This window comes from Hemiscyllium ocellatum, chromosome 25, assembly GCF_020745735.1.
Source record: "Hemiscyllium ocellatum isolate sHemOce1 chromosome 25, sHemOce1.pat.X.cur, whole genome shotgun sequence".
NCBI lineage: Eukaryota > Metazoa > Chordata > Chondrichthyes > Orectolobiformes > Hemiscylliidae > Hemiscyllium > Hemiscyllium ocellatum.
The window spans coordinates 53,942,582-54,062,169 of record NC_083425.1 but is presented as its reverse complement, the minus strand read 5'-3'; the positions used below and the strand labels follow the sequence as shown (position 1 = coordinate 54,062,169).

Sequence of the window (119,588 nt, the reverse complement as noted above, 5' to 3'; positions counted from 1 at the left end):
CTACAACAGCCCTCTATACTGTTAATGACACCTCCAACCTTTGTGTCATCTGCAAAGTTGCTGACCCATCCTTCAATCCCCTCATCCAAGTCATTAATAAAAATTACAAACAATAGAGGCCCAAAGACAGAGCCCTGTGGAACACCACTCACCACAGACTTCCAGGCAGAATATTTTCCTTCTACTACCACTTGCTGTCTTCTGTTAGCCAGCCAATCCAGACAGCTATGTTCCCCTGAATCCCATTCCTCCTGACCTTCTGAATAAGCCTACCATGGGGAACCTTATCAAATGCCTTGCTGAAGTCCATATACACCACATCCACAGCTTGACCCTCATCAACTTGTCTAGTAACATCCTCAGAGAACTCAATAAGATTTGTGAGGCATGACCTGCCTCTCACAAAGCCGTGTTGACTGCATTTAATCAAGCCATGCTCTTCCAGATGGTTATAAATCCTATCCCTCAGAATCCTTTCTAACACCTTGCAGACGACAGAAGTGAGACTTACTGGTCTGTAATTGCCGGGGATTTCCCTATTTCCTTTCTTGAAGAGAGGAATTACATTTGCCTCTCTCCAGTCCTCCGGTACGACTTCAGTGGAGAGCAAGGATGAAAAGATCTTCGCAAGTGCGAAGCAATTGCATTTCTTGTTTCCCAGAGCAGCCGAGGACAAGTCTGGTCCGGGCCTGGTGACTTGTCAATCTTAATGTTGACAAAATTTTCATCACATCAGCTTCCTCTATCTCTATCCATTTCAACATGCATACATGCTCTTCAAAGGTTTCATTCACTACAAAGTTCGTTTCTTTCATAAAGACAAAAGCAAAAAACTCATTTAGGGCTTCCCCTACCTCCTCACTCCACACACAAATTCCCCATGCTATCCCTGATCGGCCCTACTCTATCTTTGACCATTCTCTTATTCCTCACATAAGTGTAAAATGCCTTTGTGTTCTCCCTAATCCGTTCTGCCAAGCCTTTCTCGAGCCCCCTCTTGGCTCTCCTCAGGCCATTTCTGAGCTTCCTCACCTGCTTGTAATCCTCTACAGCTGAGCTTGACCCTAGCTTCCTCCACCTTACGTAAGCTACCTTCTTCCTTTTGACGAGAAGCTCCAACGCTCTCGTCATCCAAGGTTCCTTTATCTTACCACTTCTTGTCTGTCTCAGAGGGACATATTTATTCATCACTTGCAACAACTGTTTCTTAAACAGTCTCCACATGTCTATAATGCCTTTACCATGGAACAATTGCCCCCAATCCATGCTTCCTAACTCATGTCTAATTGCATCATAGTTTCCTCTTCCCCAATTAAATATCCTCCTATATTGCCTAATCCTCTCCTTCTCCATAGCTATGTAGAATGTGAGGCAGTTGTGGTCACTATCACCAAAATGCTCTCCCACCACAAGATCTGATACCAGCCCCGGCTCATTTCCGAGCACTAAATCTAGAATGGCCTCTCCCCTCGGTTACATTTATGTAAATGACAAAAAGTAGAGGGCCCAGCACCGATCCTTGTGGCACTCCACTGGTCACAGGTCTCCAGTCTGAAAAACAACCCTCCACCACCACCCTCTGTCTTCTACTTTTGAGCCAATTCTGTATCCAAATGGTGAATTCTCCCTGTATTCCATGAGATCTAACCTTGCTAATCATTCTCCCATGGGGAACCTTGTTGAACGCCTTACTGAAGTCCATATAGATCACATCTACTGCTCTGCCCTCATCAATCTTCTTTGTTACTTCTTCAAAAAATTCAATCAAGTTTGTGAGACGTGATTTCCCACGCACAAAGCCATGTTGACTAGCCCTAATCAGTCCTTGTCTTTCCAAATATATGTACATCCTGTCCCTCAGGATTTCCTCCAACAACTTGTCCACCACTGAGGTCGGGTTCACTGGTCTATAGTTCCCTGGCTTGTCTTTACCGACCTTCTTAAACAGTGGCACCACGTTTGCCAACCTCCAGTCTTCCGGCACCTCACCTGTGACTATCGGTGGTACAAATATCTCAGCAAGAGGCCCAGCAATCACTTCTCTAGCTTTCCACAGAGTTCTCGAGTACACCTGATCAGGTCCTGGGGATTTATCCATTTTTAACTGTTTCAAGACATCCAGCACTTCCTCCTCTGTAATACGGACATTTTGCTAGATGTCACCATCTATTTCCCTACAGCCTATATCTTCCATATCCTTTTCCACAGTAATTCCAAGAAGCATAATCAAACACAGCAGTAAACACTCCCACAGAAACGTGAATAAAGTATAAAAAGAGGAGAGTGTCTAATACAAAAAGAAAGATCAAGACCAGACATCTTCAAAATCCTTAGAGCACTTCAAGTGTTAAGTTTTAACTTGAGACTAGGATTGTTCCATTTATGCTTTTTATCTCTAGCAGGTGCCAAGTCTGTAGACATCCTTAGTTCTCTGTTCTGCCATTCAGTACAATTAAGGCTGGACATGCACAATAATGCCTTTCACTCACACTGTCTCTGTATCTTTGTATACTTTTTCACCAAGGCTCCTCAGACAACACCTTCCAAACCCACAGCCACTTCCATTTAGAAGGACAAGGGCAGCAGATACATGGGAATATCACTACTGAAAGTTCCTGTCTGCGCCACTCATCATCCTGACTTGGAAATATGTCACTGTTCATTCACTGGCACTGCGACAACATCCCGGAACTCCCTCTCTCACAGACTTGTAGGTGTTCCTAACCATATAGACTGCAGCAGATCACTAATTCCCCAGCTCCTCAGACGCTGCCTGACCTGCTGTGCTTTTCCAGCACCACACTCTCGACTCTAATCTCCAGTGTCTGGAGTCCTCAGTTTCACCTAGATTAATAAGGCAGTCCACCGATATCTTCTCACCGGGCAACTGTGGATGGACAATAAATACTGGTCAAGACAGTGACGCCCATGTCCCATGGGTGTGTAAAAATATGTTATTGGTCAATCTTGAAACATACTCGATGACTGAGCTTCCGCTCCTCTACGGTAGAGAACGTCGAAGATTCACAGCCCGATGATAAAAATAAAACTTCTCATTTGGGTCCCTAAGTGCATAACGGAGTTCCCTGTTATTTTTCAGCGCTGAGTGAACTATGGATCATAATTAACCAATACGTACTAGCAGAGGGCATGCTCCAATGTGCAATGCAATGTTTACACCTTGCTCCCCATTACTCGTGCTCCTGATAATTGCCATCAGCTCGCAATACTCCAATACATCAACTTGCCAAAAAAAACTTCAAAGAATGCTCAAATTAATTTTGCGTCCATTGATAATAATTATTCACTGCTTACTGGAGCAATGCATGTGATCTCCTGGCTATGACTGCCTAGAAAAACTGAGGAACAATCCCATTGAACAACTGCAGAATGGTCTTTGGCAGAGGGGTAAAAGGCTGCTGATTGGTTGAGAATGGCTGGCTTTTAATTCCAGGTGCTTTTTTCAGACTGGAGGCCTGTGACCAGTGGTGTGCTGCAAGGATCAGTGTTGGGTCCACTGTTGTTCGTCATTTATATAAATAATTTAGATGATAATATGGGAGGCCTGGTTAATAAGTTTGTGAATGGTACTAAAATTGGTGGTATAGAGGACGGTGAAGAGCATTACCTAAGATTACAACAGGATCTTAATCAACTGGGCCAGTGGGCTGAGGAATGGCATATGGTGTTTAATTCAGATAAATGCAAGGTGTAGCATTTTGGTCAAACAAACCAGGACAGGACTTCCATAGTTAATGGTAGGGCCCTGGGGAGTGTTGTTAAACAGAGAAACCTAGGGATGCAGTCACATGGTTCCTTGAAAGTGGTGTCACAGGTAGACAGGGTGGTGAAGAAGGCATTTGGTACACTTACCTTTGTCAGTCAGAGCATTGAGTACAGGAGTTGGGACATGACGTACAAGACATTGGAAAGCTTACATTTGGAGGACTGTGTACAATTCTGGTCACCTTGCTGTAGGAATGATGTTATTAAACTGGAAAATGTTGTAGAACAGTTTTACAATGATGTTACTGAGACTGGAAAGTGTAGTGATTGTAACAAGGTCAACCAGGTGTCTTGCGTAGAATATGAGTTCCCCGATTGGGGCTGTTAATCTGATCCAATCAGGGAACCCCAGCTGACAGATATAAACAGATGTATCGGAGGTTCTGCTCACTCTGAGAGCTGATCAGTGTCAAGGACTCTCCATGTGTAAATAAAGGGTGACTTGGTGACTAGACACCTGCCTTTCAGAAGGTTTGAGTTATAAGGAGATGCTGGATAGGCCTGGACTTTCTTCCCTGAAGCGTCGGAGGCTGAGGGGTGACCTTATTGAGGTTTATAAAATCGTGAGGGGCATGGATAAGGTGAATAGCCAAGATCTTTTCCTCAGAGTAAGAGGGGGCATAGGTTTAAGGTGAGTGGAGAAAGATTTAAAAGGGGCAAGTTTTCATATACAGGATGATGTGTGTGTTTGTGTGTGTTGGGGGGGAGGGCAGATAAGCTGCCCAAAAAGTGGTGGAGGCGGATACAGTTACAACATTAAAAGACCTTTGGGCCAGTACATGGATAGAAAGGGTTTAGAAGGGTATGGGCCAAATGCTCACAAACAGGACTAGTTCAGTTTAGGAAACCTGGTAGATATGGGTGTGTTAGGCTGAAGGGCCTGCTTCCATGCTGCATTTCCCTTTGACGCCAACTGAATTCAAATATCACGGGATATGAACACATGTCCTCGATACATTAACCTGGCATTCTGGATTACTAATTCTGAAGACCAGGAACAATTATCAAGATCAGATAACTGGGAAAGGGAGGAAACTGCAGTAAAATCCAAATCACGTCTTATTCTCTGAGTAGTTAAAGATAGCAGAATGTGCTATTGATATTTATATTTTAATTGACATCCTAGACATCAGCCTGTGTGTTCAACAGTCTCCTGACTGTTACCATTGCCTTCCATGGGACAGATGACTAGGAGGCTCTCTCACGGTGACCACCTTCCAACAGGCAGATTGGAACAGGCTGACCATCGACCTGTTTGACCACATTCTGAGCACATTTGTGTGACTGTGACCAAGGTAAACATTCCAACTTCATCCTTTCCTGACCTGTTCTCAGATGTCACCCAGCTGACCAAATCACCCTCCTCCACAATTGTCAAAGTCAGTGGGACTGCTGTCACCTAGCTCCACTCTGAACCATCTCATCATAACCAGGAGGAACAGGGGATCATGGGAAACATGGTTTCTCATCCTCCTTCGGCCCTGTTATTGCTGATGCCTTCTCCACAAGTTAATATTGTTCCCCCTTCTCCTACTCCTTAGCTTCACACTCCCCTTGGCCACACCTTAAAGCACACTGTTCATATTCAAACAGGTAGTATCTCCCAGCTCTACCTCACCACTGCCCCTCTCATCTGACAGTCATAAAGATGTACAGAACGGAAACAGACCAAAGTTTGTGAGAAGATTTGTAGCTCGGGTGCTCGTTGTTGTGGTTCTGTTCGCTGAGCTAGGACACAGACCCTTTGGTCCAACTTTGGTTCATGCCGACCAGATATCCCAACCCAATCTAGACCCACCTGCCAGCATCCGGCCCATATCCAAACCCTTCCTGTTCATATACCCATCCAGATGCCTTTTAAATGTTGCAATTGTACTAGCCGCCACCACTTCCTCTGATAGCTCATTCCATACACACACCACCCTATGTGTAAAAACATTGCCCCTTAGATCCCTTTTATACCTTTCTCCTCTCATCCTAAACCTATCCCCTCTAGTCTGGATTCACCCACACCAGGGAAAATACCTTGTCTATTTATCCTATTCATGTCCCTCATTATTTTATAAACCTCTTATAAGCTTCCGACGCTCCAGGGGAAACTGCCCTAGCATATTCAACCTCTCCCTATAGCTTAAATCCTCCAACCCTGGCAATGTCCTTGTAAATCTTTTCTGAACCCTTTTAAGTTTCACAACATCTTTCTGAAAGGAAGGAGACCAGAATTGCACGCAATATTCCAACAGTGGCCTAACCAATGTCCTGTACAGCCGCAACATGGCCTTCCAACTCCTGTACTCAATACTCTGACCAATAAAGGAAAGCATACCAAACGTCTCCTTCACTATCCTATCTACCTGTGACTCTACTTTCAAGGAGCTATGAACCTGCATTCTAATGTCTCTTTGTTCAGCAACTTTCCATAGGACCTTACCATTAAGTGTATAAGCCCTGCTAAGATTTGCTTTCCCAAAATGCAGCACCTCAAATTTATCAAAATTAAACTCCACTCCTCAGTCCATTGGCCCATCGGATCAAAACCCGTTGTAATCTGAGGTAACTTTCTTCGCTGTCCACTACACCTCCAATTTAGGTGTCACCTGCAAACCTACTATCTATAACTCTTATGCTCATATCCAAATCATTGATATAAATGATGAAAAGTAGTGGACCCAGCACCGTTCCTTGTGGCACTCCATTGGTCACAGGCCTCCAGTCTGAAAAACAACCCTCCACTATCACCCTCTGTCTTCTACCTTTGAGTCAGTTCTGTATCCAAATGGCGAGTTCTCCCTGTATTCCATGAGATCTAATTTTGCTAATCAGTCTCCCATGGGGAACCTTATCAAACACCTTACTGAAATCCATATAGACCACGTCTACCTCTCTCATTAATCCTTGTTACTTCTTCAAAAAACTCAATCAAGTTTGTGAGACATGATTTTCCACGCACAAAGCCATGTTGCTATCCCTATTCAGTCCTTGCCTTTCCAAATACATGTACATCCTGTCCCTCAGGATTCCCTCCAACAATGTGCCCACTACTGACATCAAGCTCACCAGTCTATAGTTCCGGCTTGTCCTTACCGCCCTTCTTAAACAGTGGCACCACGTTAGCAATCTCCAGTCTTCTGGCACCTCACCTGTGACTATCGATGATACAAATATCTCAGCAAGAGGCCCAGCAATCACTTCTCCAGCTTCCCACAGAGTTCTTGGGTACACCTATCAGGTCCTGAGAATTTATCCTCTTTTATGTGTTTCAAGACATCTAGCACTTCCTCCTCTGTAATATGGACATTATTCAAGATGTCACCATCTATTTCCCTACAGTCTATATCTTCCATGACCTTTTCCACAGTAAACACTGATGCAGAGTATTTGTTTAGTGTGTCCCTCATCTCCTGCGGCTCCACACTAAGGCCGCCTTGCTGATCTTTGAGGGACTCTATTCTCTCCCTAGTTACCCTTTTGTCAATAATGTATTTGTAAAAACTCTTTGGATTCTCCTTAATTTCATTTGCCAAAACTATCTCATGTCCCTTTTCTGCCCTTCTGATTTCCCTCTTAAGTATATTCCTAATGCCTTTATACTCTTCTAAGGATTCACTCGATCTATCCTGTCTGTACCTGACATATGCTTCTTCCTTTTCTTAACCAAACCCTCAATTTCTTTAGTCAGCCAGCATTCCCTATACCTACCAACCTTTCCTTTCACCCTAACAGGAATATACTTTCTCTGGATTCTCACGATCTCATTTTTGAAGGCTTCCCATTTTCAATTCGTCCCTTTACCTGTGAACATCTGCCCCAATCAGCTTTCAAAAGTTCTTGCCTAATACCATCAAAATTGGCGTTTCTCCAATTTAGAACTTCAACTTTTAGATCTGGTCTATCCTTTTCCATCACTATTCCTGGTCTCCTAGTCTGAGGAAGGGCATTCTTGCTATTGAGTGGGTCCAGTGAAGGTTCACCAGACTGAATCCTGGGATGGCAGGACTGACATATGAGGAAAGACTGGATCGACTGGGTTTGTATTAGCTGGAATTTAGGAGAATGAGGGGGATTCTCAGAAATGTATAACATCCTGATGGGCCTGGGCAGGCTAGGTGCAGGAAGAATGTTCCCAGTGTTGGGGAAGTTCAGAGCTAGGGGTCACAGTCTAAGAATTAAGGATAAAGCCATTCAGGACTGAGATGAGGAAGAATTTCTTCCCTCAAAGAGTTGTGAATAAATGGAATTCTCTCCTCCACAGAAAGCTTTTGGAGTCAGTTTGTTAGATATATTCACGAGGGAGCTGGTGGTGGTCCTTGCAGCTAAAGGGATCAAGTGATGGGAATGGGATATTGAGATTACTTGATCAGCCATGATATATTGAACAGTGGTGCAGGCCTGAAGGGCCGAATGGTCTACTCCTGCACCTATTTTCAATGTTTCTATGTTTATAATTATCACTGGTCCTTCATTAACATGAGGGCAAAAACCCAGAATTCCCATCCAAATAACGAGTATGTACACCAAGAGACTGCGGCATTTCGGGAGGGGCTTATAGAGGGTAATTAAAGATGCATAATAAATACCAGGGTGCACACTGCCCAGGAGTAGAATACTACAAAGGGACTTGCCAAGAGACATTGATAGATATAGTGACTGGGAACAACGTGGAATTCAATGTTAATGTAAGCTGTTCACTTTGGATTAAGAGAGATCAGAGAATTCCATCATTACTGTAAAACATAGTGCTCCCTCACTGATACCTCAGTCACTTGCCCTGCTTTATTTCCCAAGAGAAGGTCAAGGTTTGCTCCTTGTATAGTGGGTCTATTCGCATTCTGAATAAGACAATTTTCTTTTTGTACACACTTAACAAATTCCTCTCCATCCAAGCCCTTAACACTATGGCAGTCCCAATCTACATTTGGAAAGTTAAAATTCCCTACCACTGGTACCTTATTATTCTTACAGATAACTGAGATTTCCTTCCACATTTGTTTCTCAATTTCCCACTAACTATTGCAGGGTCTATAGTAAAATCTCAATAAGGTGATCATCCCTTTCTTATTTCTCAGTTCCACCCAAATAACTTGCCTGGATGTACTCCCCAGAACATCCTCCCTAAGTACAACCGTAATGTTACCCCTAATCAAAAATGGCACTCCCCCTCCTCTCTTGCCTCCCTTTCTATCCTTCCTGTAGCATTTGTATCCTGGAACATTAAGCTGCCAGTCCTGCCCATCCCTGAGCCATGTTTCTGTAATTGCTATGATATCTCAGTCCCATGTTCCTAACCATGCCCTGAGTTCATCTGCCTTCCCTGTGGCCTCTTGCATTGAAATAAATGCAGTTTAATTTATCCGTTCCTACCTCATTCTCTGCTTTCTTTCTGCCTGCCCTAGTTGTTTAACATATTTCTTTTCCTATACCAGTCTCAGACTGATCTCTTTCTCACTATCTTTCAGGGTCCAATCCCCCATACCAGTTTCAGCCTTCCTCACCAGTATAGTAGTCACTTCCACTTCAGGTGCAACCCATCCTTCTTTTACAGTCACTTCTACCTGAGGAGAAATTCCAATGATCCAAAAATGTGTATCCTTCTCCACTGCACCAGCTCCTCAGCCCCACATTTCTCTGTTCCATTGTCCTATTTCTACAGTCACTGGTTCGTAGCACCAGGAGTAGTCCAAATATTACTTCCCTTGAGGACCTGCTGTTTAACTTCCTGCCTAATTTCCTATATTCTCTCCTCAGAACCTCATCCTTTTCTCTTCTTATGTCATTGATTCCAATGTGTAGACTGACCTCCTGCTGGTCCCTCTCCCCTTTGATAATATTCTGCACTCTCTCTGAGACATCCTTGTCTCTGGTACCAGGGAGGCTACACACCATTCTGATATCTCATTATCGGCCACAGAAACATCTGTCTATGCCTTTGACTGGAGAGTTCCCTATCACAATCAATCTCTTGGTACCTGACATGTTACAGTATAACCAAACTCAGTACCAGAAACTTGGCTGTCATTGCTACATTCCCCTGAGAGTCCATCATCACCCCCATATTTTCCAAAACAGCACACTTACGTGAGATGTTGTGTTATACGTTATCTTTATTAACTCATTCACCAGCTCGCAATATTCATTAATACTGGGTTCCCATTCAATCATTCATAACCCTTTACTAACCTGTTATTTACTACAACACAGTTTCATTCATAAAACTGTGATTCTGTAGCATCCAAATTTAAAAACAACCCTTTCAAACCCCACTGCATTCCCACAATTTATCAGCCCCTGCTACAAACTGTGTTTGCCTCAGCATACAGAACAATACCATCCCCACTGAGTCTCCACAAGGTAGTATAATATTAATCAGTTCTTACCAACTATCTCACATGGAACAATACCATCCCATCGAGTCTCCATGAAACATTATCAGTCCTTACCAACCGTCTCCTGGACCTGAATAGATTAAGCACCTGTTCAATACCTTTTAACTGGGTCATTATCTCTTTAAGAAACCAACTGACAAAACAGCGCTTGCATGAAATTGCATGACTGAATGAAACTAACACCGGTAAATACTAAATAAATCTCACAACCCAGTTGCAGTAATCCATTTTTACTAGCATTTACTAGCCTGGCATTTTTACTAGTATTTACTAACTTAAAAGACAAAAGGACTAACACCTCCTAATTGTACAAGCAGACTGGGCAGACATCCCATCAGAAGTAGCAGCCAGCACTGAGCACACTTTAACCCAGCTCCTGTCTCCCAGGACAGAAGCCCTTGAAACCTTTGTGTACTAGAGATAAAAAAAAGTGTAATGATGGGGGGTGGGGGGTATTGATGGGAGTGGGGGGATGGCTGAGTGGGGTATTGCTAGGGGTGAGGGGAGATGGGTGGGTGGGGTATTGATGAGGGTGAGGGGAGATGGGTGGGTGTAATATATGTAAGAACAGTATATAAAAGGGTTCTTGTATGAACTGTATTCCAGGATTCTATTACCACCTCGAACCTGTGCTGTGATTGCTGAATAACGAGGCTATTTTAGCCACTCATCAATTCTGGTTGTTATTTAAACATGATCCCACAACTTGGCGTAGTCGGCAGGATCGCTTGGGAAATCATCTAAACTGACAATTCTTTGAGGGTAAGAGGTTTCCTTCTTAGTTCTAGTCCCTTAATGTGATCCTGAACCTTCTATGAATTGGGTATTTTGCTTTGAATCCTCCACCTCTAGATCTCTGATTATATCCCATCTGAAACAGTGTGTACAGTTCTATAGTTAACACCTCAGGAAGTGGCTCACGTTGGAGTTATCTTGGAGTTGCACAGTTTGACTGGTGTGTTACCAGAATGGAAAGGGTTAACTTATGATCTGATTGAGTAGTCGAAGTGGCACATTCCAGAAGGAGATGAGACGGCGTACGGTGGCACAGAGGGTCTGGGTGTACACGAGGGATCTCAAAGTAAGTGCCCTTCTCACCACCAGCCAAGTCATCTCTGGGAGCTTGTTGGAAAGTTTTAGCAATGAGGCATTCTTCCAAATCACTGACATTCTACTCTGAGAACAACCTGACAGGATCACTCTACTTTTCCGCAGAGTCTCAAGAACACTACGTGCTGACTACTTCCCTATGGACCTGTGGTGGAACGTGTTTTTCTTCATAAATCTTTCCTTGAAGGACAGGTGATACGTTGAACTATTTGGAGGGTCCCGTGGCACTGACGCCAGACCCATCCTTGGTAATGTTGGGTACAGGTAGAACCACAGTCGGCCATGACACTTGGTGTTTGCATAATGAGGGTCTATGCATAGTTTGATGCAGCCACACACAAAGGTGGCCACCATTCCAGCTGCTCAGGGCCATACACAGGACAGCAGCTCCAGAGGGCGTGGCACTGTCAGGCCAGCTTCCCCCACACTCCCACCCACAACCCCAACAAAACCCTGACCATCCCAGTCCACCATATACCCATCAATACCCCACTGTCCATCCTCCCTCGCCCCCATCAATACCCCACCCACACATCTCCCCTCACCCCCATCAATACCCCACCCAGCAATCCCCCCACCCCCATTAATACTCCACCCCCCATTCCCCCACCCCATCACCCTCATCCCCCCACTCCCATTAACACCCCACTCCCCCATCCCCCAACCCCATCAACACCCCACTCCCCCATCTTCCCCTCACCCCCATCAATACCCCACTCCCCCATCTCCCCTCACTCTCATCAATACTTCACTCCCCCACCCACATCACCCCCATCGATACCCCCTCACTCATCTCCCCTCACCCTCATCAATACTCCACTCCCCCACCCACATCACCCCCATCAATACCACTCTCGCTCATCCGCCCTCAACCCCATCAATACTCCACTCCCCATCCTCCCCACATTCCCATCAATACCTCTCTCCCCCATCTGCCCTCACCCCCATCAATACCCCACTCCCTCATCCCCCTCACCCCATCAATACCCCACTCCCCAACCCCCATCAACCCCATTAATACCCCACTCCCCCATCCCCCCTCACCCCCATCAATATCGCACTCCACCATCTCCCCTCACCCTCATCAATACTCCACTCCCCCAACCCCCTCATCCCCATCAATACCCCACTCCCACATCCCACCTCACCAATACCTCACTCCCCCATCGTTCCCCCAACCCCATCAATACATCATTCCTCCATCCTCCCCCACCCCCTTCAATACATCTCTCCCCCGCTCTCCCCCACCCCATCAATACCCCACTACCCCATCGTCCCCCTAGCCCCATCAAAACATCACTCCCCCATCCCTCCTCACCCCATCAATACCTCACTCCCCCATTCCCCCACCCCCATCAATACCCCACTCCCCCATTCCCCATCAATACCCTACTCCCCCATCTCCCCTCCTCCCCATCAATACCCCACTCCCCCATCCACCCTCACCCCCATCAATACCCCACTCCCCCATCTTCCCCTCACCCCCATCAATACCCCACTCCCCATGCTGCCTGTCTCACTCCCATCAAGATCCCTACTCCCCCATCTCTCCACCCCCACCCCACCTCAACTCCACCATACCCTCCTTTCACTTGCATCAATACACCACTCCCCCATCTTGCCATCCCCGCCCCCACCAACAACCCCACTCCCCCATCTCTCCATCCCCGCCCCATCAACAACCCCATTCCCCAATCTCTCTACCCCCACCCCACCCCCACTCCACCATTCCCTCCTCTCACTCGCATCAATACACCACCCTCACCCCTGTTAACACCCCCATTTCCCATCTCTCCACCCCTACTCCCCCATGTGGCCCCCTCACCCCCATCAACATCCCACTACCTCATCTCCCTACCCTCACTCCCATTAACACCCCCACCCCCTCATCAACACCACAATTCCCCCATCTCCTCACCACCCCCACCCCCATCAACACCCCTACTCCCCAATTCCCCCTCACCCTCTAGCTCCCACTCACCCTAATCAATCTCATTCCACAGAGACGTTTTCCTCTGCTACTCCCTCATTAGTTCCACAATCCCACTAATCCACCATCCACATCCAGCACTTTCCCTTGCTGCCGTAGGAGGTGTAAAACCTGTGCACCCACCTCCCCCTCATCTCCATTCAAGGTCTCAAAGGATCCTTCCACATCCAGCAGAGATTTTCCTGGACATCCAAACACCTCATGTACTGTTTCCATTGCTCCCAATGTGATCTCCTCTCCATGGGGGAGACAGGGTGCCAACGTTTCAGAGAACATCTCCAGAACTCTCAAACCCACTATGCCGTGGCCGAACACTGTAACTCCCCCTCCCACTCCTCCATGGCCAAATCCTAGCCACCCGACACCCGGAGGAAGAATGCCTCACCTTCTTTGGGAACCTTCAACCACAAGGAATCACCAGTTTCCTCATCTCCCCTCCACTCCACCCCACCCCGTCCCGTCCCGTCCCAGATCCAACCCTCCAACCCAGCACTGCCCTCTTGACCGGTCCCACCTGTCCGTCTTCCTTCCTACATATCCCCTCCACAATCCCTCTCTGACCAATCACCTTCACCCCCACCTGCAATCACCTACTGTCTTCCTAGCTACCTCACCCCCAGCCCCATCCCCCATTTATATCAGCCAGCTGCTGTTAACACTGAGGTTCCACTCATACAAATGCTTTCTTTTCACATTTAGACAGCCTATCCTCATCATCTCTACAAACAATGATTGTTGATATAATTTTCCTGCCTTTACTCTCATTATGCCAGCTCCCAGGTGTTGAAAAGCTGCACAGCACACATTTGAAGAAGGGGCTGTGTGGGTGAGATTGCAGAGAGCTGTGTGAGTTAAGTCTCCAAAAGGTGACCTTCGTCCATGGTCACGAAGAAGGAAGTTAAACAAACTGTAACTGGGGATCTAAGATGGCGGCGATCTGAGAAGATCACACTGCAGAGCTTCACATCACAGCAGGAGCAGGACGGTCCTTTACCCCGCCCAACTCAGATCATCATGATTTCTTGGGGTATTGGAAAGATTATTGAGCCCCAAGAAACATTTAAAAATTGACTTACCAGTATTTTCAGCTGTCCAGAAATGCCTAAAAAGGGAGGATGAGCATCTGGGGCCGGGCCTGCAGCTCAGCCTGCAGGAGCCTCGGAGCCGATTACTCTCCAGGACCTGGTGAACCAGCTCTTGAAATCTCAGGAGATGGTGGGGAAGCAGGTTGAAGAGAAGCTGGCTCCAGACCTGGAGAAGAGGACTGATAAGGTGGAGCACAGAGTCACAGTGGTGGAAGCTGATGCCAGTTCATTCAAGGAAGAGATCCAAGCCCTGAAGACGCAGGTTCGTAATTTGCATGACCAAGTGGATGATCTTGAAAACAGGGGCAGGAGAAAAAACATTCGGATCATCGGTCTGCCCGAAGGTAAGGAAGGTGGGCGGCTTGCGGAATTTGGTGAAGATTGGTTTCCGAAATTCCTTGACTTGGAGACTGGCATGAGAGGATTGGAGATAGAGAGGGCTCACCGGGTCACAGCACGGAGGTCGGGTCTGGGTCAACGCCCTCGTCCTTTCCTGGTGCGGTTCCATCGTTACCGGGATAAGGAGAGAGTCATGGAGGATTCCAGACTCCAGGGGAAGGATCCAAAGGCCCTAGTTTATGAGGGGCCTAAGATCACGTTTTTTCAGGACTTTTCAGCGGCGGTGATCCAGAAACGAAAATTGTATGATGGTGTCAAGGGAAGATTGAAGGAGCTTGGGATTCAGTACTCCCTGAGATATCCGGCAGTGCTTCGGATCACCTTAGATGGATCCATGTATCTCTTTGACACATCGGAGAAGGCAAGAGACTCTGTGGACAAACTAACCTAATTTAAACAATTGTAGTATGTATAAATATTGTTGTTTGGGTATGTGTTTATCATTCTGTAAAAGAAATGGAGCTTTGTTTTTCCCCTTTTTTATCCTCTATTGATAATAATTTGTTTAAACTATGTCTGCCAGTGCTTAAGAAGTACATTTTAAATTTCTAAGTTAGGACATACCAAAGGATGGGTGGGATATTTATTCCCCTTTTTTTATAAAAGAATTTTTTTTTATTCATATTGATATTCTATGGGGTGTTTATTCTTTTTAGCCTGTGCTTGTGATGTGGCTCTAGCTGGGAGAAGTGAAGGAGGTTGAGATGGTTAGATGCCTATTTATGGGCAGTTCGGGACGGGTAGTTGCCCCCTCCAGGCAGGGGGTGAGTTCCCCTACTCAGCACTTTTGGTGCTTTATATGTTGGATTGTTTTCTGGTTTTTGTTTTTTATTTTTAATAATTTTGTATGTTTGTTAAATGTAGTGGTTTTAGTTTATGTAGTTTTTATATTTGGTGGACCATGCGGCACTAAGGCTCAGCAATTTGTGGTTTGGGTTCCTCCTCTGGAATTTAAATGTAATTGCAGAATATTATGGCTAATGATTTGATTAAATGGTGTACCTGGAATATCAAGGGAAGTCACTCACCAATTAAGACGGAGAAGGTGGATATTGCTTTGTTACAGGAGACACATTTGGATGACAAGGAGCATCTGAAATTACAGCAGAATGGCTTTGACTGAGTTTATTTTTCATCATTTAATACCAGAAGTAGGGGAGTGGCTATATTGGTTAGGAAAAATCTCTCATTTAAATTGTTGGAATGTGTTAAAGACACATACGGGAGGTTTGTAATTCTTAAAGCCTTGATAAATGGGGAAGAATATGGCATTTTAAATGTTTATTGTCCCCCAGCTCATCCTCTTAAATTCTTGGTAGATGCTTTTTTTAAACTGATAAGTCTCAAGTCTCGGCACATCATTATAGGGGGAGATTTTAACTGCCTCAAGGACCCCACAGTAGACAGGTTCCCTTGATACCCTCTGCACAAACTAAACAGTTATTGGGTTTGTGTGGGGAATTAGGATTGGTGGACATCTAGAGGTGTCTCCACCCTACAGGTAGGGATTTCACGTTTTTCTCCAATCCGCACAGATGTCGCACGAGGATTGATTTTTTTTTTCTGACCCCTGCGGTAACCCTGGGTCTGGTGGCATCCTGTACGATTGGTAACATTGCCATCTCTGATCATGCTCCAGTGTACCTCATGGTTAAAATTAAAGATGTTACAGTGGATTCAAGGTACTGGCGAATGGACCCCTTTATTCTCATGGACAGCAAGTTTGTGGAGTATTTCTCTAGGGAATTTCGGGCATTCCTAGACATCAACATAGGCTCGGTTGATAGCTCATCTGTTCTCTGGGAAACTGCCAAAGCTTATGCCAGAGGGTTAGTTATTTCATATTCCATCAGTAGGAAGCGGCAGAAGGGTGAGCAGCAATGTCTCCTTGAAGCACGGTTGAAGGCAGCTGAGAAGGCCAATTTTGACAGACCCTCGTTGGTCAAATGACACAGGATGACGGCACTGCGGTCGGCACTAAATTCCATGCTCTCTCAGACAGCAAAGAAGGAGCTGGCTTTTGCAAAGCAAAGGTTATACGAACATAGCGACAAGCCAGGCAAATACTTAGCATACCTTGCCAGAAAGAGAAGTGCCCCACAAACCATTACAGTGATTAGGGAAGGTTCTGGAAACCTAACATGTGATTCTAAAAAGATTAATGTGACGTTCCAGAGATTCTACTCTAAGTTATATCAGTCTGAGAATTGTGAGGAGGGGCAGGGCAAAATGGAATCCTTTTTTAGAGATCTGAAGCTCCCGGGTGTGACTCCCAAACAACAGTCCTTTCTCAATGCCCCATTATCAGAGCAAGAAGTGCAGGAAGCTGTGAGGCAGCTTCAGAGTAGAAAGGCGCCCGGTCCTGATGGACTTCCCAGTGAACTCTATAAGGAATTTATAAGTATACTGTCTGGCCCAATGCTGAATATGTTTAATGATTCATACAGTCGTTTTTGTCTCCCGCCATCTCTGAGAGAGGCCAATATTTCATTTATCCTTAAAAAAGGGAAGGATCCAGAAGACTGTGCTTCATACAGGCCCATCTCACTCTTAAATGTGGATTTAAAGATCCTCTCTAAAGCTCTTGCGTTAAGGCTGGAGACTGTGTTACCTTCTTATTATTAAAGAGGATCAGATGGGCTTCATAAAGGGTCGCAGATCCTCCAATAATGTTAGGAGGCTGCTTAACATAAGTCAAGCATGCCAACAGCAGTCAATACAGGGATTGGTGATTTCTGTAAATGCAGAGAAGGCATTTGACCGAGTTGAGTGGCCGTACCTTTTCTATACTCTAGACCGGTTTGGTCTGGGCGAAGTTTTCATAAGATGGGTAAAGGTTCTCTACAGTGTACCTCTCGTGGCGGTCATTACCAACGGGGTATGGTCAAGAAATTTTAATATTTCTAGGGACAGCCGGCAGGGCTGTCCCCTTTCACTATTACTTTTTACGTTGGTGATTGAACCATTGGTAGAGGCCATTCATGGGGATCTCAATATATCAGCTCCAGAAGTGGGATCAAAATTACATAAGATCTCGCTGTATGAAGATGATGTTCTAATTTTCTTGACAAATCCAGCAGTCTCAGCACCTTGCCTTATACAATGCATTCACGCGTTTGGTGCTTTTTCAGGGTATAAGATTAATTTTGCTACATTAGAGGCTATGCCTATGGGTGGTCTTACGAAAGAGTTGGCTCTTGAGAGTGCCTATAGATTCCCATTTAGGTGGTCACGGTGGGGGTTGTGTGTATTTGGGCATATTCATTACTCCAGTTCTGGATTGGCTGTGCAAAGCCAATTTTACTCAATTATTTGAAAAATTTAAACAAGATCTCCAAAGATGGGAGGCACTTCCAGTCTCATGGTTGGGTCGGATAGCGCTTCTTAAGATGAATATTCTCCCCCGTCTGCTCTCCCCTATACGGATGCTCCCCCTGATTTTCAATAAACAAACACTCAAGAGACTGAACGGTTGGTTCAGCTCCTTTATCTGGCACCGTAAACGGCCCCTCATTAAATTAGCCAAACTGCAGTTGCATCACAGATTGGGGGGAGTAGACCTTCCGGACATTAAAAATTACCACTTAAGCTCGCTTTTGACCTACGTAAGTCATTGAGTTTGTGAGGACCCTCTTTCAATATGGCTAGATATCGAAGTCTCCCAGGCAAGGTGCCCCCTTACCAGTTTGCAGTTTTTGGACAAGGTGAGGACAGTTAGGGAATATTGCCATAACCCAATAGTCATCAATACTGTTAAAGCTTGGAGGGCAATTCGGCAGAGGGAAGGTAATATTGGCAAAACATCTTTGTTTACACCTTTAGTGGGTGTGCCGAGTTTTCAACCAGGTATGATAGATTCAGGATTTAAACATTGGGCAGCTAGGGGTGTATCTTGCATGGGTGATTTATTTGAGGGAGATGTAATGATGTCCTTCGATCAGTTAGTATGGAAGTATGAGTTACCTAATAGAGATCTCTTTCGTTTTATTCATGTTAGGGATTTTATTCAAAAAAGGACCACACTGATCCCTACAAATCTGACATAGAAAGAGGGGTACTAAGGGCTAAGAGTACACTCTCTGTCAGTTCTCTATATCACCAATTGGGGGTGCCACCTCAGATGAGTCTGATCGACTCTGCAAGATGTGGGAAAGAGAGCTGGGTGTTGAAGTTTCTTCAGAGGCATGGGAGGATATTTGGGAGAATGCAAGGAAGATATCAGTTTACAATAGGACCCATGCTTTATGGTTGAAGATTCTCCACAGGGTCCACTTAGCCCCAGACTGTTTGTCAAAATTTAAACCAGGGGTATCTTCAGCATGTCCCAAGTGCAAGGTCTGTACGGGTACTCTTACCCATTGTCTTTGGTCTTGTGACAGGCTTCAAACATATTGGAGCACTGTGGGGGTGCAATGGAGAGGATTTTAGGTGTAGGGGTGGGGAAGGACCCTATTTCGCTCCTTTTGGGCCGACCCATTGTATTTCCTGCAGCCTCGCATAAGGAAAAACTTTTCAATATTCTTACATTCTGTGCAAGGAAGAACATTTTGCTCGGTTGGATATCTGAAAACCCCCCAGGCCTGTCGGGTTGGCGGAAGATTGTTATGGAGCATATTCCCCTGGATTTTCTCACAAATATGGTACACCACAAAACTGAGAACTTTTACAAGACATGGCAACCCTTTTTGAAATACCTGGACACAGATTTATCTGCCCACACTAACAAGGGATTTTATATAGCCATAATGATTGTGTTTCATGAGTCCAATATCCAGGGAGGAGGAACTGTGAATGTATGAGTGTTTTGTTTGGCTGGGCTGAGTTACTATTATTTGTTTGTTGTTAGGTATTTATTTAGTTAGTTAAATAGCTACTTTAGCTTTTTTTAAATTTTATATTTCTGTATATATGTTTATACATTTGTATAGGAGGGTGGGTTGGGGAGTTTTATTTTTATTATTTGGGTTTAGCTTTGTACTATTTTTGTACTGTTTTGAATTGCATTGTTTTGTATTTGTTATATTTAAAAATCTATTTTTTTTAATAAAAATATATTAAAAAAACACTAACTAAGTTCAACATTTGCACCTTTCAGAGTAACTGAATGCTGCTTCCTTCTGAGACCACTGGGAGCCATTTGATGGTGGCATTTCCCAATGGTGTGTCAGTTGTAGCTTCAGAGTCAGGCTCCTGCTCCAGAGAGACAATTATAGCTTTAAACCCAACCCAGAGCATCTGGGATGACCTTCCAAAGAACAGCATGACCTGAATTTATCTAGCACTTTGTACAATCACTGAATGGCTCAAATACTCCACTGTCAGTGAAGTACTTTTGAAATATTGTCATTGTTCTAGAGGAAGTACAGCAACCAAGATGTACACAGCAAGATCCCACTAACCGTAAGAAGTTAATAAGCAGATGATTTGTTTTTGTGAGGTTGGTTGAGCGATAAAATATTATTGAGGAGACAGGGTGGAAACCCCAATTTCTATTTTTGGAAACATTGCCATGTGATTTTTAAAAAAAAATATTCACTTGAACAGGGCTTGGTTTAACATTTCCTGTGAAGAATGGCATCACAGATCACGCAGTACTCCATAGGAGTTGTCAGCCGTTTATCTTATACTCCAATTTTTGGGGTGGGATTTAAACAGAGATCCCTCTGACTAAAACTGAGCCACGGCTGAAGACTCAAGGCAAGGACTGGGTTGTTCTTGTTTATTTTAGATTTCTTTTTGCCAATTTTCTTGTCCCTCTCTCAGAAAGGTATCATCCTCTTTGAGGTACATTTCCACCTGGAACATATCGCAGGACTAGAAAATCGAGAAAGTGCACTGGGTACTGACAGAAACTATGTGAGGAATGTGTGTGAATGAGTGAGAATCACATTCTCTGCATTCAAATGACGACCAAATCACAGCTAGAGTATTGTGTGCAATGCTGAAACCCACATTTTTGGAGAGGTATGATAGCACGGGGGAAGGTGCAGAGGAAATTTACTAGGATTAGATTCCCTACAGTATTAGATTTCCTTCAGCCCAACAAGTCCACACCAACCCTCCAAACAGTAACCCACCCAGACCTATTTCCCCTCTGACTAATGCACCTAACACTAAGGGCAATTTAGCATAATCAATTCACCCTAACCTGCACATCTTTGGACCGTGGGAGGAAACCGGAGCACCCAGAGGAAACCCAAGCAGACACGGGGAGAATGTGCAACCTCCACACAGACAGACTGTTCAAGGCAGGAATTGAACCCAGGTCGCAAGCGCTGTGAGGCAGCAGTGCTAACCACTGTGCCACCCACAGATGCTGCTCTAACTGGAGAGTTTCAGTTATGAAAAAAGATTGGACAGACTGGGGTTGTTTTCCTTCCAGCAGAGGAGACTGAGAAACGATATAATTGAGACTTAATTTGATTTATTGTTGTCATGTACATAAGAACAGTGAAAACTTTTGTTTTGCAAGCAGTACAGGCAGGTCATAACATACAAGGGCCAAAGAATGCTTAAACAGAGAGAGGCATAGAGAGTTATAGCTGCACAGGACACATACAAAGAAAGATCAGCAGGAGGTTTGAAATTAGGTGCACTCAGCAGTCTAATAACAACGGGGAAGAAACTGTTCTTGAACCTGTTGGTACATATGTTTAAGCCTGTATAACATTATGAGGGACATAGGGCAGACAGGAAGAAACGTTTCCCGTTGATGGAGATAGATTTAAGAGGCAAGAGGTTTAGTGGAGATGTGAGGAAAAATCTTTTCAGCCAGAGAATAGTCGGAATCTGGAACTCACTGCCTGGGAGGGTGGTACAGGCAGAAACAGTCATCACATTGAAGAAGTATTTAGATGTACACTTGCAGAGGAAAATCACCAGTACAGCGTATTCAAAACACATGGGTACCCAATAAACACATTCCGCTGATTTCTCAGTAACAAACCCAAACAAGCAAACAAAACACATCCAGAAACACTAGCCATTCTCCCCTACATCAACGACATCTCAGAAATGACTGCCAGATTGCTCAGATCCCTTGGCATCATGGTAACCCACAAAACTACCAACACACTAAAACAGCAGCTAATGAACTTGAAAGACCCTAAAAAGACAACAAGCAAAACTAATGTCATTTACAAAATACCTTGCAAGGACTGTAACAAACACTACATTGGACAAACAGGCAGAAAACTAGCCACCAGGATACATGAACACCAACTCGCCACAAAACAAAATAACCCATTCTCAGTATTATCTTTACATACAGATGAGGAAGGACACCAGTTCGACTAAGACAACACATCCATCCCAGGACAAGCCAAACAGAGACACGCACAAAAATTCCTAGAAGCATGGCATTCCAATTGGAACTCTATCAACAAACACATTGACTGGTCCCATTTACCAACCCCTGAGAAAAAAATAGGAAATGGCATCACCACAGAAAATGAGATCACCAACTCAAGGAAACATAAACACATAAATAAAAAGCAGGCCTTACCGTTTTACCACCGGTTTCATCCGGAGACTCACTGAAGATGTTACCTAGTACGGTGGCAAAACGTCTGAAAGCGAACCTTCCAGCTCAGCGAGCAAACCTACATCCACTACACTTGCAATGCCAAGACATACAAGGCTGTGGGCCAAGTGTTGGAAAATGGGATTAGAATAGTCAGGTGGTTGTTTATAACTGGCACAGACTGGATGGGCAGAAGAGCCTTTCTCATTGCTGTAGACCTCAATGACTCTATGACTCTCTAATCCAGAGCCTGCATCAGCTGTGATTAAGTTACAGTGGGGTGGCATGGTGGCTCAGTGGTTAGCATTGCTGCCTCATAGCACCAGGGGCCTGGGTTCAATTCCACTCTCAGGCAACAGTTTGTGTTGAGTTTGCACAATCTCCCCTGTCTCTGTGTGTTTCCTCTGGGTGCTCCAGTTTCATCCCAAAGTCGAAAGATGTGCAGGCTAAGTGGGTTGGCCATTCAGAGTTGCCGAAACTGTCCAGGAATGTGCAGACTTGTTGGATTAGCCATGTGGAATGCAGGGCTATGGGATAGAATAGGGGAGTTGGATCTGGATGGGATGTTCTTGGAGGGTCAATGTTTATTCGATGGGCTGAATGGCCTGTTTCTGCACTGTGGGGATTCTATGATTCTAATAATTGGGAAATAGCAATCAGACAGCAGACATTATCCCCAAGGCCCTGTGGGAAGTAGAGATAGTAGATCCTGTCAGGTTGTTCCCTGAACAGACTGTCAATCATTTGGCAGAATACCTCATGACCATAACTTTGAAGCAAGCACCAAGAGGTAGCTGGGCTGATGGTGAGAAGGCCTGATGGTGACAAACCTGTCAGATTGTTTATGCTTGACCGGACTCTGTGTGTCACCATATGCTGCCCTCAAGACAGCTGCAGTGGTGAAGAGACCATTGCACACCTCCTTCTGGAATGTGTTGAGATAGAGAAGGTCTGGTGGGAAATGGAGTGGTAGGAGGTCATTCTGAGGAACTCGGTGACTGTGTGCTCTACAGGATGTTCCCAGGGACACACAGCAAGGCTGTACCTGGAGGACCATTGACTCAGTGAAAGACACTCTTTGGTCTCTCCGAAACCTGCTGGTTTTCCAGTGAAAGGAGTTGTCCGTGATGGAGTGTTGCAGACTGACACACTCCAGCATTCAGAACAATGTGCTGAGGGATGCACCAGAGTTAGGAGCAGCCAGTGTAAAAGTACATTGAAGAAAGGTCACTATCTAAGACCTTTCAGTCATGGTAAACCAAGGGGCTGGTACCTTATATGCATGTTTGTCACTGATTGTATATTATACATGTCACAATTAAAACAATTAAATTGAGGCACCTCAGAATGCGACATGCTCAATAGAGAAAAGTTTCCTTTTATTGCATTTTACGTAATGTCCAATTTGAATTGTTTGGGAATGTAATTTGAGATGTTTTATCAATTCAATATATTTTGCTGAAAGGACATTATGGAAATGCTTGACTATGGTCCACAGATTAACACTGTGTCTGGTCTATGTCCCCATCTCACTTGGACATCCCCAGTGGCCTGACACAGCTCATCCTATGACACAAAGCTCTACATTAGTTTGTGAAGCCTGCCATGAGCACGCTGAGTCACAGGGAATAAGAACATAGGAAATAGGAGCAGGTAGGATATTCAGGCAACAGTCTGATGCATTTTTTTTGGGGTATACGAGATACAAGGCCTTTGCCCAAGATGTATCGAGGCTGGCCATCTCCCTGATGCTGATCTTTCTTCAGATCTTCAGCGACAGATCAACTCAGAGCAAGCTGAGTAGGTCCCTTACCCATCTCTCGTGCCAAGGTGTGATGGACAGACCAAGGCCAGTTTGATTTGATAACCAACACAAGGTATGGTTAATGGTGGTGGGTACAATAGTTATTTTAAGATTGAATAAGGTTTGAATAAAGTCGCGGTAGAGTTGTACTATGGTTTTACTATGCCCAAATGCTGTGCTGATTCCTGATGAAGGGCTTATGCCTGAAACATTGATTCTTCTGCTCCTTAGATGCTGCCTGACCTGCTGTGTTTTTCCAGTAACACACTCTTGACACAAATGCTCTGCAGTCAGAGTCAAAACATGTGGTGCTGGAACAGCACAGCCAGTCAGGCAGCATCCGAGGAGCAGGAGAGTTGACGTTTAGAACATTAGCTCTTCATCAGGAATGCTCTGCCACTTATTGGATCAACTTTGACCTGTTCAGCATTTTCCTTAACAATCCCATAATCTATGATTCCTTTAGTTAGATTACTTACAGTAGTGGAAACAGGCCCTTCGGCCCAACAAGTCCACACTGACCTGCAACCCTCCCATGCCCCTACACCTAACACTGTGGGAAATTTAGCATGACCAATTCACCTGTCCTGCACATCTTTGGACTGTGGGTTTCCTCCCCACGCAGACATGGGGAGAATGTGCAAACTCCAACACAGTCAGTCGCCTGAGGTGGGAATTGAACCCGAGTCTCTGGTGCTGTGAGGCAGCAGTGCTAACCACTGTGCCACCGTATGTCTGAAAATCTACCCATCTCTGTCTTGAAAGTACTCAATGATTGAACACCAGGAGCCCTCAGTACAAGTGACTGAGTACTCAGTGACTGCTCATTCAGAGCCATAGAGCAGTGCAGTATGGAAACAGACCCTTTGGTCCGACCAATCCATAACGACCATAATCCGAAACTAAACCAGCCCTACCTGCCCGCGCTTGGCCAATATCCCTCCACACATTTCTTCATGTATCTCTCCAATGTTTTTTTAAACGTAATTGAGCACACATCCACAACTTCCTGGAGAAGTTCATTCCACAGTACAGTATTGAGTACTCAATTACTGAGCATTCATAGCCCTCAGTAGTAATGATTGAGTACTCAGTGACTGATAATTCAGAGCCTTTTGGAATACAGAATTCCAAAGCTTCACAGCTTAGGGAATGATGAATATTCCTCCTCATGTCAGCCCTGTCTTATGAAGCACGTTCCTCAGATTAAACCATCTCATTGTCAAACGCTCAGACAGGGAAGGTCTGCTGCTTGGTACTGGATGGGCAGTGCTGCTCACTGCACTGTAGCAGTTCATGGTGAGGGGCACTGCTACCATCCTGTTTACGTTGGGATATTCCAGGTCCAGCTTGGACTCCAGTAGGAGAGTAAAGCCACTTCCTGGGCCAACTAGAAGAGTCTCTTGTTGTTAATAAGATATTGTTTCTTGTATATTCATTACTAGTTAAAGTTACATTAGAGTTTGATAAAGAGACTACAAAGGGGACCTGGGTATTTGGCTCAATCCTTCGAGGTCATCAGCTGTTCCACCCACAAGGCCAGATGACATCAACATGGTGGGCAGTGCTTATGGCACATCTCAGGATTAACCCTTTCCAACCCATGTACAAAACTCAGTAAAATCAGGAGATCTGTCAGGACTTGAGCAGTCCAGACTGATATTCTAAGCACCCTGAGAGTATGATACAGGTCAGCAATACCATCTTTCAGATAAGACCCTTCTCCCTCCTCTTAGGAGTATGCAGATGAAGTGATTCTAGGGTTAGCAGTTCTCTTGAGTGACAAAAGCAAATTATCATGGATGCTGGAGACCCAGTTCTGAAAAAGAGTTGTACCAGACTCGAAATGTCAACTCTATATCTTTCCCCGCAGTTGCTGCCAGATCTACTGAGTTTCTGCACTACATTCTGAATCACAGAATGAGAATCGGAGAATCATGCAATAGTTTTTTTTGTGCTGGAGACCTTTAGCCTCTCTTTTTCTCTCTTTCATTCTTTCCTTCTCTCTAGTTTCCTTTCTTTCTTGCTCTATTTATTTTATTTCTCCTCTGCTTCTATCTTTTTTCTCTCTTTCTTCTTTGTCTCTCTCTCTCTCTCTCTCTCTTTCTCTCTCTGTTTCAATTCTTTTTCTCTCTCTCTTTCATACTTTCTCTCCCTATTCTTTCTTTCGGTGTCATTCTCTCCTCTTTGTTTCACTCTGACACTCTCATTCTCTCTATCTCTTTCTTTCTCTCTTCCTGCTATCCCCATTTCCACCAAACCCTTCACTTCCCACTCGGTGTGCGACCCTTCCATTTGAGATCAGAAATGCAACTGAAGTCTTTTTAAATTACTGACTGCCTGAAAGTTCAGCTCCCTGGCAATTGGACTTTGTGTACCTTCATGATTCATTGGGTTGAGGTGGGTGGAGTAACTGGCTTCTCCTTCTCTCAGTCACATTCTCTTCTGAACCAGTTCTACAAGTTTCACATTAACCTGAAACTCTGTGCTTGCTCTTCCTTGGATCACCTGTCATTGAAAAGGAGCCTCCTTCCAAGCCCCACTTTCACTGAGAGTTGGAATTTGCTGTGCTCACACACACACACACTGTGTGCGTATCTGCATGTGGGTATTTGTGTAAAGACAGAGCCTCGGACAGGCACAGGAAGAGCCACACAGACAGAATCAGAATAACAGGGATTCATTGACATCAGAGGCAACACTCTGGCAACATGTTCTCGAAAAAGAGCACGCTTAAGATCTCCCAGAGCAGCAAGCCATCGAAGTGAGTAGCAATCCTTGTCCTAGTAATCTGGTTACAGCTGATGGCACCAATGTCTAGAATAGAGTTGCTGGTGATGGTGGTGAATACAATGGGAGTCCTCTGACTAGCAAGTTGATTGCTTAATGCAAAAGTATGATATTCATTATTGGCTGATTCCTGGCTTTACTGCCCAGTGTATTGTTAGGCATTAAAACAAATTATTACAGTAAAATGTAACAGAATACTAATTGAAATGGGTCTCAAAAGATTTACAAGTAGCATTTACAGCAGTAAAATCTGAAAATTTTCCAAATATTGTTCAAATAGCTAATGGTTCCTTAGACTGAAGCTCATGTCTTATTTTATTGTACAGTTTTTAACAGTATTCAGGAGTTCTGCATGAAAGCAGAGGTCAGTCATTGTTTGAATTTGGATTTCTTTTCAGACTCGGAATCTGGATTGTGACGACATTTTATGGCAACTTACATGATCACGTAGGGACTGGGGGGAAGGGAAGAATTTAATATAATAGGAAGGGTTTCGAGGGATATGGGCCAGGTGCTGGTAAATGAGACTGGATTAGGTTAGGATAACTGGTTAGCTTGGATGGGTTGGACTGAAGGGTCTGTTTTCTCCTGTACATCTCTATGACTCTGTGACAGAGGTGATTTGGCTGTCATGGGTGTGTGGCTGAATAATCAAAACTCATCCTCTTTCCTCTGACAAAAGAAGTCATTTGCATCAGGTATGGGCAATTAGAGCCGAGTAGAAGAAAGCTCCATCAAAGAAGCAATTCTCTCCAAAGACCCTTCCATTAAATATTTTCTCCTGTCTAAGTGTTATGAACTCCCAACACCAGGCACTCTGACAGCAGCAAGGGTTTTTATAGTTTCAGGTTGGAGGCGTCAAATCCATCATCCTGCTCTGAATCACAATTCTCAACCTTCACAAAAATTTCAATAGGTTGCCATAACTACATCTACACCAGATTAAAAACCCACTGGTCATCTTGTAATTGGCTATAGCCTTTAGGGCCGTTCACATTGTTTACAGTCAAAGTGGATTGGACAACTGCGGAAGCTGCTTAGAACACACCATTCTTATAGCAACTCCTTGTTTCGTGTCCTGCAGGCTAACCATGTTCACAGCATCTTGACTTTTTCCATTCAGATGGACTTGGAGTTGGACTGTATGTTTGATAGCTGTTCATAGGCCATTCGCTGGTATGGTCTGTGACTTTTGGGGAATTGTAGTCACCCTGTTCAGAGATGTTATGGCATACAAGGTGGGACTTGAACCCAGGTCTCCTGCCTGAGGGGCAGAGATACTAACACTGCACCAAAACAGCTGTTCTGGGGAATTGTACTTTTAGAAGTATAATGTATGGGCAGGTGCTGAGGTATGGCTGTTTCTGTATAGGCACTGTGTTGTTGGTGCACTGTGGATTCGAGAAATGCCTGCTACCTATCTATTTCCATATATTCAAAGTTTTGGATGATGGTGAATTCTGGGAGCTGTACGGTTAACACAACTCCTGAAGAAATGCTGTACAGACAGCAATGCCTTTATTCTCAATCTTGATGTGTACCCTGGAGATAAATAGAAGCTTCTCACTTTGCTTAATCTGAGTTTCAACATATTTTCCTTGAACATAAACTCATTCCTGTTCTGTGGGCTGGATATTTGCCACATTTCTAGTTATTTTCGAAGCAACCTGTTCAGGGATTTATTACACACCTCTGGAGCAGGTGGACTTGAACCTTTCAAATTAAATTTAAAACAGGAGATAAAAATGGAAACAAAGGATATTGCTCAGTCATAGATGGTTGCTGAGTAAATTGCTGATTGGTATTTTGTGTGTAAACGTGTGTCTTAGCACAGTGGGAACACCTTTTGCTTCTGGTGAGAGGCTGCTATTTCAGGCTAGTGTTCCAATGCAGCACTGAGGGAGTGCTGCTCTGAGGTGACACCTTTTGTGTGAAGTGTTAAATGGAGGCCCCAGCTGCCTTCTCAGGTCAGCGTTGAGGATCAAGATGCACGATTCAAAGACAGTTGCTCCCAATATTGTACCCTAACAGGTGGTCTGGTCTGTGTCTTGCTGTTTCTGGGATCCTGCTGTGCTGAAATTGTCTGCTGAGATTCCTGCCTTACTTCATTGGTCACAAAGCTCTTTGTGTCTAAGTTTGCAGGAGTGCTGTGTAATGACAAGTTGTCAATACGATCTGGCTTAGTCTGTGGTGTGATCCCATTGTCAGACTGGTTAATGATCCAAAGTTGAAATGTGTGATGCTGGAAAAGCACAGCTGGTCAGGCAGCATCTGAGAAGCAGGAGAGTTGACAGTTCAGGCACAAGCCCTTCATTAGGAATGTTGTGGGGGAAAGGGGGCTGAGAAATATATAGGAGGCTGGGGTGGGGATGAGAGGAAGGTAGTTGGGAAGGTGATAGCTAGATGCAGATGAGGTGGTGATGGTGATAGGCCAGAGGGGAGGGTGGAGCCGATAGGTGGGAAGGAAGATGGACAGGGAGGACAGTTCAAGAGGGCGGTGCCGAGTTGGAGGGTTGGAACTGGGATAAGGTGGGGGGAGGGGAGATAAGGAAACTGGTGAAGTCAACATTGATGCCATGTCATTGGAAGACCCCAATGCAGAAGATGAGATGTTCTTCCTCCAGGTGTCGGGTAGTGGATTTGGCAGTGGAGGAAGCCTGGGACTTGCATGTCCTTGGCAAAGTGGGAGGTGAAGTTGAATTGGTCGGCCACAGGGCGGTGGGTTTGTTTGGTGCGTGTGTCCCAGAGATGTTCCCCGTTTTGATAAGTACTTAAAGTGCTGGGGGACCTGAACAATACAGTATACAAATGAACCACTTGGAAGTGGCACCTAAAAAAGCATAATGACATATTTCAGGGGCAAATCTGGCCAATAGATTTTCTCATGAGTTGGAAACTGTCTTGTTAATGGGCAGGGAACAGCCAGTGGGGATAAGGAGCTCTTTTTAAGGTTGGCGATCTGTGACCAGTGGGATTCCACAGGGATCAGCATTGGGACTCATTACTGTTTACAACCTGTATTAAAGACAGAGGAAAGAAACAAATGCACTGTAGCCAAATTTGCAGATGATACAAAAATAGGTGAAATGACAAGTTGCAAGAGGATTACACTGAGGAAAGATATTATTTCATTCAAGGTATTTGAAAGAAAGTTCACAAAGGATAATCCATGGTATGGTAGGATTGTCCTTATGAGCAAAGGTTAAATGGCTTAAAGGTCTAAACTGGAGTTTAGAAGACTGAGACAGTCTCATTGACACATATCGGATTCTTAAAGGGCTTGACAAGGTAAATGTTGAGAGGATGGGTCCCCCCTTGGGAGAGTCTACGCCCAGAGGGCATAGTCTTAGAATAAAGGGGCACCAATTTAAGACTGAGATGAGGGAGAATGTCTTCTCTCAGAGAATTGTGAGTCATAGTGCTGTACAGCATGGAAACAGATCCTTTAGTCCAACTCATCCATGCTGACCAGATATCCAAAATTAATCTAGTCCCATTTGTCAACATTTGGCCCTTTTCCCTCTTTGGAACTCCTTGCCACAAAGAACTATGGGGACTGAGTCTTGTGTATATTTAAGGATGAGCTAGAGAGATTCTTGTTCAGTCAAGGAATCTAGGGTAATGGGGAAAGGGCAAGGAAGTGGATGTGCACGTGTCAGATCAATCACGATCCTGGTGAATGGGGGAGCAGACTCGAGGGGCCAAATGGCCTACTGTTGTTCCTATTTCCTACTGGTTGAATGTTTCTTCCAAAACTCCCATTTCAACGTTGTTTTATTTCATCAATATTTTGCAGTCACCTGACTTTGAAATGGTCGACAAGAATGCCAGGAATCCAGGGTGGGGAGAATGTAATGTCATGTGAGGACTACTCCCCATTCCTCAGATGTAATAGAATGATCAGCATTGTTAACTCGTCATCCCACAAGCGAGTCAGACCAGGCACTATCGGAGTTGTGGTGACAGGCTCTGCCTGTTTGTGACCCATTACTAGTGCGGGATGGGGGGCAGTCAGTTTAAGATGGCTGTTTGCTGATGGAGGGGACACTCAGGGTGTAATAAGTACAACCATTTCCATAGCAAACATCATCTTTTAATAGAAAGTGAAATCACTTCAATCTGAAGGTGCTGGACCACTGCCACAAAGCAAACACGATAAAGGTTCACAAATAAATAGTCATAGATAGTGTTTAATAATCACTCATTTCTCCATGTCAGCAGTCGGCAAATGTACAAACCCTTCCCTGGGAGTGATTTTTTTCCCCCCATTAAAAATTCCACCTCCTCTTGTATTCATTGGCCCCTCTTGAGGCTCAAACCATTTCATGGGCAAAGTTTCACAGGATCAAACCACCCTCCTATCATTGCCCATGTAACCATTATTCACACGTCTGTCCAAAACCTGCAGTCCTTACACACATCCATACCCCACAAGGATAGCCTCGACGCCCTCTGATTCGTCCTCTTCAACAGACCCATCCATTTCCCCTCCACCAATACCCTCCTCTGCCTCACCAAACTGGTCCTCACCCTCAGTAACTTCTGTTTTAACTCTTCCCATTTCCTCCAATTGCAGGGAGTGGTCATGCGCACTCGGATGGGCCCTAGCTATGCCCGCCTCTTTGTCAGCTATGTCGAACAGTCCCCCTTAAGTACCCTCACAGGCAGTCCCTGACTCACAAGGATTGCTGACCAGCTATTCAACAGTGATAGGCATCAGAGCTAAGCCTGAGTCTGTATGTGGCAGTTGCTCACAACATACTCATATTTGATAATGGTCACAAAATGACAATCTTGAAGATTTTTCCTTCCCCCTTCATGAACTAAAGCAACTCTGTTGCAGCCCAGTTGAGATCCGCTAACTCTCCTGGGACTGTAATTCAAACCAGATATCTTCCCGATCCAAATTCACACACCCTGTAACTTCAACTTTAATTGAGAAAGAAAAGGAAATAGTTTCATCTCCACAGTGCCTCTCAACACCTCAGGACATCTCAAAGCTCTTTACAGTTAAAACCATAAATTGAAGTGTAATTTTGGGATGATCAAAACCAGTTCGTACACAGCAAGATTCCAGAAACAGAAACTTGGCGATGATTTGTTTCAGGTGTTGGCTCGGGCTGAGTAATGGGAAGGGGTGAATCACCTGCTCTTATTTGAATAATGCAAATGGGGTCAAGGCGGCAGTTTCATATCACATCCAAATCAAGGCACTGTTGGCAGAGCAGCACTCCCTCAGTGCAGCATCACAGTGTGAGCCTGCATTTCTGCTTAAGCGCCTGGATCTGGGCTCAGACCCATAACCTGAAGGCTAAAAGACGAGAATTCTCTCCAGTGACAAGGCTTATCGAACAATTCTTAGCTGAGTGGGAAGTCAGGCTGGAAAGGGATATGCTTGGGGATTGATTGCCGTTGAGTAAAATGTGAGGTCTGCAGATGCTGGAGATCAGAGCTGAAAATGTGTTGCTGGTTAAAGCACAGCAGGTTAGGCAGCATCCAAGGAACAGGAAATTCGACGTTTCGGGCCAGAGCCTGATGAAGGGCTCTGGCCCGAAACGTCGAATTTCCTGTTCCTTGATTGATTGCCGTTACCTAACCATGAGATCAATGAGCCCCACAGACTAGGGACTGGGGAGCTGTCATTGAAATGCTAACATTCCCAAGTGTAGACATTGAGGACATATGTTCAGACTGCACCACAGCACCTGAAGGAATATCAATTAATTTAAAACTGGAAGCTAAAACCTGTCTCAATGACAATGATTATCAATTGCTGTAAAAAAGCCATCCCATTCACTAATATCCTTTAAAGAGGGAAATTTGCCATCTTTACCCGGCCTGGCCTACATGTGATTCCAGAACCACAGTAATGTGGTTGATCTAGCTTGCCTCTCAGTTCAAGGGCGATTAGGGCTGGGCAATGAATATGAGCCTTACCAATAACACCCAAATCCTATGAAATAGAAGTTCTCCCTCCAATTTCACCATTGCTTTGTTCTGACTGGGTTACTGCAGGAAAAGGGGTGGCTGTCTGAAGACAGGGAACTTGGAACAGGAAACTCTTTGGGCAGTTTTATGCTGGAGATACCTCAACAAAGGGCTAGAGGACACATAACGGAGAAAGTACAAAACACCAAGGTTTGTCTTAAATATTTAAACAATAAACTTAACTTGATGGCCTACTTTGGAGGGCAGTTAAGTTTCACCCATACTACCAAAACACAAACAAGAGACAAGAAGAGCCCTCTTGGCGCTTCGGACCTGCTCTGCCATTCAACAAGATCATGGCTGATCTGATTTTAACCTCAACTATACACTCCTGCATCTCCCGATAATCTTTCATCCCCTTGGAAATCAAGAAACTATCTACCACCGCCTTAAAATATTTACAGATTCTTCATCCACTACCTTTCGAGGAAGAGATTTCTATAGACACGCAAGCGTCTGAGAGAGAAAAAATAAATGTTTCCTCATTTCTGTCTGAAATGTCAGGGAGACAGTGAGGCCTGCAGATGCTGGAGAGTCAGAATCGATAAAGAGTGGTGCTGGGAAAAGCGCAGCAGGTCAGGCAGCATTCGGGGATCAAGAGAATCACCATTTCAGGCAGGACCCTGATGAAATGTCCTGCTCAAAACGTCGACTCTTCTGCTCCTCAGCTGCTGCCTGACTTGCTGTGCTTTTTCCAGCACCACACTTTATTTAAATGTCAGGGAGCCAATGGCCTAGTGGTATTTTTGCTGGACTGATAATCCGGAGACCAGGTAATGTTCCGGGACCTGGATTCAAATCCTGTCATGGTAGAATTAGAATTCAATGCACAAAAAGGAAAATCTGAAATTAAGAGACTCATGTTGTCCATTGTCAATTGTTGAAATAACTCTTCTGGTTCACATTCTTATCTGGTCTGGCCTACATGTGATTCCAAACCCACAGCAATGTGATTGACTCGTAACTGCCCTCTGGGTAATTAGAGGCAGGCAATAAATGTGGCCTAGTCAGTGATATCCTCAATCCATGAATGAATGAATAGAAGAAAATGTGTGAGTGCATAATTTAAAATCATGGGCCTGGAGTCACATGCAGACCAGACTGGGTAGGGATGGCAGATGCCCTTCCTTAAAGAGCATGAATGAACCAAAAGTGTCCTCTCAGCAATTGATAATTTATTGATCATCATCATAAGGAACAGGAACAGGAACAGGAGTAGGCCATTCGGCCCTCATGCCTATTCCACCATTCAACTGGATCATGGTCGATCTGTCACACCTCATGATCACTGTCATTGAGACTTTTTTTTAATTACATTTATTAATTGAATGGGATTCAAACCCATATCCCACATGGTCTTCTGGGTAATGAGTTCAGTGATATAAGTACCACAGCACCAGCTCTCCACTGAGTGGTATGTTAGTGGGTGAGCTGAGGACAGCCCCTTGAATTGCAATGGTCTTTCCCATCTCTCCACTTTTCTTTGCCAGAGGACGTTCAACCTTTTTTAAAGAAATGGAGTTCAGGGGACTGTGGATTGTTTCAAACTCCTGTCTGTTGGAAATCCTGAGAGAGATGTGTGTGGGCCCCAGTGGGTCTCACTTGGGTGGCCATTTGTCAGAAGTGCTTGTCACACAGGGCTCGATGTAGTGATGTGGTCCTCATACACAGACACACACTAGACACTGATTAAGACCAGGAGCCTGGTTTCTCTTTACATCCTCTCCCTAGCTTGGAGCTTTGAGACTAGTTGGCACACCCTGATTGCCTCCTGACTGAGATCATCTGACGAAATAACTTGCATTCATATTGTACCTCTCACAATCTTGGGACATCTCCAAATGCATTTAAATACTTTTGAAATGCATTTGCTGTTGTAATGTTGGAACTGCAGGATCCAGTGTACACACAGCAAACCCCAGAGAAACCACAATATGATTACAGCTGGGTAAGGTACTCTTGTGAAACCTGTGCATGACATTGGCCTCGGTCTAACGTAACAGCCCAAGGATATAACACCTCCAACCCTGCAGCTGTCCTTCAGTGGGTCACTGATGTCTCAGCCTGGGCTCTGTGCCCACGGGTTGGGAGTGGGAACTTGGCCAAATGACTTTCTGAATCAGTCATGATTTGTAGATGCCGATGCTGGTCTGGGCTACACAAAGTTAAAAATCACACGACACCAGGTTATAGTCCAACAGTTTTAATTGGAAGCAATTCGGAGTGCTGCTCCTTCATCAGATGGTTGTGATGAACCACCTGATGAAGGCGCGTTGCTCCGAAAGCTAGTGTTTCCAATTAAACCTGTTGGACTATAACCTGGTGTTATGTGATTTTTAATTCTGAATCAATGTGTTGGAGCTACCTACTGAACTGGCTCATCCATAAGCAGTGTGCGTTTTTAACTGCTAACAAACTGACAATAACCTTACCCCCCCCCCAGACTCTCAGTGAACAATATTATCAGACATTAAGACAAATCCCCACATTCCTTCATTTTTATGTAAAGGAGGGAAACAGTGAAGATCCCATGGGTGGACCACTTCCTCCTTCCTACAGGAAATTCATTGTTATTAATGTGAATCCAGACAGTGGGATAGGAATAGGCAAACGCTATCATTCCAGTCGGACACACTATAACCCTATATCATGTTAGATTCAAACTGTGGTCCCACAAGCCCCATACTGTCGAAATACAGAAACAGCCAATCGGCCCCTCGAGCCCCTTCTATCATGCAGTTAATTCCTGGCTGCTCTGTGTCCCCTTTACCCACCAAGTTCCATGACCCTTAATACCCATATCCACTGACGGAAAAAAAATCTAAATTTAAACCTTTAATTGATCCTCAACGGCTCTTTTAAGGGATCAGTTCCCACTGTCATGTGTGTGAAGAACCATGCCTGAATGTTAATTGTTTATTCCTGTAGAGTAAAGAGCTTCTGTTTATCAATCTGGTCAACTGTTTCATTCATTCCAAACACTTCCGGTAGGTCATTCCTTAGTCTTCTACATTCATGATGGAGGCCACAGTGTAGTTATCCTTAAGAGAGACACAGGTAAAATCTGCTCCTGGTGCCTGTATGTTAACATCATGGATCGAATTCCTTTATTCCTCTTTTTTTTGGGCGTTCAGCTTTATAATTTACAACATGTATCATTCATATTTGCGATGGAATTAGCATTGAACATAGGAATCAGGAGCAGGAGACCCTTTAACACCTTGAACCTGCTCCACATTCAATAGGCCCGAGGCTGGTTTGACTGTGTTTTCAACTGCACTCTCCTGCCTACTCCTGATCATCTTAAATGCCTCTGGTCATTATCACAGTGCTGCTCTGAGAGCTTACTGTGAGCCAATTGGGTGCTGAATTGGTCAACAATCTATCTAACTCGATCTGAAAAATACTCCATGATTTGGAGGAGCCGGTGTTGGACTGGGGTAAACAAAGTTACAAATCACACAACACCCAGTTTATAGTCCAACAGATTTATTTGGAAGCACCAGCTTATACTCCATAGTGGCCTGACGAAGAAGCAGCGCTTTGAAAACCTTTAGTCACCTGTTGGGGAACAGAGTTGCAAAGGCTCACAACTGCTTGAGTGAAGAAATGTTCTCTGCATCATGGGTCGAAGGGCCTGTTCCTGTGTTGTACTGCTCTATCTCCATCGTAAGAGGGTTCTGTTTAAACTGTGTCCCTCATTTTGGTCTCTCCCACAAGAGATAACATTAACAATAACCTGATGTAATCCTGAAAGTTAGGCCCTCACAGTGTTGGGCAGTTGGGAGCCAGCTGTTGTGATACTAGACCATTGACATGTTCAGAACAGCTGAAAGGCAAGACAAGTGAGCTTTGAGAAGGCAGCTTTATAGCTGGAGCATGAACCAGACTGTCCCTTGCACCTTCATTTTGTGATGATGAATTCCAGTTCAGTCTGAGGTATGGGTCAGAGATCACAGGTTGGAGTAACACAGCTATTCATTTTGTGTCCTCCACGATGTTCCAAGACACCCTCAATCCAATAACGTGTCATCACTGTTGCAATGTAGGAAACGCAGCAGCCAATTTGTACACAGCAAGATCTCACTAACAGCACTACTGGGCGATGGAAGCAGTAATGGCAAGATCATTTGTTCCAATGATTCTAGTTCCATTGGCTGGGAGATAAATATCAACAGAATACCACAGAATCACAGAATTATTACAATATAGAAAAGGCCATTCAGTCCAACATTGTTTTAATTTCGAAAATAAACTTTATTCATAAAATTATTTGGGTCTCTTTTCAATTGGTCACGCCATTCTTGTGCACACATGTCATTACTTTACATACAGACATCAACATTTATTTTTCTTATATACAAGTCTGTACATTTACTATCCCCAACTTGTCCTACTGATTCTATTACCGAGGCCAATCTCCTGCCTTTCTCCCACATCCTTGCGCACCATTTCGATCCAAATAACCATCCAATGCCTCTTCTGAAAGAAAGCAAAAAAGATTTACATTTATACGGTGACGCCTCATAACCGCTGGACATCTCAAAGGGCTTTACTGTACAGCCAATGGAGTCCTTTTGAAGGGCAGCCATTGTTGTAATGCAGCAGCCAGTTAGCTGACAGCAAGCTCCCACAAGCAGCACTGTGATAGTGACCAGCTACTGGATGCTTTTTTATAGCCCGGGAGTTTGTATTTATTATTGGAATGTGAGTTTCTCTGGTAAAGTCCAGTATTTATTGCCCATCCTGAAATGCCCTTGAACTGAATGCTGCGGTAATCCATTTCAGGGGCTGTTAAGAAGCAACTCTATGAGTCTGGAGTTAGAAGTAGGCCAGACCGGGGCAAGTCAAGAGGGGTTAAGAACTTGCCTGTTCTACTTGAAGGGGAGTTAATCTTTCACATCCAATTGAGGCAGAGGATGGGGCTTGGCTTAACTGAAAGTTCACACCCTCTCTGATAGTGCAGCACTCCCTCAGCACTGACCCTCCAACAGTGCAGCACTCCCTCAGTACTGACCCTCAGACAGTGCGGCGCTCCCTCAGCACTGACCCTCTGGTGTGAGGAACACCCTCAGTACTGACCGTCCACCCCCGTGCTACTGCACTGACGTGTCAATTATCATTTTGTGCTTGCCATGAGACTTGAACTTTAACCTGGAGGTGAGATTAAGAGCAATAGAGAGCAGTGACAACCCCAGAGTTGACACACAGTGCCTGTCCTCCCACAAAATCAAAACAAAAGCCTGCAGGCTCCAGAAATCTGAAGCAAACATGGAGAATGCTGGAGAAACTCGGCAGCATCCTTGAAGAGAGAAACAGTTAATGTCTGAAGTTGAGCGACTCTTTGTCAGAACTGTGTCTGTCTATCCCTGACTCCTGCTCGTTGTTTTGTTTTGTTGTTGTGACTCCTAAAGGTAAGGACTTTGTCTTTACGCTGCTGACACCAAACTAAACTTTACAGGAATTTCTACCGGAAACTCAGGACTTTAATCGGGATTCTGAAGAACCAAAAGCAATCCGCCAGTGTGGGAGTCTGTAACTGGAATAAGGAAAGCCAATGCCAGTGCTGTGCTTCCCAAAGTGACCCCAGGAAGTGTGGCAAGCTAAGATTTTGAGTCTGAGTCAGCAAGGACCAATCCATTCCCTACCCCATTACCGCACATCCCTCTGCTCCAGGTCCAAGATTCTTAGCAGGGCGTGGCAGGAGAGATGTGGAAAGGTTGTTTCCCCTCGTGGAAGAGTCTTGGACCAGAGGGTGTGATCTCAGAAAAAGGGGTCGCACATGTAGGACAAATTTGAGGAGGAATTTCTTCTCTCTGAGGGGAGTGAAGCTGTAGAATTCTTTGCAGCTGTCACTAAATAAATTCAAGGCTGAGACAGACATATTTTTAATCAGTAAGAGGGAATCGAGGGTTATGAGGAAAGTGGAGGTGAGAATTATCAGATCTCAATTAAAGTTGGAACTGAATGGCCTACTTCTGCTGTTATAGGCCCACACCCCCACTGCTCACCGAGGGATCACTATAGTTTCAAGCCTTGAGATGTGGCCATGTTGGGACAATGTCTGGGAAGCACTGTGTTGGTGTCATGCCAACATGTCTCTGTTAAAAGGTTTCTTAAGTTCTATTCCAGCAGCTTGAGGGCCAAAACCAGGCTGAAGTTCCAGCACTGAGGGAGTGCCGCAGAGTCAGAGGTGTTCTCTTTCTGGTGAAACATTAAAACCCAAGGTCTCAGCCAATAGTAAACACAAACAGCTAGCCACACGGGAGCTCCATGTGTAAGAGTTTACTTCCCCTGACAGATCCAAATAAAAACAGCCACGCCATAACTGACGTTTGTTTTTCAGAAAGGGACTGGTCTGTCACCTTCAATTGCAGTTTACCAAAGAACACAATGCGCATTGCTGTGTATTAGGATTTCGGATTATGTTATGTAATTTGTGAAGCAGGAATTTCCTCAGATTACAATGAACTACTGCAGGTTAATAAGAGCACAGAGTCTAAATGGTAGGTTTGACTTCCAACCCCTGAGCAATGGGCCAGGATACAACCAGAGACAGCCTGAAGCTGTTGTCTTGTACTGAGTTCAGGAACTTGAGGGGGTAATCTGATCGAGGCAGATTTGAATGGAGAAATACAGAGGAACGATTTCCACTGGTGTCATCGTTCAGATGATACAATCGTGACAACAACAACAAACTATGCTTATGAAGCCCCGGTTTAGCAGAATAGAACATCTTGAAGTGTTTGACAGGAGCATTATCAAACAAAGACTGATGTTGTGCCAGACAGGATATAACATCACAAGACATAGGAGTAGGAAAAGGCCACTTGGGTTTTTAAGGGGGAGAGAGAATTTGTTTTTATTCATTCACAGGATGGGAGCATCTCTGGCTGGACTATCATTTATTGCCCATCCCTAATGGCCCAGAGGGCAGTTAAGAGTCAACCACATGACTGTAGGTCTGGAGTTGATTGTAGGCCAGACCGGGTAAGAATGGCAGATTTCCTTCCCTATGGGACATTAGTGAACCGGATGAGTTTTTTTCAATAGTTGACAATGGATTCATGGTTATTAATTGAATCTCAATACCAGATCTTTATTAAATTCAAATTCCACCATCTGCTATGACAGGATTTGAACCAGTTTCCTCAGAGCATTTCCTAACAGTTCAGCGATAATACCACTAGGCCATTGCCTTCCCAAAGTAAGCAGGGAATCCCAGGTGAAGGCAGGGCCAAGAGATTAAAATCGAGGATCTACACAATGTCTTAGAGGATGGTAGGGCTGGAGTAGATTATGGGGATATTGAAGGCCATGGTGGGATCTGCAAACTCGAATAAGAATTTATAAATCTGGATGTCATTGTGCTGGGACCAAACCAACACAGTATTGACAAGGGGTGGGCTTAACAACTTGCTGCAAGTTAGGACAGAGTTTTAAATGGTCAAAACATTGAGTATAGGAGTTGGGAGGTCATGTTGCAGCTGTACAGGGCATTGGTAAGGCCACTTTTGGAATATTGCATGCAATTCTGGTCTCCCTCCTATGGTGTGGATGTTGTGAAACTTGAAAGGGTTCAGGATGTTGCCAGGGTTGGAGGGTTTGAGCTATGGGGAGAGGCTGAACAGGCTGGGACTGTTTTCCCAGGACCGTTGGAGGCTGAGGGGTGACCTCAGAGACATTTATAAAATCATGAGGGGAATGGATAGGGTGATTAGACAAGGTCCCTTCTCTGGGGTGGAGGCGGTGAGGGTCCAGAACTAGAGGTCATAGGTTTGGGTGAGAGGGAAAAGATTTAAAAGGGACTTAAGGGGCAACTTTTCACACAAATGCTGGTGCATGTAAGGAATGAGCTGCCAGAAGAAGTGGCGGAGGCTGGTACAATTACAACATTTAAAAGGCATCTGAATGGGTATATGAATCAGAATTATTTAAAGTGATATGGACTAAATGCAGGCAAATGGGACTAGGTTAGGTTAGGATATCTGGTCGGCATGGACAAGTTGGATCTGTTTCCATGCTCTACATCTCTACGACTCTATGACCTCAAACATATCGAAGGTTGGGAGATCAAAGTTTTGAGTCATTCTCCGTCTTGCGTGAATGGCATCTGATGGCATTACTCTGAAGCAGAAAAGGACAGTTCTTCCCAGTCTCTGGGATTATGATTATTCCTCATCTGATATCATTTACAAATCAGATTACCACATTATCGTGGAGTTATTGTTTATAGAAACTTGCCCTGTGCAAATTGTGCTGCTGCATCTCCTGCCTTACGACAGGGACCACATTTTAAAGCAGAACTGCATTGGCCGTAACGTGCTATCAAAATGCAAATCTTTCTTTCTCACTGTACCTGCCCATATACCTGCTCTTGTAAACACTCGGCGACCACACCTCAATACTGAGCGAGCAGGATTCCTTCCTTTGCCAATCACATTCTCGTTGGCTGTCACAAAGGAGCCTGAGTGGGTGGCTTGGCTACAGAAACACCAACCTGCCGATGCAGTTTGGCTGCATTTTCCAGCCCCCAGGGCTCTGCCGTACATTGATATCCCAGCGATCCAGCCTGACCAGTTCCAAACACCTGGTGCCACCCCTGTCCCTCCTCAGTGCCTGAACTCACAGCAGGAGCGGTGTGTCAGAGTTTAGATACACAAGGCTTGGAGTACAACAACAACTTACCACACAGTTCATTTATCCCGACTTGATGACCCTCTTCGGTCCCCAACCCCAGTCACACATCAGTCTGGTCCTTTCCCCTTGTGTCTCGGCCTTCTCTGTGTTATTCACCATTCCCTGTGATAGTGAGTCTTAGAGTCATACAGCACCCAAACAGACTATTGAGGGTTTCACATCCTAACTAACTCTCAGGAAAGAGGTTTCTCCCAAACTTTCCATTGGTTATATTTGTGACTCTTGTTTATTGATTGTCCTGGTCTCCCCCGCAAATGGAAATTTTGAAATGAATTTTGGTCTTCTAGTCTGAGGAAGGACATTCTGGCAACTGAGGGAGTCCAGTGAAGGTAGGACTGACATATGAGGAAAGACTAGATTGACTGAGCTTGTATTCACTGGAATTTAGAAGTGTGTGGTGGTGGGGGGGGGAATGGAATCTCATAGAAACATATAAAATTCTGAAGGGACTGGACAGGCTAAATGCAGAAAGAATGTTCCTATTGTTGGGGAAGACTAGAATGAGTGGTCACAGTCTAAGAACAAGGGGGAAGCCATTCAGGACTGAGATGAGGAAGAATTTCTTCACTCAGAGAGTCATGAACCTGTGGAATTCTCTCCCACAGGAAGCTGTTGGGTCAATTTGTTAGATATATTCAAGAGAAAGCTGGATGTGGTTCTTGCGGCTAAAGGGATCAAGGGAAAAGGAGAGAAAGTGGGAGTGGGATACCGAGATTGCATGATCAGCCATGATCATGTTGAATGGTGGTGCAAGCTCAAAAGGGCCAAATGGCTTACTCCACCAATATTTTGGGTAGAGGGTGGAGCCTTGAAATGCCCCCACCTTGGGGTACTAATGGTTAGGGGGTGACCCTGTTCCTGGGAGTCGATGGGTTACTGAGGGCAACACCCTGACAGGGTATCCAATGTCAGATAGCAGCCCAGCCCGAGAGCTTCTCACCCAATCAGAACAGTTCACAGTCTCAGTAGCACCACCCCTGGTGGTGGCCACTGCTGGCATTGCAGCTTTTGGATGCTCCCCCCACTCACCCATTGTACTCTACGCTACTCTCTCCCCACCCCACCCCCCTCTAGCTTATCTCTCTATGCTTCTAGCTCAATGCCTTTATCCCTTTTGAAAGGCTTTTGCCCGAAACGTCGATTTCGCTGCTCCTTGGATGCTGCCTGAACTGCTGTGCTCTTCCAGCACCACTGATCCAGAACCTTGTGTTAACATTGTCTTACCAGACTATAGGGGGTTGCTCTCTCATTAGACAGAGAAGCAACTGGTGGCGACTTAACCTGATGGCCACCAGACCACAGGTGAGGGAAGTGGTTGAAAAGGAGAGTCCTTCACAGTAGCCTCGAAACAGTGATTTTTTAAATTTCAAAATATACTTTATTCATAGAAAAAAATCTTTGGTACCTGTACAATTTGTCATGTTGTTCATAGATATATACATTGCATGTCTTAACATTACAAAGAACAGATTGAATTACTCGAATTTAGTTTTCCTATTTACAGTTTCCTTTATTAACCATCCAGTCTCTCATTATTTAGCTGTGGCTTCAGTGGAACCCACCTAGTGAGTGGGTGCCCTGTTATACGATAGCAAAGGAACCTTCTTTAACCCCCAGTTTATGGGGTTACCATTGTCCATTTGACTGTCCTGTCTCTGGGGTAGCTGTCTGCATCCCCATGGTGAGCACGAACTGCTGGACCTTCGCTGGGCTGAGGTAGCTATCCAGCTCCTCACTGGGGTCATTTACCCGCTCTGGTGTCATTGAGCCAAGGCAAGGGTCCGCACCGTCCAGTTCTGTGTCTGACAATGGGACTGTCAGAGGATCACAGCTTTCAGTTACATGTCGTTGTGGGGCAGTGGGTACCCCCTGGTTCTCACTGGGTGGAGGGTGGACTTTGGGGGGGTCCGTTGTTTCCTGGTTGGGAGGAAATGCCCTCCTCTTTACCTACTGCGCTCTGTCTCTTCTTCTGGTGATGACGACCTTCTTTGTGCCCGTCTTTCCTATCCGAAGAACCGACCATCTCTCCCCCGTACAGCTGTCTTTTCCCCCTTTGCTGGGAGGCTTTGGGGGCCTGGCAGGATTTTCTCTTCCTGTTTTTAACAAGTATCCACTCCTCTGCCTTCTCGATTACCTCCTCCTCCATTGCTTCCATCTGCCCAGCTAGAGCTAGGATCAGCTGCTGTGTGTCTCCGCTGGCTGCTGTCTCCTCCACTCCAGCCTGTTCTTCTTTCTGGGTGCCAACTGTCTCCGTTTCCCTGCTGTCTGGGTGGACCTTACTGGTCTTTGGGGGTCCACGGCTCACACTGCCACCTCCAGCCATCTGTGCGTAAGTGGGGACCCCCCCTGTCTTGGGCAGGTCTTGTACATGTGGCCCACCTATCCGCACAGGTTGCAGCTCTTCGCTTCCTGACAGTCCTTAGTCAGGTGACCCTCCTGTTTGCAATTCCTGCAGATGGTCACCTTGCAATCCGCCACCGCGTGTCCCACCTTCCCGCAGGTTCGGCACACTTTCGGCTGCCCTGCATATGTCAGGTAGCCTCTGCTCCCTCCAATTGCGAAGCTCGAGTGTGGTGGAGAATGTTCCCATTATCATCGACCCTCAGAGTTACCCTGACCTGCCGTTTACTGGTCCAGATCCCAAAGAGGTCGATCACGTCAGTGGCTTCTCCCTCAACTTGGACGTACCTTCCCAGGAAGGTCAGGACATCAGCCGCTGGAACATAGGGGTTGTGCATATGGATTGTAACAACCCGACTCCTCTGTGCAGGAAGCACACACAATGGGACCGCCGACAAGATGGAGAATAGCGGCTCCCCTTCCTTCTCCTTGAAGACCTTCAGGAGCTGCTCGCACTGCTTCACACTCCTGAAGGTCACATCAAAGTTGCCTGCCCCAGGGAAATCCTGCAGGCAGTATATGTCCGCTGCGGCAAACCCATAGCATCCCAACAGCACTTTCTTAATAAACAGGTGTACGACCTTCCACCTTCTTCACAGTCACCCTGACTGTGTTTCGAACTCCCTGTCCAGGGCTGCGGGCAGCTGTTTAGGCCATAGCTCTGAGGTTGGCTGGTCCCTGAATTGGCATTAGGCTGAAGCCAGCATGAAGATCCACCAAGAGCAGGTCAGCACATCCAAGTGATGGGAATTGAGCCCACGCTGTTAGCAGCACACTGCTCTGTAAACTAACGATCCAGTCAACTGAGCTAAACGGTGGGTGGCACGGTGGCACAGTGGTTAGCACTGCTGCCTCACAACGCCAGAGACCCCGGTTCAATTCCCGCCTCAGGCGACTGACTGTGTGGAGTTTGCCCATTCTCCCCGTGTCTGCATGGGTTTCCTCTGGGTGCCCCGGTTTCCTCCCACAGCCCAAATATGTGCGGGTCAGGTGAATTGGCCGTAATGTTAGGTATGGGGTAAATGTAGGGGTATAGGTGGGTTGTGCTTCGGCGGGTCGATGTGGACTTGTTGAGCCGAAGGGCCTGTTTCCACACTGTAAGTAATCTAATCTAAACCAATACCCAATTTGGGTGAGGGTGTCTCAAAGGTGAGCTGCCCTCAGTATTTGGTGTTTCTGTTGGGGTATACCCATTGGTCATTGAGTTGGGTAGGTGATTGCGGTACACTGGCAAGGCAGATGCCATACAGGCAACTGATGCTGCTGTGATCCTGTCTGTTAGCTGTTAGGTTTTACATGGACGAGGAGCATAGGAACAAAAGTTGGCTATTCAGCCCCTTGAGCCTGCTGCCCCATTCAGTAAGATCATGGCTGATCTGTGGCCTAAGTCTAAATACCCATATAGACTTGGGGCCATATCCCTCGATACCCTTGTGTAATTAAAAAATTGTCTATCTCAGATTTAAACTTAACAATTTGAAATATCATTGACTGCTGTTTGAGGAAGAGAATAAATGGGTCCTTCTCACATCGGCAGCCTGTCACTAAGTGGAGTACCACAAGGATCAGTACTTGGGCCCCAGCTGTACATAACGTGTTTCACTGATCCGGGGACCACATGTGATATTTCCAAATTTGCAGATGATCCAAAGTTAAGAAAGAACATGTGTGAGAGGAAGGTGTAAAATATTTTTCAGCAGTATTTGAGCAGACTTAGTGAATGGACAAGAACATGGCAGATGGAATACAATGTGGGAAAATGTGAGGAAGAACAAAGGCATTTATATTTTTTATATAGCAAGTGGCTGGAAAATGTAGAGGTACAAAGAGACCTTGATGTCATAGAGTCATAGAGATGTACAGCATGGAAACAGACCATTCGGTCCAACCTGTCCATATCGCTTGCAAATAAGTTTCTGAAGTCTAACAGACATAAGTGCAGCAAGCTATTAGGAAGGCAAATGGCATGTTAGTCTTTGTTGCAAGAGGATTTGAGGACAGGAATAGTGAAATCTTGCTTTAACTGCATATAAACTTGGTTAGGCTTCACCTGGAGTACTGTGTGCAATTTTGGTCTCCTTATCTCAAGGAAGATAGCGGGGTCTTATCATAGCAGGACTGTCCTAAAAGGGCTCTAGAGTTTTGAAGAATCAGAGAAGATCTCATTGAAACTTACAAAATACTTCATGGCATAGACAGTGTCGATACTGGAAGATGTTCTCCGAGCCACGGAGTCTAGGATCAGAAGCACGATTTAAAAGTAAGGGGAATGCCATTTGGGACCAGGATGAGAAGAATTAAATTTACTCGGGGGGGGGGCGGGGGAGGGTGGCGAATGTTTGGAATTCCCTATCCCTGAGGACTGCGGAAGCTCAGTCTTTCAGTTTGAAATGGAGGTTGATAAACATTTGACTGTCAATGGCAAGGGACTTATGGAGATAGTGTGGATAAAAGGCATTGAAATGTTCAATCATCCACCATCATAATAATTGGCAGAACAGACTTAATGGGCTTAATGGTCTACTCCTGTTCCTATATAAGCTGAGGGCAGGATTTTGTGATGGGAAGCTAAATCAGTGTCAGAGATGGGTAGTGACCCCACATCATGTGGGAAACAGTTGATAATATTTGACCCCAGGTTGTCCTGTTAATGGCCAAAGGATTTAATCGCCCAGTGACAGCTCAGGGAGTGAGGAGGTGGTCAGCTCAGAAAGCGCTGAAGGAAGGCAGAGAGTGGGCACTTCCTCTGCGAGGTGATACCTCAGCAATTCTAAATGTCCACACGAGCCATCATTGTGGGAATCACCTCCAGGATGTGGCCACAGGAGAAGCCTGGCCTCCAGGAAAGGTAACAATGCCTGCTTGGAGTGCTGACCTCCAGCTATGTTACCGGTAGGCTATCCCCAGGCTTTCGGCCTAGAACCCGATAACAGGCCAAATGGAAAAGTCTGGTTGACCTTTGTTAATTGGCCTAAATAGCTCAGTCACTGACTAGAATTGACCCATGTGAACAAACAGCCCATCCAACACCAATCCCTCCTCTGGGAAAATGGCGCAGACCGGCTGGTGCTGGTTTGTTTGTTTTCAGAATGTGGGCTTCAATGGGCTATCAAAGTTTTTTTCACTCAACAAGACCAAGCAGGATCTGTAGATCCCCACAGGAAAGAGATTGTGGCAGCAAACTGGACCAGAAAGTCATCCAAAATGGTGGGTAGTGGTATGGCTCCACCGTAACAACAACCGATATAAGCCTTGTGCTATAGGCACATCCACAAGCCTGCGAGGGAAGGAATTCCAGGATTTTAACCCATCGACACTGTCAGTCCGTGAGTGAGGTTTCGTCAAGGAGTGAGTAAGGGTTGGTCAGTGAGTGAGCAAGGGTCAGTCACTGAGTGAGTGAGGGTCGGTGACTGAGTGAGTGAGAGTCAGTGAGCGAGGGTCAGTCACTGAGTGAGTGAGGGTTGGTGAGTGAGTGAGAGTCAGTGAGCGAGGGTCAGTCACTGAGTGAGTGAGGGTTGGTGAGTGAGTGAGTGAGTGAGAGTCAGTGAGCGAGGGTCAGTCACTGAGTGAGTGAGGGTTGGTGAGTGAGTGAGTGAGTGAGTGAGTGAGAGTCAGTGAGCGAGGGTCAGTCACTGAGTGAGTGAGGGTTGGTGAGTGAGTGAGTGAGTGAGAGTCAGTGAGCGAGGGTCAGTCACTGAGTGAGTGAGGGTCAGTGAGTGAGTGACATGGGTCAGTGAGTGAGGGTGCTCATTTCAATTAGATTCTGGAAGACATGCATCCAATAAGATTGCTCACTGCACTTTCCTCAATTCAAATTAATTGATGTGAGAGCTTTTATTGAGAGTTTACAAACATGGGGTTAGGATTCCTGCAGCACTGTGGTAGTGTCCATACTTCTGGGTCAGAAGGTTGAGTTTTAATCCTAACTGACCCATATTTGTGAGGGTTAGTGAATGAGTGAGTTTGAATTGGGTATTGGCTGTTTGACAGAAGGCAGAAAGTTGGGATAAAAGGTTCTTTTTCAGAATGGCAGCTGGTGATAAATGGGGTCCCGCAGGGTTCAGTGTTGGGGCTGCAGCTGTGCACTTTATTTATTAATGATCTGGATGAAGGGATTGGGGGCATTCCTGCAAAGTTTGCCAATGATACGAAGTTAGGCGGACAGTCAGGTAGTATTGAGGAGGTGGGGAGGCTACAGAAACATTTAGACAGTTTAGGAGAATGGTCCAGGAAATGGCTGATGAAATTTAACGTGAACAAGTGTGGCAGAGACCTGGGTTCAATTCCCGCCTCAAACAACTATCTGTGTGGATTTTGCACATTCTCCCCGTGTCTGTGTGGGTTTCCTCCGGGTGCTCACGTTTCCTCCCACAGTCCAAAGGTGTGCAGGTCAGGTGAACTGGCCACGCTAAATTGCCCGCAGTATTAGATAAGGGGTAAATGTAGGGGAATGGGTCTGGGTGGGTTGCTCTTCGGACGGTTGGTGTGGACTTGTTGGGCTGAAAGGCCTGTTTCTACACTGTAAGTAATTAATCTAATCTAAAGTGCGAGGTCTTGCATTTTGGAAAAAAGAATACAGGCATGGACTATTTTTTAAATGGGAGAAAATTTGTAAAGCCAAAGTACAAAGAGATCTGGGAATGCTAGTCCAGGATTCTCTAAAGGTTTGCAGGTTGAATCATGATTAAGAAAGCAAATGAAATGATGTCATTTATCTCAAGAAGGTTGGCATATAAAAGCAGCGATATGCTTCTGAGACTTCATAAAACTCTAGTTAGGCCCCATTTAGAATACTGTGTCCAATTTTGGGCCCCACACCTCAGGAAAGACATACTGGCACTGGAGTGTGCCCAGCGAAGATTCACACTGATCATCCCTGGATTAGTAGGCCTAACATATGATAATTGGCTGAGGATCCTGGGATTGTTTAGAAGGTTGAGGGAAGATCTAATAGAAACTTACAAGATCATGCATGGGTTAGAAAGAGTGAACGCTGGGAAGTTGTTTCCATTAGTTGGGGAGACTAGGACCTGTGGGCATAGCCTTTAAATTAGAGGGGATCAATTTAGAACAGAAATGAGGAGACATTTCTTCAGCCAGACAGTGATAGGCCTGTAGAGAAGTGGAGGCTGGGACATTAGGTGTCTTCAAGGCAGAGATTGATAAATTCTTAATCTCGCAAGGAATTAAGGGTTACAGGGAAAATGCGAGTAAGTGGAGTTGAAATACCCATCAGCCATGATTGAATGGCAGCGTGGCCTCGATGTACCGAATGGCCTTGCTTCCACTCCTTATGGACCCTCACTGACTGACCTTCACTCACTGACAGACCCTCACTCACTGACAGACCCTCACTCACTCACTGATTCACTGACCTACATTCACCCACTGACAGACCCTCCTCACTCACTGACCAACCCTAACTCACTCAATGACAGACCCTCACTCACTCAGTGACTGACCCTCACTCACTGACTAACCCTGACTCACTCAGCGACTGACCCTCATGCACTCACTCGCTGTCCCTCACTTACTCACTGACAGACCCATACTCACTCACAGACAAACCTTCATGCACTCACTGCCTGACCCCCAGTCACTGACAGACCCCATTCACTCACTGACTGACCTTCACTCATTGACTGACCCTCACTCACTCACTGACCGACCCTCACTCTCTCACTGACTAACCCTGACTCACTCACCGATTGACCCTCACTCATTACTGACCCTCGCTCACTCACTCACCAACCCTCACTCACTCACTGACAGACCCTCACTCATCACTGACCCTCACTCACTGACTAACCCACACTCATTGACAGACCCTCACTCACTGTGAGACCCTCATTCACTAACCCTCGCTCACTCACTGACTGACTGACCTTCACTCATCACTGACTAACCCTCACTCACAGACTAACCCTCACTCGCTGACCCTCAGTCACTCACTGACCCTCAGTCACTTACAGAGCCTCACTCACTCACTGACTGACTCTCATTCATCACTAACTAACCCTCACTCACTGACTAACCCTCCCTCGCTGACCCTCACTCACTCACTGACCCTCAGTCACTCACCTCAAACATCATGGGCCCACACCTTACTCAACAACCTCCTGTGAGATACCTTATCAAAGGCCTTTTGGAAGTCTGGAAAGACCACATCCACTGGGTTTCCCTGGTTGTTACACCTACTTGTTATCTCGTCGAAGAATTCTAACAGGTTTGTCAGGCACCGCCTCCCCTTACTAAATCCATGCTGACTTGTTCTACTCTGACCCTGCACTTCCAAGAATTTAGAAATCCCATTCTTAATGATGGTTTCTAGAATTTTACCTACGACCGAGGTTAGGGTAATCCGCCTATAATTTTCCATCTTTTGTCTTGATCATTTCTTGAACAAGGGGGTTACAACAGCAGTCTTCCAATCATCTGGGACTTTCCCTGACTCCAGTGATTTTTGAAAGATCACAGTCAGTGCCTCCGCTATTTCCTCAGCTACCTCCCTCAGAACTCTAGGATGTAGCTCATCGGGGCCAGGAGATTTATCGATTTTTGGAACTTTTAGCTTTTCTAGCACTTTCTCTTTTGTAATGGCTACCATACTCAATTCTGTCCCCTGACTCTTCTTAATTGTTGGGATATTACTCACGTCTTCCACTGGGAAGCCTGACACAAAGTACTTAGTTAGTTCTTCAGCCATTTCCTTATCTCCCAGCACCAGCCTTCCTGCATCAGTTTAGAGCAGGCCAATGCCTACTTTTGCCTCACATTTGTTTTCTTATGTATTGAAAGAAACTTTTACTATCATTTCTAATATTACTGGCGAGCTTGCCTTTATATTTGATCCTCTCCTTCCTTATTTCTCTCTTTGTTATCCTCTGTTTGTTTTTGTAGCCTTCCCAATCTTCTGATTTCCCACTGCTCTTGGCCACTTTATAGGATCTCTCTTTTTCTTTAATACATTTCCTGACTTCCTTTGTCAGCCATGGCTGTCTAATCCCTCCCCAGATAATCTTTCTTTTCTTGGGGATGAAGCTCTGTACTGTGTCCTCAATTATACCCACAAACACCTGCCATTTTTGCTCTACTGTCTTCCCTGTTAGCCTCTGCTTCCAGCCTATTTTTGTCAGTTCCTCTCTCATGCCCTCATTACCTTTATTTAACTGTAACACCATTACATCCGATTTTGTCTTCTCTCTTTCAAACTGCAGACTGAACTCTACCATATTATGATCACAGCCTCCTAAGTGTTCCCTTACTTTAAGGTCTTTTATAAAGTCTGGTTTATTATATAGCACTAAGTCCAGAATAGCTTGCTCCCTTGTGGGCTCTATCACAAGCTGTTCCAAAAAGTCATCCTGTAAGCATTCCATGAATTCCCGTTCTTTGGATCCACTGGCAACATTATTTACCCAGTCGACCTGCATATTGAAGTCTCCCATGATCACCGTGACCTTGCCTTTCTGACATGCCTTCTCTATTTCCCGGTACATCTTGCATCTCTGGTCCTGACCACTGCCGGGAGGTCTGTGCCTAATTCCCATTATGGTTTTTTTGCCTTTGTGGTTCCTCAACTCCACCCACACATCATCTGACCCTCCACATCATCCCATTCAGTGCCATAGATTTAATGTCATTCTTAAATAACAAGGCTACCCCACCCCTTCTGCCATCTCCCTGTCTTTTCGATAAGTTGTAAATCTTTGGATGTTTAACTGCCAGTCTTGAACCCTCAGCAACCACATCTCTGTGATGCCTACCACATCATAATCATTCACGATGATTTGTGCCGTTAATTCATCTGCTTTGCTACAAATATTACGAGATGGGTGGCACAGTAGTATGGTGCTTAGCACTGCTGCCTCACAGCGCCAGAGACCCAGGTTCAATTCCCACCTCAGGCAACTGTCTGTGTGGAGTTTGCACATTCTCCCCGTGCCTACATGGATTTCCTCTGGGTGCTCCGGTTTCCTCCCACAATCCAAAAATGTGCAGGTTAGGTGAATTGGCCATGCTAAATTGCTCATAGTGTTAGGTGAAGGGGTAAATGTAGGGGAATAGGTCTGGGTGGGTTGGTCTTCGGAGGGTCGGTGTGGAATTGTTGGGCTGAAGGGCCTGTTTTCACACTGTAAGTAATCTAAGAGCATTTAGCTAAAGCGCCTTAATGCTAATTTTCATATCCTCAGGAATTCCAACATCTCTAGTAATATGTCCTAAGTTATTGTTCCTTTTTGCTTCATTCCTAGTCTGTGTTGAACTTAAACCCTGCACACATGCTAACCTGCTGCTTATCTTTCTACTTGACTCCATGTACGCTGTTGCTTTCCCATTCCCATTCCCACGACTCACAAGTTTAAAATCCTAGTGACCACACTATGTTCCTTTTTGCCAGAACACTGGACCCAGATCAGTTCAGGTGGAGACTGTCCCATTGGTACAGATGTCCCAGTTCCAAACGTGATGCCAATGTCCCATGAAATGGAATCCCTCTTTCCCACACCAATCTCTTAGGCGTGTGTTTAATTCCCTAATGTTCTTATCACTATACCACTTAGCACGTGGCTTAGGCAGTAATCCGGGGATTATAACCCTTAAGGACCTGTTCTTCAATATCCTCCCTAGTGCTTGATAGTCCCCAAACAGGTCCTTCTTCCCAGCCTTGTCTATATTATTGTCCCAATGTGCACCACAAAACTGGATCCTCCCCCTCCCGCTCCAATATCCTTTCAAGCCGATCAGAGATGTCCTGCACCCTGGCGCTGGGCAGGCAACACACCTTGTGGGTCTCCTGATCCGTCTCACAAAGGATGCTACCTGTCCCCCTAATAATAGAATCCCCTGTAACTACCACTTGAATGGCCTTCTGCACCATGATGCCGTGGTCAGCTGGCTCATCCTGCCCACAACCCTTTTTCTCATCCATACAGGGAGCAAAAATCTCATATCTGTTGGACAAGGTCAAGGGCAGAGGGTCCTCCACTCCTGAACTCAGAAACCCCCAACCACCTCGCTTACAGTCATTTAGTCAATTAGTGAGTGAGGGTCAGTGAGTCAGTGAGGGTTAGTCTTTGAGTGAATGAGGGTTGGTCAGCGATTGAGGGTCGGTCAGTGAGTGAGTGAGGGTTGGTCAGTCAGCGATTGAGGGTCAGCCAGTGAGTGAGTGATGGTTGGTCAGTTAGTGAGTGAGGGTCAGTCAGTGAGTTACGATTTGAAACAGGATTCAATTGGGTCACTGCTAGTGACCAGAGTTCCAGCATTAAAAAAACTCACAAGAGAAAGAGAATGTTGAGCAACTAGGTGCATTGTAATGATCTGGATTGCAATCCCTCAGTGAATTTCAGAAGGGCATCGGGTAAATATATGACAGGAAGACATTTACAGATCAATGGGTGAAATCTAAGATTAATATAACCCTTGCAAAGAGTTGGTTCAGGCACATTGGTCCAAGTGGCCTCTTGTGTCATATCTGTTGATGATGGTATGTAGTCTTTCCCTTTCTCCCTGTGTGACAATGTCCTGTTTATTTCAGTGAGCTGGCTGTGCTGATTTCCCATATGCAGACTGATGGCGACCAGGTGGAAAAGGATATCCTGGAGGTGGAGGAGAAGCTGCGAGTTGTGAGTACAATTTCTTTAATTGCAAGCGCTAGACAGGGGCTCCCCATGAGGGCCATAAACATAACTGAAAAGGCTGAGAAGTTCAACAAGAAAGAAGCATCAAGTGAAACAAAGAGTTTTATCAAAATGAATTCTCCATAAAACACCAATCTCTCTGACATGTTAAGTATTTTGAAAGTAGAGTCCCATGGACTGTGGGGCTGCCAATTTGCACTCAGCAAGATCCCACAGTCAGTAATGAGGTACATGACTGGATAAGATGAAGGGTTACTATTGGTCAGGAGACCAAGCACACAAACTCCTATTTGTTCTTCGAAATAATCTAATCGGGATCTTTCCCGTGCACCAGAGAGGGGTTAGGGTGAACAGTGAGGAGATGGGCAGCAGAGTTTGGAATGCATTTATGGAGGAAAGGACATAGTCAGCAACATGCTGCCAAAAGTCCAGTGTGGGTGGAATGAAAACACAGTCAAAGGGTGAGCTCAGACCAAGAATCCCCACAATGTGGAAGCAAGCCATTCAGCCCATCAAGTCCACCTCAACCTTGTGAAGAGCATCCTACCCAGACTCACATCCCCAACTTATCACCATGCCATTTCCATGGCCAATCCACCTGACCTGCACATCTTTGGATTGTGGGAGGAAACCAGAGCACCCGGAGGAAACCCACACAGACACGGGGAGAATGTGCAAACTCCAAAGACAGACATCTGAGGCTGGAATTGAACCTGGGTCCCTGGCACTGTGAGGTAGCAGTGCTAACCACTGAGTCACTGTGACGGTGGAGGTAGTTCCTTTCAGAGTCAACCATTTCCCCAAAGTTGCACAGTGTGATTTATATACGAGGACTCTCAAATCCCCTGAAAAAAGAACAAAAAAATTACAGCACAGGAACAGGCCCTTCAGCCCTCCAAGCCTGCGCGATCCAGATCCTTGATCTATACCTATCGCCTATTTTCTAATGTTCTGTATCTCTTTGCTCCCTGCCCATTCATGTTTCTGTCAAGGTACGCTATCACAACCACCTCTACACCCCAATGACCACCTCTACACCTCAATGACCACCTCTACACACCCAATGACCACCTCTACACCCCCAATGACATGCGTTTCAGGCATCAATCTTCTACATAAAGAACTTTCCACAGATATCTCCCTTAAACTTCTCCCCTCTCGCCTTGAACTCGTGACCCCGAGTAATTGAGTTCCCCCACTCTGGGAGAAAGCTTTCTGTATCCACCCTGTCGATATGTCTCATCATTTTGTAGACCTCAATCAGGTCCCCCCCAGCCTCCGTCTTTCTAATAAAAATAATCCTAATCTACTCAACCTCTCTTCATAGCCAGCACCCTCCACACCAGGCAATATCCTGGCGAATCTCCTCTGCACCCTCTCCAAAGCATCCACATCCTTTTGGTGATGTGGCAACCAGAAATGTACACAGTATTCCAAATATGGCCAAACCAAAGTCTTATACAACTATACCACCTTCAGGGAACAATGAACCTGAACACCCAGATCTCTCTGTACATCAGTTTTCCCCAGTGTTTTTCCATTTACTGTATAGTTCGCTCTTGAATTGGATCTTCCAAAATGCATCACCCTGCATTTGCCCGGATTGAACTCCCATGTGCCATTTCTCTGCCCAACTCTCCAATCTATCTATATTCTGCTGCATTCTCTGACAGTCCCCTTTACTATCTGCTACTCCACCAATCTTAGTGTCATCTGGAAACTTGCTAATTAGACTACCCATACCTTTCTCCAGATCATTTATTTATATCACAAACAACAGAGGTCTCAGCACAGATCCCTGTGGAACACTGCTGGTCACAATTCTCCATTTTGAGAAACTCACCTCCACTACTACTCTCTGTCTTTTGCTGCCCAGCCAGTTCTTTATCCATCTAGCTAGTACACCCTGGATCCCATGCACCTTCACTTTCTCCATCAGCCTACCATGGAGAATGTTATCATGCACCTTACTGAAGCCCATGTGTATGACATCTACAGCCCTTCCCTCAATTTTGTCACTTCCTCAAAGAATTCTACCAAGTTGGTAAGACATGACCTTCCCTGCACAAAACCATGTGCTTATCACTGATAAGCCCATTTTCTTCCAAATGTAAATAGATCCTATCCCTCAGTACCTTCTCCAGCAGCTTCCTTTCCACTGACATCAGGTTCACCAGCTAATAATTACCAGGATTATCCCTGTTAGCCTTCTTAAACAAGGGGACAACATTAGCAATTTTCCAGTCCTCCGTGCAAGCATGCTGCAAAGATATCTGTTAAGGCCCCAGCTATTTCCTCTCTCACGTCCCTCAGTAACCTAGGAAAGATCCCATCTGGACCTGGGACTTGTCCACCTTAATGCCTTTTAGAATACCCAACACTTTCTCCCTCCTTATGCCAACTTGACCTAGAATAATCAAACATCTATCCCTAACCCCAACATCTGTCATGTCCCTCTACTCAGTGAATACGAGTAGATGCAACGAATCTCACCCATTTTCTCTGACTCCACGCATAACTTTCCTCCTTTGTCTTTGAGTGGGCCAAACCTTTCCCTAGTTACCCTCTTGCTCTTTATATACAAATAAAAGGCTTTGGGATTTTCCTTAATCCCATTTGCTACAGTTATTTCATGACCCCTCTTAACCCTCTTAATTCCTCATTTCAGATTGGTCCTACTTTCCCAATATTCTTCCAAAGCTATGTCTGTCTTCAGTTGTCAGACCTTATGTATGCTTTCTATTCCTTCTTAGCTAGTCTCACAATTTCTCAAACAGCTGCTCCCAATCTACAATCCCTAGCCCCTGCTGAATTTTGCTACAGTTGGCCTTCCCCCAGCCTTCCTTTAGGACCCCTCTCATCTTTGTCCATGAGTATTCTAAAACCTCTGATAATGTGATCACTATTCACAAAGGAATTCCCTACTGAAACTTCAACCACCTGTCCGGGCTGATCCCCCAACACCAGGTCCAGTGTGGCCCCTTCCTGAGTTGGACTATTTACACACTGCTCTATAAAAGCCTCCTGGATGCTCCTTACAAATTCTGCTCCATCCAGAACTCGAACACTAAGTGAATCCTAGTCAATGTTGAGAAAATTAAAATCTCCTATTGTCACCACCCTGTTGCTCCTACATTTTTCTATAATCTACTGACATATTGTACCTCTACCTCACGCTTGCTGTTGGGAGGCCTGCAGTACAGCCCCAACATCGTTACTACACCCTTCCTATTTCTGAGATTTCTGAGCTCTGCCCATATTGCCTCACTGCTCGAGTCCTCCATAGTGCTCTCCTTCAGCACAGCTGTGATATCCTCTCTGACCAGTAATGCAACTCCTCCACCCCTTTTACCTCCCTGTCTATCCTGTCTGAAGCATTGGTATCCAGGGATCTTTAGTTGCCAATCATGCCCTTCCCTCAACCAAGTCTCAGTAACAGCAATCACACTATACTGTCAGATACTAATCCAAGCCCTAAGTTCATCTGCCTTACCCACTACACATCTTGCATTAAAACAAATGCACCTCAGGCCACCAATCCCTTTGCATTCATCATCTGCTCCCTGCCTACTCTTCCCCTTAGCCATGGTTATTAGTTCCTTAGAGGCTTTAGTTACTACCTCCTTACTGTCCATTAACTTCCTCATTTGGTTCCCATTCCCCTGCCACATTAGTTTAAACCCAACCCAACAGTCTTGGCAAAAGCACCCCCAAGGACATTGGTTCCAGTCTGGCATGGCTGTAGACCATCCAGTTTGTAATATTCCCACCTCACCCAGAACCAGTCCCAATGTCCTAAAAATCTGAACCCCTCCTTCCTGCACCATCTCTCAAACCCCGCATTCATCCTGCCTGTTCTTTCATTCCTACTCTGACCAGCACATGGCACTGGTAGCAATCCTGAGATTACCACCTCTGAGGTCCTACTTTTTAACTTGGCTCTTAACTCCCTAAATTCTGCTTGTAGGACCTCATCCCATTTTTGCCTATATCATTGGTGCCTCTATGCACCACAACAACTGCTTCACCTCCCCCTTCAGAATGTTCTGCAGCCGATCTGAGACATCGTTGGCCTGTGCATCTGGGAGGCAACATACCATTCGGGAGTCTTGTTTTTGACCACAGAAATGCTTATCTACTCTTCTTACAATTGAATCCCCTCTGACTATCGCCCTTCCACTCTTTTTCCTCTCCTTCTGTATAGCAGAGCTAACCACGGTGCTATGAATTTGGCTACTGCTGCCCTCCCCTGGTGAGCCATCTCCCCCAACAGTATCCGAAATGGTATACCTGTTTTGGAGGGAGATGACCGCAGGGGACACCTGCACTGCCTTCCTGCTTCTTCTCCGCCTTTTCGTTACCTTTCTCCCTAACCTACGATGTGACCAATTCACTAAACATGCTGTCCATGACCTCCTCAGCATCACGGATGAGTACATCTGCAGCTCCAGAGCTGTCATGCGGTCTTCTATAGTTTTATGAAATCTTTCCCCATTAAATAATATTCTTCCTACCATGGTGCATAACTTCATTTTTTTCCCACATTATGTTCCACATCTGCCAACTTTTGGTCCACTCACTTGACCTGACTATATCCCTCTGCAGACTCTTTGTGTCATCCACACCTCATGTCAGCCTTCCCACCTATTTTTATGTCATCCACAAACTTGGCTATCCTATCAAAATCAGAAATTGCTGGAAAAACTTAACAGGTCCAGCAGTGGAGTGGGAAAGTAGTATTAACATTTCGGGTGCAGTGACTGTTCTTCTGAAACATTAACTCTGCTTTTTTCTCCACAGTCCTGCTGAGTTTCTGTTTTTGTTTCTGATTTCCTGCATCTGCAGTTCTTTGGTTTTCTTGGCTAGTGTATTCACTCTCCTCATCCAAGTCATATATATTGTAAAAAAATTGGCTCCAGCAGTGATTTGTCACCCTGAAAATGCTCCAAGACAACTCACTGTCTTCAATTAGTTAGCCAAACCTCTACCCATGGAGAAAATGAGGGCTGCAGATGCTGAAGATCAGAGTCGAGAGTGTGGTGCTGGAAAAGCACAGCAGGTCTTTGAAGTTTTTTGAAGAAGTAACAAAGAAGATTGATGAGGGCAGAGCGGTAGTTGTGATCTATATGGACTTCAGTAAGGCGTTCAACAAGGTTCCCCATGGGAGACTGGTTAGCAAGGTTAGACCTCACAGAATACAGGGAGAACCAGCCATTTGGATACAGACTGGCTCAAAGGTAGAAGACAGAGGGTGGTGGTGGAGGGTTGTTTTCAGACTGGAGGCCTGTGACCAGTGGAGTGCCACAAGGATCGGTGCTGGGCCCTCTACTTTTTGTCATTTACATAATTGATTTGGATGCGAGCATAAGAGGTACAGCTAGTAAGTTTGCAGATGACACCAAAATTGGAGGTGTAGTGGACAGCGAAGAGGGTTACCTTAGATTACAACAGGATCTTGACCAGGTGGGTCAATGGGCTGAGAAGTGGCAGATGGAGTTTAATTCAGATAAATGCGAGGTGCTTCATTTTGGGAAAGCAAATCTTAGCAGGACTTATACGCTTAATGGTAAGGTCCTAGGGAGTGTTGCTGAACAAAGAGACCTTGGAGTGATGGTTCATAGCTCCTTGAAAGTGGAGTCGCAGGTAGATAGGATAGTGAAGAAAGTGTTTGGTATGCTTTCCATTATTGGTTAGAGTATTGAGTACAGGAGTTGGGGGGTCATGTTGCAGATGTACAGGAAATTGGTTAGGCCACTGTTAGAATATTGTGTGCAATTCTGGTCTCCTTCCTATCGGAAAGATGTTGTGAAACTTGAAAGGATTTACAAGGATTTTGCCAGGGTTGGAGGATTTGAGCTATAGGGAGAGGCTGAACAGGCTGGGGCTGTTTTCACTGGAGTGTCGGAGGCTGAGGGGTGACCTTATAGAGGCTTATAAAATTGTGAGGGGCATGGATAGGATAAATAGACAAAGTCTTTTCCCTGGGGTCGGGGAGTCCAGAACTAGAGGGCATAGGTTTAGGGTGAGAGGGGAAAGATATAAAAGAGACCTAAGGGGCAACCTTTTCACACAGAGGGTGGTGCGTGTATAGAATAAGCTGCGAGAGGAAGTGGTGGAGGCTGGTACAAATGCAACATTTAAGAGGCATTTGAATGGGTATATGAATAGGAAGGGTTTGGAGGGTTATGGGCTGGGTGCTGGCAGGTGGGACTAGATTGGGTTGGGATATCTGGTTGGTGGAGCAGGGCAGTCGACCTTTCCAGAATTCCTGATGAAGGGCGTATGCCTGAAATATTGATTCTTCTGCTCCTCGGATGCTGCCTGACCTGCTGTGCTTTTCCAGTGCCACACTTTTGACTCAAATCTCTATCCATGCTAACGTATAACCCCCAATACCGCGGGCACTTATCTTATTAAGTAACTTAACATGTGGTACCTTATCATACGCTATCTGGAAATCTAACTTTATTGCATCCAATGCTTCCCCCGTATCTATTCTGCTTGTTACCTCCTCAAAGACTTTGGTAAATATTTCAGGCCAGAATTTGGATCATTGTGTATATTCAAGATTGAGATGGACACATTTTTAATCAGTAAGGGATTCAGGAAAAAGGCAGCAAAGTGGAGTTGAGGATTAACAGATGAGTCATGAATTCTTTAAATGGTGGAGCAGACTTGGCTGTCAAAATGGCTGATTTCTGCCCCTACATTTTTAAAGGCTTCAAGATGTGGTTAAGCTTCACCGTGCAGCCCGGCTGAGTCAGTCACAAGGAAACAGAGTACTTGAAGACAGTGGCTTCAATCTATCCAATATTTAATTGCAGGGAATTTCTGGGCGATGTTTGGATGGCCAGTCTGATACTTTGCCACATAACTGAGAAAGACAAATCTCTCTAGATTCCCTGGTTATGTTAAATAAATTGATAAAAACTTTAAAACTGGCACAAAATGCCATTAAGACCCAACAGCAGGATGGATTCTTAACAAACCGTGTCTGCAGGCAGGATATATTTTGATAAATTTGACAATGTTTGTTTCTCTTGATTGATTTTTTTCAGGATAGAATAAACTACCAGAACAAACGCCCATTCAAATACGAGACTGTGAACAATAAAAATTTGTGTCGATCAGAGGAACTCCTTAAGCATCTTTTCCTGGATGTCGACAAGGCAAAGAAGCTGAAACATCCACAGGCTAACATAATCGAAACTGAGTAAGCTGAAAGTTAAGGGACACTGCTGTGTCATGGATGATTAATGCAGAGAACATGAGTTAAAATCTCAGTAGGACAGTTTGGGGATTCATATTGGAGAAAATATGGGAGTGAAAAGGTTCTGTCTGTAACAGTGAGCATGAAACTGTCAGATTGTCCTACAAACCTAACTGCTTCACAATGGAATCCTATTGTCCTTACCCAGTCTGGGCTGACATGTGAAAGTGAGGATTGCAGATGTTGGAAACCAGAGTTTAGATCAGAGTGGTGCTGGAAAAGCACAGCAGGTCAGGCAGCATCCGAGGAGCAGGAAGATCGACGTTTTGGGCAAAAACCCTTCATCATTCCTGATAAAAGGCTTTTGCCCGAAACTTCAATTTTCCTGCTCCTCGGATGCTGTCTGATCTGCTGTGCTTTTCCAGCACCACTCTGATCTAAACCCTGGGCTGACGTGTGACTCCAGTTCAAAACCAATGTTTACTCTTCTCTGAAATGATCTTCAAACGTGTAGATGAGCTGAGATTCCTCCGGACCATCAGAGATGGGCAATAAATATGCTCTCACCATCTAGTGATGCCAATGTCCAGCCCGAGAATTACTAAAGTTAGTTCAAAATCACATTTTATTCCAAACTTGGGCTCATACCGATAGTGCTGGACTGTAAAAATGGGAGAGGTGCAGACAAATAATTAAACTGAGTCAGTTTGGAATTTATCTAGGTCCTATGCAATTCTGACTTAATGTGACTCAGGTTTTTACCCATATAGACTGGTTCAGATTCCCGGTTGTCCTCAAAGTGATTGGGAATCCTGGCTCCATGAAAATGGGTGATGGTCTGGATTCTACTTCAGAATTTTGATGAATCCCATAGGTCATAGAGTCCCTACAGTGCAGATACAGGCCATTTGGCCCATAGAGACACTTCAAAGAGCATCCCATCCAGAACCTATCTCCACATTTACAATGGCTAATCCATGTAGAGCTGCACATTATGGATTTTCTCCCATGGCTCATCCATCTGTAAATCCCTGGTCGCTGGGGGTAGTTTAGCATGATCAATCCACCTAAACTGCCTGTGTTTCGATTGTGTGAGGAAACCAGAGCACCCAGAGGAAATCCACTTAGACACAGGGACAATGTGCAAACTCTACACAGACAGTCAGCCAAGGGGGGGAGCTGTACCACACTGGCCACTCTCCCCCCACCCCCCTGAGGGAGCACTGCACCATCCCATTCTGCGACGTAGCAGTTCTAACCACTGAGCCACCATGCCATGTCTTCTTCTTAATCTAATGTTTTTAGTGCATTCACTAACACACCCTTATTCCATGGATCCAAATTTTACTGGAAATCCTTGGGTGTTAGAACTTATCTCCACAGAATTCCCAAAAGAATGAAGAGGTGGGCAGCAGATTGGTCCAAATAAAGGATCCTTCATAACAAGGATTTGCTTGACCAACAACTTTGTGGTTACACCTTTTAAAGAGAACTGAATAGATATTTGAAAATAAGAATCATTTAATAGGGTGTAGGATATTGACAATGCAGTCAATGCACACTTGCGCAGCATTTGTACACATTTCCAGGTCAGGATCAGTTGAAATTTCAGGCACTACATAAATTCAGGAATTATATAATGGGAGGTTACAGCCCAATGCTTTGAAAGTTACTGCCAGGAACAAAACCCACAGATTGAGCAGGGATTTGGAAGGTGTGAGTCATCGACAGGGATTTAATTCAGGGTGCTTATCTATAGAAGGATTGCTGTCAGCGACTGTGATATACATTAGGGTCTTATCGGGTGGTTTATACAGACAATAACCAGGAGTGAGGTATAGGCTGACATTTAATTTAGAGCCATGGATGGTGTATGTATAGAAGAACAGATATCTGGAGCGAGATACAGACTGGGATCTAATCAAAGGGTTAGCGTGGTTTATATATAGAATAACAGATACCTAGGAGTGACTTGCACATTGGAATCTAATCGAGGGGTTAGTGGCTTATATATAGAATAACAGGTACCTGGGAGTGACTTACAGAGTTGATTCTAATTGAAGGGCTCAGAGTGTTTTATATGTAGAACAACAGATATCCAGGAGTGAGTCTGGAATCAAATGGTGGAGATCAGACTGGTTCATATATAGAATAACAGATAGCAGGGAATGAATTACAGACTGGAATCTAATTGAGGTACTCAGTGGGAAGGGGCTTCACTGAGGCTATATTACTTTGCCACAGCTGACTATTGATAATTGGCTGGCATCAATGTGGCATTAGAAATGGCTGCAGGGTTAACCACTCCAGACTTGGTCAGTATTTTTAATGTGTGTTCCACGTCTGTTTAGTGTCAAGAAAATGCATGAACTCTGGGCTAAACAATGCACAGCATTTCGAGACCTCTATGAGAAGCTGGAAATCCCCAAAGGATATAATTCCGTGGAATGGTCTGACATCTTGGCACAGAAGCAGGTACAGTGTCTACCCCATCACTTGCGAACTAACTCGCTGCCCTGTGCACAACACAAGCTCATTGAAGGCTTGCACACTAACTCACAATGTCCTGTTTCCTCTTTTCACTGACAGAAGTTATCGCAGTCCAAATCCTCACCTTGTTTTTAACATCAGCCCTGGCCTCCGCCTCCCCCTGTGGGTGTAACCTTCCTGAGACCAATAAGCTTCAGAGGACACTGCATGTCCTCAGTTCCCAACTCTGTATGTGGGCCTCATCAGCCTCTGTCTGAATTTCTTTCCCTACTTTCTCTTCCTCTTCCACTCTCACTGTCTTTCAATCTATCACTGTTCATCCTCTCTTCCATGAAAACACAGAGGTTCAGAATTATCATGACTCTGAATGAGGCCATTCAGTCCACCATGCCTTCACTGGCTCTATGCCCTACCGCTAACCTCCTTTCCCCCGGCATCCCAGTACACCACTTCTATCCAAATAACCATCCAGTGCTCTCTTGAATACTTCAATTGTCCCAATCACATTTCCAGGCAGTACATTCCAGGTGGGCGACGGTGAGGTCTGCAGATACTGGAGATCAGAGTCAAGAGTGCGTTGCTGAAAAAGCGCAGCAGGCCAGGCAGCATCCGAGGAGCAGGAAAATCGACGCTTCAAGCCGGAGCCCTTCATCAGGAATCGATTCTGATAAAGGGCTCTGGCCCGAAACATCGACTTTCCTGCTCCTCGGATGCTGCCTGGCCTGCTGTGCTTTTCCAGCACCACACTCTCAGTACATTCCAGGTCCCAATCGTCATTGTCTCAAAATATTTTTGGCACCTCTCCGATTTGTACATCACATTAAATATATTCCCTGTCATTCTTGTTATGAGTGGGAACAGTTTTTCCCTATCTACTCTCTCCAGCCCACTCATGATTTTGAAAACCTCTGTCAAATCTCCTCTCTAGCCTTCTTCAGTCCGAGGAGAGCATCCCCCAGTGTCTTCAATCTATCCTCATCACTGAAGTTTCTCATTCCTGGAAGCATTCTTGTAAATTGCTTATGCACTCTTTCCAAACAAACAGAAAATCTTGGAGACACTTCTCTGGTCTGTCAGCAACTCTGGAGAAAGAGGTACACAGATAATGTTTCAGGTCAAGAATGCAGTGCAGACTCAATGGGCCGAAGGGCCTCTCCTATACTGCGTTATTCCGTGTTTCTTGATGTTTCTGAAGTGAGACCACTAACATGAACTGTTTCTCTGTCAACAGATTCTGATGGAAGTGCTGAGTATTTCCAGAACGTTCTATTTTTGTTTCAGATATCTTCGGTATCCACAGTGGTTTCAGCTTATAATGAGATCAGTTGTGAACTGAGGAGTAGATTGCAGGTGCTGAATAGCCAGTTCCTGCTCCTTGATCTCCTGTTTTGCTTTCGATAAGATCTCTTTATGTGACCAGTGCGCAATGTTTTCAGATTATGCTCCGGAGAATTGATCGCATGGATAGTGCTGACTGACTGGATGACACTCCAAACCTAAAACGAACTGGGGATGTAGGAGGAAGTGGAGTGGCAGGTAGATAAGGTGTTGAAGAAGGCATTTGGCATACTTGCCTTCATTGGTCAGAACATTGAGCATTGAGATGCCATGTTGCGGTTGTACAGGACATTGGTGAGGCCACTTTTAGAATACTGCATACAATTCTGCTTGTACAATTCTACAGCATGGATGTTGTTAAACTTGAGAGGGTGCAGAAACAATCTACAAGGATGTTGCCAAGGTTGGAGGATTTGAGCTACAGGGTGAGACTGCATAGGCTGGGGCTGTTTTCCCTGGCATGTCGGAGGCTGAGGGGTGACCTTACAGAAGTTTATAAAATCAAGAGGGGCTTGAAGGGAGTGAATAACTAAGGTCTTTTCTCCAGGGTAGGGGAATCCAAAACTCGAGTGCGCAGGTTTAGGAGGGGAAAGATTTAAAAGGACCTGAGGGTGGTACATGTGTGGAACAAGCTGCCAGAGGAAGTGTTGGAAGTGGATACGACTGCAATATTTAAAAAGCATCTGGATGGGTATATGAACAGGAAGGGTTTAGAGGGATATGGGCCAAGTGCTGGCAAATGGGACTAGATTAATTTAGGTTATCTGGTCAACATGGACAAGTTGGACTGAAGAGTCTGTTTCAGTGCTGTATAACTCTATGAGTATATCACCAGCAAATGAGCAATGGAAAGGATGCGACACACAACTGTCTCCCTATGTCTCAAAGGTATTGAGCACTGGTTACAATGCACCCCAGCTTTCACCTTCCCTCTACAGCTGTCTGCAGTGCTCTGCCCTCACCTCTACCTCAGGCCCTGGTGCACTCTACTGTCCAAAACCATCACCACCTTCCATTCTGTTTAACATCTTCTGTTTCGGTGTCCACAGAGAGAAGTCAATGATGGCGGATTTGGACCCCAGTTGTCGGAACTGGAGAGACAGATTGCATGTCACCACATACTGAGTAAACAGGTTGAAGCCTACAGCCCAGAGATTAACTGCCAGTCCATCGGAAACCCGGTAAGGAAGCAGGCTAGGCATGGGGACAAGGGGCATTTAGCAGAGGTTAGAGCACACATAACTACCTTGTTAGCTCCTCAGTAAAACTGTGTGAGCCAGAGTTGAATTCCTGACCGGTGAGGGTTATGGATGGCTCACCACTGAATCAGAAAACACGAGTTCAATTTAGGAAACCTGGTCAGCATGGATCAGCTAGGTTGAAGGGTCTGTTTCTGTATGACTTGAGAACATGGCCCATGTAGCCACACCTGTAGCACTGAGGGAACGTGGCACTATTGGAGGGTCAGCTCTGAGAGAGTGATGCACTGTCAGAGGGTCAGCTCTGAGAGAGTGATGCACTGTCAGGTCAGTTCTGAGGAAGTGCTGCACTGTCAGAAGGTCCGTACTGAGGGAGCACCGCACTGTTGGTGGGTCAGCGCTGAGGGAGCACCGCACTGTTGGTGGGTCAGTTCTGGGGGAGCACTGCACTCTCGGAAGGTCAGTTCTGAGGGAGTGATGCACTGTCGGAGGGTCAGTACTGAGGGAGCACCACACTGTCAGAGAGACAATACTGAGGGAGTACCACACTGTCAAAGCTACGATGCTAAACAGAGGTTCATTTTCATGAAAAATTCATTTTTATAGTGTCTGAGTTTTCAATGCATTCAAAGTAGCACCTGGAGCCTTCTGCACACTGGTGCTGGAGTGAATTTGTTGACGAGTTTGTGCTCTGAGTCAAACTGGATGGAGCAGTTTGCCACTGGTTCAGACTGGTCTAGCTGCAGTGCTTTATGGATGCACAGAGTTACAATCTGTGTTGTTTTGTTGTGACTCCTGTCCCATCTCAATCAAAAATGCGTCTGACACAGAGATAGCCCAGTCTGTTCCTGAGGATTGCCTTGTGCCACTTTGAACAGCATTAGGAAGTGGGTGCGTCTCACCTTCCATTTTAAATCTCCTGAACAGTAAACCTTTCTGGGTGCTCAATGGTAATTGGTATAAAATTACTCATAGTCAAGGTGAGGGGTGAGGGCTGGGAGTCAGGATTAGTCTGAACTGAGGAATCAATTCAGTTCTCATTGGTATTGGCTATGAATACAGCCTGTTGTTTTTACAACTTGGTGGGATTAGAACTGATGACATCTGAGGAACATAAATGCTGGATGCTTGTTGATTCTGATGTTGGATCATCCTCACACTGGAAGATGTACGAAGAGCCTCTGTAAAGTTAAATACATCCAAGTGTGGATGCAGGAAAACAACAAATAGAGGACTTCTGTCCCAGAAAGATAGGGGACGGGTTTAACAGGCAGCTAACTTGTCTCACATCAACCAACCAGTGAAACAGCATTTGAATGACAAATAGGGAGCAAAGTTAGAGGGAACTTGTGGTGTGGAGGAACTATCACTGTGACAGTAATCTCAGAGCTCGACATGGGACAAAGCCCTCAGTCACAGCTGTCAGAATTTAAGATCAAAAAACAAATCTGGAATGTAAGGCTAGTCTTTGTGATGGTGATGGTGAGTGTTGTAAAAACCCATCTGATACACAATATCCTCCAGGGAAGGAAATCTGCTGTCCTTACCTGATCTGGCCTACACAGGACTCTTGACCCACAGCAATGTGGTTGACTCCCAGCCGTCTCTGAACTGGCTGTGTGGGGTACTCAGTGCAGTTTGAGGTGGGCGACAAGTGTTTACAACTCATGATGCAAAAATGTGAGGAAGTGTATGTCTTTTCTTTGCCTTACAGGAGGAGCTCAAGTCTGTCCAGAAGCAGTACAAGAACCTAGTGGTGAGTTCCTATTAGCTGCTCCTGGGTGAGCTTATAGCACATGTGACTTCAGGCTCAGTCTGTCCTGTGTACCCCTCAGGACTGGAAAGAACGAGCTCTCTTGATGAATTTTGCAGACCGTGTTCTGTCACTCCGTGCTGCATTTTAAGTTGATGTTTCCTATCAACTCTGTGATTTATTGTCCATCACACCACACAGCCTGAAGCTAAAGATGTTGGTGCTGGGAACCTTGTGAGTAACCTCTCACTTCAGATTGTTTCTCTCCTTCATCGACCCTCTAACCTTCTGAATCTCTCTTTTTTTCTGTTTTTCTCCTGTTGCTGTGCTTAGAGAGTCATTCAACCTGACTTCCTGGGAGTCACTTCCTCTCTGTCAGCTTAACTTCCTGTCAATGCAAGATTTTTCATTCTTGGTGCCTCCGTCAGTCTTGGGACTCTGTACCTTTGCCACACATGGATCTCTGTATCTGTCTCCCCTAAAGCCCCATGGCTGTTCCATCCCCTACCCAATCTACCTGATCGATGTTCTGTTCTTCAGTCCCTTTCATGGCTCTTACTGGCCAAGTACCTTCGCCTAGTATTTGTGTGACTCTGTCGATGCATGATTGTTGAAAGCTATAATCACCCATTTCTCTATTGCAGAGAAGGAGCAGATCTCTGCTTTATCCCATAGGACCATAGAATCCCTGCATGTGGCCCACTGAGTCCACACTGCCACCCCCTCGCTGAAGAGCATCCCATCCAGACCCACCCCTCTACCCTATTCCTTATTCCTACTAATCCACATACCCCAGAATGCAATGAGGAATTTATCACGGCCAATCCACCCAACTTGCACTGTGGGAGGAGACCGGGCACCCAGAGGAAACCCATGCAGACACGGGGAGAACGTGCAAACTCCACACAGTCACCTGAGGGTGGGATCGAACCCAGGTCCCTGACACTGTTAGGCAGCAGTGCTAACCACTGAGCGACTATGTCACCCCACACTTTTGGGATGTGGCCATTGTTAATGCGATCAGCATTTATTACCCACCTCTAATTGCTCTGGAATAGGTGGTGGTAAGCTGCCTATTTGAAACACCTTAGCCCTTGGCATGTTGGTACCCTACAATCTCATGAGGCAGGGAGTTCCAGGAGTTTGACCCAGCCACACTGAAGGAATGGGCAAAAGTGAGGACTGCAGAAGCTGGAGATCAGTGTCTAGATTAGAGTGTACAAAGTTAAAAATCACACAACACCAGGATATAGTCCAACAGGTTTAATTGGAAGCACACTAGCTTTCAGAGCGTCGCTCCTTCATCAGGTGATAGTGGTGCTGGATTAGGAAAATCAATCTTTTGGGCAAAAGCCCTTCATCAGGAAAGGCTTTTGCCCGAAAAGTGGATTTTCCTGCTCCTTCAGATGTTGCCTGACCTGCTGTGCTTTTCCAGCACCACACTAATCTAGACACTGAAGGAATGTCCAAGTCAGGATGGTGAGTGGCTTGGAGGGGGTGGTGTTCCCATGTAGCTGCTGCTGCTCTCCCTCTCAGTGGTAGATACTGAGAGTTTGGGAAGTGTTGTTGGAGTCTAAAGGAGGTATGGTGTTTTTATTCAGGAATCCACTCAGTTGCGAGGCCATCAACTGGAGAGTCTCTATGACTACATGCAGGGCTGCACCAAACAGCTGGTTCTACTGAACGATCAACAAGAAAAAATCATTAAGGAAGACTGGACTGATAAGATGATTGTGCCAGAGGAGGTCCGCAGGCAGTATGAGGTGAGTGTGGAATACAGGATACAAATAACCATTGAAGATATGAGCATAAAGTGATTGTTCAGCATTGCAGTGAAGAGTTTGAAATGGTTTTGTGTAAATGGTTGGTGTGGCCACTTTTGGAGCACCTTATGTAGTTCTGGTTGCCCTATCATGGAAAGGATATTATTAAAATGCAGAAAAGACTTACTTGGATCCTACCTGGACTAGAAGGTTTGAACTATAAGGAGAGGCTGGATATGCTGGGAATTTTTCCCCTGGTGTGTAGGGGAGTGAGGGTGACCTTATAGAGGTCTATAAAGTCACGAGAGGCATAGATAGGGTAGATAGCCAACAGCTTTTCCCCATGAGAGGGGAATCCAAAACTAGAGGGGATAAGTTTAAGGTGAGAGGGGAGAAACACAAAATGTGCAGAGGGGCAGTTTTTTTCACCCTGCTGGTAAGTTTCTAAATCTCTGCATCTGCCAGGAGGCACACCTGAAGAACATGGAGGACTACAAAAAGGTAACAAACTGGCAGATGGCTCCAAGAGACTCTGAACTTATCCCCGTGCAGTGTGGAAAGTCTTTCATTATGTTGGTGTTTGTGGATGTAAAGGCATTGAGTGTAATAGTGGCAGGAATTCTCTCCCCATAGCAACGACCCAAATAGTCCCTGGTGAAAATGTGTTTGCACAGTTTGGTGGAGGTGAGTACAATTTTGTCATTTAAGGAACATTTGGACAAATATATGGAGGGATAGGTCCGGAAGAATATGAACCAAACACAGACAAAGGGGCCTGGACTAATTGTGAAAACTGGACAGCATGGACAAGTTGGGCTGAAGGGCCTGTTTGCAATGCTGTAAATCTCTATGACTCGAATTTAAAGGAGATAGGAAGGTTATATTCATATTGTCACTTCTAGCTCTCATCATACAACCATCAGCATTTGTAGGACGTTTTAATTACATTTATTAAGTTTATCTTTCTGCTTCCTTTCACTATTGGATGAATTGGTTGAACATGAACAAATAAGATGACTTATTTTATTTAAAGTTACCTTCTCACTTCTGCATCACTCCTGTGTGATGGGTTACTGTGGCTTTAAGTTCTCTGATTCTTCAGCATTTTCAGCAAAGGCCTATGGGGAGGGAACAGGTCATCGACCTGAAAATGCTATTTCTCTCTTCTCCAGATGCTACCTGCCTGCCATGAGATGCACGCAGCACGTTTATTTCCTAACCCTTTGCTTCACTTTCCTGCAGAGCTTTAAAGACAATGGTCTGTTGGATGAGGAAGCGACCGTTAATCAGATTCAGGATGATGGGGAGAGACTGATCAAACTGAAGCACCCTGGCAGTCCGACAATTGAGGTACAAATTTGTTCACACTCACGCACTGGGGAGGTGAAAATAAACCAGACAGATAAACAGAACTATCCAAACCAACCCTTTCAAACCCATGAACAGACTCAATGACCAAATGATCCAGGCTAGACCTGCGATAGGCTTAGGCATCTCTAATCCATTTCGAACCGATCCATTTCGATCCAACCCAACTGAACCAATCCAAACCAAATTGTGTGTTAGCCAATCAAATTGGAACTTTACCAAAATTCAAATGAAAGCCTGTCAAGGCCACAAAAGCACACTAAATCCACAGTGAATTCATCATGAGCAAACAGGATGTTGGATAAGTGGTGCTGCCAAAATGGCAATAGACATTGTTTCATCAGAAAGGCCCCAGGTTTTTAGCCACCTGAGTCAGCCTGGTTCCCAGCTCATGACGGTTCAGCAGTACCCAAGGGGGTAGGGGCTGCCACCGTCAGGGATAAAAATGAAGAACAAGTCCACCAACAGGAGCAATGAAGACTGGGCACAATTGCCTCACTGCAGCTCATTGTCAGTCAATGTGCGGTTTTTGTTCTTCTGATTGGACCATTCAATTAGGCTTGTTTTTAATGATCCCATACCTCCCAGAGACTTCTTCCTGACTACTGTTCATGTTTGACTGGGGGGGGGGGGGGGGGGGGGGGGGGGGGGGGGGGGGGGGGGGGGCGGTGGTGATATGGAGGGAGGTCTGGGGACAGAGCAGTGTGGCATCAGTCACTGGTGAAGCTGAACCATGACAAGATGGAGTATTTGGTTCATTTCGTACATGGCTTAGTTCTTTACTGCCCCAAATCAATTGGCTGCAAAGAAGCAATAGGGTGCTTGAGCCCTTTTTTCTTGTTAAGCAATAATTGACAGACAATCAGTGACCCAAACCTCTAAAGGTGATGACAATAGTTAGGTACAAGAGCCATAGAGTCATACAGCATGGAAACAGACCCTTCAGTCTAGCCAGTCCATGCTGACTGATGGGCTGAAGGGTCTTTTTCTCTGCTATGACTGTACCTCACCATGCATTTGCACAGAGGTTGTAACATGTATAGGATCTGTCTTTCAGGCCCATAAGGATGCTGTGAAAAATGAATGGCAACAATTTCTAAATCTCTGTATCTGCCAGGAGGCACACCTGAAGAACGTGGAGGACTACAAAAAGGTAACAAACTGGCAGATGGCTCCAAGAGACTCTGAGCTTATCCCCGTGCAGTGTGGAAAGTTTTTCATTATGTTGGTGTTTGTGGATGTAAAGGCATTGGGTGTAATAGTGGCAGGAATTCTCTCCCCATAACAATGACCCAAGTAGTCCCTGGTGAAAATGTGTTTGCACAGTTTGGAATGTGGCAGTCATATTATACAGCAGTCTCAGTAACTGTAGTTGATGCTGCTAACCCCTTTCAATCGATTCGCTCAGTACCCTGTACTATCCCACCCTGCAATCTCTAGGGCTTGGTGCAAGGAGACTTACAGATATCCAGTTACTCTGAGTATCAAAATAGTTACAGTCTCTAAACAGGACAGCCACTGTACATACACCCACCCACCCCTTCCAGTATGTCCATCCAGGCAGATGTGAATCTATGAACAAGCTTACTAAGAAAATAGGACATTTAAGGAATGGTTAAAAGCCTGATGGTATAATTTTTTGTGTCTGAGTCACTAGATGTAAAACACTGCTTTTTTCTTCATCATCTTTGATCTGATTGCCTTCCTCTGTCATTGTGCTTCTCATTAATGACTAAACACAACTGTGAAGGAGAACTTTGTTTACCTTTTACCCAAGAACACGACATACCACACCCAACTCTTACACAATAGGGAGTAACTCAATGTCTTAATTACTTTTGGCTGAGGGGTTGGGACACAATGTTTTATTGTTACGCCCTCTGTCAGATTATTATTTATCATTGTATTATAACACTGGTTTGGTGAGCTTTAGCTCAGTTTACTGAAGATCATTCTGGCTCCTTGTCCAGCATTGCTTCAATTTTAAAATTCTCACCTCTGTTTTCTATTCCCATCAAACCACCGACCTCAGAGATTTCGGCCTTCTCCAATTCTGATTTCTTCTTTATCAGTTCTCTGCCTGACAACAGGTCAGACCCTCTGCACTGTCACCTCCACCATGGGGTAAGTCGGGGAGCCAAGTGCCAAAATCACCTCAGCCAGAACAGGGATTGAACCCCTGCTGTAGGTACTGATCTCCCCCCTGCTAACTGCCTCCTGGTGCATTCCAGTTTGAATTATGTCAGCATTGGCGACAATACCTAGTTGCCTAGGTTCCAAGTTTTGGAATCTTCCTTCTACACCTTTCCATCATCTCTATCTCTTTCTCCCCCTGTCTCTCTGAATTTAAGATGCATCTTAGGAGTAGTCATAAAGTCAGAGAGACATACAGCATGGAAACAGACCCTTAGGCCTAACCAGTCTCCACTGACCATGTTCCCAAACCAAACTAATCACACCTGCCTGCACTTGGCCCACATCCCTCCAAACCTTTCCTATTCATGAACTTATCCAAATGTAGATTAGATTCCATGCAGTTTTTTCTTTTTGGAAACAGGCCCTTTGGCCCAACAAGTCCACACTGACCCTATGAAGAGTAACCCACCCAGACCCATTTCCCTCTGACTAATGCACCTAACACTATGGGCGATTTAGCGTGGCCAATTCACCTAACCTGCACATCTTTGGACTGTGGGAGGAAACCGGAGCACCTGGAGGAAACCCACGCAGACTATACCCACATTCGTCACTTCCTCTGGCAACTCATTCCACACACAAACCACTCTCTGTGTCAAAATGTTGCCCCTCATGTCTTTTCTCCTCTCGCCCTAAAATATTCCTCTTAGTTTTGAACTCCCCCACCCGAAGGAAAAGACTCTTGCCATTCACCTTATCCATGCCCCTCATGATTTTATAATCCTCTGTAAGGTCACCACTCAACCTCCTACACTCCACTGGAAAAAGGTCCCAGACTATCCAGCCTTATACCGCTTTGTTCAAACGTTTGTTCATCTCCCCTAATATCTCTTCAAGTGTCTCAGTGTTGTTGTATTTACAGGCGCTATAAAACACTTTGTGGTGCTTTCTTACATTAAAGGCGCCATATAAAATTAAGTTGTTTTGTAACTGTAAATAAGTGTAATTATTTATCCTCTCCTCCTTCCCTTCTGTAGTTCCACTATGATGCTGACACCCTTGCTCAATCCATTAAAAAGCACAATACCGATCTGGACAACAAGTTCTCGAGGTACAACAAGGATAATACTCGGCTTGTGTCTGACCTGCTTCACCAGCTCGAGGTGAGGATGAAGAACCAGGCGTCCAATGGATCAAACCACTTTCTCTTCAAGTCCACTCACTTGTCGTCATATAACCCTGATGGGGCAGTTAAAAGCAGGAATAAATCTAGTGTTGCCAAAGTCTCCAGTATTAAAATTATTTTTTTGAGTATGCTTTTAAAAGAAAAAGACACAATTTGTTTAAGTTTTACTTCAAGCACTCATGAGGGCAATTCATAATGTAAAGAGGAACAACGTTTTATGTGAAAACAGAGCGCTGATTGGTCGGCAACTGGGTTCTGACTGGTAGAGGTGCTACCTTGGAAAATGCACCAGTTAGATGATGATTGGCAGTTAACTGCCGAGTATTGTTTAAACTTAAATCGGACAGGTTGACTTTGATTGGCCAAGCATCACCAGAGAAAGGCGCTCATATGTTTTTGTAGAGTTGGAACAGGCACAGAGTGCTTTTCTGTTCTTTCTGTCTGCAAATGTATGATCTATAGATAGCTTCCAGGAGGAAACCATCAGCCCATTGGAGTCGTAATGACTCAGCTCAACTAGTCCCACTCCCTGCCTTTCCCCGTAGCCTGGAATTTAGTCAGGCATTTGACTAATCAGTTTTCTTTTTTAAAAACAGGTTTGAACCTGCCTCCATCGCACTCTCAAACATTCCCAGTTCTAAGCCCTCACTGTGTAGAAGATTTTCCATGCCCTTTTGGTTCCTTTGCCAATCACAATGGTGTCTTCCGGTTCTTGATCTTTCCACCAAAGGGAATTAGTTTCTCATTGATTTCAACGTCCTCTGTCAGGATTCCCATTTGGATTTATTGGTCTCTGTATTTTATTGATGGCCTCTTCCTCACTGAAGGAAGCATTCTCCCAATATCTACACTATCAAAATCTTTCAGAATCTTTCAGATAAAGGATTCCCAGATCCCACTATTCTTTTTGACTGCGGCCACTCATTCAAACTCTTTTTTTCTATTGTACACAGAATGATGAGAAGAATATCATCCAAATGGACAAAGATATAAATGATTTGAAGAGACGGAGCCAGCAGATTGTACCACTGAAAGCCCGGCGTACCCCAGTCTCCAAACCCCTGCCAGTGGATGCCCTGTGTGACTGGGAAGATGGACAGGTGAGGCAGAGAAACACAACCAACAAGCAATGGATTTCCTAAAGTTGACAGTCCGCCAAATCTGAAAGCAAACAGTGAAAGGTATCCTCAGACATAGATCAGCGGAAGGTCATAGGAACAGGAGCAGGCCATTCAGTCCTTGAAATCTGTTCTGCTGTTCAATAGATGGCGGCCGATCTGTATCTTCAGCCCTCATCCAAATTGCTTCTACATATCCCCCGATACCCTTAAACCAACACAACGTCTAGCTTGAGAATTAATAATCGGACCATTGTGTCCACACAGTTTGGAAATTGATGTTTCTGAATCCTAGGTTGGTCACTTCCTGACTTCACTGCTGAAGATCCAAGCCCCACCCTTCATAAAATCAGCAGAAATAGGAAGAGGAGTGGCCCATTCAGCCCCTTGAGTCCGTTGAGGCATTCAGTATAATCCCAGTAGATCTGATTTTCAAGTCTGGCCCCAAAGCCATTGACTCACTTGTTGGTCAAAAACCTGTCCGACCTGAGTATATTCAATGACCCGGTCTCCACGGCTTCCAAGGGGAGAGAATTCCAAAGATTAATGTCCTCTCTGAGAGGAAATCCTTCCTCATCTCCCTCTTAAATCGGACAGCCCCTATAATTTATAAACTGTCTTCCTTTTCCCGTGTCCTCTATTCGAGGGGAAGCTTCCTGACAGCACTCACTTTGCCACGTTTCAATAAGATGACCCCTTCATTCTTCTAAACTCTCATGTGTTTAGATCCAACCTACTCAACATTGCCTCAGAAGACAACCCTTAATCCTAGTCCAGTGAATGTTCTCTGAACACTTCCAATGGAATTAGATATCTCCTGAAGTAAAGACTATACACATTGGACCAAATACTGTTTAGACTCTATAGGTGAGAGTACACTGGAAATCAAGAAACACTATTTCACAGATTGTATCAGAGTGTAACAGTTTTATTTAACCACCAAATTGGTCAATTTATTTCTTCCTTCTTCTGCTACCCAGGATAAAAGGAATGTCCAGCAGCCTCTTGTAGTTAATGCAAAAACAATCCACTTACTACAAAGAAGCTTATTCATTCATTAAGTGGTAAAATTAGTAACGACTAAGCCGCAATACAAAAGTAACAGCTCATTAAATCACCGTAGAGACCCTATAGTGTGGGAGCAGGCCTTTCAGCCCATCAAGTCCACACCAATCCTTTGATGAGCATCCCACCTACACCTACCCCTACCCTATCCCTGTAACCATACATTTCCCATGACTAATCCATCTAGCCTACACATCCCTGGACAGCATGGCCAATTCACCTAACATTCATATCTTTGGACATCCTATCCCCTTAAATCCTAAATCTATCACACGATAGATCTGACTATATGACTCTGAAGAGGTGGAAAGGTTTTAAAACAAAGTGGGAAAGAAAAACAGCATGGTGGAACAAGATTCCAGCCTCAAAAGGATAACTCAAAGGAAAGCAATCTTTTGTTGACAAGAACAAGATACTGTAGAATTGATAAGATCTTCAAATTAGACTTGAATCCAGATGAGAGTCAGTGATACTTGACCTGATCAGGCCCCTACAATATTTAACAGCGAGATTGTAATGCTGCAGCAGGGGTCATGTTTCTATATTAGGCATTGGGTTTGCCCAAGTCTGGAGCATAGTTCCATCTATTGTCTATTAGTCAAGGTAATCAGCTTTATAATTTTCTCAGCAATTAACTTGAATCACTCTAAATCTCTTTCATTTACTGGTAAGATCAGAAGAACTATTTACAACTCCAGGGAAGCAATTACCAATGAGTTTATATTAACCCTCAAAATGTTCATTGAGTTTCAAGACATCTTTTTGCAATTCTTTTTGAAATAAGTATAATCTGGTTCTAAAGCCAGTTAAATGTATGAGGGAAGTCATGTGCCCTCTGGCAGCCATTTTGTAAGACCCTTTATGATTATTTCAAAGACAGAGTAGCTTTTTCTAATAAAATATCAAATAATATTTATGAGATAAGCTCTTCTATTACACCCTAGATGACCCTACATTTTCCCAAATGTCAGTTTTTTTCCCATTCACATATCTATCTATAACACTTTACAAATTATTTCAATGCTCCTCATAACTTGCTCTTCTGCCTATCTCTACATTGCAAACAACTCTGCCTACAATAGTCAGTGAGCTTTGAGAAGATTTGTAGCTCAGTTTGAGGTTTTGGATGTAGGTTTGCTCGCTGAACTGGAAGGTTCATTTCCAGATGTTTTGTCTAGGAATTTTCGTGCATGTCTTTGTTTGGCTTATCCTAGGATGGATGTGTTGTCCCAGTCGAAGTGGTGTCCTTCCTCATCTGTGTGTAAGGATGCCAGTGAGAGAGGGTCATGTCTTTTTGTGGCTAGTTGGAGTTCATGTATCCTGGTGGCTAGTTTTCTGCCTGTTTGACCAACATAGTGTTTTTTACAGTCCTTGCACGGTATTTTGACACATGAAACCAACCCAAAGAACCTCAAACATATAAATAGAAAGCAAGAATTTTCAGCAGTGCTTCACCTGAGGCCCACTGAAGATGTTACCTAGTAGGGTAACAAAACGTCTGGAAATGAACCTGCCAACTTAGCGAGCAAACCTACATCCACAATAGTCAGATCTATTCCCCACTACATTAATATAGATTGTCAACAATTGAGGCCCCAACACTGGTCCCTGTGGAATTCCACTAGTTTTACTTTATCAACCTGAAAATGATCCACTTATCCCAAGTCTCTATTTCCTGATAATTATCCACAATTATATATTATCCACAAGACCATTAGCTGTGAGCTTGTGCAATAACTTTTTGGGTGGCATTTCAGCTAATTGCTTTTGGACATCCAAATACACTCCATCTACTGGTTCACACACATACACACCCACACGCATGCACATTAGTTTTTATAATCCCTACAGTATGGAAACAGGCCATTTGACCCAACAAGTCCATACCGACCTTCCGAAGAGCAACCCATCCAAACCCATCTCCTTCTGACTAATGCACCTAGCACCGTGGGCAATTTAGTATGGCCAATCCACCTAACCTGCACATCTTTGGACTGTGGGAGGAAACCAAAGCATTCAGAGCAAACCCTGCAGACACAGGGAGAACATGCAAACTCCACACAGACAGTCGCCTGAGGCTGGAATCGAACCCGGGTCCTCCCTACTGTGAGGCAGTAGTGCTAACCACTGAGCAACCATGCTGCCCTCCATCTACTGGTACACATCCCCCAACACACACACACACACACACACACACACACACACACACACACACACACACACACACACACACACACACACACACACACACACCCCTTGGAATTATATAACATAAAATGAGAAGTCAGCTCACCATCGCCATCTCAAGGGCAGCTTGGCGATGGGTGGTAATGTTGCTCCAGTCAGCAATATCCACATCCCATAAAAAAATTTAAAAAGTAAGCCCATCCAAAGCTTTGATGCTTATATCCTGACTTACACCACGTCCTGTTCATTCATCACCCCACCAATCACAGTATTTCCTAACCTCACACCCACCTCTTTACTCTTCTGCAGCACAACAACCCTCTCAATATGCTGCCTTACCTCAATGTTGCGCATGACCTTGGGCATCCTTGATTTCCTTCACCCCACTGTGGGTGACCATGCCTTCACCCCACTGTGGGTGACCATGCCTTCACCCCACTGTGGGTGACCATGCCTTCACCCCCTTACAAGTGGCCATGCCTTCAGCCTGCATCTTTGACCATGTTTCTGGTCATCTGTCCAGACCTCAGGTAATTTTAATCAGATTATGTACCTTGCAAAGCACCTTGGGACTTTGTATATTACATTAAAGAAGCTAAAAGAATTCAGGTCGCTGTACAATCAGAAACTTTGGGCTTACTTATTTGTCTGCAGGGTGAAGGATCACATTTCGATCTGAGGTTCTGTAAGTGGCTGAGATACTTGCCAAGCTGGCAGTCCCATCGATCTGAGGAGAATATTTCTTTGTCTTTTACAGAATGAGATCAGCCGAGGTGAAAAGCTGATGCTTCAGAACAACTCGGACCCTGAGAGCTGGGTGGTGATGAACAGTGCGAAAGAGACCAAATGTGCCCCCGGGGTTTGTTTCAACATCCCTCCACCTGACCCAGAGGCCACAGCCCTTGTAAACAGGTCAGCTCATTTTCATGTCCCTTCTTGCTTATCCAAGACGTTTTTACTTACAGAATGCTCGCCATGGAGATGATGGAGAGGGTGGGCTAACCAGTTGGTAGTGGCCAAGTGTGAAGAAAACCCCCCCTCAACAAACCTGAAACTTGAGCACTGACCAAAAATGTACACCTTTTGTTGAAGCTTTTCATTTTGTACTAATCAGGACAATTTGCAAGAATACCAATAAAGGGAACAAAAAAACGTTAGTATTATATGAGAAGAAAGTATTCAATGGTTGTCAAGTTGGCACTAATTGCTGGAAGTGTTGCCATTTCTGCATTCCCCAGCTCTGCCAATCAGGGTCTACTTGCTAACCAATTAGAACTCTCCTCTCATATCATAGGATTTGTGGGCGGCACGGTGGCACAGTGGTTAGCACTGCCGATTCACAGCGTCAGAGACCCGTGTTCAATTCCCGCCTCAGACCACTCTGTGTGGGGTTTGCACATTCTCCCCATGTCTGCGTGGGTTTGCTCCGGTTTCCTCCCACAATCCAAAAATGTGCAGGTTAGGTGAATTGGCCATGCTAAATTGCCCGTAGTGTTAGATGTAGGGGAATGGGTCTGGGTGGGTTGCGCTGCAGCGGGTCAGTGTGGACTTGTTGGGTCGAAGGGCCAGTTTCCACACTGTAAGTAATCTAATCTAAAAATTTTGATTTTGTTTTTCTTTTCACTGGAATTCTTGCAGTTTGTGAGTGCAAAATGAAAAGCTTCAACACAATGTGTCTATATTCAGAAATGCTCAAGTTCTGATCTAACAAATGGCTGATTGTACTGATTTTCAATGTGGTGTGCCCAATGTCATTCCAGCAACAATTGGCTAATGGTACACCCAGGACCTTCCATTTTCAGCAGTGTAGAAATACAATTTCCTAATCTCCCTTGTTTGCTCACTTCCATGTTATACCCACTATCACATCGTGGTGTTACTGAATGAGTCTTAACTTGTATCAGAATGAGGCTCAATTCCAGGCAGATTTCCATTCGGTCAAGGCAATCCCCAAGGAAATCTCCAGTGAGCGCAGCAAAGGCAGTTCCATATCTGTGTAAGAGGGTAAGGTGCCTTTCCACACCCTAACAAGCTGCTCTGGGAGTTATACCCTCCCTCACTGCTGCCTCACAGCACCAGAGACCCGGGTTCAATTCCTGCCTCAGGCGACTGTCTGTGTGGAGTTTGCACATTCTCCCCGTGTCTGCGTGGGTTTCCTCCGGGTGCTCCGGTTTCCTCCCACAGCCCAAAGATTAGATTAGATTAGATTAGATTACTTACAGTGTGGAAACAGGCCCTTCGGCCCAACAAGTCCACACCGACCCGCCGAAGCGCAACCCACCCATACCCCTGCATTTACCCCTTTACCCAACACTACGGGCAATTTATCCCGGCCAATTCACCTGACCTGCACATCTTTGGATTGCAGGTTAGGTGAATTGGCCATGCTAAATTGCCTGTAGTGTGAGGTGAAGGGGTAAATGTAAGGGAATGGGTCTGGGTGGGTTGTGCTTCAGTGGGTCGGTGTGGCCTTATTGGACCGAAGGGCCTGTTTCCACACTGTAAGTAATCTAATCTAATCTAATCTAATCCCTGATTACCCCTCATCAGAGACAGCACAGGGTGAAAGACAGAGTAAAGCTCCCTCTACACTGTCCCCATCAAACACTCCCAGGACAGGGACAGCATGGGGTTAGATACAGAGTAAAAGTCTCTCTATACTGTCCCCATCAAACATTCCCAGGACAGGGACAGCATGGGGTTAGATACGGTGTAAATGTCTCTCTATACTGTCCCCATCAAACACTCCCAGGACAGGGGCAGCACAGGATTAGATACAGAGTAAACCTCCCTCCACATAGCGCCATCAGTCACTGAAAATCTCAGATTGAATTCATGGGACTCCTTTTGCAGTGTTGCCAGGTGCAGTGATAGTTCTGTCTGTGTGTGGTATCTATTTGTAGGTTGGCGAAGGATTTAGACGATTTAAAGAGGAAGCGATCAGACACTGAGAACAAGCTGAGAAACCGTTACAATGAGTTGAACAAACTGAAACAACCCAATGAAAACAGCCTGCTGAATCAGACTGCTGTACCAGGTGAGCGAAATCCCTCAACATTGTGAGACTTGGCTGGGATGGAGTTGCTCTTGTAGCACAGTGATAATGTCTCTACCTCTGAGCCAGGAGGCCTGGGTTCACATTGCACCATAACATCTCTGAGCTGGTCAGTTAGAAAATATCTTAAATCCCTTGGACACTCATTAAACATTCAATAGAATGTCTGCCCAGTGTGTGGCCCAACCACCAACCCAACTCTGATAGCTTACATTTTCATGTCCAGGGTCTGGAGCTGCAGTTTTAGCCTCCATGCTGTCCCTGCCTTGGGAGTGTTTGATGGGGGAACAGTGTAGAGGGAGTTTTACTCTGTATCTAATGCTGTGCTGACCCTGTCCTGGGAGTGTTTGATGGGGGAACAGTGTACAGGGAGATTTACTCTATCTAACCCTGTGCTGTCTTGTCCTGGGAGAGTTTGATGGGGACAGTGTAGAGGGAGATTTACTCTGTATCTAACCTCGTGCTGTCCCTGTCCTGGGAGTGTTTGATGGGGGACAGTGTAGAGAGAGTTTTACTCAGTATATAACCCTGTGCTGTCTTGTCCTGGGAGAGTTTGATGGGGTAGCTTAGAGTTAGCTTTACTCTGTATCTAACTACCTGCTGTCCGTGTCGTGGGAGTGTTTTGATGGAGACAGTGTAGAAGTAGCTTTACTCTGTATCTAATCCTGTGCTGTTCCTGTCCTGGGAGTGTTTGATGGGGACAATGTAGAGGGAGGTTTACTCTGTATCTAACCCCGTGCTGTCCCTGTCCTAAGAACGTTTGATTGGGCAGTGTAGAGTTAGCTTTACACTGTATCTAACTGCCTGCTGTCCCTGTCCTGGGAGTGTTGGTGGGGTCAGTATAGAGGCAGCTTCACTGTATTGTAGTACTCACTGTCCTTGTGGTGATGTGAGTTAGACATGCACAATCCTCCTTTGGGCCTGCTCTAACCCCTAGACCTTACCCCACTCGATCGCTTGTATCTGTTTTGCTGCTTGCTTCCCTCCTGCGGTTCCTCATTGTCCCTTGTCTCTTTACAGGTTACAGCCTTGCCTCAGCCAAGGATGACCCCCAGAGTAAAGAGCTCCTGTCCAAACTGGACAAGGTCCATGGAGACCTGGGAGAGGCTGAGAAACAGATCATCAACCAACTGCGTGTACCAATTGACCAAAGTGCTCCCAATAAGGACATCACCAAACGCCTAAAGGATCATGAGGTGGGCTTGCCTCATGGGAACGTGCTTCATACTCGGAAACTCAAACATTCCAACTGGTTTGAAAGTGTTAAGAATTCTTCTGCTGGGAGGAATTCCTGTGACAAAGCAATTCAAAGCCCAGATTCAGGAGAAATGGTCAGCTACTTAGAACTGAGATGAGGTGAAGCTCCTTCCCTAAGGGTGATGAATCTTTGGAATATTCCAAACCCCAGGAGCTGTGCCCGTTCAGAATTTCACATTCAAGTACTTTTTTTGTCATTTACATAAATGATTTGGATGCGAGCAAAGGAGGTACAGTTAGTAAGTTTGCAGATGACACCAAAATTGGAGGTGTAGTGGACAGCAAAGAAGATTACCTCAGATTACAACAGGGTCTTGACCAGATGGGCCAATGGGCTGAGAAGTGACAGATGGAGTTTAATTCAGATAAATGCGAGGTGCTGCATTTTTGGAAAGCAAATCTTAGCAGGACTTATACACTTAATGGTAAGGTCCTAGGCAGTGTTGCTGAACAAAGACACCTTGGAGTGCAGGTTCACAGCTCCTTGAAAGTGGAGTCTCAGATAGATAGGATAGTGAAGAAGGCGTTTGGTATGCTTTCCTTTATTGGTCAGAGTATTGAGTACAGGAATTGGGAGGTCATGTTGCAGCTGTATAGGACAGTGGTTAGGCCACTGTTGGAATATTGCATGCAATTCTGGTCTCCTTCCTATCGGAAAGATGTTGTGAAACTTGAAAGGGTTCAGAAAAGATTTACAAGGATGTTGCCAGGGTTGGAGGATCTGAGCTACAGGGAGAGGTTGAACATGCTGGGGCTGTTTTCCCTGGAGCGTCGGAGGCTGAGGGATGACCTTATAGAGGTTTATAGAATTATTAAGCCCAACAAGTCCATGCCACCCCTCTGAAGAGCATTCCACCCACCATATCCCAGTAACCCTGTATTTAGCATGACCAACCCTCCTAACCTGCACATCTTTGGACTGAGGGAGGAAACCAGAGCACCCGGAGGAAACCCACGCAGACACGAGGAGAACGTGTAAACTCCACATAGACAATCGCCCAAGGGTAGAATCAAACCCAGGTCCTTGGTGGTGTGAGGCAGCAGTACTAACCACTGAGCCACTGCGTTGCCCTATGGTCTACTCATAGAATGGCTATAGTGCAGAAAGTGGCCATTTGGTCCATTGTATCTGCACTGCCATTCTTAAGAACAATTAGATTGTATTGTTTCAGCTCTGCTTCCTGTGTGACACAGTGTGCTTACTCTAGGGTTTTGTTTAGAAGTGTCCAATTAAACAACAAGATCATCCGAATCAGGATCACCGTGATGGCATGTGTACTCCTGCAGTATCTTTGTGAGGTGTAGTTTACAGATTAAACCAACATCAAGGCTTGGGAGGCATGTTGTTTGTCCTGTTGACGTCCATGTTTAGATTGAGTGTAGAGTTTGATCAGTTATGGGTTATTGTGAAGATTCACTTCATGTGCAACAGTGATGAGGAATCAGCACTAAAATGTTACACAGTGTGTAATGTCAGCTTCTGACTCTATTCTAGACTATGAACAAGCGCTTGCAGAAGATTGGAACAGAGAAGGACTCGGTACAGCGAGAATGTGAGTCCTTCCTCTCAAAGAAACCTGCGGGTGCCTCCTCATCACAGCTTCCAACCAAATTGAACAATGTGAAGGATAAGTACAAAGATGTCATGTCACTGGCTGACCAATACCAGAACAAGTGAGTATGCCAGGACTACCATAACAGGCAATTGTTCTCACTCAGATTAATCCTCTGTGTAAATGTGAAAATGTGAAGTAGAATTTTAGTTTTTGGGGACCTGTGGCCATCATTGGCAAGCCTGGCATTTGTTCCCATCCCTAATTTCCCTGGAACTGAATCACTTACTTACCCATTTCACGTTGCTGTGAATCTAAAGTACGTGTTGGCCAGAATGGATAAGGACAGCAGATTTCATAGAAACATGGAACAAAGGGGCAGACCATTCAGCCCTTCAAGCCTTATACCATTCAATATGATCATAGCTGATCAACCATCTCAATCCCTGTTCCCATTGTCTCCCCATACACTTTGATCCCTTTAGCCCTCAGAATGATATCTAGCTCCTTCTTGTTAAAACATTCAATGTTTTACCCCCAACCACTTTCTGTGGTAACGAATTCCACAGGCTCATCACTCTCTGGGTGAAGAAATTCCTCCCTATCTGAGTCCTAAATGGCCTCGCCCATATCCTTAGAGTGTGACCCCTGCTTCTAGACTCATCCTTCTAGAGAACATCCTTCTTGTTTATACTTTATCTAATCTTGTTCGAATTTTATAGGTTTCTATGAGATCCCCCCTCATTCTTCTAAACACCAGTTCCTAACTAATCCAGTCTCTCTTTGTACATCAGTCCTGCCATCTTAGGAGAAAGTGAGGACTGCACATGTTGGAGATGAGTCAAAAGGTGTGGCACTGGAAAAGCACAGCAGGTCAGGCAGCATCTGAAGAGCAGGAGAGTGGATGTTTCGAGCATATGCTCTTCATCAGGAATGTGATGAAGATGCCTGAATAAAAGCTTATGCTCAAAACAAGACTGTCTTGCTCCTTGGATGCTGCCTGACCGGCTGTGCTTTCCCAGCACCACACATTTTGACTCTGCCATCTTAGGAACCAGTCTGAAAGACCTTTGTTGTACTCCTTTCACAGGTAAAATATCCTTCCTCAGATAAATAAACCAAAACTGCACACAATTTCCTTCCTTTAAGAACATTAATCAACCAGATTATGTGTTACAATAATTGATGTCAGTTTTCTTGGTCACTGTTATTAAGACTAGTTTTCCATTCTGGATTTGTTAATTGAATTGAAGTTCCACGAACTATTGGTGTGGGATTTGAACCATGTCCCCAGTATCTTAGTCAGGGCCCCTGAATTATTTCCCCACTGTTTAAATGCTGTATATTGTATGTAATCCAATGTGATTGACGCAATGTTTGATCTGTGCAATTCCATCACGGGTTTAGTTCTGGAGTCATTATTGGGTTGGTTTGTGCTCAGAGCCGGACTACTTTTCAAGGTTTGTGAAGGTTTGTAGCTCAGGTTGAGGTTTAGGGTGTAGGTTTGCTCGCTGGGCTGTAGATTTGACACCCAGGTGTTTCATTACCTGGCTCGGTAACATCATCAGTGGCGACCTCCAAGTGAAGCGAAGCTGTTGTCTCCTGCTTTCTATTTACATCTTTCTCCTGGATGGGGTTCCTGGGGTTTGTGGTGATGTCATTTCCGGTTCATTTTCTGAGGGGCTCTGAACCCCATCCAGGAGAAAGATGTAAATAGAAAGCAGGAGACAACAGCTTCGCTTCACTTGGAGGTCGCCACTGATGATGTTACCTAGCCAGGTAATGAAATGTCTGGATATCAAACCTACAGCTCAGTGAGCAAACCTACACCCTATATCGGACCACTTGTTGTGTAGCTGCTGGGGGTCACTTTGTAATGATAGGAAATAGTGAGGACTGCAGATGCTGGAGCGTCAGTCGATGAAGTGTAGTGGTGGTAAAAGCTCAGTCGGTCAAACAGCATCCAAGGAGCAAGAGAGTCAGCGTTCCTGATGAAATGTTATGCCCAAAACATCAATTTGGATGCTGCCTGACATCCAAACTGATGCTTTTTCCAGTGCCACACTTTATCGACTGTGTAATGGTAGCCAGGCAACTGATATAGACAGACCTGTGACCAATTTACTTTTGCCTTGACCAGAGCCAAGAGTCAGCTGGAATTGGAGAACAGTATTGAGAAGGTCGATGATGCCCTCAAGAAAATTGAATCCAACCTGGCCGATGACTTTGCAATTCCTGCCAGTCCAGATGCCATGCAGCAGAGGAAGACTGAGCTGCAGGTATTGACTCCAGAGAGACCAGGGAACATTGCATACTCTGGAATGAACTAAAAAAGAAATCTTGGCCCTTTACCCATTATTCGTAACTCCAAACTTTCACCACTTTGGGATGGCACAGTGGCTCAGTGCAGCCTCACAGTGCCAGGGACTGAGGTTCAATTCCACCTTTGGCAGACTGCCAGTGTGAAGTTTATATGTTCTCCCCAGGTCTGCATGGGTTTCCTGTGGGTGCTCTGGTTTCATCCTATGGTCCAAAGGTGTGCAGGTTAGATGGATTGGCTATGTTGTCCAGGGATGTGCAGGCTAGGTGGGTTAGCCTTGGAAATGCAAGGATAGACTGGGTCTGGGTGGGATGCCCTTTGGAAGGTAAATGTGGACTTGATGGGCCGAATGGCCTGCTTCCACACTGTAGGGATTCTATCCTCAATCCCACCTTTTGCTGGAACTGTGAGATGCCCGAATCAAAGAATCAATTGCCAATGCTCAATGTTCCCGATTAGTTCCTGATGCCAGTGGTGATGATATCAACTTGAGGGCAATGACCTCTGGCTGAGCAGAAGATCCTTTGCCAAGATGAAATCATGCAGTTTCTTCTAGTTGTCTCTTATATGTGATACTTGTGCAATATATTTCTATGTCAATTATGAATTTCTGTGTCAATATTTAAAATGAAAATTGTGCATGTGGTTGTAATTACAGTCTCTTGCCATTGGTGGCAGTGTCATGCCAACTGCCCAGCTTGTAGTGCAGAGATATTCTATTGTCTAAACAACTTAGTTTGTCAAAATATGCTTTCTATAAATAATGAGACAATGACGAATTTGATTGAATTACAAACATGCAGGTTTTCAGTTCTCCTAGCATCTGGCACCCCTTCACCTAGAGGTTATATTTGGTTTCCATTGTATTTGGATAGACCTGTACAGGGGAATAAGGTAGATAGGCCTCATCTATAAAAGGATTTGATGTGCCTTTTATTGCTGTTGAAGAGATTTCCAAACATCAACAATTTACAACTGTGAGGTAAAATGGATGAGTTGTAGAGATTAACGATCATTTTCCACAAATTTATTTCTGGTCTCACCTACTTGGAGTATCTACAGGAGTTCAATTCACTGGTGTCACAAATAGCAAACTAATTCTATTAGACTCACTTTTTATCTGACAGGCAGATCTTGGGCTTTTGACCATTGCTATGAAGTAGTGCGAAAACCAGAGCACATGACCACTACAACAGGGCCCTCTGTCTGCCCTTAGCTTGGCTGTCATCAAAGGTATTACAGTCTAGATTAGAGTGGTGCTGGAAAAGCACAGCAGGTCAGGCAGCATCCGAGGGGCAGGAAAATCAACGATTCAGGCAAAAGCCCTTCGTCAGGAAGGACTCTGATCTCCAGCATCTGCAGTCCTTACTTTCACCTACTTGCTCAAAGGTATTACAGTCAGCCCGTGTTCTCTTGGTTTTGAGGGTTTTTAAATTCATGAACTGGGATCTGTGTGTCACTGGCCAGCCCAGCATTTATTGCCTATCCCTAATTGCCCAGAGGGTAGTTAAGAATCAAAAACATTGCTGTGAGTCTTCATCTCTACAACTCATCCATTTTACCTCACAACTGTAAATTGTTGTTGTTTGGAAATCCCTTTCACAGCAATAAAAGGCACATCAAATCCTTTTATAGATGAGGCCTATCTACCTTACTCCCCTGTAGGCTAGAACAGGCAAAGATGGCAGATTTGCTTCCCTTAAGGACATTATTGGACCAGATCGGTTTTCCTGACAATCGACAATGGTTCATGGTTGTCATTAGACCTTTAATTCTAGGTTCTTTGTTGAATTCTAATTCCGTCATCCACCATTGTGGGATTTGAATCTAGATCCTCAGAACAGTAGCTGAGTTTCTGGAATACTATTCTAGCGATAATACCATAAGAAATTGCCTCCTCTAACAGTTGGTGATGGAGGTTGGAGAGAGTTCCACTCTCTGCTTGTCCTAAGCCTCACTTTTCATAGAATCCCTACAGTATGGAAGCAAGCTATTTGGCCCATCGAGCCCATACTGACCCTCCAAAGAGTATCCCACCGAGACTCACTCTTCAACCCTATCCCAGTAACCTTGCATTTCCCATGACTAATCCGCCTAGCCTGCACGTCATTGGAGACTATTGGGCAATTTTGTATAACCAACCCACTTGATCCACACATCATTGGACTGTGGGACACAATCAAAGCACTTGGAGGAAACCCACGCAGACATTGGGAGGATATGTAAACTCCACACAGACAGGTGCCTGAGGGTGGAATCGAACCCGAGGCCCTGGTCCTGTGAGGCAGCAATGATAACCACTGAGCCACTGCGCCATCCTTTCTTGCTGTTAAAAGGTAGCCTCAAGAAGGAGGGAGGTGATTGATGGCAGTATGTTCATCCAACCAATCTCCTTTACTTGGCAGCTTTACAAGGACCAGGAGATTGTGTTTCTCTTTCTAGTGAACTGAATATTTTTGTTTTGTTTTCACTTCAGCCAAAGTGAATGGAAGAAATACATAATAGAAGGAGCATTTGTAAAACTCCCATAAGATCCTTTGCTTTTCCCTTCTCTCATTGTTCCATTTTGCTGCTCTTTCAGAGATTGAGACGGGACTTAAACAACGACCAAGGGAAACTGCAGAAGATGAACCAGGACATGAAGAGGACTGAGGACAGCTGCAAACCACTGGAGCTCAACTTCCAGGAGTACTGTCCTGACATCAAGAAACAGCAGGCCGAGGTGCAGAAGCTGAACAAACGCTTTCAGAATGCAAGCGATCAGCTCGACCTGAGGTACGCTGTCCTCTGTTTTACAATTGGCTGGTGGAATGTCAACATGGCTGACAAAACTAGCAAATCATTTCTCATCTGTAATTGAGAAAGTGGGGGGTGAGCTGCCTTCTTGAACTGTTGAAGTCCATGTGCAGTAGGTTGACCCACAATGCCCTGAGGCAGGGAATTCCAGGATTCTGACCCAGTGACAGTGAAGGGACGGTGGTATGTTTCCAGGTCAGGATGGTGAGTGACTTGGATGGGAACTTGTACGTGGTGGTGCTGCCAGGTATCAGATGCCCTTGTCCTTCTAGATGGAAGTTGTCATAGTTTTGGAAGGCACTGTCTAAGGAGCCTTGGCAAGTTGCTGCAGTGAATGATCACTTGTCCTGACCCAACAGTTTGATTTGCAATGTCTCGCCCCGTGAAACTTGACACACAAATCCCGTTGCCGCTCCCTCTTCGTGTGGACTTCTCCCACCAACTTGTATGTTGCCCTTCATTCGCTAATGGGTCAGAAGGAAACATTGCCCTGTTGGTGTTGTGGGCTTTGGGTAGGCACTGCTGGTATCCAACCACCATGCCCCACCCAATCGACTCACCTGATTTTCTGGATGGGTTCTGAAGATGAGTAGCTCAAGGTGGGCACTTTTTGAACTCAGTTCTTACACTTACACAGTCCAGAGTAAAACTGAGTCTCATTCATAGTGATTGTGAAAATTAACATAAAGTGTTATAAAAACCCATCTGGTTCATTAATGTCCTTCAGGGATGGATATCTGCCATCTTTACCTGGTCTGGCTTACATGTGACTCCAGACCCACAGCAATGTAGTTGATTCTTAGCTTCCTTCTGAAATGGCTGAGCAAGGCACTCAGTCCAAGGGCAATTAATCTGTCCATTTTGTGCACAGCAAGATCCCACATGTGGATAATTTGTGCTTGGGTCACGGGTGAGATCCTGGAAGTTCCTGGAATAAGGCTGAAACCTTATTTAAGAAGAGCTGCAAAGAAAAACCGGGAACTATAGACCAGTAAGCTTAACATCTGCGATAGGTAAGTTACTTGAGAAGATTCTGAGAGATGAGATATACATGCATCTGGTAAGACAGGGTTTGATTAGGAGTGGTCAGCATTGGTTTGTGAGTGGTAGATCATGCTTCACAAATCTGTTTGAGTTCTTTGATGAAGTGACCAGGAAGTTTGCTGAGTGCAGAGGAGTAGACGTAGTCTATATGGATTTCAATAAGGCCTTTAATAAGGTTCCACATGGTAGGCTGCTCTGGAAGGTTAGATTGCATGGAATACAGGGAAGCTTGCAAATTGGATGTACAATTGGCCTGATGCTGGAAGCAGAGGGTAATAGTGGAAGGATGCTGTCAACTGTGGATTGCCTCAGGGGTCGGTGCTGGGCCCATTGCTGTTTGATATCTATATCAATGATTTGGATGAGAATGCACAATGGATGAATAGCAGATGACACTAAAATAGGCGGTATCATGGACAGGGAGGAAGTTTATCAGAAATTGCAGCAAGGTCTTGATCAGCTGGGGAAGCAGGCCGAGAAATGGCAAATGGAGTTTCATATAGATAAGCTTGGATTCTGGTAAGTCAAATCAAGGTAGGAATTGCATGGTGAATGTTGGGACCTTAAGGAGTGTAGTGGAACAGAGGGACCTTGGAGATCAGGTGCACAGTGCTCTGAAAGTGGAGTCACAGGTAGACAGGGCAGTGAAAATGGCTTTTGACACTGGCCTTCATCAGTCAGGGCATTGAATATAGACATTGGGAAATTATCTTGCAGTTGGTGAGGTTGCAGTTGGAGTATTATGTTCAGTATTGGTCACCTTAATATGGAAAGGATTTAAACTGGAAAGAGTGCAGAAGAAATTTACAAGGATGTTGCCAGGACTCAGCGGTCTGATTATAGGGAGAGGTTGGACAAGCAAGCACATTTTTCTTTAGACCAAATGAGAATGAGGGGGGAGGGATCTTATAGAAGTGTATAACAACGTGAGAGGCATGGATAGGGTGAATGCACTCAGTCTTTTTTCCCAGGGTTGGGGAATCAAGGACTAAAGTTTAAGGTTAGAGGGGAAAGAATAAAAGGGAACCTAAGGGTAACTTGTATACACAGATGGTGGTACGCATATGGAATGAGCTGCCAACAGAAGTGGTTGCGGTGGGTACATTAACAACATTTAAAAGGTATTTGAGCAAATGCATGGACAGGAATCTGACACCTCCCTCCCCTTCCTGGATCTGACACTACTCTCCCCTTCCTGGATCTCTCCATCTCCACTAATGACGACGACTTGACACTGACATTTTTTACAAACCCACCGACTCCCACAGCTACCTGGATTATGCCTTTTCCCACCCTATCTCTTGCAAAAATGCCATCCTGTATTCCCAATTCCTCCGCTTATGCTGTATCTGCTCCCAGGACAACCAGTTCCACCACAGAACACACCAGATGGCCTCCTTCTTTAGAGACCGCAATTTCCCTTCCCATGTGGTTTAGATTAGATTAGATTATTTACAGTGTGGAAACAGGCCCTTCGGCCCAACAAGTCCACACCGACCCGCCGAAGCGTAACCCACCCATATCCCTACATTTACCCCTTTTACCTAACACTACGGGCAATTTAGCATGGCCAATTCACCTGACCCGCACATCTTTGGACTGTGGGAGGAAACCGGAGCACCCGGAGGAAACCCACGCAGACACGGGGAGAACGTGCAAACTCCACACAGTCAGTCGCCTGAGTCGGGAACTGAACCCGGGTCTCAGGCGCTGTGAGGCAGCAGTGCTAACCACTGTGCCACCGTGCCGCCCATCAAAGATGCCCTCCAACGCATCTCGTCCACATCCCGCACCTCTGCCCTCAGACCCCACCCCTCCAACTGTAACAAGGACAGAACGCCCCTGGTGCTCACCTTCCACTCTACCAACCTTCGCATAAACCAAATCATCCGCCGACATTTCAGCCAACTCCAAAAAGACCTCACCACCAGAGATATATTTTCCAGCCCACCCCTTTCCGCCTTCCGCAAAGACCGTTCCCTCCATGACTACCTGGTCAGGTCCATGCCCCCCTACAACCCACCCTCCCATCCTGGCACCTTCCCCTGCCACCGCAGGAACTGTAAAACCTGCGCCCACACCTCCTCCCTCACCTCTATCCAAGGCCCTAAAGGTGCCTTCCACATCCATCAAAGTTTTACCTGCACATCCACCAATATCATTTATTGTATCCGTTGCTCCCCAATGCGGTCTCCTCTACATTGGGGAGACTGGGCGCCTCCTAACAGACGCTTTAGGGAACATCTCCGGGACACCCGCACCAATCAACCACACCGCCCTGTAGCCTAACCTTTCAACTCCCCCTCCCACTCTGCCGAGGACATAGAGGTCCTGGGCCTCCTTCACCGCCGCTCCCTCACCACCAGACGCCTGGAGGAAGAACGCCTCATCTTCCGCCTTGGAACACTTCAACCCCAGGGCATCAATGTGGACTTCACCAGTTTCCTCATTTCCCCTTCCCCCACCTCACCCTAGTTTCAAACTTCCAGCTCAGCACTGTCCCCATGACTTGTCCGGACTTGTCCTACCTGCCTATCTCCTTTTCCCCCTATCCACTCCACCCTCTCCTCCCTGATCTATCACCTTCATCCTCTCCCCCACTCACCCATTGTACTCTATGCTACTTTCTCCCCACCCCCACCCCCCTCTAGCTTATCTCTCCACGCTTCAGGCTCACTGCCTTTATTCCTGATAAAGGGCTTTTGCCCGAAACGTCGATTTCGCTGCTCCTTGGATGCTGCCTGAACTGCAGTGCTTTTCCAGCACCACTGATCCAGAATCTTAGAAGGATATCGGCCAAGTGCAGGGAAATGGGGTTAGTGTGGATGGACATTTTGTTTGGCACGGAAAAGACCTATCTCAGTCTATAGGACTCTACGACTTTATGAGGGACAAACAGTAGTTGTTTCAGGTACTGGCCCGGGCACAGATCACAGATCAGGAAGGCCTTCACCACCCCCATCCCCACCCACCACAGCCCTCACCCCACCCCTCACCCCCCCCCCCAACACCCTCCCCTCCACCCCACCACCCGTCCTGCCAAAAATAGTGATCTAGTAGATCTTATGCATCCACTTGAGAGAATGGGAAGCCATTGGGTCATACAATGCAGAAAGGGCCCTTCAGCCCATAGAGTCTGCATTGACAATAACCACCACTAAATACACACTAATCCCAATTTCCTGCATTTGGTCCATATCCTTGAATATTAATAAAGCCTCAGTTCAATGGATGATCTGAAAGATGATGCTTTAGACAAGACAGCACTCCCTCTGTGCTGCACCAGCCTGCATTTTGTTTTCAAGTCTTTGGCTGTGGGAAGGGCATCTTAAATTTCTGCCTTGGTGACAAGGATTCCACCACTGAATGAGTCAGGACTATGTCATGGGGAGGAAGCAGATGGAGAACAAACACCTGGAACTGTCCACATCAAGCTGCACTGAGACAAGAATCTTGGATTGATTTTCTAACGCTGTGCTCCGTCATTGCTATTCTTCCTTCCCTTGCTCCATCTACTCACACTGTGCTTTAATTCTTTCTAGAGAGGACATGCTTCAGAATGCTGACATGTCATACCAGCGTTATAAAACTGCTCATAAAGATCTCAATGCCTGGATGAATAATCTTCCTAACAATGAGGTGAAGCCTACAGCCAGCCTAAATGAAGTCAATGCCAAACTGGAAGCTCAGAAGGTGGGTGCTTTCTAAACGTACAAATTGTTCCACGCTGCATTTTTCTCCGTCCATGTGTTTGTACTCTGCGGCCGTCCATTTCACATTTTCCAGGAGTTTTGACCATCAAAGTTTGATGGGTTCAGACACTGGAGTACTCCTTCTGCTGGTTAATACACTCAGAGAGTTCAGGTGGGACTTGACTCTTTGCGTACTGCTGTTTCCCAATCTATCCTCTCATTTGCCCCACAGCCTTCTCTGTGCAGTATAGAAGCCTCATAGTGTAGTTAGAGGCCATTCGGCCTGTCAAGTCTGCACCAACCCTCTGAAGACCATCCCACCCAGACCCAACACTTATAACCCTGCATTTCCCATAGCTAATCCACCTAGCCTGCACATCCTTGTTTACCACAAAGCAATTGAGCATTGCCAATCCACCCTAACCTGCACATCTTTGGACTGTGGGAGGAAACCCAAGCACACATGGGAAGAATATGTAAACTCCACCCAGACAGTTGCCTCTGGGTCCCTAGCGCTGTGAGGCAGTAGTATTAACCACTGAGTTACCATGCTGACCTAGCAAACATCTTGGGAGATGGAGGAAGAGTCAAAGTGACGAACGAGAGAGATGAAAACCAAAGTAGGAGGAAGGGGGGAATGAATGGAAGGTGAAGATTTCCAAAGGGAGATAAAAACGGGAGAAACCCAATCTGGCACAGAGGGGCCAGAAACATTGCAACTGGCACCCAAATTATGCTAGGCCATAAGCCTCCCCACCCAGTGGGTAATGCACACCTCACTGGGTCACACTGATAGTCAGGACACCAAATGGTTGCAAGGCCTCAGAATGTATTGGAGTTAGTGCTCCACACGACATAAATGGAGAGTGCAATTAACCACTGAGCCAGTAAATAATACACCGCGTCTCATTGAGTTGTCTCCATCTGTTTCCTCACAGAAAGTGGTGAACGACATCAAAAAGAAGGAATTGGAAAAGGACGCCCTCATCAATCTGTCTGATGACCTCCAGGCAGCCTTGAAGGTTGGTGCTGATTTCAATTTCTGGGGCTATCCTTGGTACCAGTTGTAGCCTTGCCTTTCATTGATGTAAAAATAAAATTACAAAGCCACATCAATAATAGGTTTAAAAAGGAAACAACTTGCCTTTATATACTGCCTTTCACAAACTCAGGACTGTCCAAAGAGTCTGTCAGAGATATTCCGACTCAAAAATAAATGGCTCTTGAACCAAAGATATTAGATGGTAACAGTATCTCATTGTGATGGATAAGATCTATATCTAGCGAAAGGAGAGGGGCCACACTTTAAAATTACAGATGTTAACCAAGATAGCTACCTGATGAAGGAGCAGCACTCCAAAAGCTTGTACTTCCAAATAAATCTGTTGGACCATAATCTGGTGTTGTGTGATTTTTAACTTGGTCCATTTCTGGGGATAGATTGGCCACCAATATCCAGTGTTAACCCACCAACTCCCACAGCTACCTGGACTAGGCATCCTCGCACCCTACGTCCTGTAAAGACTCCATTCCATTCTCTCAGTCTCTGTTGCATATGTTCCAATGATGTCAACTTCGACAAGGCAGCCTCCAAAATGGCCACCTTCTTCCTCAACTAAGGATTCCCCAGCACCATTGTCAACAGGGCCTTCAAACGGGACCAACCAGTCTCCTGCACTTTGCCCCTCACCCCCTCTCTTACATCCCGCAAAAGCGATAGGGCCCCCCATATCCTTACCCACCATCCCACCAATATCTACATCCAGAAGGTCAGCAGCTGCCATTTCGGCCACGTCCAGCCAGATGCCACCACCAGGCACATATGTCCCTCCCCTTCCTGGTCCACCTTCCACAGGGACTATTCCCTCCGGGACACCCTGGTCCACTCTTCCTTCACTCCCACACCCCTGTACAGCCCCATCGCATTTTCTCCTGCAATCACCGAAGATGAAACACTTGTCGATTTACCTCATCCCTCCTCAGTATTCAAGGGCCCAAACATCGCTTCCAAATGAAGCAGCACGCTTCCTGCACTGCACATAATCCAGTCAACTGCATTTGCTGCTCACAATGTAGTCTCCTCGACACTGAGGAAATGAAGCATAGACTGGGTGACCACTTCACAGAAAATCTATATTCTGCCTGAAAAAGAGACCCTGAGCTTCTAGTTTCCTGCCACTTTAACACACCATCCTGTACCCTGGCCAACATCTCTGTCTCAGGCTTGCTGCAGTGCTCCAGCGAAGCTCTGCGCAATCTGGAAGAACAACACCTCATTTCCCATTTGGGGATCCTGCAGCATTTTGGACTCAATATCAAGTTCAATAATTTGAAGGTCTGAACTCTCCCAGGTCCTGGGGTAAGGGATCCCCACCAGGCCTTGTTATCACATAGTCTGCCATTATACACTACTTATTGTTAGCTGCTAGCATCAACAGCTTCCAGCCAGATCATTATCCATGCCTTTGTCAGTCCAGCTGTTCTTCTCTCTCTTTGGGCTCTAACCCCACCTATTGTTTATTCCTTTCCCCCTCCCCTTGCCCTATCTTCTGCATTAGAAACAGACATTTTCCCTGGCTACCATCAGTTCTGAGGAAGGGTCACCAGAAACGTTAACTCTGATTTCTCTTCCCAGATGCTGCCAGACCTGCTGAGCTTTTCCAGCAACTTCTGTTTTTGTTACGGGATAATTCGCCATAGCTGGATGTAGGTTTGCTCGCTGAGGTGGAAGGTTCGGAGGTTCACTGAAGGTGTGACTTAGTATGGTGGCGAAATGTCTGAAAATGAACCTTCCAGCTCAGTGAACAAACCTACACCCAGAACCTCAACCTCAGCTACAAATCTTCTCAAAGCTCGCTGATTCTCCATAGCGTCCAGGCCAATACGGATCCCTCAAACAGCACCATTAAGCTGAATTATCCAATCACATTGATTATCACATTAATGTTTCTGTGAGCCTGCTGTACACAAAATGGCTGCTGCATTTCCTAAATAAGTGACTACATTTCAAAGTTTTTTTTTAATGGCTCTTCAGTGATTTGCTGAGGTTATGAAAGGCATTGTATAAACACATGTGTGTGTCAGGAAACCTTTGCTAATGTTGGCTGGTGAAGAATCAAAAGTCAATTTTGTCAAAGTGATTGGAGCTTTGCTTTTTATCATTGAACCCTCATGAATGCTCAATCATCTCAGTAAATAAGACCTTACTAAGAGAAAAGCAATGAAAATATTAAGAACCTTTTAGCTGAGTGGTATTGATTACATAATCAATAATCAGATTTGTATGAAATTCAATTAAATAGGAAGTCAGAGAGCAAAGAATTCCAAATTTCTGCTGTTAACTGTAAACTCAAGCACCATGGATTCTTTTTTATTGTCTCCTCAATGTGACTCCAGTTCTTCCCCCAAGGCATTCATTCTGACATTCATTCCCAAATTTGGTTTGGCCTGGATCGTCCCGTTCAGTGCTAACACCCACCAAAGTCGGTTGTCAAGGGAATGAGGCTCTCTCTGGGCTCATTTAATGCAGTGTTTATGCACAGGCCAGAGATTCTTTTCCCACAATGCAACTGTGGAAGCTTGGGCTTTCAGGATTCAAGCAGTTCAATGGAGTCCAGGTGTGGATCAGCCATGAACTAACAGACATGCTCCACGGGGCATGGATTGACCTCTTACTGTCTGAATTGGACACCCTTCCCACCCCAGCAATGTTCCCTTAGTAGGACAGTTCAAACCATTGCTGTTGCTATATCCACCAGTGAGTCTGATCTGTACTCCATTTACCTCATCTCACTTGACATACAGATGCTAGGTTTAGAAAGTTTCCATCATCCTCAAGGGAATCTTTTGGTCAGCCAAAGGCCCTACCTCCCAGAGTGGAGGGTGGACCAGGACATTAGGACATTATAGACCCCCTTCCCAGCCAGTGTAACTTGAAGAAGTAATGTTTCTCTCATTTTTAAAGAATTACGAAACTAACAACGACAAATATCGAGCCTCACTGGACCCTGCCACTGGCGCATCTAATGTGAAAAAGCTGAGGACCCAGACTCTGCAAGACAGCATCAATGAACAGGTAAGAGCAATAGGTATGGTACAAATCACTTAGTAGAGACTGTCACCAATACATGTTGTGTTTCTCTTCTTTCTCAGTCATTTGCTTTACTCCCCTCCTGAAGGTGGCAACCTTGCTGGAGTACACCTGTGGGCAAAGCCAGTGAACATAAGTGAAAGGTTGAGTTATAGAGCATAGAGTCAGACAGCATGGACCCTTTAGTCCAACTTATCCATGCTGACCAGACATCTCAATGTGATCTTGTTCCATTTGCTAGCATTTGGCCCATACCCCTCTAAACCTTTTCTATTCTTGTACCCATCCAAACGTCTTTTAAATGTTGTAATTGTACCAGTCTCCAGCACTTCCATTGATATCTCGATCCATATATGCACCAGCCTCTGTGTGGAAAAAGTTGCCCCTCGGATCCCTTTTAAATCATTCCCTTCTCAACTTAAACCTATGGCTTCTAGTTTTAAACTCCCCTACCCTGGGGAAAAGAACTTGGCTATTCACCTTGTCATTGCCCCTCAAGATTTTATACACCCTATAAGGTCACCTCCCAGCCTCCTACGTTCCAGGAAAAAACAAGGTCCTAGCCTCTCTTTATAATACAAACTTTCCAGGCTTGGTGACATCCTTGTGAATTTTTTTCTGAACCCTTTCCAGTTTAACACCAACCTCCCTTTGACACGGTGATCAGAATTGTATGCAATATTCTAACAGTGGCCTAACCAATGTCACGTACAGGTAAATCCTATACTCACTGACTGATTAAGGTAAGCGTACCAAACTCTTCCTTCATCACCCTGTCTACCTGTGATGCCACTTTCAAGGAACTATGTACCTGCACCACTAAGTCACTAATAAAACCCATAAGAAATTCAGAAGGAACTATTTGTATCCAGAAAGTTGTTAAAACTTTAAACTCGCTACCCCATAACTCAATTTAAAGGAGAATAGATTAAAAAAATCTTTCATTTATATAGCCCGATTCAAAAGCTGCTGAATATCCCAAAGACTCGTCATGCAGGAGATGTGGCAGCTAACTTGAGATCTCAGGAGCGCTCTTAATCACATCATAAAGCAAGTAGCAAGTGCTTGACAGTACAATTATGAGCTCAGTCTAGTCAGTTTTGCATCAGGCGTGGATATTTGTCAAGTCTTTATGAAGGATCATCACTGTAAATAAGGAGGCACTGTTTTCACAAGCTCAGCAGTCATAACTGGCAGACATTGATTTTGAAATAATCATCAGAAAAACCAGAGGAAAAATAGAGGATTATTTTTATGCGGTGATTTGTTCTGGTCTGGAATATGTTGTCTGAAATGGCAGTGGAAAAGCCTTCAATGTTACGTTTCGAAGGGGAATTGGAGGAATACTCAAAAGTGAGGAACTAGGAGGCTGCTATAGGAAAGGTATTACTCAATCAAAGAAGGTTCAGCAAAGTTTTTTATTCATTTCAGGGATCTGGGCCAGTATTTATTTGCTGTCCGTAGTTGCCCCTTGAGAAGGTGAGCTGCCTTCTTGAAACGCTGCAGTCCACCGGCTGTGGGTTGACCCACAATGCCATTAGGGAGAGAATTCCAGGATTTTGACCCAACAATAGTGAAGGAAAGATGACACATTTCCAAGTCAGAATAGTGAGTGGCTTGGAGGGGAACTTGAAGGTGGTGATGTTCTGATGTACCTGCATGTATTTACCAGAACTGCAGGGTTTGAGTTCCAAGAAGAGGCTGGGTAGGCTGGGACCTCTCACTGGAGCGTAGGAGGGTGGGGGGGGTCCAAATAGAGGTTTACAAAATCAGGAGTGGCGTGGGTAAGGTAAATAGACCAGGTGTTTACCCCAGGGTGGGGTGGGGGAGGGGTGGTGGGGTTCAAAACTAGATGCCATAGGTTTAAGGCGAGATGAGAAAGATTTATAAGGGGCAACTTTTTCACACAGATGGTGATTCATATGTGGAATGTACTTCCAGATGAGGTGGTAGAGACACACACAGTTATAACATTTAAAAGACGTTTGGACATGAATAGGAATGGGTTAGAGAGACATGGGCCAAACACAGGCAAGTGGGATGAATTTAGATTGGGATACAGGGTCGGCTTCAATGAGTTGGGCTGCATAGTTTGTTTCCATGCTGTTAGACTCTATGAAAGACCAGGACAATTGACCTAATTGGCCTTTCAAAGATCCTGCACAGAAAAAATGGATTGAATGTCCTGTGACTGCAAAGTTCCTCCTCTCTCTCTATCTCTCTCTCTCTCTCTCCCCCTCCCTCCCTCCCCCCACATCCCCCACTCCCCATCCCTCGCCCATGGCACATTCCCAGCTGCAGATTCCAGTGAACTCTCACAGCTCCGCAATATAATGTTCTTCTTTTGCAGGAGAAGGACGCAGTTAAACGGTTTGCTGAAGTCTCCTCATGCAATGACCAACTGCTCAATCAGCTGGACTTTGTGGCGAAGGTTAAGCAAAAGGTAATGTCACTCACCCCAGCCCTGGGGTTTTACATCCAAGACATTGACATTCTCACAGACTCTCCTCACTATAGACTGACTTCACGCAGTTCTGGGATGGTGCCGACAGTAGTTTGCCCATTCCCGGCTGACATTCCATAGCCAGCTACATGGAGGCAAATGACCCCTTCGGAATATCTTAGTCCTCTGCAACGAAAAGACTTCTTTCATATAGCGACTGCTCTGGCCTCAGAGTTTGAAGTGCAGTTTCTGTTGTAATGTGGGAAACATTGCAGCCAATGTCTGCACAGCAAGATCCCACAAATCCTGAAGCAATAGTGATCTGTTGGAGCAATATTGATGATTGAGGGATGCGTATTGCCTAGAGTTACACCAGGGAGCATCACTGCCCCTCCCCACATTCTCCCCCACTCTCCTGTCAGATTATGGGATCTTTTCCACCTCCCTGAGCTGGTAGATAGGGCCTAGGATTAGCGACAAAGTCATGAGGGGTGCAGACAAACTCAATGAAAAGAAATCACCCTCACTGGCAGAAGGATTGATGACCTTTCTGAGTAAGGGTCACTCAACTCGAAACATTAACTCTGATTTCTCTCCACAGATGCTGCCAGACCTGCTGAGCTTTTCTGGCAATTTCTGTTTTTGTTTCTGATTTAGAGCATCCGCAGTTCCTTCAGTTTTTATTTAATTATCACATCTTGCCATATCTTCCACAGGGAATTACATCGATAAGTGATTTGTGAGTGGGACAACTCCACTTTGTAGAAGTTGCCGTGGAAACCTGACACTTAATATGTGGGCACTTTCACAAAGGGCCACTGCAGAGCAATGAGAACGTGACTGATGAACACCTCACAAACATACACCAGGACAGGACAGAATTCTGATAACAGGTTGTTTGACCTAAAACCTTAACCCTGTTTCTATCTCCACAGATGCTGCCTAACCTGCTGTGTATTTCCAGCTGCATCTGGTTTTATTTCCCTTATTTGGCTTTGGCAAAGCGCAGCAGGTCAGGAAGCATCCAAGGAACAGGAAAATCGACGTTTCGGGCAGGAGCCCTTCATCATTCCTGATTCTCCTGCTCCTCAGATGCTGCCTGACCTACTGTGCTTTTCCAGCACCGCTCCAATCTTGACTGTGATCTCTAGCATCTGCAGTCCTCACTTTCACCTTATTGTCCTAGTACTAAGTGGGTTCTTCACTGAATGTGAGGTTTCTTATTGAGTGTCAACATTACAGATGAATGTCACAGAATCATAGAATCCCTACATTGTGGAAGCAGGCCATTTGGCCCATTGAGTCCACACTGACCCTCTGAAGGACATCCCACCCAAACCCACCCCCCCACCCTACCCTATCCCTGCAACCCTGCATTTTCCACAGTTAACCCACCTAGCCTCCATATCTCTGAACACTATGGGGAAATGGACAATCCACCTAACCTGCACAACTTTGGACTGTGGGAGGAAACCGGAGCACCCAGAGAAAACCCACGCAGCCACGGGGAGAGTGTGCAAACGCCACACAGGCAGTCACCTGAAGGTGGAATCAATCATAGGTCCCTGGCGCTATAAGGCGGCAGTCCTAACCATGAAGCCATTGTGCTGTCAGGTTTAATGTGATGCACTGAAGCATCATAGGGCAGCACAGTTGCTCAGTGGTTGGCACTGCTGCCTCACAGCGCCAGGGAACTGAGTTCAATTCTAGCCTCAGGCGACTGGATGGAGTTTGCAGACTCTCCCCGTGGCTGCATGGGTTTCTTCTGGGTGCTCCGGTTTCCTCCCACAGTCCAAGGATATGCAGGTTAGTTGGACTGGCCATCTTAAATTATCCATAGAGTCTCAGAATGTGTAAGTTAAGTGGATTAGCCATGGGAAATGCAGGGTTTACAGAGTTGGTGGAGGGTTATGCCTAGATGGGATGCTTTCTGAAGGGTTGATGCAGACTCGATGGGCTGAATGGCCTGCTTTCACACAGTGGGGATTCTATGATTCTGTGAGGTAAACACATGAGGGAGAAGAGACTGGAAGGGTAGGCTGAGATGAATTGAAGTGGGAGGAGGTTTGCACTAGTATAGACCATGTGGGCCAAATGGACTGTTTCTGCAACATCACACGTTCTGTGTACAGTACGAATCAAAGTTCTGAAACCTCTTATTCTTTTTTCTCCCAAGCAACAAGAAAGTCCAGTGAACGAAGTGATCTCGCAAACGAACGTGCAGTCACAAAACACGCTGTTCGCTCGGAAAGGCCCTGAACTGGAAAGCCAGGTTAAAGAAGAACAGAAGAAGACCAAGTTAATGGAAGCTACTCTAGAGGAGCATAGCAAACGACTTAGTCTTCTAAGGGCACAAAGGCCTGTGGACAGAACAGAAGAGAAAGAGGTAGTGGAGTATTACAGGGATCCCAAGGTTGAAGACAACCTTACTGCCTTGCGGAACAAAATCCATGAATTGAGGAGACACAGGCAGGGAACGGAGGGTGACATCAAGTCAACAAAGGAGAAAATCAATCAATTAGAAGATGAGGTAAGGAATGCCAAAACTGGCCAGGTCATCAAAGAGGTGAAAAAAGTTGAGAGGAACCCTGCACTGGATGTTGAAGCTGAAAATCTACGCAGTGAGATCGACACCCTGAGAAGAGAAAGGCAAATCACCATTGGCGACTGGGATCGACTGACCAGAGAGGTCACCATCCTTGAGCAGAAACCAGTCAATGTCAAAGAAAAGCTGGTCACTGTGGAAAAGGTCAAGGTGGAAAAGGACCCGGTCATGCTGAAGGCTTCGCGAAGTCTCCAAAATGAGATTGAAGATGAGAATCTGAAACGGCAGTCCTTGATTGAGAAAATTCGGCTCATAAGAACACAAATCGAGACTCTGGAGAAGAAATCGGGGAAGACTGACCCCAAGGTCATGATCAAGGAGATCAAGAAGGTGGAAACAGATCCACAACTGGAGAAAGATTTGGCCAAACTGCGAAACCTTTACGAGGATGAAAGTCAGAGTAATAGTGAACTAGAGAAAGAGCTGAGTGATCTGCAGAGGAAATACAGAATCATCGCTGACAAGAAACCCAAAGTGGAAATGAAAGAGATAGTCCGTGAGAATTTCTGTGTCCTTCCGGAGACGGAGCAAGAGATAACAAAGTTAAAGAAGGAAATTCGAGAAACTGCAAAGAGGAGGGGAGATGTGGAGATGGAGATCACCATCGCACAGGGAGATCTGGAAGTCCTCAAGGATAGGAAACCTCAAATCCAGTACAAAGACATCACCCAAGAGATTGTGAAGCTTCAGAAGAGCCCAGAAATGCTCAAAGAAATAGATCAGCTCAAACGTCAGCTGCCTCAAATGGATGATGACTACAGTGACTTGCAAGGCAAGATCAAGAGGTTGAAGGCTGAAAGAGATGAATGGCGGAAGGAGAAGTCTAAGATTGAGACCAAGGTGGTGACCAAGGAAGTCACAAAATATGAAGACGATCCGATTCTGGAGAAGGAGATGGTTCGTCTCCGGAATATCGTTCGTGAAGAATCAGAGAAACGCCGGAATTTCGAATCACTGGTCTTTGACCTGCAGAATCTGTATTCACAGCTGGAGAGGCAGAAACCAGAAGAGAAAGTTGTTGTTAAGGAAATGGTGCGTTTGGAGAAGGATCCCAAACTCACCGTGGAACACAATAACCTGGGCAAAACCTTGGATGAGGAACGCCGACAGAGGCGTGAGCTCGAGAGAGAGGTTCAGCACCTAAAGGCACTAGTGGAGGAAAAAGAGGCAGAGCTGAACCTGGAGGAAGAAAAGGGTGTCCGGCAGAAAGTGGAGAGCGAAGCCACGCACATCAGGAACAGAATAGCTGAATTGGAATCTAACCCTCCGCCGATGGAGGAGAAGATCGTCACTGAAGAAGTCCTTAAAGTGGAAAAGGACCCATTGTTGGAGAAACTAGCCGGGAGCCTACGTCAGCAGCTGGACCAGGAAAGAAATAAAGCAGCGAACCTGAACAAAGAGATTAGAAAAGCGCAACTCCAACTGGAGGTTTTGCACAAGGAGAAATCTAAGGAGAAGCTGATCTGCAGAGAGGTGATCCGGATCGAGAAAGATAAGGCTTTGGAGCAAGAACGAGCCCGAACTCGAGACTTGTACAACAAAGAGAAGAACGCCAGGCTGGATTTGGAGGAGGAAATAAGACGGATTAGAGACCGGCAGGAGAAATTGGAAGACTTGATGGCATCGCGGTCACGTGTGGAATCTGAGCTGAAGCAGACCAGGGAGGCTGCACTCCGCGAGAGGGCCACCCTGGAGGAAAACCTGAAGAATCTCGAGACAGACAGGCAGCAGAAGATCCTGGTGCACGATGAGGAATTCAAACGCCTGAGCCAGTATCATGAGAAAACGAAGCAGAAGAAACATGAGCTGGATGCTAAGCTGAGCTGGATCAAGAGAGAGATCATCAAGGAGAAGGACAAAATCCATGAGAAGGACTACACCATCCGAGATCTTGAGTCGCAGATCAACAGGGAAGAGGCTCGTCACCAAGACTTGAAGATGAGAGAAACCAACCTGTCGACAAAGATATCCATTGTGGATCCAGTTACTGGGGAGGATTTGTCGCCCTATGAAGCTTACAAACGGAATATAATCGACAGGGCACAGTACATCCACCTCCAGGAGTTGGAATGCGACTGGGAAGAGGTTTCCACTCACGGACCATCAAGTGAAACCAGTGTACTTCGAGACAAGAAGAGCGGCAAGAAATATTCCATTGAGGCTGCCCTGAAGGACAGGAGGATCACTAGAGAGGAGCTCCAACGTTACAGGGAGGGAAAGCTTCCGATATCAGAGTTTGCTTTGCTCGTGGCAGGTGAAGAGAAGCCAACTGCATTGAAGATAGGCTCACTGAATTCGGCACTACCAATCAGTCCTACGTATCAAACATCAAACTATTCCAGCCCAGGTTACACCACTTACAGAACACATACTGACAGGGATCAGCTCCCCATTGCTGGAATCTATGATAACACCACTGGCTCACGGCTGTCCATCACAAACGCCATGAACAGGCAGCTACTGGATCCTATCACTGCTCAGAGGCTGCTGGAAGCACAGGCAGCTACAGGAGGGATTATCGATGTGGGGACCAGGGAGAGGCACTCGGTCCACAAGGCCATAGAGAGGAACCTTGTGAACAAAACCCAACAGAAACGGCTAGCAAATGCGCAAAAGGCCTTCACTGGCTTCGAAGACCCTGTCACCAAAGAACGACTTTCTGTGGGGCTGGCTGTCCAGAAGGGTTGGATACCCACAGACAGTGCCCAGCAGTATCTGGAGGCCCAGTACCTCACCGGTGGCCTGGTGGACCCCAACCATTCAGGCCGTGTGTCCCTCACAGAGGCTCTGAAGACCCAAATGATCGACAGTAACATCGCCCGGATACTGCAGGATGAATCCAACTATCCCAAGAATCTCACTGACCCGATTACGAAGGAGCAAGTCCATTACAAAGAGCTAATGAGTCGCTGTCAGAGAGATGAACTCTCTGGCCACCTGCTTCTCCCGGTCAACTCAGAGCCTGGTCAACAGTCCAACTATCAATCAATAAGCCCCTTTGACAACAGATCCCATTATTCAACATATTACAATGCATACTAATCACTGCCTGTTGATGCCACTGAGTGTTATTCTTGTGTCTCCAATAATTTGTAGGCCTAACTTCCTGTTAGTTACTCAATGTATTGTAGTTCTAGATCTCCTTGCATACTTTCCCATGGGATTTAAGGCTATCCTACTCAAATCTTGTTTATGTTTATATTTAACATAAATATAGATGTAGACTATAGGGGGAATGTTAATGCTCTGTTATTTTCTCTTTGCTGCAATACATTTCTTTATTAAATACACAGAGATCTGTAAGGTGCCGGATGTGAATGATTATGTCCTAAGATGTTCATTTTAATATGACACAATTGTTTTAATAAACAAGCATGTGATTAAGATAGCTAAGTCTTGTGTTCGTTCAGAAATTGGATACGAATTCCCTTCTGTTTTGGGGACAAGTAAAAAGGTCAAAGGTAATCTTTGTGCCTATGGCATTTCATGAAAGGGCCAAAGGTCGTTTACCTGGGATGTCACTGAGGGAATTGGCCAATTCTGTGTTTAAACCTAACTGATACCCTGCCCGGTTGCAAACAAGATTAAATTAATCAAGTCTGAGGAAGGGTCACTTGACCTGAAATGCTAACTCTGATTTCTCTCCACAAATGCTGCCAGACCTGCTGAGTTTTTCCAGCAATTTCTGTTTTTGTTTCAATAAACCTTTTGTTTAAGAACGCTGTTGAAAGAAAGAAAGATTTTGTTCTCATTCACATATTTCAGAAATATCTAATAACCTTGAAAAATAAATTGCTGATATGTTGCTAAATATGGCAGCTATTTGATCCAAGACAAAGCCTGACAAAGTGGGCCAAGATGAATAAACTGACAGACTGCAGGAAGAGAGGAGGCATGGTCCCAGTGTTCTTGTCTCACTCTGGAAACTGTTCCAAATAATGGAGGCAGTATCATTTCCAAGGACTGAGTAGGATAGAATCCTTTCAGTATGGAAGCAGGCCATTCAGCCCATCAAGTCCACACCAATCCTCCGAAGAGCATCTATTTCCCCCTACCCTATCCCTGTAACCCTGCGTTTCCCATAGATAATCCACCTGACGTACACATCCCTGGATACTATGGGCAATTTAGCACAGGCAATCCACCTAACCTGTACATCTTTCAACTGTGGGAGGAAGCTGGAACACCCAGAGAAAACCCACACAGACACAGGGAGAACATGCAAACTCCACACAAGACAGTTGACCTAGGGTGAAATCAAACCCAGATCCCTCGCGCTGTGAGGCAGCAGTGCTAACCACTGAGCCACCACGCCACCCTGAAAGATAACCAGAAACTCACCTTACTCTGTTCCACCTTGAACACCACTTCTACGCCTTGTAGGTGGAGCAGACCTTGGAAACCATTCCAAGCTGACTTGTCAATTCATGGTGAATTCACCAGCCTCGTAAATAATCAATTCCTGATCATTAGCACTTGTTGAGTAACATTCCACATCTCCCCTCCCCACAAAGCGTCCGAACCAGAAATTCGGACTCAGTCTGTTTACTCCTAATTTATGGAGGACATTGATCAGGCAGTCAGGAGCAGGAGTTCATTGCCCCAGAAACTGCTCCACCATTCTGAGCTGATTGGAATTACAATTTGCATTCCCGTCAACCCCATATAAACTTTCATCCCTTAAGGATCTATCCATCTCTGTCTTAATATAGTCAAGGAGTCTGTCTTCATCACCACTTTAGGACGAGAGTTTCAAAGTTCTATGACTCATGCAGAGTACTTTTTTTTACCTCATCTCTCTCTTAGCTGGTTGATCCCTTACTTTTCTGCTTATCTCATAAAGAACAAGCATTCTCTCCACACCCAAGTCGTCAAGACTCCTTCAACAGTATCTTCCAAACCTGTACCTCCACAATCTAAGTTAAAAATCACACAACACCAGGTTATAGTCCAACAGGTTTAATTGGAAGCACACTAGCTTTTAAAGTGACGCTCCTTCATCAGGTGAGTGTGGAGGGCTCGATCGTAACACAGGATTTATAGCAAGAATTTACAGTGTGATGTAACTGAAATTATACATTGAAAAATAGCATCGCTCTGAAAGCTAGTGTACTTCCAAATAAAACTTTGGACTATAACCCGGTGTTGCGTGATTTTTAACTTTGTACACCCCAGTCCAACACTGGCATCTCCAAATCACAACTCCACAATCTAGATAGTCAAGGACAGCAGATACATGGGAACATCACTATTTGCAAGTTCCCTTCCAAGCCAATCACTGTCCTGACTCAGAAACATATATCACTATTCATCCAGTGTCACTGGGTCAAAGTCCTGGAATCTCTTCCCTAACATCATTGTGAGGTACCTATACTACATGGATGATAAGAGTTCAAGCAGGTGACTCATCGTCGCTAGCAAGGGGCAATTAGGGATAGTGATAAATAGTGGCTTTTCCAGCCAAACTCACATAGAGTCATAGAGATGTACAGACCCTTCGGTCCAACCCATCCATGCCGACCAGATATCCCAACCCAATCTAGTCCCACCTGCCAGCACCTGGCCCATATCCCTCCGAACCCTTTCTATTCATATATCCATCCAAATGCCTCTTAAATGTTGCAATTGTACCAGCCTCCACCACATCTTCTGGCAGCTCATTCCATACACGTACAACCCTCTGTGTGAAAAAGTTGCTCTGTAGGTCTCTTTTATATCTCTCCCCACTCACTCTAAACCTATGCCCTCTAGTTCTGGACTTCCCGACCCCAGGGAAAAGACTGCCTATTTACCCTGTCCATGCCCCTCATTATTTTGTAAATTGAGCTATAGGGAGAGGCTGAACAGGCTGGGGCTGTTTTCCCTGAAGCATATGGAGAATGAATTTTAAAAAGACTACAGATGAAGGCACATAATTGGGAACATGCCAGAAAGCATGCTGTTTATCCCAACGAACACGGGAACACTTAACAGAGGCTGTTACACTGAATCTGGAGCCCATCTTTTCTAGTCTGGAAGAGACAGTCAACTCTGATGCATACTTGTGAACCTCTCCATGATGCAGTGTCTGACCATGATCTAGAAGTTTCTATTGTCACACAAGCAGCATTGGAAGCTCACACAGAGATCTAGGATCAGTCACGATCATACTGAATAGCAGAGAAGACTCAAGTGGTCGAGTGGCCTGCTTCAAGTTTCTACGTTTCTATAAAGTCATTGTCAAAGTATTCCCACACAAGCTCAGACTGTCTCCATCTTGGCTGTGGATTGCAATGTGCTAATGTGGTTCCAGCAAGGTGCCCTTGAACAGATCCCCTTGGGGAGTGGCAGCGGCTGTCTGGAGTAGAAACCTGCTATTGTCTCTCAGCAAGATGGCACGCATCATTCCACCTTGACAATTCCTTTGCAGTTACCTGTCAACTTGCCATTTTCAGTAAGGCATTGGAAATGGGGATTGTCTGTTAATGTGGAATTGAGTTTGCAAATCACTTGTGTTGCAGTCAGATGCCTTTTCGTCTTGGACAGAAAGAGGTTTTCTATTGTTTTAAAAAAGATGTTAAACAAGTTCACTAGGGCACTGTAACATTCACATAGTTCATGGAAACTGACAGAACTGTAACGAAACTTATCAAGATGAAATTAAACTGTTATTTCTGGAGGTGATGATACATTCGGAAATAACCCCATAGAGGGCGGTATCCCATCATCAAGTCACCCTTTATTTACATGTGGAACATCCTTGTCACTGACCCAGCTCCCTCAGAGCCAGCTCTCAGAATGGACAGAACCTTATTTTTTTGGTGAACGGGATGTCTGACACTCATGTTCTTTTTTTCTTCTTTTTCTAGTTTACCACATGACCACCTAACTGCAGTAGTACTTATTTTTCCCCAGTACCCATGTCGTGTGTGCGCAAGTGTCAGACACAGTGCAGAACAACAAGGGTGTAAATCTTTATTCAGTTTCCACCACCAGGAAGAAAGGAAACACCCGAGTGGCCAGTAATAAGCAGTGCCCTTCACATCAAAGGGCAATGCTGTATGATCAAATGGTGAAGGGGAGGGCAGGGATTAGATCAAAATAGAGTTGGAGGGGGAAATGATGCACTCCACTCCCTGCGTCACCCACCTCTCCCTGAACAGCTCAAGGGTATTGGTGGACACCGTGTGCTTCTTCTCCAGAGACACCCGGGCTCTGACATAACCACTGAAGAGGAGCAGGCAATCGGCCCTAACGACCCCCTCCACGACCCGCTGCCTGGGCCTGTTTATGGTCAGTTTGGCCAGGCCAAGGAGCAGACCCACGAGAAGATCCTCTGACCTACGCTCCCCCCTCCGCACCGGATACCCAAAAATCAGGAGCGTGGGACTGATGTGCAACCAAAAACAGAGGAGAACGTTTTTAAGAAAATAAGAAAGGGGGTGCAAACCCTCACACCGAATATATACATGGTCCAGGACTCCACAGCACCACAGAACAGGCATTTGGGCTGGAAGTCTGTGAACCAACACAGTCTGGACACTCCAGCTTATATCTGTCAGCCAGGGTTCCCTGATTGCTACAGGTTAACAACCCCAATCAAAGAACTCATATTCTATGAGGTCCACCTGACCAACTTCATTACAATCAGTACACAGTCCAACCCCTGTGTTGCCTAATGGTCTCTAGATACATTTGAACAGGGGATAAAGGTGAGCAATTGAATTAAATTGAATTAGCTTTATTGTCACATATATTCAAATGAACATAGAGAAAAGTTTACAAATCGCCACTTACAGTACCATCTTAAGTACAAAGTACCCAGACACAGATTCTTCAGTTCTTAGGAAAATAGAAATAGAAAAACAAAGAAATAAAATGTCCAGCATTACAGATCATAGCGATAAGTTAAAAAGTAGAAAAAGCACAGTAGTTCAGGCAGCATACGAGGAGCAGGAGAATCGACGTTTCGGACATAAGCCCTTCAACAGGAGTGTGGAGGGGGAAAGGGGCTGAGAAATAAATAGAGTGGTGGGGGAAAGGTGGGTGGGATGGCGTTAGGTGGATACAAGTTGAAGGTGATTGCGATTGGTCGGTGGGGAGGGTGGAGCGGAGGGGTGGAAAAGAAGATGGACAGGTAGGTGGAGTCATGAGGTGTGCCAAGTTGGAGGGTTGTATCTGGGATGACGTCAGGGGAGGGAAGGTTTGGAAACTGGTGAAGTCGATGTTGATGCTGCGTGGTTGTAGGCAGAAGATGAGGCGTTCTTCCTCCAGTTGGCAGTGGCTTTGATTTGACAGTGGAAGAGGCCCAGGATTTGCATGTCCCTGGGGGAGTGTGAGGGGGAGTTGATGTGGTTGACCACAGAGCGATGGGGTTGTTTGGTGCATGCAGACCAGAGATGTTCCCTGAACTGCTTCGTGGGTTGGCGCTCGGTCTCCTTGATATAGAGGAGACCACATGGAGAGCAACAGATGCAGCAAGCAGTATAAGAGCAAAGAGGTCCTTCTTCAGCTGTACAGGGCCCTGGTGAGACTGCACCTGGAGTACTGTGTGCAGTTTTGGTCTCCAAATTTGAGGAAGGACATTCTTGCTATTGAGGGAGTGCAGCGTAGGTTCACGAGGTCAATTCCCGGAATGGTGGGACTATCATGTGTTGAAAGAATGGAGCGACTGGGCTTGTATATATTTGAGTTTGGAAGGATGAAAGGGGATTTGATTGAGACTTATAAGATTATTAAAGGATTGAACACTCTGGAAGCAGGAAGCATGTTTCTGCTGATGGGTGAGTCCAGAACCAGAGGACACAGTTTAAAAATACGGGGTAGGCCATTTAGAACAGAGTTGAGGAGAAACATCTTCACCCAGAGAGTGGTGGGTGTATGGAATGCTCTGTCCCAGAAGGCAGTGGAGGCCCAGTCTCTGGATACTTTCAAGAAAGAGTTGGATAGAGCTCTAAAAGCTAGTGGAATCAATGGTTATGGGGATAAGGCAGGAACAGGATAGTGATTGTGGATGATCAGCCATGATCATAATAAATGGTCTTGCAGGCTTGAAGGGCCAAATGGCCTACTCCTGCGCCTATTGTCTATTGTCTATCCTATCAGAATCACCTCCTACCTACATCCACCTATCGCCATTTCACCTGCCCTTTCCGCCAACCCCATCCTCACTCCTCTATTTATCTCTCAGCTCCCTTCCCCTCCACATTCCTGATGAAGAGCTTATACCCAAAACATTGACTCTCCTGCTCCTTGGATGCTGCCTGACCTGCTGTGCTTTTTCCAGTGCCAGTTTTCGACTCTGCCTCTCCAGCAGTCCTCACTTTCTGCTAGAAAATAGAGAAAGGAAAATTTCGAACAACAGTGAGGTGGAGAGCCTGCAAAAGCAGCCTATTCAGAAGCACCTCTGTACCATTCCAAAAGGCACAGAGGGAACTTCCTTGGCATTGGCTCCAATTGTGGGGCACACAATCCCAAAGGAAGGTTTGGGATCTGGGGCCAATGCCAAATTGCAGAACAGATTGTATATAGAGCAGAGAAGCGGACAGCACAGTACAGGCCCTTCGCCCTTCAATGTTGGGCCGACCTTTTATCCTACTCTAAGATCAGATTAATCTGCATTTGACTCTCATTCATGTGCCTATCTACGAGTTGCTTTAATGTCCGTAATGTATCTGACTCTAATACTACTCTTGGCAGTGCATTCCCCGCACACACCACTCTCTGTATAAAGAACCTACCTCTGACATCTCCCATAAACCTTCCTCCAATCACCTTCAAATTATATCCCTTGATGATATCCATTTCCACCCTGGGAAAAACTCTCTGGCTATCCACTCTTTCTATGCCTCTCATCATCTTGTACATCTCTATCAAGTCACCTCTCATCCTTCTTCGCTCCAATGAGAAAAGCCCTAGCTCTCTCAATCTTTCTTCATAAGATCTCCCTCCAGTCCATGTAGCATTGTGGTAAACCCTCTGCACCCTCTCTAAAACTTCCACATTCTTCCTACAATGAGGTGACCAAAACTGAACACAATACTCCAAGTGTGGTCCAACTAGCGCTCTATAGAGTTGCAGCATAACCTAATGGCTCTTAAACTCAATCCCTCTGCTAATGAAAGCTACACTGTATGCCTTCTTAACAACCCTATCAACCCTGGTGGCAACTTTGAGGCATCCATTGACATAGATCCCAAAATATTGGCCAAATCACCACAAGATTTCCCCTGCTTCTCTTCATAGTAGTACCAGAAGATTTTTGTTGAGATTCAGCCTCCTGATTGGTGAACAGAACTTCAGTTTTACATCTGATCTGTAAGACAGCACATCTGACAATGTACCCCCCCCCCCCACCCCCAACGCTACACAAAACTGCCAGCCAGGCATTTTGTGTCCTAGCCTTGTCATGAGACTTGAGGATGGAAACTTGTGATCCTGAATACCAGATGTTACCAACTATGCCACTGCTGTCATTGATCTATTTACACTTATTTCCTCAAAAGCAGAGAATGGGGGTTTGTGAATAGACTTAAAGTAATTTTACAATCACAGACCCTGAAATTCCTTTAATTTCAATCCCCAGTGTGATAAACCTTACCCCTGGCTATGATTTTCTAGATCTTTCCTGTTTGTAAAGAATTTTATCATTTGGGTTATCTACAGAAGACATCCTTAGTGTTAAACTGCACCTGCCTCCTATCTGCCCACTCTGGAATCATGTCATTGCTGTGCTGCATTCTTCCTCACTGTTTGTCATAGCCTTTCATTTCATTTCATCATCAAATTTGGATACCATTCCTCCTGCATCAAGTCACAACTCCTTTCTGTAAATGGAGTATTGCACAAAATCTCAGCAAAATTATCTTGGGCATAGTGTTAACTGCAACTTTAGGTGAAGTTGTGGATGGTGTAGGAAGTTGTCAAAGGATACAATGGGATATAGATCAGTTGCAGATATGGGCAGAGAAATGGTACGTGGAGCTTAATCTGGGTAAGTGTGAGGTGCTACACTTTGGGCAATCAAATGTTAATGAAAAGTATACAGTTAATGGCAGAACTCTGAACAACACTGATGTACAGAGGGATCTTGGTGTTCAAGTCTATAGCTCCCTGAAAGTGGCTACACAAGTAGATAGAATGGTAAGGAAGGCATATGGCGTGCTTGCCTTTATTGGTCAGGGACTTAAGTATAACAATCAGGATGGTATGTAGCAGCTTTATAAGACCTTGGTTTGGTCACACTTAGAGTATTGCATTCAGTTCTGATTGCCATGTTACAGGAAGGATGTAGAAGCTTTGGAGAGGATGCAGAAGAGGTTTACCAAGATGCTGCCTAGATTAGAAGGTATGACCTATAAGGGGAGAACAAAGAACAAAGAAAATTACAGCACAGGGACAGGACCTTTGGCCCTCTAAGCCTGCGCTGATCCAGATTCTCTATCTAAACCTGTTACTTATTTTCTAAGGATCTGTATCCCTTTGTTCCCTGCCAGTTCATGTATCTGTCTAGGTACATCTTAAATGACACTAACATGCCCATCTCTACCACCTCTGCTGCCAACGTGTTCCAGGCAACCACCACCCTTTACATAAAGAACTTTCCACGCATATCTCCCTACTCTAGGGAAAAGCTTCTTGCTACCCTCCCTGTCTATACCTCTCGTGATTTTGTAGATGTCAATCAGGTCCCCCCTCAACCTCCATCTTTCTAATGAAAATAATCCTAATCTACTCAACCTCTCTTCATAGCTAACACCCTCCACACCAGGCAACATCCTGGTGAACCTTCTCTGCACCCTCTTCAAAACAACCACATCCTTTTGGTTATACGGTGACCAGAAATTCCATAGTATTCCAAATGTGGCCGAACAATGTCCTATCCAACTGTAACATGACCTGCCAACTCTTGTACTCAAAACCCTGTCCGATGAAGGAAATCATGCTGTATTCCTTCTTGACCAATCTATTGACCTGCATTGCCACCTTCAGGGAACAATGGACCTGAACACCTAGGTCTCTCTGTACATCAATTTTCCCCAGGGCTTTTTCATTTACTGTATCGTCTGCTCTTGAATTGGATCTTCCAAAATGCATCGCCTCGCATTTGCCCAGGCTGAACTCCATCTGCCATTTCTCTGCCCACAGAGGCTAGAAAAAACTCAGGTTGTTTCCTTTGGAGTGGTGGAGGCTGACAGGAGATTTGATAGAAGGCTATAAAATTGTGAGATGCATAGATAGGGTTGACGGTCATAATTTTTTTCCTCGTGTTGAAGTATCTAATACTAGGGAGCATGCATTTAGGGTGAGAAGGGGAAAGTTCAAAGGAGATGTGAGGGACAAGTTTTTCACACATAGAGAAGCAGGAGTCTGGAGTGTGCTGCCAGGTTTGGTGGTGGAGGCAGGGATGATAGAGGCATTTGAGGGACTTTCAGATAAGCACATGAATATGGAAGGAATGGAGGGATATGGAACCAAGGGCAGGCAGAAGGGATTAGTTTAATTTGACATCACATCAGGCACAACATCGTGGGCCGAAGGGCCTGTTCCTGTGCCGTACTAATCTATGTTCTATGTGTATTCTATGCTTTATGCAGCTTAAAATACACTGAACCCTCTTCTTGTTCTGTCCTCCCGACCCCTTTCCGCACCCAACTCTCCACATCAATAGGGAGTCATTGCCTCCAATAACTTTTAACTAGTTCAACTTTTATAAGTCTTCTTGAGGCACATGATAAAATGGATATTCCTTGGTACATCCAATACATTTCTTTCAACTGCACTCTTGAGATTTCTTGATAAATTTTAATACAGCGAACATGAACAGACTGTGGCGTGCCGTAATTTCAGGAGTGAAAGTAGCAATTACTTCCACATGCAAAGACAACTAGAAATTTTATACTTTCTTCTGCAAATGGAATTTGTTTGTTTTAACAGTGATAGATTTTTATTATAACTGAAAATAACACTGGCAGGCAACCTCAAACCTAGCATCCTAGCAATCAGAGTTATCTGAAAACTGGTCACTTTTTGCATCAATTTTAATTGAATAAGAGTTTTTTAAAAAAATACCTTGCCTGGGTAATTTGGTAATGGCTTCATTGGAACGGTGTGGCTCCAGAGCAGTTCACTTCATCACTTTGCCTTTTACTCTTTCCCACGCTCCAAATGACCCTTGACCCCACCTGTCCTAGATTGACCAAACTATGCACAGCCTCAGCCTCAGCCTACCAATCTGAAATTTGGAAGTACCTAAAAATTGCTGTCCTTTTTTCTGAAAATGCCAGATTTAACATAACATACCTATAGTGCAGGGTTGTCCAAAGTGAGGAGCAAGACCACGACTGCATTTATATAGAGAGTCAAGTTCATGGTACCCCCCAGGATATTGACAGTCGGGGTTTCAGTGAGGTGACACCATTGAATGTCAAGGGACAGTGGTTAGATTCTCTCTTGTTGGAGATGGTCATTGTCTGGCACTTGTGTGGCACTAATGATTTGATTTGATTTCAATTGTTATTGTTACATGTATGGAGGTACAGTGAACAATTTTTCAACCTAAGCCTTGATATTGTTCAGATTCTGCTGTGTTTGGACATGGACTGCTTCAACTGGGAACCATTATTCCCTTCCTCAGTTTCCCCACCCAACAAATGAAACAGTAACAGAAGCCACAGCTATTGTCATATTATTTTGAATATTTGGAATCATAAGACGGCACCAGCAATGTGGTTTTTACAATACCTGGGATATGGGCAATGGTGATCACTGAAACCCAGACATGGTTTTGGAAACGTTCAGCTTACATTTTCAGCCAAAGTTAAATTATCAGGTCCACTGATGTGAATTTCAGAGACTGACACAATAATCACAATAAACCTGTTGATAATTTCTGAATGAACATAGAACACAGAACAATACAGCACAGAACAGGCCCTTTGGCCCTTGATTTTGCACTGTCCTGCGAACTAATCTAAGCCCATCCCCTGCATTATCCCATCGTTATCCATGTGCTTATCTAAGGATTGTTTAAATCTCCCTAATGTGGCTGAGTTGACTACATTGGCAGGCAGGGCATTCCACGCCCTTACCACTCTGAGTAAAGAACCTGCCTCTGACATCTATCTGTCTTAAATCTATCATCTCTCAATTTGCAGCTATGCCCCCTCGTACAAGTAGACGTCATCATCCTAGAAAAAAGATTCTCACTGTCTACCCTATCTAATCCTCTGATCATCTTGTATGTCTCTATCAAATCCCCTCTTAGCTTTCTTCTCTCCAATGAGAACACACTCAAGTCCCTCAGCCTTTCCTCCTCAGTCCTACAGTCCACACCAGGCAACATCCTGGTAAATCTCCACTGCAGGAAGAAAGTGAGGTCTGCAGATGCTGGAGATCAGAGCTGAAAATGTGTTGCGGGAGGATGAAGGATAAGCCCTTCATTCCTGATGAAGGGCTTATGCCCGAAACGTCAAATTTCCTGTTCCTTGGATGCTGCCTGACCTGCTGCGCTTTTCCAGCAACACATTTTCAGCTCAAATCTCCTCTGCACCTTTTCCAATGCTTCCTGTAATGGGGCGACCAGAACTGTACACAATACTGTATTTCAAGTGAGGCCACACTAACAATGAGATTGAGAAATGTAGCCAGTACATGTAAATTCAAGGTAATAAATGAATAAATAGTGGAAGGTCAATACATATGTGGCTCTGGACACTTTAGTGCACAAAAAGGATTTGGTTAGAAAGGACACACCCATTCACATGTCCTCTTTAGTTCATACTCGTATGATATAGTGCATACATGAGATATTAAAATAACTGCTAAGAGACTGCATAAAGGTTTCAGCTTAGAAAGACAATGGACTAGACATAGAAGAGAAATGAATTTCTTCTAGCCTCTTGGAAACAGTGCCTGGTTAAAAAAAGAAATTGGGAAAGCAAGTATTCACTGAGAACTCAAAGGTAGTAGCAGATGGAGTTTAATTTAGATAAATATGATATGATGCGTTTTGGCAAGGCAGATCAGGACAGACTTACACACTTACTGGTAGGGTCCTGGGGAGTGTTGCCAAACAAAGAGACCTTGGTGAGCAGGCTCATAGTTCCTTGAAGATGGAGTCACAGATAGACAGGGTAGTGAAGAAGGCATTTGGTAAGCTTGCCTTTATTGGTTAGTGCGTTGAGTATAAGGGTTGAGAGGTCATGTTGCAGCTGTACAGGACATTGGTCAGGCCACTTTTGGAATACTGAGTTCAATTCTGGTTGTTAAACCTGAGAGGGTGCAGAAAAGATTCACAAGTATATTGCTGGGATGGTGGGTTTGAGCTTTAGGGAGGTGCTGAATAGGCTGGGGTTGTTTTCCCTGGATTGTTGAGGGTTGAGGGTAGACCTTATAGAGTCTTATAAATCTATGAGGGGTGTGGATAGGGCGAACAGCCAAGGTCTTTTTCCCATTGTAGTGGAGTCGCTAATAATTGAATTGTGCCAGCTGTGAAATAAAAAGCTTTGTTGTGACTGTTGGGGCAGTGGGTAACAAGTTTAAAAGTGTGGCGCTGGAAAAGCACAGCAGTTCAGGCAACATCAGAGGAGCAGAAGTGTGGGCATAAGCTTATGGCTTATGTCTGAAACATTGACTCTCTTGCTCCTCAGATGCTGCCTGACCCACTGTGATTTTCCTTGCCACACTTTTCGACTCTGACCTCCAGCATCTGTAGTCCTCACTTTCTCCTAGTGGATAAAAAGCCAAGTCTCCCTCCTCACCTATTCCTGAACAACATACAGGAATAACCCAAATTATGCTAATGACAGATTGTACATTTCTGAATCAGATGGTCTCACTATCCTGGGATCAGGACTGTCGAGAGAAATCATAGGTCCTAGTCCTTGCTTTATTCTGGGTGCCCTATTCCCCCCTCGCAAATTTTGGGTATCTATAATTGGAAACCACAGTCACAATGGGTTGGACTGTTTTATATAGGTTTATCAAAATCACTTGGCTTTTATATTCCTGATGAAGGGCTTTTGCCCGAAACGTCGATTTTCCTGCTCCTCGGATGCTACCTGAACTGCTGAGCTTTTCCAGCACCACTCTAATCCAGAATTTTATATTCCATACCAATAACATCATTGCTGAGTTGATTATGACCTTCCTATTGCTACACCCAGCAACATCCGTGGTGGTTCGGTGGTTAGCACTGCTGCCTCACAGCGCCAGGTACTGGGTTCAATTCCAGCCATGGGCGACTGTGTGGAGTTTGCACATTCTCCCCATGCCTGCGTGGGTGTCCTCCTGATGCTCTGGTTTCCTCCACAATCCAAAGGTGTGCAGTTTAGGTGAATTGGCCA

The 119,588-nt window shown here is 45.2% G+C and overlaps 1 protein-coding gene across 1 annotated transcript; it reads left to right on the top strand.

Moving 5' to 3' along the window:
* Nucleotides 1-26,603: 26,603 nt before the first annotated feature.
* On the top strand, nucleotides 26,604-106,651 carry evpla (envoplakin a). Its single transcript, XM_060844363.1, has 22 exons — nucleotides 26,604-26,843; nucleotides 53,493-53,580; nucleotides 60,654-60,808; nucleotides 63,157-63,280; nucleotides 65,683-65,814; nucleotides 67,547-67,588; nucleotides 69,187-69,348; nucleotides 70,591-70,698; nucleotides 71,774-71,869; nucleotides 73,890-74,015; nucleotides 74,992-75,138; nucleotides 79,166-79,320; nucleotides 81,312-81,445; nucleotides 82,484-82,659; nucleotides 84,216-84,394; nucleotides 86,414-86,552; nucleotides 89,175-89,368; nucleotides 93,976-94,126; nucleotides 95,064-95,147; nucleotides 98,090-98,200; nucleotides 100,566-100,658; nucleotides 102,835-106,651. The coding sequence occupies exons 1-22, from the start codon at nucleotides 26,791-26,793 to the stop codon at nucleotides 106,303-106,305; spliced, it is 6,120 nt and encodes a 2,039-aa protein (XP_060700346.1). The 5' UTR covers nucleotides 26,604-26,790; the 3' UTR covers nucleotides 106,306-106,651.
* The last annotated feature ends 12,937 nt before the right edge of the window (nucleotides 106,652-119,588 follow it).

What these genes read in the sequence shown, in the direction of transcription:
- evpla (XM_060844363.1), top strand. Translation starts at nt 26,791, where the DNA reads ATGTTCTCGAAAAAGAGCACGCTTAAGATCTCCCAGAGCAGCAAGCCA. An exon ending in ACCTGCTTCACCAGCTCGAG is followed by an intron (nt 74,016 to 74,991) that starts GTGAGGATGAAG and finishes TATTGTACACAG; the next exon opens with AATGATGAGAAGAATATCAT. An exon ending in AAGACAGCATCAATGAACAG is followed by an intron (nt 98,201 to 100,565) that starts GTAAGAGCAATA and finishes CTTCTTTTGCAG; the next exon opens with GAGAAGGACGCAGTTAAACG.